Source organism: Vipera berus (assembly GCF_964194415.1).
Source record: "Vipera berus genome assembly, chromosome: 3".
NCBI classification, from domain to species: Eukaryota; Metazoa; Chordata; class Lepidosauria; order Squamata; family Viperidae; genus Vipera; species Vipera berus.
The window spans coordinates 169,696,922-169,841,100 of NC_138204.1; the positions used below are offsets into that span (position 1 = coordinate 169,696,922).

The following is a 144,179-nucleotide window of genomic DNA, read 5'->3' on the forward strand; positions in this document are numbered from 1 at the left end:
CTCTTTCAGAGTGGAAGTACAACAATATCAAATAGGGATTTGAGTCGTGTAAGTTGCATCTGTAATATAATATGGTCAGTTATCTTTTGTAATATGGCTGCTGGTTTTATTTGATATTTGGAAGTATTTCTAATTAAGGGGCATATTGAGGGGTTGAATGGTTGGAGATCATGCCCTAAGTCTTATTTGTACTTGGCATATTGTATTGTGTAGCTAATTTGTCTTTATGGAATTAGTAAATTAAGTAGTTTACTCTGGTTCAGCATTCCTATGGAATGTATGAGTTGACTTGTGGGAGTCTTATAAGCAACTTCTGTCTAAGATTTATTTATTTATTTATTTATTTATTTATTTATTTATTTATTTATTTATTTATTTGATTTATATACCGCCCTTCTCCCGAAGGACTCAGGGCGGTGTACAGGGCAATAAAAATAAGAATACGGGATACAAGATTTAAAGTTAAATGATTGTGCCCAATGTAGTAGGTTAGTTAAAATAAAGTTAAAACCCAAACCCATCAGGCCAGGCCGGCTTGTTCGAATAGATAAGTTTTTAGATCACGCCGGAAGGAGCGAAGGTCGGGGGCCATCTGGAGTTCAGCCGGTAAGCGGTTCCAAAGGATTGGTGCACCCACCGAGAATGCTCTCCCCCTGGGGGTCACCAGCCGACATTCTCTGACCGGTGGTACCCTGAGGAGGCCCTCTCTGTGGGAACGTACAGGACGGAGGGAAGTTGATGCCGGCAGTAGGTGCTCCCGTAGGTAATGCTGTTTATGTTGAATATGGAAACCTGTGATAAAATTCTAAGGAAATTTAATGGCATATATGTAGAACCCATTCTGATTTGGAATTCACAGCTATCAGAATTTTCATCTGGGATTTGTATACATGGACACACCCCCGTGTTTGCAGAGTTCTGTTCAAGATTCTCCTGCTCAACACTCACATGACCTGTATCCAGGAAAGAAAGGAATGTGGATTGGGTTGCATATTTAACTCACTTTTGGTGCCTTCTTCCTACTAAAAGGAACAAGTTGGCATACTAGATCTATGCCTTTCGAAATTCAAAAGCAGCTAATTGCATTTCAGTCTTCATAGTCAGCACCTGCTATGTTCATATCTTCTTGCTAAAATCCTCAAATAGAATATTCTTTTTCTGCATTAATTCTGGCAAATGGAAATTAACAGATACAAGTTATTTCTATAAATGGATCTATAATAATTCCAACCAAGTAAAATATACAAAGTATTGCTTATAGGAATGTTAGTATTTTAATATATGCACACTCCATTTGCAGTTGTTTAATTATAATCCCCATGTTAACGTTGAACACGCAATTGGCAGCAGAAACCCCAGACAAACCTTTCACAATAGGACAGAGATGGGGAGAAGAAACTATTCACAATATCCACTTGTTAGTATCTGGTACTATAAAATGTACACAAGCTTAAATGTTCTCAGAGGCTCATGGGTTAGCTTCATTGCTAAGTTTACAGGGAATCATGTAAAGAGAACAAGTTCTACTCTCAAGAAATCTGAAATACTTTTTTTTTTAAAAAAACACATTTTTATTTAATAGTATGCTGTCTTCGGTTAAGAGAAATTGCAGCAGTTGCTCTAAAAACTAGGAGTTTTGAAGATCGTGTCGCCTGGAGATTAAGGGAACTAAAGTCCAAAACTCCATCAAGGATAGACATTCCCATTGTTTGTGCAAAAGCATGTGAAAACATTGAGACGAACTTAGATGTCTTTAAGGCGGATCATTGGATCATTGGACCAGCAATAGCCGGACTTTGTGACCTCATAAATGCGTGCGCTCTAGTCCCGCCCACTAAGAGCCTATCCGTATAAAAGGTCCTCGGGGCTCTTCTCTGACTTCAGAGGAGGCTCCGGCAAGGGGCGAGAAAGGAGCGATCTTATCGCTGACAAGCGCAAAATTTTTTTAAAAAGGAAGGTTGGGGAATTTTCAGGTCAACCGCGGGACTGTAGTAAAAGGCTTCCTCGGCCTCTTACGCCTGGCACGGTATCGGAAGCGGGGAAGGCAAGTGTGAGAGTGAGGCCCAAGCCGCGGGACCCTTTTCGGGTGGCTGTGCATGGGCGGAACAGGGGAATGTGCAGCAGCAGACATAAGCGTCACCCGAAGCCAGCAACATAGACAACGGCTTGGAAACGCACAGTTGCCAAGGCGCGATGGCTCTGGTGACTTGGCTGATCGACGTCTATTGCAGGAGTTCCCGCCTTCGCAGTTTAGCAATTAAGTAACGTTGCGCGTTTTGTACATTTTCCAGGGCAAAGACCCTGAAATCGTAAATGTGTACTCGCTGGAGTTAAAAGACAAAATCCGAGTGTTTTAGGTTTAGGTCTAGGTTTAGGTTTTATTGTGTTTGTATACTGCCCTTCTCCCGAAGGACTCAGGGCGGTGAACAGGGCATACATAAAAAATACAAGATACAAAAATTAAAAAAGAATTAAATAGTAGCCCAGCTAAAACAGTCAATAACAATATACAATATAAAAATCCCCATTAAAACCCCAACATATCCCCATCAGGCCAGGCCGGCTTGTTCAAATAGATGGGTCTTCAGACCGCGTCGGAAGGAGCAAAGGTCAGGTGCCGTCCGGAGCTCGACCGGCAGCTGATTCCATAAAGCCGGAGCGCCCACAAAGAAGGCCCTCCCCCTGGGGGCCACCAGCCGACATTCTCTGACCGGAGGCACCCTGAGGAGGCCCTCTCTGTGGGAACGCAAAGGGCGGAGGGAAGTTGACGCCGGCAGCAGGTGGTCCCCGAGGTACTCCGGACCCATGCCATGTAGGGCCTTAAAAACCATTACCAAATGGTTTAGGAATACGTGAGTGGAAATTTCACTGCCCAAAGTCGTTGGATACAGAATGGGTGGCAAATTCATTTTATATTTTCACATTTCTTGGAAGAGTTTTACCTCTCATGAACACTAATGGCTCTAAAGCAGTGGTTCCCAACCTTTTCTATACCCCGGACCCCTAGAACGCTTCTGATATATTCTCGCACCCCTTACATAATTCGTATATGCAATGAACTATGCATATGCACTATAATTTTGAAAACCCAAGTTTTCGTATCATCTCACACCCACAGGGGGTGTGAGCACCCCTGGTTAGGAACCCCTGCTATAAAGGGTACAAATATGGTCCTCTGCTCCAAGTTGTGTTTTTTTTTATATATATACCAGAGTTAGCAGTTCTAAGAGCAGAATCAGAATGGGAAAAGAACATTTAAACTACTGCGTTCAACTTTGCTCCAGGCAGAAATCCAAATGAAAAAGATCCTGACAGATTGCTCTCTAGTCTCTGCTTAAACACTTTCAATGAATTGGACCTCAAAACACTTTTGAGTGGTTTCATTGTCAAACTGTTCTTACAAGTAGGAAGTTTTTCCCCCCTATTCCAGGTCTTATCATCAGGGATGAAAGAGTACATTCCTATCCTTTCAGGTACTTGAAAATTTGCCATCATATCCCATCCACTTATTCCATCTTCTGAAGGCTAAACATTTATAGGCCTTGGTGAATTTCAGTCATTCTGTTGCAATGAAATGCTTGGCGTCATGCAGGTGTGCAACTGTCAATAAGCAGAAGTATAATTGGGCTGGTCTACCTTAAACATCTGATCAACTTCAGGGGAAATAACTTCTGGGCATGCACTGGGCATGCACTGTACGTGACAGGAACTACTTTTCCTGAGCCAAGGACCTTTATTGCTCTGCTCTGCTGCACTGGTTAGAAGCAGGACACTGAAGTGTTTGAGCAAAAAGATTTGCATGAGTGCTTTGCTCAAATCTTCATCAAATCAAAGGACCTTTTCAACTATTCATTCAGCCCTACTTAATGTTCCATGTTCCTTTAATCTGCCTTTATAGGATTTTGTTTCTAGTTTATCCTCTTGACTTTTTGGAAATGATTCTTGTTTGTATGCATCCTTGTCAAAATAGAATAACTAGAATTTTGAGTCAGTGCAGAATAAAACTTATTTTCTGTGATTTGTACTTCTTTTCATGTAATCTAAAAGTGCATTTGCTTTTTTTTTTCTTCAGACCCATCATTCTACTGACTCATATTTATTTTCTAATAAACTACAGTTTCAAGATACTATTCACTATTGTCAGGTCAATTATTCCCTATCCTGTCTGTACCTGTGCATTTGTTTCCTGGATGAAAAGCTTTGCATTCATTCTCATTGAATGAATTCAATAAATAATTATTTTATTTACAGTCCATTTCTTTAACAAACTAAGCTTATTTTGAAATATCTTTCTTTGAATATTAGCTGTCCTTCCCAATTTCCTACCATTTTGAAATTTGATAAGTATTTCTACCATTTCTTCTGTCATGGTTTAGAGCACAGAGGCCCACACTCAACTAGCTTGCTATTGCAATATTGTGGAATATTTTGCCAAATGCTTTGCTGAAACCAAGAAAGTTTATGTCTGTAGTATTTCCTCACTCTGCTAATGAAGTTATCCCATCAAAATACTAAAATTAATTAAATTAATTAAAATTAATTAAATCCAGACTAAACTCTCAAAATTACTGCATTATTTTCAGGCCGCATATATAAAATTGCTTTATTATTGCTTTAGAACCTACTGTACAATGGTGTCAAATTGAATACTTTAATTCTTTTAGTCCTGTTTCTCTTTCTTAGAAGCATTTGCCTTATTAATTCTTCAATTCTATGTCCTCATCCTGCTCTTTAAGATGCCTGATGAAATCTATAATATCTTGCTGGAGAAGACTGAGCCAAAATAAGAAGTAACTAATTCTGTCATTTCATTATTATCTTTTAATATTTTTCCATCTTTGGTTTCTTTTTATTTTAAAGAGATCTGAGGTGATCTGTTTTGTTGTTTTAACATCCTTTGTCAAACTTCAACACTTTTTGAGTTAGTCATTCCTCTCAATCTCTACAATTTTATGCTCGCTTTGTACTCTCCTCCTTGATGGCCTGGCCCTCTTTTTTATATCCTATGTGGTGTTTTTTTTGGGAGGGAGGATTTCCAGTAATCTTTTTGTAGCCATAGTGGCTTCTGTTGTCTTTCGTTTTCAGTACCTTGAACTATTTGCAGCTGTACTTTTAGGAGAAAACTAGTATACTAATTTGTAGTTTCCTTTAAAACTCCAACATTACTTGATTGCTTTCCTTTAATGTAGCTACTGTTTCATTTATCACAAACTTGTCCCTATCCCCATTGGATAGTATGAAATCAATTTCATTTGATGCTCTTTTATCTTCAACTGCTCTTTAAAGGGAAAAAGTTTTCAGCAAAACAAAGCAGGAATTTCCTGGAAAATCCATGCTTGACAGAATTCGTCTTTCAACAGATACTGAGGCATTACAATCCTCTTATCTATACAGTATTGTTCCATGTCTTATTATTGGACTATCTGCTGTTTCCTTTTAGAAGGCATAATCCACCTCCTTGGTTAAGGAGGTAATAGTAGATTGCAACAAGAGTATTGTTTTTATTTATTCCTCTGTTTAAAATCTGGATACTCTACACAAGTTAATTAATTCATTTGGGTTTCTAAGAACTTACAGAGCAACTTACGGTGCAATTTCTCCTCATTCATTCTATTGCTTTTCCTCTAGAATACATTTGATTTCTGTATTCCAATAAGACTCATCTCACCAGGTCTGTGATTATTGTCATATTTTGCTTCTTATGATACAAAAATCAAGCTTTTTCCATTCTTTATTTTTCATATTTTGCTTATTAGAACATAGGCCTTAAGTTTTACAAACATTTTCCTCTCATTTTTCAATTTCTGATTTAACTGATTTAACTACAACATCACTCACAAATCCTTTTAAATTGTATACATTTATTTAATATCCTAACTTCACTGTTGTTTTTCTAGATTCATTTAATGTCCTCCTGATTGAGTTCCGTGTACTTCAGTTTCACATATTTTAACTGATTTATTTGCAATTAACAATTATTTGCCATTTATTTACTTGCAGTTTACTGCCATATTCAGTAGGCACTTATTCCTAAAACATGGGAATAAGATTGTACCAATAGTAGTGAAACATTGATTTTAAAATTCTGATAGAGATTCCAGCTAAGCATACAAACTAAAAACTTAAGTACTAATGGAATACTTAGTACTTAGACATAGTAGTGGAATTCTAAAGCCATTGAAGTTGGTCCTGCTGAATTGTCTCTTTTGTTTAATATTATATACAGTTTCAAGAAGTAACATATTCAGTTTAAATCTGATATAACTTTTGTAAATAATGTTCTGACATCAATCAGACAATCTGAGCAAACAGATTGTTTGAGAGCTACCTTATGTCTCATTATGACCTTTGAAATGATTTGTTGGATGATGACACAAAACAAATTTCCACCCAAAGTTGGTATGCACCAGGCTTTTTTTCCTATCAATCAATTCAGTAGTCAGTAGAAGAGATGCATATAAATCCACATGAAGGCAACTTGACCGGATTTGATTCATAAATGCCTTTAGGATAAATCTTCAAGCTCTATAAAGGTGAATCCACAAATGCTACAAGGCTAGATTGATGTTTCCTGATTTGGTACCTTCCAAATATGTTGGACATTCAAGACCTGTAATCTTATAATCAACACCGGCAATGCTTACCCTAGGATTATAACAGTTAAAATCGAACACATCTGGTGCCATTGGATTGGGAGAGGCTGAAGTTGGGGTGCCCCAATCCTTTTTCATCCCTTTTCTTTCCTTTCAGTTGTGAGTTTGCAGTTTCATGTTCAACTGGCAACAATGCATACTGCAAAGCCCAGGATGGTGGTCCCATATGGTCTCAAGACTCTACTTGAAGGAGTGAGCAGAGCAGTTCTCAAAGCTAGTCCCTCCAACATCACTGAGTTTGCTGCTGAATATTTCAAAGAACTGATAGTTTTTCGAGAAGGTTTGTCTTTTTTGTTTTAAAAGGTTAAATATTCATCAATATAAGCAAACCAACAATCAGTCAAACAAGTGTGTCCTTATATTAGCTCTGATAGGAAATGTGTTTCGCATGTCAGTTTTGTACAAGCAGAGATTTAGGTCTATAAATTGATTGCCTTTCTCCGTCTTTTCTTTCCAGAACATCCTAATATGGATATCAAAGAACTGGTGAGAGAATTTCATGTGATAAGAGGTATGAGATTAAAGTACTAAAAATGAATTGTTGCCAGGGTTGCACATTATTTAATGTAATGTTATTTAATTAAACATTATTTAATGTTTCTTTTGAGGGGAGACTTTAAAGAAAATATAAATGTAATTTCTGACCCTGCGACTGAAAGTGGAAGACAAGGCTTTCCTCCCTGACATTGTTTTTACACTGAAAATCTTCCGTCCATCCATCCCGTTCATAACATCCATCCATAGATTATAAATCTGAAAAACCAAAGGTGACTTATATTTATGTGAATTAAATATAGCAGAAAAACACCTGATTTTTAAAAAAACCCAACAGGGTTGTTGTTTGAAATAGTAGTAATGTAAAATTCTTGATTCAATAGATTTGCGTATTTGCCAAAGCCTAATACTTTTGTTCATGGAAATGAGAGGTGAGAGATTGGGTAAGCAGTGAACGTAATTTTAGTGCAGTCCAGGAATGTCCTGAAGATTGGAACAATTTATTGACAGAATGTGAAAGGGTTAATAAGCAAAAGGAAAGATTTCAAGTTGCTACCAGGGCTGAGATTGTACTGTCTCAGTGTGGGAAATATGTGTTAGCATATTCCTCATCAGTCCACAGTTATCTGGCTGGGAGTTAGGGAGCTAGATGATTAAAACAGGGGAAGGATGCTAAGAATGCTTTCATTTGGATTCCATCACTGTGCAGGGGATCAAACTTGATGGCCTTGCTAAGCACCCGGCAAATCCAGCACTGTGATTCTTCTATGTTTCCAAGCAGTTTTTGAAAGCCTCTAGCTGTTCTGAATTTTTCATTTTGACTGCAACTCTGAAGTTGCCATGCACCCTCCCACATTTTTTTGAAAACTAATATTTTTACTTTAAGTAATATTAGATGAGTATCTGGCATGCCGTAAAATAGGGACATCAAATCTTCCTTGCCAAGAATGTCCCTGGATTCTATATGGGCTCCAGAAGCATTCATCTGAAACAAAAAATGATTAAAATGCAAAACTCCAAAAAATTTAAATAGAAAAAAACCAAAAACCTAGCAAAACACTAGAAAAGCACATTGAATAAGAAAAGAAAAGAAAAACTAACAACCCCTTGTTGAATACTGATTAATACAATTACTACAAAATTAATTTCTCATCCCTTGCGAAACAGGCCCAAAAGAATTTAAACTACTAAATCCATTTGCAAAGCTTAAAGAAAAATTTAAAAAATAAGCTCCAAACATTTTGCAAGTTAATAAAGTACAAAAACCCTGTGGGGAAAACCTAACAATGATGTAAATCAAAGCACTTCCAAGGACACACCGCGTTTCCATACAGAAAAGCAAAAATTATTCAAAACAACATAAATCAAAAGGAAGAGGAAAAAAACTCAGATAAAATCCAGCAATGGGTTAAGTTGGGTCAGCATTCAACCAGTCAGTCAACTTTTAAAGACAAAAAGCAAAGTGAAGCAATAAATTCAAAAAGTGAAAGTTAATACCCAGGCATGCTTAGAAAACAAAATGCTGAAGGGAAATGGATGCCTGACTTTCTGACCGCTCCCAAAGGGAACGAATCTTCAAGATTCCCCTTCCCAGATGGGTCCATGGCTGTCCAAAATTTATCTGGCTCATTCCAAAGTGCTCTCATTCAAATTCAAGGAGCACCATTGCCAGCGAACCAATTCTGGCAGCAAAATCAGCAGATTGTTGGTGAGAGAGAGAGAATAATTCCTACCATGGGGCTTCTTTTTATCTCATTGTGCATTTCTCATTTCACTTCTCAGCTTTCTACACTGCACGTATTCTCTTTTCTTGACTACTGCGCTGGTGACAGCTGCCTGGTTCCCACAAAACGCCAGGCAAAAATACATTTGGCTCCTTTGTGACTCAAGGTAGCTCTTTGGCACAGCATGCCTACTCACAACTTTTAGCCAGTTTACCCAATCGAATATTTCTGATTTACACAACACACAAAGCATAAATGAACTAAAAATAGCATGGTGATATGACAAATTAAACTAGTTTGTGGTCTATTGTGCCATGCAAAAATAGCACTTGCGATCTTGAATTTGTCTTTTACTCTATTTCTGATAGAAATTTCTGGATATTTTTACAGGATGGTCTGCATAATGCAGTAGCTTAAATAAAAAAAATGTTTTATAATTCTTTGATTGGCTAACCTTCATGTCTGCAGGCTGCCTTGCCTCTTTGCCTTTTTCCCTCTTCATAATTTTTTCAAAAAACAAAGCAAAAACAAAAACCCTCTCTCCCACCACCAGAGGGCCGTCAAGTTAAGTTGATCCCAGATGTTTTCTCCTTTATCTTGTTCTGCTCCATCATATTATAAAATCACTTTCTCCAAATTGTTGCTCTTCAAATATGTTGAACTATAATTATAAATCCTCTCCTAGTTCAATGGATGGCAGTTATGAAAGTTGAACTCCAATACATTTGAGAAGGCAGCCAGTGGTAAAGGCTGTTTAAAATACACACAAACACGCACGCACGCACACACACACACACACAAACACACACACACACACACACACAAACAAACAAACAAAAGCCACTGAGAACTATCTGAAATTTTAGGCATGATTTTCCACTCTGAAATCTTGTTTATAAGATATTTATCTTTGCTATAACTAAGTACTCATAATTGGGCTTAGACGTGGCAATACTTATGCTGGGTTAGATAGCAAGTCATTGATGTTTCTGTCTTAGCATGATGTAATTTGTAATAATCACTAATAATGGTTTAGTGACATTGTGAACTTCTTCATTTTAAGTTGAAGCCTGCTTAAAGAAAACATGACAGTCGGCAGTGTGAACCTGGTTTATAAGTTGACCCATAGAAATGAGCAGAGCTTAAATGAATTATAACAAACTTTCTTATTGATTTCAATATTTTTCCTTAGTAAGACTAAATCTGAACCATAATTGAGAATTATAGCAGGTGGAAGTACCTAACTGACTCTAGCTGACCTTGAAAAAGCTAAGTAGGGTTGGCTTTGGTTAATAGTTGGATGAGAGACCAGGATGGATTAACGCTATGACAGACCACATCCATAATATTTCCAAGAAAAAACACAGGCATATCCTTGAGCTCACTAAGAGTTAGGACTTTAAAAGAAGCAATTAATATAATTAAAATTGAATTCCCCAGATGTGATTATCTTCAGTGTCCAAAATTTCTGGTCAGAATATGTTATGGTGATGGTTGAGAATTCTGGAAAGTAAAGATCCACATAGTGGGATCACGCCTAGGTTGGCAAAAGCTGTTTAGAATCAACTAAAAAAAACCCTTTTGGACTCTCATTTCCCTCTTGCTGATAATATTAACACGTTCTCCTTTTGTCACACTATATAGCATATTTTTTCATATTTTTCTTTGTCATTTAATTTAGGAACATTTGAGTTGATTCAGCAAGTGCTTCCAGTATAGCTCGTTCTCCACTAACTTAGTGCCTTCTGAAAACAAAAGTACCGGTACCTTTCCTTTTTGGGTATCACTCATTTGCTTCAATTGGTGCTTCCAACTCTAGCTGATTAACCAAATCAATTCCAGGCTGTAAGCATTAGATTAGGAAGAGTGATTTAATGAGTGGGGGAATGGAATGATAGAAAATAATAAATTAAGGAGAGAGAAAATGCTGAGCAATTTTTGCAGGGCTATATTCATTGCTTATTTACCTTTTGGATTATCTAGTGGTTTTATTTTCTAGAAGGGTTTCCAAAATCCTTAACATCCTCAAAATGTGCAGTGTGTGTTTTGGGAATGATGCAAAAATAGGAAGGATCATTTATAAAGCATATACCTGTGATGTATTTTCTTCACATGAAAATAGCATTCAGTGCCTTTTCTTGGCAGGCGGATTGTAAATTTTCTTCAGCTGCTGATTTCCCCAACCAGAAATGTGTTATAGCATATAAGTAGCTGTGATAGCCATCCTTAAATGTGAGGCATATGGAATGTGTGGCAAACCTAAACTCAGGGTCACAGGCCACAGACCATCATTGGTAAGAAATTCAGCCTCTCCCAACTCAGTAGATTTTGGCCGTGCTAGCTGAGATTTTTGGAAGTTGTAGTCCTAGCAATCTAGGGATGGATAGACCAACTGCAAAAGCATTCTTGAGAAATTCCTGGTTTTTTTGTCCAATCTGTGTTTAATTGTCTCCAGGGAAATATTTTTCCACCTCAAGCATAAAATTTTTCCACCTCAAGTACACAGGTAAAAACAAAATTCTTTTCTTTAAACAAAGCAGTCAATTTTGCCATCTCTGCTAACTCCATCAACTTTTGCAGCCATTGTGGGAATCAAAGTATCCTTCCATTTTTGTGCATAAAGTATTCTTGCTGCCATCAACATATATAACATCACGGAGGCACAATGTTATTTTGAAAGAATTTAGCATTTGTATTAGTCAATATAACCCCAGGTATTTCACTTTTTTCTCCACCTTAAAACCCTATATTTTAGTCAATATTTCATAATCCTGAGAGGTCATATTTTTAACAAGCATTGCTCTTTTCTGTCTATTTATTATAAAGTCCACTAAAGCTCCAAACTCATTTAATTTCTTCATCAGATATTCTATACTGGGTTTTGGATCTTGCAAAAATATAACTAAATTGCCAGCAAATGCTCTCATTTATAAACTTCCTTTTTGATATTTATACCTGTTATTTTCCCATCTTGCCTAATATCCCTTTTCAAAACTTCCAACACCAGAAAAATGAAATAAAAGCTGAAAGGGTGTATTATCCAAAGCATAGCAAAGGAGAAACTAACTGTAAAGCATAATTTACACAGGAAGAGCAAAGTTCAACAAAGGGCTGCAAATACAGGAGAAAATCTCAATCTTGTTCAGTAACTGAGAGCCCTTCTTCCTTAGCAAAGATATTCCTTGGATTAGTCTGGCTATAGTTGCTGGCTATAGCACCTTTCCCATATAGGTCTGTACTGAGCTCATCTCAGGTAAGTTTCCAAAACCCTATATAATAAAAGGTAAAAGGTAAAGGTTCCCCCGCACGTGCGTGCTAGTCGTTTCTGACTCTAGGGGCTGGTGCTCATCTCCGTTTCAAAGCCGAAGAGCCAGCGCTTGTCCGAGGACGTCTCCGTGGTCATGTGGCTAGCATGACTAGATGCCAAAGGCGCACGGAACGCTGTTACCTTCCCACCGTAGTGGTCCCTATTTTTCTACTTGCATTTTTACGTGCTTTCGAACTGCTAGGTTGGCAGAAGCTGGGACGAGTAACAGGCGCTCACTCTGTTACGCGGCACTCGGGATTCGACCCACCAAACTGCCGACCTTCTGATCGACAAGCTCAGCGTCCTAACCCACTGAGCCATAGCAATTCCTCCTCCTCCTATTAATACACATTTCTTATTTATACTTCTTGTCCAATAGTTGTTACACATTTGTTTGTGGTAGCACCATCTTATTCATCTGCCTCCCTGCTAGGCATCAGGCCTTGGCAAAGCAGTTCTAGAAGAAAAAAATAATCTTCTGGAAGTAAACTGCAGGAGGAAATAACCAGTAAAATGGGAAGAGTTTTAAAAGCCTTCATACTAAAGCTAAAATTGCTGTTGACCAACTGTCAGAAAAGATAGAAAAGCACGGGGGAAGACTGAAGTCCACCATTTCAACCTCCTCCTCTTCTGCAATAGCACAATGTATGGTTGGTCCAAGAAATATGTAGGATCAATCTGTAACCTCTAATGACAGGACACAGTGAGAAGTTGTTGGTCAAGATGGAAAAACTCTTTAAGGTTTCCAGGGCACATAGAATGTGAGGCTCCAAAGATGTTCCATTAAGAACTTTAAGAGGTTTCCTTATGCCAGATCTGATGGAATATAAACAGTGTGGTGTTTTTCTTAACTGGCAATCTCTCTAGGTCAGTATTTCTCAACCTCAGCAAGGTTGACAGGTGTGGACTTCAACTCCCAGAATCCCGCAGCCAGCAAGTCAACACATCTAAAAATTGCTAAGGTTGAGAAACAATGCTCTAATTTTTAAAGAAGGTTTTTCCCCAACCTACCTCTTAGTAATAGGCATTAAAAATCTTCTCTAGGGCAAAGTTTGCACTTGCAGCATCTTATTCTTCTGCTTACAGCTTTTCTATACAGCATTTGAACAGCTGGTGGTTAGATATCAAATCTCTTCCCATGTGTTTTTTTATGTATTTTGACTTCTTTTTAATGATGGAGGTTTAATTTTTGTTCGTGTTTACTTCTCTGCCATGCCACCCAGAGTCACCTTGCTTGAGTTGATTGGCCTTATAAGTGTATAAAAGGAATAATTAAACAAATATGCAAACTGAATATAGGAAATGGCCAGCCTGGCTTTGTGATGGATTATCACAAAAGCCTGCAGATAATTTCTCATCTGCAACCATAGGCCAATGTGTGCAGTTAGATGAACCGAGTAACCTCTGGGTCCACCAATCATGTACAGCCTTGGATTAACCACTTATTGCATGCTTTTCCTAGTGGCAGACAAAATGTAGATATTTGACTTCCAAAATTGACTTGGAAGTCAGTCACTTTCTTTGTGTTGATGAGGCTTTTTTTTTTTACTCATTTCCTATTTGTCTTCCTGCAGTGGAGAGATGGGCAGAAGGACCAGGAGCAGCAACACAGATGCCCCGTTCTAAAAGGGCAGATGTTGGAGATGCATTTCGGCCAGATCTTGACACAATTCCAATTCATGATGAACCCAAACGGAAGGAGAAATCAACTGACACAGAAGAGGACCAGATAAGCGAAGAGTCTCATGAACTGAGCACCAAAACTACTCAGTTCCCATCTATTGTTGACGAATTTGTAGAAAAGTCTGGGGATGACAAGGGAGCAGGACTTGCCTATATCCCGGCCGATCCAGCTCAGCTAGCAACACAAATGCTAGGTAATGTTGAAACGATGGGTACTGAGCCTGAGTTGAAGGATGTGGCCATCTCTGTGCAGACCCTTCCTACGTTGTCCCTCACTGCCAGCGAGGCAATGGCCGCGATGGCACTTGGCCAACCAGCTGCTCCAGAACCTGCCCCTGAGCCTGCCCCCAAGCCTGCCCCTGAGCCTGCCCCTGAGCCTGCCCCAGCAGAAGCAGAACCTGCTGAAGAAGAAGCAGAACCTGCCCCAGCAGAAGCAGGACCTGCCCCAGCAGAAGCAGGACCTGCTGAGGCAGAAGCAGAACCTGCTGAGGCAGAAGCAGAACCTGCTGAGGCAGAAGCAGAGCCTGCCCCAGCAGAAGCAGAACCTGCCCCAGAGGAAGCAGAGCCCGCCCCAGAGGAAGGGGAAGCTGCCCCAGAGGAAGGGGAAGTTGCCCCAGAGGAAGTAGAAAACAGAACCTCTGCACCTTCTCTCAGGGCTGGATCAGTCACTCAAAGTCAGAGCTCCGTCCAGGAGGAAGTAGCTACCTCGGGCAGCCAGGGGGAGCAGCCACCTGCTGACCTAGTAGAACAAGCTTCCTCAGATCCCTTGCAGGAAGGAGAGCCACCCCCGCCGCTACCACCACCGCCTCTTGATAAAGACCTGTTGCAGGCAGAGGGTTGCCCAAGTGAAATTGAGCTCACATCAGACATACACATCACACCCGTGGGTGATGATGACCCCAGCGCTGGTGGAGAGCCTGTACCACCACCTTATGTAGAGCAGTTTCCACAGCAGATAGTCATTCCTTTTGTAGACAAAGTAGCCTGTCTCTTAGATCCGCTAACGGCTTCACTAAATTCAGGCCAGTTTACTAGTATTCTAGATCCATCTGCAGATGATGCAGAATGTGACCCTGACAGAATGGATACTACAGAGCAACTGAAATCAACTGACCCAGGTTTTATTATGTCAGGTAAGAAAGTCAAGATATTTCTGAATCCTTCCTATTCCAGATTGTAATATTTTAGCTCTGTAAGTAGTAATCATTTCCATCTCCTTGGGTGCATTTATGTTGGTAAGAGCTGACAATAAATTAGCAGGAAAGGGGTTAGTTCTCCAGCTATAGCTGAACTAGAACTGCCAACAGTCCCAGCCATTACAGTTAATACTGAGGGTTGTTGGGTGTTGCAGTTCAGCAACATCTGGAAGGCTACAAGTTTCTCCACTCCTGCAATGTAGCTTTGGCCAAGAAAGTACCTCAAGGACTGGAACTTTACTTGTTTAAATGCAAATAGCCATGCCAGTGCAGGGTTGAAGTAAATGATGCTTACTTTTGTTTTGGGGTGTTACAGGCCCACAGGACTTGTCAGGCAGAATGTGCATGTGTGAAATTTTTGCCTGTGGGATCCTTCTAGATGTGCAGTGGATTGTGAATAAGTCCTAAAGTTTTCTTTGCACAAGTTTGCCCTAGTTTCCTGTTCCTGTATTATATTCTTTTTGTACAGAGACGGAGAAGCAGCATGGGATGAAATTCAGCAAGGGAACACTGGTATAGAAGATGCTTGGCCTTACATTTTCCTACCAGAAGACTTGCTCACAGTAAACTGCACAGCTTGAATCAAAATTGCATACATGCCCATGGCAGCTGGAGGAAAGTGAGGTGGTGACTGTGACTAATTTTTTAAAAACATAGTAGACTCAACTGTGGCGTTGACATGGTTTTTGCATTTAAAAGAAATGGTGGTGGTTGCCTTCGCTTGTCCCATTAGGTCCAATCTTCTCCAGATGCCTACAGAGGATGGACTAGTTGCTTTTTACTTAGAAACATGGGATTGTTGCAACTGGAGGCCTAGCTTTCCTCCCTGGCTGGACTTCTTCCAAACATTTTCTTGCCTCTGTAATAAGCGTCTAAGCCATCACTGTTCCCAGCTGGAGAATGATTAATGGTTTTTATCCATTGACCTCTGATTGCAAAATCTCCCAAGAATCACGTTATGTTAGAGAGATAGGTAGGTAAGAAACAAAAGCATGTTACAGAAGAGAGAATGCTGAAGGGTTAAAAGGATACTGAAGCTTGTCATGGATGTATTTTTTAATATCTTAAGCTGCCAATCATTTGAGTTGGAGTTTTATCATCCAACAGCTTTTGCATTGACTCACTGGAGCTGATGAAAATGAATTCATACAGGACCCTAAGGCTTCACCTGTGGGGCAAGCCTGTAAAATCTAACTGACTGATGTTATGCTGACAAAGGACTCTCACACATGTTGAATATTGGCAATTTGGCAATTTCTTGTAATTAATGAATGATTTGAATCAAAAATGTGCTCTGTGCATCTTTTTAAGCTGAACTGCAGCTTCATCACCACAAGGCACATTGCTGTTGTCCATCTATTTTCAACATACCAAGGTGCACCTTTTTGCCTCTACACTCTCTTCTTTGTAACATGCTTCTTTGCGGCATAAAGTTGTTTGTAAAGATATGCATTATGACTGCAGTTCATACATCCTAGTAGATGGTCTTTCATGCCAGCAAATTTTTCTTTAAATTTTTATTTTATAGCCATGGCAACAAGCGAACCAGGACAGCCACCACCATATTCTAATGTGTGGACTCTCTATTGTCTAACTGATTTGAAACAACAAGGTCGTAAGTCACCACCACCTCCACCACCCCTTCCACCTGTTGGAACTGGTGCTACTGTTCCCCAAGCAACCCTATTCATATCTAGTGGTAAGGACCAACCGCAGTATCTACAGCCGCAGATGATACAACAAGGTCAACCACCACAAGTGTCCTCTCCAACTTATGTGATGATGGAAGATGGGAAGAAGGGAAATGCACCACCTTTCATTTTAGTGGGCTCTTCTGTTCAGAATAAACAGGACTGGAAACCTATCCCAGGCCATGCTGTTCTAACACAGCCGGACGCTAATGGTACTGTGAGGAGGTTCGCTACAATCCCCGTACCAGTCGCCAGGGCAGCAGATACAAAAACGGCCAACCCCAATTTTAACCCTGCACAAGATAGTGGCAGGCCTCCAACTCCAGTTTTTCTTTCAGTTGCCATACCTCTTGAAGATGTGATGAATGGGAAGATGGGCTCAGGAGCTGGGGATAAAGCAGCTTTTGCAGGCAGTTATGGTATAGCAGGAGAAATCACATTTACAACTGCCTCTCTACGCAGGACAGAATAGCAAAACGGTGAGTGGATGTTCAGGGTTTGGTAGAGGCCCTAAAAGCTTGATAATGCTTTAAACACACACCTTTCAAACCTGGTGTTTTTCAGATATGTAGCGTTCAATCTCATTGGTCCCATCAACATGGACAGTGAATATGGTTGGGATTAGATGAGAGATGAAACCTGACACATTTGTCTAAAGTGGGCTCATAAGATGTTTCTTGGTATAGTTGCTCTTCTGCCCATATGATATTCTTGATGGTTTGTAGCAACCACTCCCAGATATCATTCTAAGGGCACAAGCCAAAGATCAGCGTTAAGCAGAGCAAGCAGCTTTTATTTTCTTTTGCAACTGAATGGTACTTTTTTTCTTTGAGGGGGAGCAGGGATGCACAAGATTTGACAGGGTGCCGACATGGTATAATGTTGAGTTCCTTCATTTTTCTCTTCTTAGGGGCAAGGAATCAAGCAAGTGCAGCTGTTTTAAGATGAACAAATATCAAAATACAGTGAATGTAGAGATAATGCCTCTTTTCCAGAAAGTTATAAAAATATTTCTAATTTTATTTATATCCCCACTTTGTGTAAAAGAACGCAGGGCAGCCTACATAATGCTCCCTCCTCCTATTTTTCTGACAAGAATCCTGTCAGGTAGGCTGGGCCAAGAGAGACGGTCTAAAGCCACCTCAAGAGCATCCATTGGATCAGTGGACAACTGATCAGTGGATAGCTTTTAAGTTGTGTGGATTTCAACTTCCCACCTGTATCTTAAAGTTGCCATGGTTGAGATTCCTGCAATAGATTAGTACTAAATTTCTTAAAATCTCATCTTATATATATAATTCAGGGAAACAAACAAACCTAATGCTCTTGCCTCCTAATTTTCCCACAACTCTTAACTTGGGTTAATGAGAGACAAGAACCAGGGTTTCTCTACTCCTAGAGTCCAGGGGTAGGCAACCTCGGCTCTTTTATGATTCATGGACTTCAACTCCCAGAATTCCTGAGTCAGCTATGCTGGCTCAGGAATTCTGGGAGTTGAAGTCCATGAGTCATAAAAGAGCCGAGGTTGCCTACCCGTCCTAGACCATCTTTAACATTATTCTAATGGCTCACTAAAAACCCAAGGAGGAGCATATTAAATGTTCCTTGGGTTTGAAGGTGCATTGGTTTGCAACCTATTGAAGCAGCCATACTGTTTTCCTGATATCATAGGCTGCCTTCTCCAGCTGTGCTCTGAATGCAGGAAATAAATTTTGGTTGAGTTGCAGAAGAGTGCTCTATTTGGGCCTCTCTTCCCAGCCTTTTAAAACTTTGGCTAAATCTGCCTTCTTTCAATTAAAAAACATGTGAGCTAGCTTTCAACAGCAGCACTTACATACAAACCCTTTTGGTGCATTTTTATCATTGCCTTCCTTTCCTTTCATGCATAGTGCTATTTATCAGAATTAATGGTAGACCCCTGAAAACCTGCTTGTTTCCAAGTTGTAATAATAAAGAAAGCTTGATTTTCCTGCCACTATTACAGGTAAAAGAGAGAAATAGGGTTGTTTGTAAAATTGACTGAAAACCCCAGCTTATGGCATATTTCTGTACCATATTGATGGCAATAGTGTTCTCACACATTTATAGCACATTGAGGTTATGTCCAACTGATGTGTGTTTGCTGTATTCAAAACATTCAAGCCATACTTGTTCAAAATCAGTGCGTTTTTCCTGAAAATACAATTTGTGATGCTGATTTCAGGCTAACTATGAATCTTGTCATTCAGTAGCGTATGTTTTATATATATATATGTATTAGACTGAAGATGTGGTACACTGGCTAAAAAGATACAATGGAAATTTGATTATATAGCAGTGGTTTTTGAAGTTCAAAGCATTCCAAAACCACAATTAAGTTTTAGTAGGTTGAAATGAATGTTAGATGGAAGAAATGGTTTTTCACAAAGTGTTTGTTACTGTCATCAGCTAGACTGGTGGACCTACTTTTGCCTGTATAGTTCACTGAAACTGATAAAAAAAATTTAGACTATATAAAACTTAATTTGTTCCTACCACAAATAAATGGTTGACAGCAGTAATGAGAAGATAGTGATAGTGACCTATTTAAAGTCATGAGTAGTAATCATGGGCTGATTAAAAGGAAAAATGTGTCCTGATTTCACTCCTCTTCTGCTCCTATTAGTCTAACTTGCTGAGAAGCAAACCTTGGATCCAACGTATTATGTGAAACTAAAACATTTATTAATATCTTCATAAGGCATTTTTAAAAAGTCTGCAGCTTGTTCCCATCTTTTCCCCACTTGGAAGAAATGTCTCTAAGGAAATTTTTAAAGAGCCTTGGTGGAGCAGTGGGCTAATGCCTCCTTAAGTAACACCAGCTGCCTGCAATTAGTGCAGGTTCGCATCCCACCAGGCTCAAGGTTGACTCAGCCTTCCCTCCTTCCGAGGTAGGTAAAATGAGGACCCAGATTGTTGGGGGCAGTAAGCTGACTTTGTAATAATGCCGCTTGGGGGGGGGGGGGGCGAAAGCCCTAATAAGCAGGCATATACATAGAATGAAGGCTATTGCTAAGCACATTGGTTTGTGCTTAAATTGTAAGCCGCCCTGAGTCTTCGGAGAAGGGCGGGATATAAATGGGATTAAAAAAATAAATAAATAAAAAATTGCAAATAGTTAACTACACATGTGAATAAGATTCCACCAGGAGCGTGTGAACCCCTACAATATATGTTCTACTGTGTACAATTACCGGCATTGTTATATCCATGACTAAACAGATCTCCTTGCACCAATAATTCAGAACAGGCAGAGATTTGTTCCAAGCCCCTCCTTGTATATGCATTTACCTATAGTAAAAAAACCTACTTAAAACTACTCATTTCATCTATCAGATTTCCCACATTATAAAGTTGTGGATATCAGTGACTATTTTCACCCACTATACTAAGTCATAGCTTGTTTCTTCCATGGTTTGCAGAAAAGGCCATCATTCCTGGATTCCCATAGTACTCTAAGCCAAAACCTAATAAGCTGAATTATGGCTTAGTACAATTGAGAAACCCTGTATAGTAGGATAGGGTAACCTAAGAGCAGCCGTTGAAGTGCAACTCTGTTTACTTTTGGAGGCTATCCAAATTTGAACTACACACTCTTGTATGAAGGGTTTTGTCCTTTGTAAAATAAATTCATCCAAGCTTTTGAGCAGGATGAGAAAGCCTGAATGTTTCCAGGGGTTGTTGGATTCTAAATCCAATGACTATTATCTCGAGTCAAGACCAAATCTAAAGATGCTGCCTTTTTATGTATTTTTGTGAGAGGTAAGTGACAGCATTGATGCTTGATACTAGAAATGATGTATTTTTACAGTACTGTCCAGGAACCATTGCTAAATGTACTGAGCTGATGTTTTTTTCCTCCCAGATTGAGAAGAGGTGCTGTCCAACATTTCACCCCAGAATGGAAAGCTGCATCTTTAATTTAAATTTGATTAACTACTAGTACAAGCAATAAAAGCAGTACAAGGAATCTGAATCTAAAGACATTTTTTCCCTATGGCTTAAGACTGGTAGCCAAGTAGCATAAAATTATAAACCAGGAGTTTCCTTAAGTTGATTTTCTATACAAACTGAAAATTTAAAAATGATTGCTAGCAAAAACATGGAACTTCAGACACCTTCAGCAGAAATATATTATTAGACCATTTATTAGATTGGTGGAAAGTTTTGAAGCCTTGTGTGTATATAATTTATCAGTAACACTTACAAAAAAATCTACTTTGAAGTAGCAAAATAGAAAACAGTGTTTCAGGAATGAGAAAAAAAACCCTAGATGGAACCAGAACACCACTCTCAATGCCGTCCTTCCAACATTGGGCCAAGAGACAAAAAAGAGATTTTGCTTGTAATCTACTGAGAGCAAAGAATCAAACGGCACCTGTCACGACAGCAAAAGCCTTTATTTAATAGCAATAAAATATTCAGTTAACACTATTTCCAAACCATAGTTAAATTATACAAGACCAGCAGTCCCTCTGCAATTTCTGTACCCCATATTATACAAATATATAATTTCATAAAGGTTAAAGCACCTCAAACGGGCAAATTTGCTCTGTACAGTAGTCCCTCAAAGGCTTTTGAAATGTACACTCTTTCTTCTAGAGTTTGTTGTGGCACCATAGATCCAGGTGCTTCTCTTTTCTTTGTAATGTCCAAACTTAATCTCATAGAACACTTCTTTGTGTGGATAAGGATTGTGTGGCCTTCCAGAGGTCGAACCATAGCTCCCATCATTCTTGACTGCTCAACATGCTACCAGGGCTGAAGCCCAACAATATTCAGACAGCCTATATTAGTGCACTGCAGGTTTTTTTTTTAAATACTTATCTTAGTTCAAATTAAACTTTTAAAGATTTAAATGGCTCTTAATTCCTTAAAAGATAGCATGGTAATAAAACATGAAAGAGAAAATAAAAAATATCCCACTAAATAGAAAAGACACTGCTAAGTGACTTTATGCATTAATCCAATTTTAGTTAAGTAGTAGTAGCTTGGGTGCAGAGAGTAAAAAATAAAATTATAAATGAATTACCTATGATCCTGTATTTTATTAATTAATGGAATACTGGCTTCAGGAAGTTGACTAATTCTTCCCCAAATTGTCATGCCTTTCTCATGCTTTAAGCCACAGAATATTGTAAGTTACAGATGATCATTTGTCACTGGGTTGAGAAGAAATGCCATGTTTTTCATTATATGCTATTATAATTATTATTCACCAAAGAGAAAGTCAAAATCAAAGGCATTTTTGTTTTCCATTTAACCTGTAATTGATCTTTAGTTCACAAATATGGGTAGCAGTCTCCCTCTCTCTCCCAAGTACAACACCAGTGATTAATCTATGTGCAAATACATCTTGCATTCTAGGGAGAACAGCCTTGAGCTACACTGAGGCAGGAGCACCAAAACGTATTCAATTGCAACCTGTCCAATTTTAATTTTTCCCCCTAAGAATACAGGTATAAAGAAAACACTGAAAACTGATTTAAGACTTCTGTTAGCCTCAGAATTTCCAACGCATTTTAATAGATATCGGGCAAGTTGAAGTAGTTTCTGTCCCAATAGTTGCCAGAATAAATCCAGTCATGTCCACCAGTGTGAGGATTAGGACCTTGATGAAACCACCTGAAAGAGAAAAACTGCTTACGGAAGGAAATGTGTATATTCTGTTTATGAGGAAATTTAAACTCCCATAAGCCCTGAATAACCAGAAAATTCACTAAATAATCGTCATCCTGATCCTTAGAAAGGCTTCCTGAACTACTTATTGCTATTGATCTGTTGAAACAAAGGTAAGGGAAAAGACAAAGGAAAGCTGAGTGGCATTTATGTTTAAGGAAAATGTGCAAATGAACTAACGATGTATTGTGGTAAAGATAAAAAGCATTTGAGGTAGTCCTCATTTAGTAACTGCCTTGGATAGCAAATGATTGGAAATACAACAGTAATAAACTATAATTAAAAATTTAATTTTCCAACCAAAGCAGGCATTTACAACAAAAGCTTTCAGTGTGAAACTGATTAAGGGCTGGTCAGTTTCAGGCACAGCAGTGGCCAGGGGGTTCTAATGAACTAATTAAGTCCATAGAGCTGAGCTTGTTAATTTTGGGTTAATGCTTTGTGGGAAGCCTGGACTGTGAAGAAAAGCAGCGCAGGAAAAGATAGCTTGTTTAAGTAAACTCTGCCTTGTGAGGAGGCAAGCAAGCAAGCAAGCAATAAATAAAAATAAAAAATAAAATAAAAAGTGAAATAAAAATAAACAGATAAAAAGTTATTTAAGCACAGGACACTGTACTAGAGAACTTAATCTAAACGGGACAATCTTTGCAGAGTCTCTCAGTCACATGTTCACTTGATGACCACTTTGCTTAACAACTGAGTTGTAGGAACCAACTGAAATCACTAAAGGAGGGGACTACCTGTATTTTATCAAGCTGGTAGGGAGTGTGGGAAGGAGGATAGTTTGGCAAAAAGTCTGTTGTGGAAGAAGCTGGTTTTACTTTTCCTTCTTATCCACACACTTACCCAAAGAGCTAGAAGGGCAGGGCAAAATGTCAGCTCTGAAGCCAGAAGAGAGGCCACAGAAGCTTTGGAAACTGACTGAAAAAGCCCATCTCTTATCTTAGTCCCCCTTTAATCGTGGCATATATGAGACCAACTAGTGAATTTTAAACTAGTAATTCAGTGGAAACCAAAGAAGTGGGTGTCTTCTCACATTTGTGAGAACAGAATCTGGTTTCAATAAAAAATGCATCCGTTATTAAATAGAGAACTGGATAGGACAACAAAGATAATCCTCAGAAGAAATAGAAGGACTAGTCAATCGACAAAGAAAAAAGCTTCACAATAATCTTGGCTGAATGGAAAACAACCAAATTTGATAAAAGGAGCTTTATTCATACTTATGGCATCACTTGTTATGTTATTTTTAGGCACCGCAAATAATGCAAATCCAAACCGGTCAGCATAGTAATAAAAATGCTATTAAAAGAGAGTCTGTGCCACTGGCTAATGTTTAGAAAAAAGCAAAACATAATACACTGAATTAACAAAGTATTAATAAACAGCTAAGAGTACAGCATGTCGAGAGAAATTCATGCCAACTTTTTAATATGGCAACATTTTTTTAATATGAAGGCAAAGTCAGAAAGGCACATGAAGCTATTAAATTGAAATTAGGTTCTGACATGGAAATAAATAGAATAACATATAGAGGCAAAAATATGTTCAAGAGTGTCTATAATAGATTCCTAGTATATAAATCAGTCCATATACTAGAAAATAAAAAGAAGACATGCATTCAGCATGTATTGAAATTTAGATTCCTACCTTATTTCTTGATAAGCCTATTTAAACTTTCAGGATCAAACGCTGACCTGCAAGGTTTCTTGGTGCCAGGGGAGCTGAAGCACCAATGTCAACAACCACTGTGGTGGTTGTAACAATGCTGCTTCAGCAATCATATTTTCTATTTTCAAGCCAGCAGCAGCACTGCACGTAACATACCCAGCATAATGTACAGTATTATGGACTGAAAGAAAAGGGCCAATTTTCCAGGCTTAATTCCAACATGTTTGTATAACGTCTGTAAACAGATACGCTCTGCAGCATTATGAAGGATTAAGAAATACCCTAAAAAAATACATATTAAGGAGTAAGCGTGCAAGTGGAATAAGCAGGGCTTTTGGAAACCTTAAAATGATAAAGCCATTAAATTTCTTTGCAGATGAGGGCACGAACCTTCGTTCCCGTCTTCCAGCCCAATTTCTCTAGAATACTTGGCCCTTTGCTGGAGATGACAAGAGAAACCTACAGCACAATCAAGTAGTCATGTTTTTGTGAATATCAACAATGAATCATTGTTTTAGTTGCCCCCTGATTCATTGTAATGACGGTGGACTTGTGTCCAAGCCTGAATTATATCATGCATCACGAAGAGTAGCACAAAGGCCACATTTTTTGAAAATCATGATGAATGCTTCTCTTCACCAAAGTAAAAACCTAAGAGTATCTTCCACTGCAAAGCTAAAGGAAGGAAACTAATTTCAAAAGAAATGTTGAGTGCCAAGCGTGGCACTGAATTGCTAAAAAAAGCATTTGCCATATGATGTTACTTTCAGTTGTTTTGCAGTTAAAACTATTCATCCCGTTGTTCTTTGCACACAGCCAGGATTATCCTGATATATCAGTACTGTTTGCAAGCAGTTAACAGGCTGCTGAAGGATTGAAGGAACAGCAATATCACTTTCAAGTCCAAATTGAAGCCACTTCAAAAATGGAGCATGGGAAAGTATTTGAAAAAAAAAAGATGAATGGCCCCTCTTTGGTTCCCTAAAAATTTACCTATTTTCCCTGATTTTATATGGATCAATATATTTCATACATGGGGGTTTACCAGATAACTCTATGACTTTATCCTTGTAGCATCTCTGCAGAAAGATTTATGTTTCTGATTTTAAACTATCTGATCCTCCTAGATTTCTGGAGAAGATTCAGATACTGTTTTGTAACCTTTTCTATTCCTTACTGCACAGAGGAAATATTAAGAGCTATCAGTCTGGTAACAACCCTAAACCAGATTTGAATAAAAATGCAATCTGACTGAAATATTTTATAATCTACTTTATCCATAACAGCAATATTAGAGCAAAGGCATGAGCAAATTGTGTTAACTGTATAACTGAATTTTTAAAAGAAATCTTCAACTTTGATTAATATTAAACTTAATATTGTATCTTCCTAGTGAAAAATGTAGGTAGTCCTTGCTTAAAGACTGCCTTATTCAGCAACTACTTGAAGTTACAATAGTGATGAAGAATAATTTTATGACCGATGCTCACATTTATGTCCCTTGTTGCATCCTCAGTCAGGTGATCAGCATTACAGTCAATATACATTATCCCGTGATTGACTTGTTGCTTTTCTACCTCTCTCTTTGCAAAGAGGAGTGTAGGGACTGGAGAGGAAGGGATTAAGAGAGAGTAAGTAGGCACACAATAGGGAATGCACTGGGCTGTTTGCCTAGTGTGCTGGTGGCTACCGATGCAACCACATTCCTTTTAATGTGTACTGTTTGTCTGCTTACTCTCTTATAATCCTTCTTCAATGAATGCTAATGCAAACATTAATTCTCTTCTTGTTAATTATCCCAGTGTAGGAAGTGATTAGGGGGCACACAAAAGCCAAAAGTGTGAAACTAACTAGTTTTGTCAGTTTTGAGCCAGTATTGCTGGGTAAGTATTCAAAGGGCAATAGAACGGGGGAAAGGAAAGCATAGTCTGGTTGCTTAATATCCAATTTAAGTGACTCATTCACTTAACAATAGCACTGCTGATCCAAATGTGGTTGCTTAATTTGGACTACCTGTACACCAGATGCTTAAATACACTGTTTAAATATAAAGAACATTACTGGAGTGGTACAGAGATTCAGAAGTGCCTCTTCCAAATACATCATGGATTGAATACAGAATAAGATAAGTTTCCCAACAGAAAGCTCTTAAAGTGGTACCCAAATTTGTTATTTTAAGCAATACATTATGTAAGCAGATAGTCTTGTTACCCCCATAACCACAAATCAATTATAAATTAAAAACCAAATTTTAATTTGTATGATTGTGTACAATTACATAATCATACCAACTGTCCAAGCTCAATTTTATTTAATGGACTTCACAACTAAATAAGTGTTATTTTCTGATAAATGGCAATGAAATCCAAACTCTTCTCCATAAAATCTGAAATCCATTGAGATCCAATAAATTTAGATTTTACAAATTTTCGTAAATTCTTGAGCAATTTTACTAGTAAGTGATTGCGTATTGCTAACCAAAAAGCTAATTCTTTCCCTGAAAAATCAGAAGGTAATGCTAAATCAAACCTTTTGAAAGCTTTACATGAAGCAAGAGTTACTATACAAAGAAGCTCTGAATCAGATGAGCAGAATATTGGCCAGCTATTGTACAATCTTCAGTATACTGCGAGTGTTGCCATTTTTTAGAATAATTCTAAGAGCGCAGCACCTCACAAGCAATTTATCTCTCAATGATAATATTAAGAAAATTTAAACAAGAGGCTACGTTCAAAGCAATTTTGTCCATTATCTTATCATGAACTTAATTCTGTTTACTAACCTTGTCTTCCAGTCTTCCTCTGATTTAGACCTGTTTTTACGAGCAGTTCTTTGTTTTTCTTCAAGCCTTTTCTTCTCTTCACTGGCTACATCTACCAAAAGTTTTTTTTTTTAAAAAGGGGTGTGTGTAAAACAGGATGTATCAAATTATAATACAGTAGAATAATACTTGAGTGGTAGCAATATATAAATTCAATGATAATAATTCATAAATACATTTTTGATTAGTATAATTTATATAAGATTTCTGCATATTTCCACAAACTTTACTATGCAGCAGATTGATCAACAATAAATTAACCCTTTTATATTCTATGCTCCAAATAAATGAGATGCCTAATTTGCAATATATTTTAGTATAATATGCATATTTGTTTATATAAAAGAATAATTTTAACAGCATTATTGTTACAAAAAAATTAAACAATCCCCAATACAAAATTCTGTTTTTCTGTTTTCATGAGAAAGGCAAGCTACAGCAATGTTTCTCCAAGTCAGCATCTTGACTCAAAAGCTGAACTCATCTTAACATTGCAAAGTTTGAAAAATACTGAAAATTTCACCAAGACAGGCAACAGTTGTATCATTTAAATAGAATAAAACAAAAACAAGCTGCCTTATTGTGACCTGGAAAGATCCAATGCAAAATATTCTTAAACAAGGTTTCAGTTATTTTCTAATTAAAACTAGACATAAGGCTACTGCAAATTCTTTGCAGGGAATGTGTATAAGCATTTTTTTAAAAAAATAATTAAAGCAGTTGTTTTTTTTCCAGGCTTATGTAACTACTTCAGAAGTTGCTTCCAGCTGCCTCTGCCAAATGCATGTATGGGTAAACACCTAGAAGCAGCTGTGTGAATTCAAAAAAGATGTGGCTGTTTCAATTATTTGAAAAGTGCCTTGTGTTCCAAAGCACAACTTTATTGTACTACTTTTTTATTTACTAACGCATGTGTATCAACAAGTTTTCTGTAAAACATGATTGCAACAATAGTCTTAAATATTTCAACATTCTTATGACAAGAAACTTTAAACCGAGGCTATTGAGTTACCTATTTCACCATTTTCCATAGCTCTTATATCTGGCCTCAGCCTGCAGTCAGTTTTGGGAATAATACTTTCCATTTCCTGATCCAATTCATTCAACATCATAGCAAAGGTAGTAAAGTTGTACATCTAAAAAATAAAATAAATAGCTTTAGAATGTTCCTTTTATAAAGAAATATTAGTTGTTAGTATGTTTGCAGCCTCAAAAGAAAGTATCCAATCAAATTGTTGAGGAACCTTTTTCTATATTTCATTACATTAAAGTGGGCTAGAGCAGGGGTCCCTAACCCCTGGCCCACTATCAGGCCACGAGCCATTTGGAACCAGGCCACAGAAGCAGTAAGCAAGCTTGTGCACATCCCTACTTGCGCGAGCAGTGAGCGAGCACATGCTCCATTTGTGCGAGTGGCGGGCACATGTGCCAGCCACTCATGCAAATGGAGTTGCGGGCACGCTTGCCCACCACTCACGTAGAATCATCCCCTCCCCCCCACCAGCCCGAAAAACTGGAAAGGCCGGGGAACACTGGGCTAAAGGAAGGAAGTGGGTCCTTGTTTGCTTGTTTATATTCTTTATTATTTTTACAAATAAGATGGCAAACATAACCAACATACTCTTCCTCCTCCTATTTTCCCTTCAACAACAACCCTGTGAGGTGAATTGGGCTGAGAAAGAATGACCAGCCCAAGGTCACCCAGCTGGCTTTCATGGCTACGGTGGGACTTGATTCATCGTCTGTAGCTTTCTAGCCTGGTGACTTAACCATTATACCAAACTGGCTCTCTGTTTCTACAGTACGCAATAAAATCAAAGTTATTGAAGAGGCACTTGAACCGTAGATATTAGATATATTAGATGAATATTAGATGAATCAGAAACTGGTAGCAAGCATTTACCAGAATGGGGTGCCCTCTTAAAAGAAAAAGTGGGTGGAGTTTTAACTGCTTTCAATTTGGAGAAAGAGCTTTTTGTATGCATTAGAACCCAAACAAAATATCTTCCCCTCTGACCCCCAGTTTTATTTATCTTTCAGAAAACTGCATCTTCATTGTTTTCACTCTGGAATTTGGCAACACAATTTTGGGAGCTCCATCAATAAGGTTCAAAAGTAACTCCTGGACTTCTCACAAGTAAAGAAGAATGGACTTTCTTGCATAAGCTGCTGTTACGATATTAAAAAAGTAGAATCCTATTTAGTACTAAGAGGAAAGAAAAATAATTCAAGTGATAATCTTCAGGCAAATAGGCTACTAATGCAATTCTACTAGTCACTGCTTCCATTAAATAAAATAATTATGTTTAGGTTTTTCCCCACTTTCTTCACTGTGTAATTTCTGACAGTAAAACTGACAAAAATGTAGACCAATGTTTCCCAGCTGTGGCAACTTAAGATGTGTGGACTTCATGTTCCAAAATTGCCTGTCCAGTTTGCTGACTGGGGAATTCTGGGAGATGAAGTCCATATATAAATTGACCAAGGTTGAAAAATACTGATGTATACCATTGAGTGTAAGGCTCCTCTCACCTGTGTTGAGTTTGAAGGCCTTGGAGCTATTTTCCACAACAGCACACTTCCAGGGATCACACACATACTTTCACATTCTGGCAAGGGCATCTCATCCGGCTCATCAGAATTTCTTGTCTACAATATAGTGTGAAAAACAGCACATTCTACCCAGAAATAACATTTTAGTGCAGTTCTGTAAACATAATGCAGCTCTATGTACAACTATATAAAAAGGTAAAGGTTTCCCATGTTCAGTTGTGTCCGATTCTAAAGATTGGTGCTCATATCCATTTCCTAACCTAGGAAGCTAGCATTGTCCGAAGATGCTTCTGTGCTCATGTGGCTGGCATGACTATATGCTGAGGCACACGGAACACTGTTACCCTCCCACTGCTGTGGTATGCTTTTATCTATTTGCATGCTTTTGAACTGCTAGGTTGGCAGAAGCTGCGGCAAGAATGGGAGTTCACCCTGTAACTGGTGCTTGGGCCCAGCACCTTAACCACTAGGCCACCACACCCCTCTACAATTATATAAATAACTGCTAAAAGAGCATCTAGAACTTGATGTCTTAATTGTTTTATCGATACCATGTTTACAATGACAAACCTTTTAAGGCAAATGTGTAATAAAAATGAATAATTCTGAAGATTTGATAAGACCCCTCTGAGGAGGCATGTCCAAGTTTAGAGATGTTTCACTGGTTTGGTTGCACTATTGGATTATTCACTTTGCCTCTACTGGCAAATACTGTTGTGATTCAGGGTCAGCCTGTGGGTTCGGCAGTTGGGTCGGACGACTCAGAGGAGGAGGAGGAGGGGAGTGTTGAAGAGCTTGCTGATGATGGCCTTGAGGCTCCGCAGAGCCCTCAGCCAGGCCCCTCCCACCTGGTCACGATGGAGACCCAGCTGTGTGAGCCTGACAGCGTGGATGAAGATGACCCGCAGCTGGCCCTGTTCAAGGACGCCCGACGCAGGAGGCAGTCAATCAGGAGTAAACAGAGGAAGGCAATGGGGCACCTCGGAAGGAGGCAGAGAGAAGCCACGCCCTGAACTGTATAAAAGGGGAATGCGTGGGATGGCTGGTTTGCTGAAGGCAACCGCTTGAAAAGCTCCTGTTTCTTGGTTCGTGTCTTGTTTTGTTTGTTTTTGTATTCATAAATTTGGCAGGCTTAATTCCAGCCTCTTGCCTTCTTGTAAAAGGGGTTGTCCCTGCCTTTTCTGCAGGGCCGGTAGCAGGCTGGTACAGAACAAATACACAGGAAAACAAACAAGTTAGCAGAGAAGAAAAGGGTCCTCTTAATTAAGCAGGACTAACATCAAGGGGAGGCTAATGTCAAGTCCTTCCTATGGCCAGCAGAAAAAGCCAATGGACTGGCCATCAACAAGCTTCTGAAGAAGCCAGAGAAAGATAAGTCCCCGCCTTGGCATTCAACTGAGAAATCAAGAGCAGATGAGGACTTTAAAAAACCCAAACCTGTGACTGACCCTTTCATTTTTTTCTGCCCTCCTAGGCATGCCCTAGAAAGGACATCTACTTCAATCAATTAGATAGCTGCTATGCTATTCCAATGCTAAAATTCTCCAAAACATATTATTTTAAAGTACTCCAAAATGCTAGTGGGATATACTTGCCTAATCTGAGAAAATGCAATTGAGAATAACCAACATATGTTTCAACAAGTATTTTGTCATGTTCTTCACCTACTTGAATTTGTTCTTTCACAATTCTTTCTTGCTTTCTAAACCATTTTGTTCTGCAGGTCCCAAACTAGAAATACCTGTCCTGCCTCATTTGCTTTTGAAGTGTTCGGTTCCGCCCAGGTTTTAATAAACAGCTTAAAAATACCTTTGCTTTAGTTTAATATATACTAGTTACTGGCTTTTCTACTTTTTTGGATAACAAAGTCATATTTATAAATAATTTAGAATAGCACCCAATTCTATTAAAATGTTACTCAACAAACATCAAGGCCTCAAATTTCAAACTGTACTCTTTTCTTCATGGAACTTCATATGACATGGTGAAAATTTTGGTATAATATAGCTTATAGAAGAGTTGGATATCTTTTTGCAATTGCTCATCTACAAAAAATCATGTACATACAATGCTTAATACTTCCCTTTCTCAAACAGCCAATTTCCATGGCAAATTATTGCAACTAAGAATTTCAAAAATGGTTTACGATACAAGCCATGAGCTAAATACATAAGATGTTTGTATGTACCTAATTTTTTGAGTTTATAATTTCTTTACAGTCTCCGTGTATGAAAAAACAAACCTATACATTTATCATACTTCCTTTATATTAAATATTCAAAGTTAAATACCCTCAGTGATAATTTATATAGATCAAGTCATGGTACATTTAAGCTTTTGTAGTGGCAGATGAAAAAACAGTGTGCAGATGAAACTAGAAAACTTCAAAAGTTTCTAAAAGAACCTCAACTTTAAATCACATAAATTGAGTTGTGATATTCTGTATCTCTTCTGGCTACATAGTGCTTCAGGACCAAGCCAAAGCTTTTATTGCGGGTATTTTGCTCCAAAACTGTAGCAAGTTTTTATTTAACCATATTTGTCAAAGTAGGCAAGAATGTGTTCTTATTCCCCTGGAATCAGCAGAAATACTATTTGAAGGCAACAATACATTTCTATAGTCTTTCTGTATTTCCTTAGAATATCACCTGACATGTGACCAATGACACAGGTACCAAGTGAACAATTGAGGAGCATTTAAAGTGAAAACACTCTGAATGGACATAAATAAATACCTGATTTGACTTGGAAACCTACTGAAAATAGAAGCAGCCAAAAGTGAAGTTTGTTCTTAAAAAGATACCATTGAAACCAAAAAGACTTAATGTTCAGCTTTTGGCTGGATTCTACCTTGGTAAATTAAAAATTACCTTTAGTTGGAATAAGTGTGTGTGATTGGTCCAAGGTCACCCAGTTCGCTTTCATGACCAAGGTGGGACTTGAACTCACAATCTCTTGCTTTATAGCTCAGTGCCTTAATCACTAGACCAAATCGGCTTTTTTCTGCATTATTTGACAAAACCCACAGCAGACATAGTCTGGGACTTTTAGAGTACTACAATCCCCTATCTTAAAAAGAAAAAAAAAAGAAACCCACAACTTTTAATGATAATCTATCTTGCAATAGTTAATCTATGATCAAAAGCAAATAACATTATAAATGTAATGGAAATAAAGAACCATTGCCTATTTTAAAATATTTCCAAGGATTTCTAAATTTATACTTTCTAGGTATTAAGCAAGCCATTCAAGCAACTAATCTGAATGACTATCTGAAGTTTATTAATGTGAATACTAGCATTCCTCTTACTTTTTTTATCTGTTGTTGTCTTTAGTCTCTTTTAATTTTATTGTCTGAATTATTTCATAGAAAAAATGTAAGCCAAGCTCCATGTCTGTCTGTCTATCATCTAATCGAATATGTTTGTATTTTACCCTATTGCTCAAAAGTCTTCTTCCTGGATATCGTGTCAAAAAGCCACCCATTCACCTAATTACAGTATTGGCACTGAATTCGCTGGCTTTCATGAAGAGTTCCAAACTAGTATTAAGTAGATTTTACAGTTATATCAAAAGTGGAAACTAGTCTGATGTTGGTTCATAAGTGAGAAATGTGAGATGAGAGGGAACTATGATAATGAAATCTCTAGTGATTATCTGAACTGGCCCATAGTGTGTGCTAGTCATTGGAACCCAAGAAAAGTTTTAACATATTTGGACCTTTTTGACAAAGTATAAAATTTATGGAATAATTTTCAAAATCGTGCATATTTTCCAACAGTTAGTCCGGAACGGAATACTTATTCTTTCAATATTTAAAGAGAAATTACTGGTGCTACTCTATTTTTTAGTATTAACAATACCTGTTTATTGTTTTTCTTCTCTTCTGTGTTTTTCTTGTCATTCTTTTTGTAAGCTTCAAATGTAGTAAGATCGACACTGTACAAACACTCAGTCCATTTTCCGTAGAGTGCACAAAGTTTCTTTTTGCTGTCAAAACCCGCACCCCCCCGAAAACAACTAAGTTTAGAAACAGTGTTTTTTGGATTAGCTATGTTACTATTTTGTACCAAAATTATTTATTTATTTATTAGTTGAATTCAAGGTTAGTGTAATCATTTTAATTGTTTTTAATTTTTGTAACCTGTTGTATTGTTTTTAAAAAACCTTGTGAACCGCCCTGAGTCCTACGGGAGAAGGGCGGTATATAAGTCTAATAAAATAAAAATAAATAAATAAAATAAATATTCCCGAAGGACTCAGGGCGGTTCACAGGGCAGTTAAAACAGTACAAAAAAGAATAAAATGGAATTAAATTAGTACAAGCCCACAATTCATAATAACAATAAAATTAAAATTTTTAAATTAATTTATATAATTTAGTATAATTTAATTAAAATACTTTAAAATTTAAAATCCCTCAGTCCAGGCCAGACAGTTCGAATAACCAGGTTTTTACATAAAAATTACATAAAGCAGAAGCTACAGAATGTTTACAATACTGTATGTGAACCACATTACCAAACAATTTAAACCTTTGAAATATTTCTCTCCATATATTTTAGTAATACATGGTTTTATTTACCTTTTATCTTGAACGTAGCCTTCAACTTTGTGTAGTTCTTTTCCAAAAAGGCCACAGGGCTTGAAGTTTAGCATGCATTTTTCACCGGTTCTATGAAAGAAATATTAAACTTTTTAAAAAATAAAGAAAAAAGACCTTTACTTTGATTGTTGGGCATGGATAGTGGTTTTCTGATCTACTAGTGGTAACTATTTCTTTTTACAGTGAAAACTTTGTTTATTGCTGTCTTGAAATTAAAGTTGTTGTTCTATTAATATTAAATTGTGAAGCAAACTTAATTGTCAAATTAAATAGTAAATTTCCAACTTACTTGTGATTGGTTATTTCCATATTTCCATATTGTTCAATCCAAAGTTTGCCTACAATAATGTTATGTACACAGCAAGTAGGATTTGTCCATGTATATGCTTCATTATGTCTGAAAAGGAAAATAAAAGCAATTAAGATTCATACAAGGCTTTTAAAATGACTATAATCTTAAAAAGTGCATAAATCAAGATATTAATTTATTCTTTCCTATTAGCAATATAACAGCGAATGTGATATCACTCACACACAAATGTTGACAGTTTCCCATAGCACAGATAATCCAGGAAAAAAAATCTACTGATATGAGGAGGTTGTTTTCTTAATATATTAATATAAATTCCTAAAAACATGGTCCCCTTCATGGATTACTGCCTTGTCGTGGCGAAGGGGCTTGCGTAATTCAATGAAGCTATGAGCTATGCCGTGCAGGGCCACCCAAGACGGACAGGTCATAGCTGAGAGTTCTGACAAAACGTGATCCACTGGAGAAGGAAATGGCAACCCACTCCAGTATCTTTGCCATGAAAACCCTATGGACAGTACCAAAAGGCAAAACGATATGACGCTGGAAGATGAGCCCCTCAGGTCGGAAGGCGTCCAATATGCTACTGGGGAAGAGCAGAGGGCTAGTACTAGTAGCGCCAGAAAGAATGAAGCGACTGGGCCAAAGCCGAAAGGACGCTCAGCTGTGGATATGTCTGGTGGTGAAAGGAAAGTCCGATGCTGTAAAGATTTTTTCTCCATAGGAACCTGGAATGTAAGATCCATGAATCAAGGAAAGCTGGACGTGGTCAAACAAGAGATGACAAGACTAAACATTGACATCTTAGGTATCAGCGAACTAAAATGGACAGGAATGGGTGAATTTAATTCAGATGACCATCAGGTATACTACTGCGGGCAAGAATCCCTCAGAAGAAATGGAGTAGCCTTCATAGTCAATAAAAGAGTAGGAAAATCAATACTGGGATACAATCCTCAAAATGACAGAATGATCTCAGTTCGAATCCAAGGCAAACCATTCAATATCACAGTAGTCCAAGTCTATGCCCCAACCACCAGTGCTGAAGAGGATGAAATTGACCGGTTCTATGAAGCCCTACAGCACCTTATAGAAGTAACACCAAAAAATGATGTCCTTATCATCATGGGGGATTGGAATGCTAAAGTAGGAAGCCAAAAGATAACTGGAATAACAGGCAAGTTTGGCCTTGGAGTACAAAATGAAGCAGGGCACAGGCTGATAGAATTTTGTCAAGAGAATACGATGGTCATAGCAAACACTCTTTTCCAACAACCCAAGAGACGGCTCTACACATGGACATCACCAGACGGTCAACACAGAAATCAGATTGACTATATGCTCTGCAGCCAAAGATGGAGAAGCTCTATACAGTCGGTAAAAACAAGACCAGGAACTGACTGTGGCTCAGACCATGAGCTTCTCCTTGCAAAGTTTAGGCTTAAACTGAAGAAAGTAGGGAAAAGCACTAGGCCAGTCAGGTATGAATTAAATCATATCCCTGTTGAATATACAGTAGAGGTGACAAATAGATTTAAGGAATTAGATCTGATAGACAGAGTGCCTGAAGAACTATGGACAGAGGTTCGCGACATTGTACAACAGGTAGCAACCAAAACTATCCCAAAGAAAAAGAAATGCAAGAAAGCAAAATGGCTGTCTGAGGAAGCTTTGCAAATAGCTGAGGAAAGGAGGGAAGCGAAAGGCAAGGGAGAAAAACATAGATATGCCCAATTGAATGCAGAATTCCAGAGAATAGCTAGAAGAGATAAGAATGCCTTCTTAAATGAACAGTGCAAAGAAATAGAAGAAAACAATAGAATAGGGAGGACCAGAGATCTTTTCAAGAAAATTGGAGAGATGAAGGGAACGTTTAATGCAAAAATGGGCATGATAAAGGACCAAAATGGCAGGGACCTAACAGAGGCAGAAGAGATTAAGAAGAGGTGGCAAAATTACACAGAAGAACTATACAAGAATGAGCTTAACGTCCCAGATAATCACAATGATGTGGTCACTGACCTCGAGCCAGACATCCTAGAATGTGAGGTGAAGTGGGCCTTAGAAAAGCTGAGCAACAACAAAGCTAGTGGAGGTGACAGTATTCCAGCTGAGCTATTCAAAATCTTAAAAGACAGTGCAGTAAAAGTGCTACACTCAATTTGCCAGCAAATTTGGAAAACTCAACAGTGGCCACAGGATTGGAAAAGATCAGTTTACATTCCAATTCCAAAGAAAGGCAGTGCCAAAGAATGTTCAAACTATCGCACCATTGCACTCATTTCTCATGCTAGTAAAGTCATGCTTAAAATCCTACAAGCTAGACTTCAGCAGTATGTGGATCGAGAACTACCAGAAGTACAGGCAGGATTTCGAAGAGGCAGAGGAACTAGAGATCAAATTGCCAACATACGCTGGATCATGGAGAAAGCTAGGGAGTTCCAGAAAAACATCTACTTCTGCTTCATTGACTATGCTAAAGCCTTTGATTGTGTGGATCATAACAAACTGTGGCAAGTTCTTAAAGAGATGGGAGTACCAGACCATATTATTTGTCTCTTGAGAAACCTATATGCGGGTCAAGAAGCAACAGTGAGAACTGGACACGGAACCACTGATTGGTTCAAAATTGGGAAAGGAGTCCGGCAAGGCTGTATACTGTCGCCCTGCCTATTTAACTTATATGCAGAGCACATCATGAGAAAGGCAGGGCTAGATGAATCAAAAGTTGGAATTAAGATTGCCGGAAGAAATATCAACAACCTAAGATACGCAGATGATACCACTCTAATGGCAGAAAGTGAAGAAGAACTAAAGAGCCTCTTGTTGCGGGTGAAGAAGGAGAGTGCAAAACTTGGGTTGAAACTTAACATTAAGAAAACCAAGATCATGGCAACTGGCCCTCTCAATTCCTGGCAAATAGATGGGGAAGAAATGGAGGTAGTGACAGATTTTGTTTTCCTGGGCTCCAAGATCACTGCAGATGGGGACTGTAGCCAAGAAATTAAAAGACGCTTGCTCCTGGGGAGGAAAGCCATGGCAAATCTAGACAGCACACTAAAAAGCAGAGACATCACCCTGTCAACAAAAGTGCGTATAGTCAAGGCTATGGTCTTCCCAGTTGCAATGTATGGCAGTGAAAGTTGGACCATAAGAAAGGCTGAGCGCCAAAGAATTGAGGCCTTTGAACTATGGTGCTGGAGAAGACTCCTGCGAGTCCCTTGGACTGCAAGGCGATCAAACCGGTCAGTCCTAGAGGAGATCAATCCTGACTGCTCTTTAGAAGGCCAGATCCTGAAGCTAAAACTCAAATACTTTGGCCACCTAATGAGAAGGAAGGACTCACTGGAGAAGAGCCTAATGCTGGGAAAGATTGAGGGCAAGAGAAGAAGGGGACGACAGAGAATGAGGTGGCTGGATGGAGTCACTGAAGCAGTAGGCGTGAGCTTAAATGGACTCCAGAAGATGGTAGAAGACAGGAAGGCCTGGAGGAATGTTGTCCATAGGGTCGCGATGGGTCGGACACGACTTCGCAGCTAACAACAACAAAAAAACATGGCAATTTCAGCATAGTTCGGTTATTTTCAAGCTAAAAACATCACTCTATGTAGTTTCTTGCTTGTCAAATATCATATATGCTTTACTATTATTTGCGTTCATACAATGGAATTCCATTCATTCTGCATTGCTTGCAATTTCTAATTAGCCCAAGATTAATACTGACTAACTTACTCAAGAAGCTTTAGAGTTATTATTCCCTTTGGTTCTGCTTCAACACTCTTTCCCCAAAACTTGAGTTTAGGATAAATGGAACCGTGAAATACAAAATCATTATTCAGTCCTTCAGCATAAAAAGCACTGATTGGTGGGTGATGACTAACTTGTTCCGAGATGAGTCTGAATCCAAGATCCTCTCTATGCAGGAAAATAAAGTGATAATTAGCAATGTTTATCTACAAAATGTGGTAAAACATAAACATTTCCATATCAATTTTTATCACACAAAAAAAATCAAAATTGTAATTATTACTGGAATATTTGATATGTTTTCTTAATATACCAATAGTACTTAATATACCAATAGTACTGAACTACACAGAAAAGACATAAAAGATAATTCCCAAATGAAGACTTTAACTAATCTAGCTACTAAGTAGGGAGTCAATACTTTAACACTGCATAAACCACACGTGGGCTAATTTTGTCTTTCCACTTCATGCCCAAGAAAGAATATCTGGAACAGTTGGAGAGTACATTACCTGACAAGTTCATATGTCTCTCCAAGTAATGGATTGAACGGCTTTCCTGTACGCTCCCACTGAGAGGCTACAGCCGAAACAGCAAAAGCAGCTACACACTGTTGAAAAAGCAATTTTATAAGTTATTTCTACTGACTTTCACTAGAAGAAAATTATTTAGGCTACAGCTTTTGAAGCGTTAATTCTCATAAAGTGAAACCAGTCTCATCTGACTCATGCTCGGATTCTAATGACTACAAAGACACAATCTGGTTCTCTTCTCATATGAAAAAGGTAGTGAGAAACATTTAAAACGTTAAAAAGATTAAATTATCATCATTGCTTTTTAAGAAGTTAAACAAATCTGCTTCAAGCTAAGTTGCAGGTCAGATATTCAGTAGCTTCATTTTTAAAATATCACTGTAAAGATCTCATTAAATTTTATTTCTTCAAATAGCCTCCACTTAAATTCGTAAGATTTTCTAGAAATAAACAACCCAGTTATTTTCCAACTCTTGAGATAGAAGTACCTTCATTCTTTCAACAGGGTCAGAGAGCAAGCTGGCTTTATGAATTAAATATGTATGCTCCATGTATTCTGTCAATCGCTGTAGGAAACTCAGGGGCTCATTAAAAATTACTGGCATAGTGATCTTGGACAGCTCCTAGAAGAAATTTAAAAGAAATATTACAAAGTGTGTGTGGATGTTTATGTAACTACTACATTATTAATGTGTGAATAGTTTCGGTTTCCATATAAACGAAGTTAGATTATTAGCAAAAGAAGTAAACATGAACCTAGATATAAATTTATACCATTAATTTAAAGAAAAGCCAATATGGCTTGATGAGTATCATATTCAAGTCTAGAGAAAAGAATTGTATATCCATACTGAATCTGAAGATTATGATTCTGGACCACTGTACTCTGAGTTTGACTTCTTTCACAGGGTTTTTACAATGATAAAATGGATACGCAAGAGAAGAACTGTGCATAGCATGAGGGCATGATAATGTGTACACTATATTATTGTAAAACCAAAGTTACACAAGAATGGAAAGATCAAGTCTTTATTAGTCTCTGCTTTACAGTGTCTAACAACTACTTGAGCAAATATTTAGGACTCTTCAATATGTAATAGTGCAACAAGTCAATAATGACTAGGTGACTTCCCTTATGAAGTACAGTAACTAATTAATAGGCATATATATATATATATATATATATATATATATATATATATATATATATATATATCCCCTTCATGGATTACTGCCTTGTCGTGGCGAAGGGGCTTGCATAATTCAATGAAGCTATGAGCTATGCCGTGCAGGGCCACCCAAGACGGAAAGGTCATAGCAGAGTGTTCTGACAAAACGTGATCCACTGGAGAAGGAAATGGCAACCCACTCCAGTATCTTTGCCAAGAAAACCCTATGGACAGTACCAAAAGGCAAAACGATATGACGCTGGAAGATGAGCCCCTCAGGTCGGAAGGCGTCCAATATGCTACTGGGGAAGAGCAGAGGGCTAGTACTAGTAGCGCCAGAAAGAATGAAGCGACTGGGCCAAAGCCGAAAGGACGCTCAGCTGTGGATATGTCTGGTGGTGAAAGGAAAGTCCGATGCTGTAAAGATTTTTTCTCCATAGGAACCTGGAATGTAAGATCCATGAATCAAGGAAAGCTGGACGTGGTCAAACAAGAGAAGACAAGACTAAACATCGACATCTTAGATATCAGCGAACTAAAATGGACAGGAATGGGTGAATTTAATTCAGATGACCATCAGGTATACTACTGCGGGCAAGAATCCCTCAGAAGAAATGGAGTAGCCTTCATAGTCAATAAAAAAGTAGGAAAAGCAATACTAGGATACAATCCTCAAAATGACAGAATGATCTCAGTTCGAATCCAAGGCAAACCATTCAATATCACAGTAGTCCAAGTCTATGCCCCAACCACCGGTGCTGAAGAGGATGAAATTGACTGGTTCTATGAAGCTCTACAGCACCTTACAGAACTAACACCCAAAAATGATGTCCTTATCATCATGGGGGATTGGAATGCTAAAGTAGGAAGCCAAAAGATAACTGGAATAACAGGCAAGTTTGGCCTTGGAGTACAAAATGAAGCAGGGCACAGGCTGATAGAATTTTGTCAAGAGAATACGATGGTCATAGCAAACACTCTTTTCCAACAACCCAAGAGACGGCTTTACACATGGACATCACCAGACGGTCAACACAGAAATCAGATTGACTATATGCTCTGCAGCCAAAGATGGAGAAGCTCTATACAGTCAGTAAAAACAAGACCAGGAGCTGACTGTGGCTCAGACCATGAGCTTCTTGTTGCAAAGTTTAGGCTTAAATTAAAGAAAGTAGGGAAAAGCGCTAGGCCAGTCAGGTATGAATTAAATCATATCCCTGTTGAATATACAGTAGAGGTGACAAATAGATTTAAGGAATTAGATCTGATAGACAGAGTGCCTGAAGAACTATGGACAGAGGTTCGCAACATTGTACAAGAGGTAGCAACCAAAACCATCCCAAAGAAAAAGAAATGCAAGAAAGCAAAATGGTTGTCTGAGGAAGCTTTGCAAATAGCTGAGGAAAGGAGGGAAGTGAAAGGCAAGGGAGAAAAAGAAAGATATGCCCAATTAAATGCAGAATTCCAAAGAATAGCTAGAAGAGATAAGAATGTCTTCTTAAATGAACAATGCAAAGAAATAGAAGAAAACAATAGAATAGGGAGGACCAGAGATCTTTTCAAGAAAATTGGAGAGATGAAAGGAACGTTTAATGCAAAAATGGGCATGATAAAAGACCAAAATGGCAGGGACCTAACAGAGGCAGAAGAGATTAAGAAGAGGTGGAAAAATTACACAGAAGAACTATACAAGAATGAGCTTAATGTCCCTGATAATCACAATGAGGTGGTCACTGACCTCGAGCCAGACATCCTAGAATGTGAAGTGAAGTGGGCCTTAGAAAAACTGAGCAACAACAAAGCTAGTGGAGGTGACAGTATTCCAACTGAGCTATTTAAAATCTTAAAAGACGATGCAGTAAAAGTGCTACACTCAATTTGCCAGCAAATTTGGAAAACTCTACAGTGGCCACAGGATTGGAAAAGATCAGTTTACATTCCAATTCCAAAGAAAGGCAGTGCTAAAGAATGTTCAAACTATCGCACCATTGCACTCATTTCTCATGCTAGTAAAGTTATGCTTAAAATTCTACAAGCTAGACTCCAGCAGTATGTGGATCGAGAACTACCAGAAGTACAGGTAGGATTTCGAAGAGGCAGAGGAACAAGAGATCAAATTGCTAACATACGCTGGATCATGGAGAAAGCTAGAGAGTTCCAGAAAAGCATCTACTTCTGCTTCATTGACTATGCTAAAGCCTTTGATTGTGTGGATCATAACAAACTGTGGCAAGTCCTTAAAGAGATGGGCATACCAGACCATCTTATTTGTCTCTTGAGAAACCTATATGCGGGCCAAGAAGCAACAGTGAGAACTGGACATGGAACCACTGATTGGTTCAAAATTGGGAAAGGAGTCCGGCAAGGCTGTATACTGTCGCCTTGCCTATTTAACTTATATGCAGAGCACATCATGAGAAAGGCAGGGCTAGATGAATCAAAAGTTGGAATTAAGATTGCCGGAAGAAACATCAACAACCTAAGATATGCAGATGATACCACTCTAATGGCAGAAAGTGAAGAGGAACTAAAGAGCCTCTTGTTGCGAGTGAAGAAGGAGAGTGCAAAACTTGGGTTGAAACTAAACATTAAGAAAACCAAGATCATGGCATCCGGCCCTCTCAATTCCTGGCAAATAGATGGGGAAGAAAGGGAGGTAGTGACAGATTTTATTTTCCTGGGCTCCAAGATCACCGCAGATGGGGACTGTAGCCAAGAAATTAAAAGACGCTTGCTCCTTGGGAGGAAAGCCATGTCAAATCTAGACAGCACACTAAAAAGCAGAGACATCACCCTGTCAACAAAAGTGCGTATAGTCAAGGCGATGGTCTTCCCAGTTGCAATGTATGGCAGTGAAAGCTGGACCATAAGAAAGGCTGAGCACCAAAGAATTGAAGCCTTTGAACTATGGTGCTGGAGAAGACTCCTGCGAGTCCCTTGGACTGCAAGGCGATCAAACCGGTCAGTCCTAGAGGAGATCAACCCTGACTGCTCTTTAGAAGGCCAGATCCTGAAGCTAAAACTCAAATACTTTGGCCACCTAATGAGAAGGAAGGATTCACTGGAGAAGAGCCTAATGCTGGGAAAGATTGAGGGCAATAGAAGAAGGGGACGACAGAGAATGAGGTGGCTGGATGGAGTCACTGAAGCAGTAGGTGTGAGCTTAAATGGACTCCAGAAGATGGTAGAGGACAGGAAGGCCTGGAGGAACATTGTCCATAGGGTCGCGATGGGTCGGACACGACTTCGCAACTAACAACAACAATATACATATATATATATATGTTTGTGTGTGTAAATTTTAAATTGCTAACAAAGAATTAAGGGAGACTGATATGCATTTCAAACTTAATTCCCTTAATTCTTTGTTAGCAATTTAAAATTTACACAAATATGAGCTGTCATTCTATTAACGTGCAAGAAGGATATTTAAGATATTCAAACGACGTCTTGGCTGACAGTACAAATCTACAGTTTCTCAGTGATCTTGCCCGAAACATGAAAAAATGGGAGAAAATATATAACTGACCATAATCTTACTCTCATCTTTGCAGGAAAAAGCCACAGTGCCTAGTGGGTATATTAACTTTCGGAATAATTCTCTCCTTAGATCTCATTATGCTGCCAATTAGTCTTACTAAGTGGGCTTCCAATTCTTCCAGCAAGTTGCAAGAAACTCAATGAAAGAATCTTATTTTTCCAGAATATGGGAATCATTATCACCCTTCTTATGAATGTTGATTCAACACTGCATTTCTTCTAAAGTGATGTTTTCTAAACATGGAAAGATTAGAATCTGTGGCCTAAATTTCTACATTTCCTTGATAGTGGCATTTCCTCCACTCTACACCAAAGTGCCAAAACAAATGTACATTTCATATTTCACAAAGTTATTTGGTTTTGGAAGAGTACACATACTAGAATTTTCCAATGATATCAGTGCTTTGGACATCTATATACATTCACAATGAAAGGATTTGACAGTGTGGTGGAATAGGCTAGAAACACTTTAATGCATTCTAATTTATTTCAGAAATTCTGTGATTAAAACATAATGAAATCATAAATATGAATTTGTAATTAAAATAAGGCTCTGTTAAAAATCGCATTTACCTACCATTCCAATACACTTTCTCAAGATACTCCAAATACTGAAGTCATTTCTTGAAAACATTGGAGAGGGCAAGCTTGTCCTAGATTGGAGTGGAGGCAAGAAAGCTATTTAAGTCTTCAAAAATACACTTCCAGATTAATTACACAGAATATACTTTATACTATTTAAAATAAATCCTGAACACAGGCCTATGTACCTTAGCAGAAGTTTTAACAACCCTTTTTCTTCCACATCTACTCACTCATAAGGAATAAATTCTAAAACCACAGTTATGCATCCTATTGTAAAATTTCCAACTGTGTGAAGCAAAAACGCACCCTTGGTTTTGAGACAAGGCAGATAACTGATTTGATGTGAGCCTTATTAGCTCTGGAGACCTCTTAGCCTTCTTTATGTGTGTATCAACTCCCAGAATTCTCAGTCTCTCTTGCTACCTAAAATTCTAGAAGCTGGTTTACACTATAGGAAGTTGTTCAAGTTGAATTACTTGTTTATAAAGATTTCCATCCCACTCAGCTCTTAGAAGTCCCAATTGTTTACACATAAAAAGTATTCTAAAACTTGTGACAGATGCCAACATGTTTTTTTGTGCTACTGGAACCTCCCATGAACCTCCCTTTTGGTTCGCCTCCCCCCCGCCCCCCCAATTTTGGAAAGGTTATTAAGGGCTTAAACTAAATGTTTTAAAAACTCTGAGCTCCTTCAAAGCACTAAAACAGTGCTTCACCCCACCCAATTTTGGAATTCAACCTTTGACATAGTGTGCAAAGCTTTATAGAATATTTCAAAAAAGAAAACTGCCCACTCCTGAAGTGTGTGTGTACACACACACACACACTTTTTTCATACATGTACATTTATAAAATCTCCAATACTAATCTGAAATTGTACAAAAAAAGGGCACTCATGGTCACTGTTCAATTGTTTCTTGCAAAAGTCACTCCAGAATACAGATGAGCTTTGAAGCATAACTCGTCATGCCCCTGCAAGATAACTGTGACCTTCCCCAGTTATAGCTTGAAGCAGAGAAGCCCAGAAAACTAGTTTCATGGAGCCCATAATGGTCAGAAAAAATGAACATGCATATTGTGCAGGCTGTAAAAGTTCTTTATGCCTCTAGCTCATTTTCAGAAAAGTTTCCTTTTTACATGCCTGTACTGAGTGACCTGGACCCCAAAACCTTCAATTTTTCGCAAATCAAGAAACACTGATTTTTGTATCACCAGAACTTCAAAAACTCATCACCATACTAATAAATGATTAATTTTTAATCAAGGATATGGCTGTGTAATCCCATGTTCAAATGTTTCATTCATTCAGTTCTTTAGATAGATCTGGGCGAAACCACTACAAAGCTATCTTTCCAAGTTAAATTTATTTATTTAATTTATATGCTGCCCATCTCACTAATAGGGCAACTTGAGGCAGCTTATAGAGCAAAAAAGATAAATAGCAGAGCAATTAAAAATTCAAATTATGTATATTAAAAAATTTAAAACTATGCAACTGAAGAATTGAGAAGAATTTGGCCACAAGCCCTTATGATAGAGAAGACTACATCTGCAGAACTAATTTCCAAAACACATTAAATACCAAAATAACAGAATCATGGAGTTGGAAGGGACCTTAGTTTTCTAGTCCAACCTTCTGCCGAGGAACAAAGACTGAATGCTAAGAAAAACAAATAACCAACAATTGCATAAGCCAAGCACTCTTGAGTATATTAAAACAGAAGATAATCTTGAGGAACATATATACTTTTATTACTGTGTATGAAGAAATATCTCTAATTTAAAGGATAATTTATTCTATTTTTTTAGCTATTTGACCAGGAATTGTATATACCATATTAATTAAGGTCACATTAATGAATTGCCTCCATATAATTCAAATGATATTTTGTGCTTTGGGATATCACAGGAGAAATCTTCTGTTATTCTGGTGGAGTGATCAAGCAATGTTCAGTCCCAGCCATAATGGAAATATATCAAACTAGACTGATGCCAGCTTTAAACAAAATATTGCCTAAGCCACGATTATTCCAAATATTTGAAGGGACCACATTTTTACACACTTTAAACTCCAGAATAGCATGCAAAAGGTCAAATAAGTCAGGGGGAAGAGGTACAGAAGATTTTCTATCATCTCTTTTAGAACTTCCACAATTATCTAAAACAGAACTGTAATACTCCGTCCCCCAAATTTTCAATTTTTTTGCCAAACTCTCCAATGATATTTTTCTAGGCTTCTCAGCTAAGGTTAAGAAAAGCTTCAGAGAAAAAGTATTTATTCCCTCTGCTCCTTCAATTGCTTTTCTATCTCTTGTAGGGTCCAGCAACTGCAGAAAATCTCCTTAGTCCCACTGACCCACTCCTAATATTTTACAAAAAGTAATTCCCAAGCCTCCTTAAGTTCAATACTTCAGCCCCAACCCTCAGCAAATGTCTTCTTTTGGTTGGTTTTTGTCCAATTACTAAAACAATCCCACTTACATTTTACTGAGCAATTACAACGAACAACAGCTTGCATTGTCACCTGCATCCTAGATGAGCACTAGGATCATTCTCAAACTATTCTTATCTCTAATAATTTTCTGCCTGCATGCTTCATTGCAGATGATGCATGTTCAAATTTTCATGTCACGTTTTGCATTGAGTAGCATAGGAGAAGCCAAGCTGCCAGAAGGAAAAAGCAAATTGATGGAAAATGTAGGAAGAATAGTTCCTGCAACCTCTGATTAGCAAAATTGTTAAGACTTCATTAGACTAAATAAAGAAAAAACCAACATCATTCCAAAAGTGAAGACAGAATTGATCAGTGAATGGTCTCTTTCAAAACTGCACAGAAATACACAAATTGTTTTTGGCAAAATTTAATCATGGGTTCTTAGGCATTATCATTAAAAAAAGCTTTTTATTTAATGTACAACATAAAATGTACAGGGCAGTCCCTTGTTACACCTGTGTTATTTGTGTCCAATCAAACTTTGTTCAAAGAATTTGACGGATACTGAAAAAACGTTTGAGATGTTTAGCCCTTGAAAAACATAAACAGTTCCAGGCTATGTGGGTAGAAGTCATAAAACCTATATTTAAACTGTGGAGTATCTTCTTATGAAAATGTCTTCCCCCTCTGTTTAGAGATTCTATCTTGAAAGAGTCTTTTATCTAATTTATGAATACTATATCTGTGGGGGGAAAAAGCAGTGGTCCTTTCACAGGATAGACCTGCATCCAGTAAACATTTTGATCTACTTGAAGACAGGAAGTCCCTTTTATAGGACAAGTCCTTCATCCAGGATATCTGAAAGAAAATTCACAAGTGAGAGAAATGTTCTCCATTTCAGAAATAAGCTGTATGAAGATCATCAAAAGGAAAATTCCTTGCATTATTTCAAATTGTGGACCAACAAAAATTATCTCTTATTTTTAGGATCAGGTTAATAATGTTCCTTATTAGTATGAAATACAGGACAATATTTTACAGATGGATCTTTTTTATTCACTTCACTATTAGAATTCATGAGAAGATATTATAAAAGGAGCAAAATACTAAAAAAATGAATCATTTATAAATTTTAGCTGATAAAATGCCTTTCATTTTATATTAATTGCCCATATCTAACTAGCACCAAAACAACTTTTGAGCTAAAGGTAGTTTGCTAACACAGAAACCACATGTGCATTTAAGGTGACAGAAAATGAAATGTTTTAACTTTGATTGCCTGTTTTAATATTTTTAATCTTATAGTTAATATTTATACTGCTATTTATACTGACATTGTAAGGTGCCCAGATTTGCTTGATGATGAGGTAGATGGCATATACATTTAATAAATAAATAAACTATGAGAATTATGGCTTTAATTTCAAGAAATACATTTTTTCATATTAGTTTAGAGAAGACAACTGCCAGAAAAACAGTTGCAATACAGTAAAGGACACATATTACTTTTTAGTATAGAGAAAACAAGAAAAGGGACATGTCGTCCATTTAAAATTAATGCTTCAGAAATGCTTCATACTGAATTATTCCAAATATTTATGGCAGTTTCCCCATAACTGTTTGCAAAGCATTAAAAACAAGAATTGTGATAAAAATATTTCAAATTGGCTAGAATGTTTTGGCAAGCTAAATAATATGTTTAGACTATACTACATTGAGTTGATTGATTTGAACAAAAAGATGGCCCAAAGATGCTTTTCCATGAGGAAACTGGACTTTCTTTTTTCTCTTTGAAGATGTTTTGCTTCTCATCCAAGAAGCTTCTTCACCTTATTCTAGAAGCTGCTTGGATTAGAAGCAAAATGTTTTCAAAGAGAAAAAAGAAAATCCAGTTGCCTCATGAAAAAGCACATTTGGGACAACCATGACCTGGATGACTGAGAATCTCCATGAACAACAAAAAGATGGAATATAAAAAAGCAAGGGAATGTTAAATTGCTAGTGCTCATGAGAACCGAGCAAAAAACATACAAATAATACCTAGTTACCTAGTTTGGTAACGAAACACTCAGAAATTATTTTAAAACAAGCTTGGAGAACAAGCCACAGCCAAAAAACATTGTTAAGTTGCTTTGAAGCTTAATGGTCACAGAACTATGAAAATCTTGATAGGAGTGTCCTGTGGTGGGATATACAATAAATGAAATAAACAAATAAAGTAAGATAAACAGCAATGTATCCGCCATAAATTGAAGATCTGGTTTTAGGCAAATCTCTCTGCCTCTTTATATAATCACATTTGAATATTATTCCCATAAAAATGGGCCTCATCTTTTGATAGTAAAGGGCCACCTTCAATGTTTGGAAGGAGCAGAGAGCCACGGAGGGTGGGCATTGGGTGTGGGACTGTAATGCTGCAAATGGCTGGAAATAATTTTTTGTTTTCATAGCTTTGGGGAAAGTTGTAGAGTTGTATATTTGCTTTCTTAAACTACTTCAGGATCATTTCATGGCTTACACTAAAGTTTTCGTGTGCTTTTTGCCTCAAAATGCCAGTGACCCATATCATCAGCCATTGGAATCAAAGGGATCTTGGGGGTAACAGAAAAAGGGATTCAGATACCTCAGATGTTCTGGGATTGAAAGGCTCTTTAATATGTGAAACAGAACTATTATTGTTTTCTCATTATTACTGAACAGAACCTACTACAAAATGTTGCAATATAATGTTTTTAAACAAGTTGGTACCTGGTTACCTTTTTCAGGATATTTCATTTTATCCCTTTTTTTTCTTCTTCAACTGACAGAATTTGTGGCCATTGCTGAGTTTCTTTTTCCCCCTTTTCTGCAACTTTGGAAATCTTCATATTCTTCTGTTTCACTCATGCTCTTCAGGCCTCAATGGTAGTACTACTCAGAGAATAAACTTCTTAGTGTATAGACATGCCAAAAAGGCAAACTTCTGGTTTGGATCAAAATTAGGAATTTTGAATGAAAATTCCTTTGAAATAAGTGAAATTGGTAAGACACTGTTACCCACCAAGGGGAAAATACTTGTTTTGTTCCTCAGGATGGACATTAGATGCAGAGCATTAGCCAAACATGTTGATCATAATTTTGGTTTTGCAAATATTCCTGGTATTCTTAGCTTCTCCAACCATGTACTTTCAATATTATATATGTACAGAGAAATAGAACATGAAAAGTATCTCAGTACCTTAGTAATAATCCAAGATTATATCAGTGACTCAGGAGGGTAAAAAAAGCACAGCAAAGCAAATCCTTCTTATGTTAATTTAGTTTTAGCTCCACTGTTGTTCATATCCAAGTCCATCTGGATCACATATTCACAGATAACACTTGCCAGATATCTTTTGCCTAATTGTGGTTTGAATGGCTATCTAACTCTGCTCAAAGCAACAATTTTATTCTTGGTTGAGTATGCTTACAGATCCTGGTCTGCTTAACTATGGCTTGAAATATTTGAACCTAGAATTCTATCTTGATTTATTCCCCTCACCTCTTGCTTATCTACAAAAATATTCAAGCAAGTGCAGTTTTAAAAACTGAAAACTTTATGTGGCTATTTCTTGCTTCTTCTTGAGTATACGATTATCAGATCTTTCACCCTATAAAATATCAATTTTTATAGAACGCAAACTAATGATGCACAATTACAGATAAATATATAAAATACATATTGAGTTCCCATAAAAGAATGTCCACAACTAAATCCTCAAAAATATTCAGGGAAACACATGCTACAAACTATTCCACACATACACACAAAACTGATACAAAAAGGCTAACTTTACCCACTCAACTCCCAACCAAAAAGCCAAGCCAAAATAATTTATATATATAATTTTTACCTCCCAAAACACATTTATCAAATAAATCTAATTTAAAGAACCCAAAGGCATACACCATATATAACACAATTATCAGCCATATACATACTAAAAAAAACCCCAGGTCATCAAACTCTAAATTATTCAAAGACTAAATTGACTTTTCCAGCTTTGGGGTATTTGGATATTAGTGGAACAAATGGATAGGAAGCTGTTGAAACCATTAAATGTGTTTGGTTTGTTGAGCTATCTGACTTGCTCAGCAAATCTTGGTGACAAATCCTTAGAATGATAAATATTACGTGTGATTTCTTCCACTGTTCCATTTCATTTTGCTCTGCACCCAGACCAATCATGACCAAGCTTTTCATTCTGATTCTTGTCTTAATCTAGGTTTGAGGTTTTTTGAAAGCTAATTGTCTTGCCTTCTAAACAGAATGGCTTGCTTCTCTGTTCCTTTCACTTCACAAACCCTTTATTGCTGTGGCCCAAATGTAAAGAAACATCTTTATATGTTATAGTGCTAAGTTTTCTGATGGAGCCTAAACTCCTGTCAATGGCTGAGCTTCAAGATCCACTTTCCCCACCTCCAATTCTTCCCTTGAAATAATGTTGAAGAGAAAATCAGTCAATTCATCTGGTGTAGGGTGGAAATCCCCACAGAAAGTGCTGTAATCTACAGGAATCAAAAAACAGGAAAGCAGAAAGAACCTTATCTGTTCCACCATTAATTTAAGCAGATTTTGAGGGTGCATAAAAATTGTCTTCCCTAACCAAAAATGTCACCATTGCTAGGTCTCTCTTTTGTATGAAACATAAACAATACTACAGTTGTTGACATAATAGGTATTTATTACTTTTCATCAAAAATATGTTTAGAATTAAAACAAAATAGCTGCACACATGTGATAACATATCTTGCTTCCACCCAAGAACAATTATAAATACCCCACCCCTATTACAAAACATTCAAATATTTATGCTACAAATGCAGCGTAATTAGATGACAAGACAAGCAACCCGTAGAAAAATCCCAAGATAACTAGAAACACTGAACAGCTTTATCTCCTTGGGGAAGTTTGCTTCAAAGCAAAATTTAGACTCGTTTTCCCACAGAGCCATGACAACTGACATCAATACGCATGCAGACATCAGTTCCCTGAGTGCTGCTGGATAAAGAGATTAAATGCTGCAAATATAGTTTGGAAGAGGACATTCACCATAATTGAAATTTTATGGTTCAATTTTACTTCTGAAGAAATATCCTAGCTCAGTGTTTTCAAAATGCTACCACAAGTCCATAAAAAAACAGTAGTAATCTTTAAGCATTTATAAATACAGAAGAAAAAAATGGGAAAGAAGTAAAATATGGGATAAGCTTAGAGATGTGAAAATGTAATGATCCAAAAGCATAATGAGAGACATCTGTAGTGGAAAGTAAAGAAGCCTCAGAGGAATAGGAAACAAGAGCCTGGAGGCTCCAATCACCTCTTGTTTACAATTTTGGCAACTGCATTTTACAATGTTTTATGGACACTTGCCAAATTAGGGCTTGTTTCTTATGCTTAAAACAACATTGAAATCAACACTGCTCGTTTGTGCAGAAAAAACAGCCAACTGACTTAAGGATCCTAGTAATTTATTTAGCATTTTGTCAGGGGACGCAGGCATTTTAGGGACATCATTGGGAGAAACAATACAGGAAATTAAGGATGTTACTATTCAGTGATAATCAAGTGAGATAAGAAAAATTCCTGGCTTCATAACCATTTCAACTTGCTTGGGTGTAGAAATATTTATTCCTCCCTCTCCCCCAGCAATATTCAAGATCATCAATGAAGGAGTCAAAGTTTCAGTAAACACCTGTCTTTCTTTGTAGTTATACTGTCCTCTGAACAGAATGCATTACTGAGCCCACCCACAACTATTCAGATGTTAATAGATATGAGACTTAAGGTTAACTTGATTGCATATATTCTATTTTCATTATATAAGAAAAAATCATTATAAAAAAGTAGAATAATGACAAGTATTCCTTTAAACTCTATGCAAATTGGAAGGGAAAAAGTACATGTATTAAGTTCTCTCTATAGTGAAACCTGAGAAATTAGGTATCTATTACATGTAACTGAGGAACTAGTGTTCTTTGTTAGAGATAAAAACAACAGATGAAGGAGCAATACCTGAATGCAACTCCTCTACACACTTTTTGGCTCTTAATTGAAATTATTGGTTACCTCTAATTGGTATAAACCTATGAAGGATATCAAGTAACTGAAAACTTAAAAAGCAGCACAGACACATTAAAAAAACACGAAGAAATAAAGACAGTATTGATTTTAATAAGGCTAATTTAAATGAATTAGAAACATGTATTGTTAAGAATTTCTCTATTTAGTTTGTGTTATGATAAAGTCATATTGTTCATTTAATATTTTTCCCCAATGTTCATAAAAAGAAAAATGTTCCTGTTAAGGTACAGTTGTTTTGTTCTTCTCTGTTCTCCAGAGAAGAGGCAGCAGTATCCCCAATTATCTGTTAGAGGTATTAGATGAGCTTTTGTCACATAGCAATAGAAGCTACCTCTCAGGACACTAGGCAAAACCATACCTGTGTTTTTTTATGCCATTTGATAGAGTCTCTCGATTTTTATTTGCTTTTTCTTCAGACATGTTAGTTGTTATAGTGTCACTAGAGTCCTCGCTGCTTTCCAATGAGAAGCTAGTCACGGTTTCAAATCCAGTAAACGATTTTTCAGATTCTGAATCTACAAGATAGGCAAATGTGAATTTATTAAGCTTCAGGGTTAAGTCTTTCACAAACTAATTAACAGAATCGTCTTACACAGCAATGGTTGTTGCAGTCCTTACATTGTATGTTGTAGATAACAACCACTATGTAGGACAGAAAGACTGGCAGAACACAACCACGAACAACTAGCAGTCAGAAGACATGATGAAAATTCTTTAATTTCACAACATATAGACAGATTTAACCATAGTTTCAATTGGGAAAATGTGACCATCGTAGACCAAGCCAAGTTCAAAAACACCAGGGAATTTCTAGAAGCCTGGCACTCTGACAAATCAGCCATTAACAACATCTGTAGATTATGAAAAAGAGCCTTTCACCCAGCCCAAAAAGGAACAAAAAGACCCAAGCATCTCTCCACCAGCAATCAACACCCAGATTAGCATCGATTAATTCCAAGGTTAAGATCAGTCCAACAATCAAGTAAATAATAACTCAATCAAGAAACTGCCAAAGAAACCAACAGCAAACAGCCCAATCAAAGAATCTCTAAGATGACCCCCACTAAAACTGACAGGCAAGCCACTAGAACAGGGGTGTCAAACTGCCAGCCCACGGGCCAGACGCATCATCCAGAAGCCGCATCCACCTCATTGCCGGCAATGGCAAAACCATCCCGATATGTTGCGCGATGTCACGTCAAGTCGCGAGTTTGACATGTCTGCACTAGAATATAAACTGACAGCAAACAGCACTCCTTACAGCACTGATTATATTACCTAGTTTGGGTAATGAAATGTCTGTAAGAAAACAAGCTCAGAGAGCACCTCAACTACACTTATCAAACCAAGTATAAACTTTATGCTATATATTTATTTAATTAAATATAGTTAGTGAAACTATTCTTCACTCATCTATTTAACAATGCCCCCCCCCCTTTTGTTACATTAAAAAAACACAACTTAAAAACAGCTGTCTGGAAATCTCTGTGGGAATATATCAAGATTTTCCAGGTTTCATAGTGGCCTAAAAAATTTCATATTGCCATGTCTTTGTTCTGAGGTGTGAATTACTGGCAAAGTAATATATTACACACACCTTAACAAACTCTTAGCATGTTAAAATCTAAAAAACCCTTCTTTCAAATCTAACCAAAAAATCAGATTCTTTCATTCAAAAATTCATGAAGGTGCACATAATCAGTGTTTTCATTCCTCACCTTATTCCCTTTTTTCCACAGAACAAAATGGTGCCTAAATGGACATCCTAAATAGCCACCAAAATGATAATAAGCAAAGAATAAGCCAAAAGAGGCAAGATATTTGGATTTTTCGCAACACAGAAAGTAACAGCAAGAGTAACATTTGAATCTGATAAATAATTCTATGAGGGTTACACAGATAAATTGTAGTAATGTATGAGATTTAGTAATCTAATCTAATAACAATATGCAACATGTTATAACCTGTTTTATAAATTCATCCCCATTTCTTAATTTGGTGCCTGAGCCGGTACTTACCATACTTAGCTTTTGAATCTCTCATAAATTTCTTTTTCATTAAGCTCTTAATTTGCATTCAACAAATTGAAGAGGAATACAGACTATATATTGAGGTGTGTGTATCCATTATTAATATCTATATATGTCTACCAATCATAAATACATTGGTGCAATACATTTTGACATACTTACCTGATAAAGCATCATAGAACTGTTCCTCACTAAGGATGCTCAGGGGGGGTGACCCTTTGACTAGCGATTGCTCTAATTCATGGTGTTCAGTGGCTAGTGTTTCTAGAGCTTCAGATAAGATCTTATTTTTCTCTTGCTCATGCTCCAGTTTCAGATTCCTTACCTATAAGTAGAAACACATATGAATAAAATTTAATCGCTGCCAAGAATGGGAGACTAAAAGTTATTTCAAGAATAGGCTTCAGTTTACAACCAAACCATGTCAACCATCTTTAAAAAGCAAATTAAAAGCTAAAAAGCTATATCATTCAGTTGCTTTATGATTTTGTCACACTGCACTATTTCAGAACATTACAAAATAGAAATGTTTAAGAAAAAGACTTGACTAGGTGAAAACTGACAACTAAAGTTAAAGCAATATGAAAAGTAATACATATTTGCAGTTTAATTATACATTTATTAACAGCTCTATGTAATGCACGGAACTACCATAATGAATTTCGGCATCCCTCTGCCCAAGCATTTATCTCATGCTTTCATAAAGCAGACATTTTGCACATTACCAATTTGTAAAAAAAAGCACACCCACACTATTCTTCTAGTTTACAAACACAATTGTAAGCAATTGTTATTGGCCTTGAGTAACTCAATTCTCCCCTTCATGGATTACTGCCTTGTCGTGGCGAAGGGGCTTGCGTAATTCAATAAAGCTATGAGCTATGCCGTGCAGGGCCACCCAAGACGGACAGGTCATAGCAGAGAGTTTCCACTGGAGAAGGAAATGGCAACCCACTCCAGTATCTTTGCCATGAAAACCCTATGGACAGTAACAAAAGGCAAAACGATATGACGCTGGAAGATGAGCCCCTCAGGTCGGAAGGTGTCCAATATGCTACTGGGGAAGAGCAGAGGGCTAGTACTAGTAGTGCCAGAAGGAATGAAGCGACTGGGCCAAAGCCGAAAGGACGCTCAGCTGTGGATGTATCTGGTGGTGAAAGGAAAATCCAATGCTGTAAAGATTTTTTCTCCATAGGAACCTGGAATGTAAGATCCATGAATCAAGGCAAGCTGGATGTGCTCAAACAAGAGATGACAAGACTGAACATTGACATCTTAGGAATCAGTGAACTAAAATGGACAGGAATGGGTGAATTTAATTCAGATGACCATCAGGTACTACTGCGGGCAAGAATCCCTCAGAAGAAATGGAATAGCCTTCATAGTCAATAAAAGAGTAGGAAAAGCAATACTGGGATACAATCCCCAAAATGACAGAATGATCTCAGTTCGAATCCAAGGCAAACCATTCAATATCACAGTAGTCCAAGCCTATGCCCCAACCACTGGTGCTGAAGAGGGTGAAATTGACCGGTTCTATGAAGCCCTACAGCACCTTATAGAACTAACACCAAAAAATGATGTCCTTATCATCATGGGGGATTGGAATGCTAAAGTAGGAAGCCAAAAGATAACTGGAATAACAGGCAAGTTTGGCCTTGGAGTACAAAATGAAGCAGGGCACAGGCTGATAGAATTTTGTCAAGAGAATACGATGGTCATAGCAAGCACTCTTTTCCAACAACCCAAGAGATGGCTCTACACATGGACATCACCAGACGGTCAACAAAGAAATCAGATTGACTATGTGCTCTGCAGCCAAAGATGGAGAAGCTCTATACAGTCAGTAAAAACAAGACCAGGAGCTGACTGAACTGAAGAAAGTAGGGGAAAGCACTAGGCCACTCAGGTATGAATTAAATCATATCCCTGTTGAATATACAGTAGAGGCGACAAATAGATTTAAGGAATTAGATCTGATAGACAGAGTGCCTGAAGAACTATGGACAGAGGTTCGCAACATTGTACAACAGGTAGCAACTAAAACCATCCCAAAGAAAAAGAAATGCAAGAAAGCAAAATGGCTGTCTGAGGAAGCTTTGCAAATAGCTTAGGAAAGGAGGGAAGCGAAAGGCAAGGGAGAAAAAGAAAGATACGCCCAATTGAATGCAGAATTCCAGAGAATAGCTAGAAGAGATAAGAATGCCTTCTTAAATGAACAGTGCAAAGAAATAGAAGAAAACAATAGAATAGGAGGACCAGAGATCTCTTCCAAGAAAATTGGAAAGATGAAGGGAACGTTTCATGTAAAAATGGGCATGATAAAGGACCGAAATGGCAGGGACCTAACAGAGGCTGAAGAGATTAAGAAGAGGTGGCAAAATTACACAGAAGAACTATACAAGAATTAGCTTAACGTCCCTGATAACCACAATGAGGTGATCACTGACCTCGAGCCAGACATCCTAGAATGTGAAGTGAAGTGGGCCTTAGAAAAACTGAGCAACAACAAAGCTAGTGGAGGTGACAGTATTCCAACTGAGCTATTTAAAATCTTAAAAGACGATGCAGTAAAAGTGCTACACTCAATTTGCCAGCAAATTTGGAAAACTCTACAGTGGCCACAGGATTGGAAAAGATCAGTTTACATTCCAATTCCAAAGAAATGCAGTGCCAAAGAATGTTCAAACTATCGCACCATTGCACTCATTTCACACGCTAGTAAAGTTATGCTTAAAATCCTACAAGCTAGACTCCAGCAGTATGTGGATCAACAACTACCAGAAGTACAGGAAGGATTTCGAAGAGGCAGAGGAAATAGAGATCAAATTGCCAACATATGCTGGATCATGGAGAAAGCTAGGGAGTTCCAGAAAAACATCTACTTCTGTTTCACTGACTATGCTAAAGCCTTTGATTGTGTGGATCATAACAAACTGTGGCAAGTTCTTAAAGAGATGGGCGTACCAGACCATCTTATTTGTCTCTTGAGAAACCTATATGTGGGTCAAGAAGCAACAGTGAGAACTGGACACGGAACCACTGATTGGTTCAAAATTGGGAAAGGAGTCCGGCAAGGCTGTATACTGTCGCCCTGCCTATTTAACATATATGCAGAGCACATCATGAGAAAGGCAGGGCTAGATGAATCAAAAGTTGGAATTAAGATTGCCGGGAGAAATATCAACAACCTAAGATATGCAGATGATACCACTCTAATGGCAGAAAGTGAAGAAGAACTAAAGAGCCTCTTGTTGCGGGTGAAGAAGGAGATCCGGCCCTCTCAATTCCTGGCAAATAGATGGGGAAGAAAGGGAGGTAGTGACAGATTTTATTTTCCTGGGCTCCAAGATCACTGCAGATGGGGACTGTAGCCAAGAAATTAAAAGACGCTTGCTTCTGGGGAGGAAAGCCATGGCAAATCTAGACAGCACACTAAAAAGCAGAGACATCACCCTGTCAACAAAAGTGCGTATAGTCAAGGCTATGGGGTCTTCCCAGTTGCAATGTATGGCAGTGAAAGCTGGACCATAAGAAAGGCTGAGTGCCAAAGAATTGAGACCTTTGAACTATGGTGCTGGAGAAGACTGTTGCGAGTCCCTTGGACTGCAAGGTGATCAAACCGGTCAGTCCTAGAGATCAACCCTGACTGCTCTTTAGAAGGCCAGGTCCTGAAGTTGAAACTCAAATACTTTGGCCACCTAATGAGAAGGAAGGGCTCACTGGAGAAGAGGCTAATGCTGGGAAAGGTTGAGGGCAAGAGAAGAATGGGACGACAAAGAATGAGGTGGCTGGATGGAGTCACTGAAGCAGTAAGCGTGAGCTTAAATGGACTCCAGAAGATGGTAGAGGACAGGAAGGCCTGGAGGAACATTGTCCATGGGGTTGCGATGGGTCGGACATGACTTCGCAGCTAAAAACAACAACAACAAACACAATTCTAAATAATCTTTTCATCACTCTGAGCTTGGGTAACAATTTTACTTGAAGATCAATTTCATAGACTAGGGCACTCGGCCAACCTACTGAATAGGCCTAACTTAGAATATACTACCCACAGGAAAATTTCCTGTCATTTAATTTGGATACTAAGAATATGGCTGCTTTCATATTCATAGCAAAGTCATTTTCTATCTAAACCAGGGGTGTCAAACTCAATTTCATTGAGGGCCGCATCAGCATTGCGGTTGCCCTCAGGGGGCCGGGTGGGTATGGCCAGGGTGGGCGTGGCCTACTGGGTGGGCATGGCTAGAGTGCGTATGGCCTACTGGATGGGCATGGCCAGCTCTACATCGTTCGCATCAAGGGTACCTATGGGGGCCTGGGCAGGAGTGGGACAGATCTGAGGGTCTCTGGCAGAAGGAGGGTCTCTGGGCCAGGGCCAAGGCAGTGGGGGCCGTTCCCTCACTGTTTCCAGGATGGCTTTGCGGGCTGCATGAAACCACTTTGTGGGCCAGATCCGGCCCCCGGGCCTTGTGTTTGACATGTCTGATCTAAACCATAACATCAAATAAATGATATTATCACTGAACATACTATATTTGAAAAAAAAATCAATTTGTTTTGAATTCAGTTATCTAGTTTTTACTGACTTGAACCATATTATGCTAATATTGTAAATAAGCCTTATAACCTGGCAGTTAATTTCCATGCTATATTCAAAATATTGGTACTTATTTTTAAAACTGTCAAAAGGTAGCCTAACATATCATAGATATTTTAGGAGCTTCCGCTATGTGTGTCCTGTAGGGAAACCCTATTTTCAAATTCTTTTATACGCAACCCTAAAATAGCATTTTCCAAATGTTGGATCTTTTCTATAATAGTACCTTCTACGTTTGGAATTCCACAAGATCCACCTCTGACAGGCTTTGACAGTTTGGATTTATGCTGTTTCTACACATTTTAACAACACAAGTTTATTCATGATAAAATTTAAACATGCTTTAAAGCACGGGTGTCAAACTCCCTGCATCATGTGAAGTGTTGCAACCTGCAACTTTTTTTTCATTGCTGGAGCTGGAGTGGGCGTGGTCTCCATATGATGCAACCGGCCCATGGGCCGGCAATTTGACACCCCTGCTTTAAAGCCTGGCTTGCTTAAGAAGCAAAAGCCCTTGCCTTTGTTTATATAAATTAGCCTCATGTAGTTAACTATACAAAACATTTTTTATAACATTGTACCAAGCTATTCATTAAAAACTCAGGAAAATCTAGGGAGAACCTAGTTTGATGCCTACATTTTAACAACTAGAAAATAATTATTTTAAAATTAAAATGCCTTCACAGAAAAGACCTTTTCTATGTAGCCATTCATATTATGTAAACCATGATGAGAGACTGGAAGAATGAAAAGGAATTGAAACTCAACTGATGCTGATGAAGGAATTCAGAGTTGGAAAGACTCTCTTGAGTAAGACTGTGAGAAGCTGGCTTATAGGTCTTGGATAGTACTAGTTACAGATTTTTAGTTTTTCTGTTCAAAGGCTATTATATAAGATGGCAAAAGTCAACAGCTCTGAGCTCATAGCAACGATTCAACTAGCACTTCATAACAACTTCATTCATTCTCCAAACTACGATTTGCAGAATAGTGAATGAACACTGTGTTTGCATACACCTTTATTTTGTCCTCTTCCATATTCCCAGTGTACTTCATTTTCTAAATCAACCTATAATTCACCATCAGATCTAAACCAATAAACTACATTTTGAGTTCTAACTTCAAATCAGGCTTGTAAACAAGGTCTGAACCTAGTTTCTATTCAGAAAGAATAGAAAACTGCAGCTCGATTAAATTAAAAATTAAGCTTTGAATGTGTGAAGACAACACATAATCCTCTTTATAACCCTTTTGATATAGCTACTGGAGTAACAGTTTTGTTTCCTACTTATGGTACTATTCTAATAATTTCCAACTGCTGCCACTGTCAACCTATTCTATAAAGCACTGAGCAGAAATAAGTCTATTTTCTGGCCAACAGTATGATGTTCTAAATATAGCAAGCATCCACCTAGTTTTCTCCATATGATCATATACCTGAATATATGATTCACTAAGGAGAAAACATGATATCCTTTAGTCACTGCTGCAGAAAAAAACTGATAACTAAGGTAAAGCAAGTTCAAATTCAAACTCACACTCTTGATTTTTTTAAAAAAGAATGGTTCTAATTTCTGCATAAAATAGTTACTAACTGTAGCAATTGTCCCTCCATTTCACTAAAGAGTGCAAGTAATATTAATTATACAATTACCAGCAAGAATAACAAACCAGACATTATGAATCCTGAATAAATTCTAGTACATTAGTGGTCAATCTGTTGGTGTGGATCTCCCATAGTGGCCATGTTAAGGTTTCTGGCATAAGTTCAAAAACTTCCATAAGATCCTAAATTGGCCATATCTGCTCTAGTAAATATTTTATTTCGTATTAGAGGAATCCTGACAAATAAGAACTTACAGTACTAATTATCCAATAAATTTCTCACAAATAACCTATAGTACTAAATATCCAATAAAATTCTGACAAATAGGAGCCTACAGTACTAAATATTAGACACAATAGCTAAATAAAAAATATGAGATTTTTTTCTTTAGATATTGTATTAGATATTTAGAACTGTAGGTTACAAGAACATGTAACATTTTACTGTATATATGTCTTGCAAATGAATACCTTTTCATTTTTGTGTGGCTAAATGAAGGATTTCAAGTAGAAGTACTAAAAAGGGCAGTCTGACCATGGGAAAGCGGCTTATTGAAATAAACAAAGCTGGAACAAGTGCCCTGTAATTTGATAATAAAGTTTTGTATATCCACCCTGGGTGTGAAATATAAGATTAAAACAAAGCAATTTTCAAACAAACATGTCAGGTAATCCCAGAATTATCATTTTCTATTAGACGATTATGGCATCTGAAATAGGCTCAAGACAAGCACAAGTTAAAATATTCCAAAGCAGATTTTTAAACATCCACATTTTCCAGATTATGACTTTCAATCTCATTCTGGAGACTAAATTAACAAAGATTCATTAGTAAAGTTAATACAAAGTCCAGTGAATACAGCTGGATTTCTGGGCAGATTACCATGTGAGTAGCAAAATTATTAGAGACCAGCAAGGTGTTATTCCTCTTTTCAGCCAACAACTGAAATAGAATAAAATTAATTCAGCTGTATACTCATAAACCTGTAATATTAACCACTGCTGCACCATTAGCTGATTTTTATTTCTAGGAAAAGTTTAAACAATGCAACAAATATATGATCAAACCTATATTTATGTATCAGTATTATGATAAAACAAAACTTGTATGCAACTCATTCTACATGTTGCTAATGAAATACAAATTGGACAAAAATGAAATGAAAAAAATAAAACGTGAGGTTATTCCTAGATACCTATATCCTTATGCCAGTATATCTTTTACAATCCTTGCTAAGTGTTGACAAAGATCCTTAAAGCATACAACAGTTAGAATTTATGCTAGGTAATACAATAAATACAATAACCCTACATAATAAATCAGGATATTAAACATGGCTGAGATGCCTTCATTTGGTTTTATAGCTCAAATGTTTTTTCTGAGGTTTCTGAGAATTTCCTTTTTAAACCCTTAGTGCTTTTATGGGACCTTTTAACATATTCTAAACAATTATCCTAGAAGACAGGATTCTAAAAAGATTAATATATTAATTCTTTAAAAAGTTTAGAATGAGTGACACAAGAATATTGTATTTACATATTAGTACACTGAAACACCTATACCACATGGTCAGTTCTGCTTAGATTTCTATTCCATCTTAATTTTCTTAAATTTCAAGATTGTGTGCACGTTTTCCCTATTTTTCCCTACAACTTAACTCTGTGAAGTTTTATTTATTTATTTATTTTTATTTTAATTCCATTTATATCCCGCCCTTCTCCGAAGACTCAGGGCGGCTTACAAGCTTAGCAGTAGCCTTCATTCTATGTATATGCCTGCTTATTAGGGCTTTCACACACCCCCAAGCGGCATTATTACAAAGTCAGCTTAATTGCCCCCAACAATCTGGGTCCTCATTTTACCTACCTCGGAAGGATGGAAGGCTGAGTCAACCTTGAGCCTGGTGGGATGCGAACCTGCACTAATTGCAGGCAGCTGGTGTTACTTAAGGAGGCATTAGCCCACTGCTCCACCAAGGCTCTGTGTTGGACTGAAAGCATGATCTCTTGGTTTCTACTACAAAATAAAACAAAATGGCCTTTGTTTCCTACAATTTGAAAACAGACTTTGGAATGCAAAGCATAAAAAAATCTGTAAAGGAAGTAACGAGAATTAATATAATATTGGATCATTTTCTGGTAAGCACTAAATTATGTTCAGAGGCACAGCATTTATGGTGAGTGCAATCTGAAAGGGATATATGCACATACTGTGAGAGTTTGTTGCCAGCTGTGGCTCCCCATCATATGTGCATAATCCAGTGTATAATCAATCTATCTGGGAAAACTTCTCAAATGTCCCGTCCTCCCCAAATGGTGAAAGAGAAGCATGTCTTCACCAGGCTGTGGCTATTGAGAAAAAGGTGAGTAGAGGTTTACATGCTTAGCCTTTTCTTACTACAGTAGAAAACCTGAACTGCACCTCCTCGGATAATCATCCAGGTATCCCCTCTTATCCTTCCATCCAGAACCACACACCTGTACAGCAGTCCTGCATCTTTTCTCAAAAGACCATTCTTCCCATTCAGATGTCTTAACATCTGAAGTGTACCCCACTTGGGTTGCAAAAATCTACATAACCATCAATTGGAAATAAATATTTAACATGTTCCTCTGCTGGTCATCTGGATATCTGCAGCTTGGATATAGTAGCCCACTACGAGGTTTATTGAAGGAATGGAACAAGTTGTGATCCCTATGTGACTGCCTTCCATTTCTCTTGCATATTTACACCGCTTCACATAATGTAAAGAAAGACATGCTACCATTAGCAGTGTAACAATGAGTATATTTATGTAAGATATTCTTTGTCAAAGAAATGGCTTTAAGACATCAGATTTACAAGAAACATACAATGAACATATTACCCAATTTTTTTTTAGTGGCAAGAATACACTAACAGAACTGTGGAGATTGAATATTTCCCCCCCAAATAGGCTCTTGCCTTTTGTCCAATTAGTATCTTCCAAATAAATCTATTTCCAAGAACTGTTATAACAATGACAGCAGGAAGTTAAAGATGAAAAGTCAACGCAGCAAGTGAAAAGAAACGCTAAAGCAAAATTTTGTGGATAAGTGATTATAGAAAACTAAAGTAGAGTAAATTAAGCAGTAGCTTTTTAACAAGTAAAGTTGTCAGTACTTGTCATCCTTTGTTTCAATTTTCCAATCTGAGAAAAATGTTATTTCTATGGAAAACCCTAGTAAAACAAATTATAAAGATTAAGATTACAATTCTAAACACATTTACTTCTCAAAGACCCCAAAATTACAGAAAAATGCTTTTGAAAGTAGATGGGCTTGTTACTTGGTTTTCCCGCTATAATTAGAATGAAGTGAAACTGTCAGATTTCCAGCTTTCACTTCGGTACCCCTTCCAGACTTTTTTTTTTTAAAAAAACCCGTGATAAAACTCAATTTCTGGGGCGATTGCATCTATATACAATTTTATACATGTACAGCTTTCAAAAACTAATTAGTATAGTTCAACTCTACAGCCCCAATACACCTGACAGCCTATTTATCACTATCAATATATTCTTATAGTAATATGACCAAATGATCAGTGCCAATATTGAGTTTGTCTTGAAAATATCATTCAGTTCTACTTCAAAAGGAGATGAAGAACATGATCTTATGTTAACCAACACCGCATATCATGAAGCAGCCAGAGCACTCGAAGTATCTCTTTGTTACAATTCTGAAGCTTTCTTTGCAGCCAATTACTTGATTTTACAGCACATTTTGACTGTAAACCAGGTGTTAAGACTATATACAATTTATGAAAACTGAGTCAGTTTTTTTTAAAAAAAAAGATTATCACTCCAATGAGAAGAGGAATTCCAATGTCAAAGAAAATCCAGGAAGGCAGCTACCGTATTAACTTTCAAGCAGTTATATGAAACCAAAACCAGTAAATTAGCCCCTCAGTTTTAACACGACCTTCAAGGACAGGAAAAGACGACCAGAACTTTTCCAAATAAACACGGAAGGCCTCCGAATGAGGTTAGTCCCCAAGTCTATCGCTTCGTTTTCCCCCCTCCCTGTCCTACCGCAAAGTATCAGAGAGACTCGCACCCGACGCCAAGGCGGACTTACCGTCCTTCCCCAGCACGCAAATAACCGCGTCACAACACCCACCCGGCCAGTATCCGCTCCTCCGACTCCGTCAGGACATTGCTGGCATTGTGGGCAGCCCGAGGGGTCTCTTTTTGCTCCCCGCCCCCGTCGCTTTCTCCCTTCGCTTCTCCTCTCCAGCCGACCCTGCCGCTGCTCCCGGGACCGGCACCTCTGCAGGGTGTATCGCGAGAGCAAAACCAGGCCGGTCCCCCCGAGTCCAGTACGGATTCGCTGCTCTCCGGCGGCAGAAGACGGGGGTGGGGGGGTGGTAGAAGGCTGAAGTAGGGTTCAGACGCGCGGTTTTGCCCTTAAGCGAGGAAGGACGGGTGTTGTTACAATTCTGAAGCTTTCAGAATCCTGGCGCCATTCCAGCTTAATTAGGATGCCTGCCGTTGTACCACGCAGCCGGTAAAGCCCGGAGCCGGCCCCGGCACTCAACTGCCGCTTGGGCGATGCCAGGCGGTCCCTGCTCCTTCGAGAGTTGTTGGCACGCGCGGGCAGAGCTCGACGCTCTTAAGAACTTTTAACTCCCCAAGGACAATAAACAACGGCCGGATGCATCGAAGAAATTGGATGCCTTAAGCCTCGTCACTCAGTTAACCCAGTTCGGACAGAAATATTTCTGCCGGGTCCTAAAGGATATAATATACAGACGTAGCAAACCGCATGGAAGCACCTGCCTTCTGAAGAAGAATTGCCCGTGTCTCCCTTAAAGGGACCCAAAGACATTCGTTTAGGAGCACCAGAGTTCTTCTCCCAACTAACTGATTTGCAGCGGACAGCAAGCCGACTGGAACAACTTGTTTCTGAATATGGTTTATTTTAAGGTTATTTTAAGAGTTGGCCACATCAGCACCATATTGTGGGACTTCGCAGCTAACAACAACAACAACAACAAGCATAAGCACAACACAGATATATGTTTTTCAAGCAGTACCATAGATTCATTGGGTCTGGTATGTATGTAATCCAATGAATCTACCTGGGAATGATATATATATATATATATATATATATATATATATATATATATATATATATATATATATATATATATATATATATATGTGTGTGTGTGTGTGTGTGTGTGTGTGTGTGTGTGTGTGTCTGTCTGTCTTGGCGTATTCGGGTCTTTTCCCGTATAGGATTGAGGGTGTCTTGGCGACGTTTTGACGAGGTCCCACTCGTGCAAAACCGAAGACAGCAGCCTGAAGATGACGAGTGGGACCTCGTCAAAACGTTGCCAAGACACCCTCAATCCTATACGGGAAAAGACCCGAATACGCCAAGACCTACATACCTATACCCATGAAAATCTATGAAAACATACACACACACACACACACACACACACACACACATATACTGCTCAAAAAAATAAAGGGAACACTTAAACAACACAATGTACTGTATTTAATAGTAGGATGTCTTATCTTGTGTTCCCTTTATTTTTTTGAGCAGTATATATACATATATATACAAAGACACACACACATACATATACATATATATATACACACACACATCTTAAAAAGTGAAAAACTACAACAGCATAAAGTATGACAATATGGTAAACAATTACAATTTTATGTATAATTATCTAATGCAAACATTTTAGAAGAATGTGCATACATATATGGGAGATTTTATATACACACATATATGTATAAAACACACACACACACACACATATAGACACATGTACACTGTATATATAAATGCACAGCAACCTCTTCACACCTACTATGATGGATGCCCTGTGATCATCTGATCATCATTTGCAAACTTCTCTGCCAGCTGCTCCAGAAAGTCAAAATGATTGTGCACAGAAAGGTGCTCCTGTGCTGGGGTAGAAAAATGAAGCAAAGATCTTGAAAAGCCAAGCTTCATTTCTCTAGTCCACTGAAGGAATTCCCTTGTATGCCTGTGGAGTGTGGGGCTGGTGGAAAGAACTCCAGTGCTGAGCTGGTGAAATGGAAGCAGGAATCCTGAAGTTCTGAACTTCATTGTTCCAGCCCAGTTTCTCTTCCCCACAGGGAGGAAAGAGGAAATCCTGCACCAGGCTGGAAAAAGGAAGCAGAGATTGTGAAGATCCAAGCTTCATTCCTTCATCCTAGTGGAGGAATTCACTTCTATGCATGGAGAGGAGAAAAACTCCTGCACTGAGTTGGAGAAATGAAATGGGGATGCATCCCACCACAGGAGTCCTCTTCTGAGCATGGAGGGAAACTGCTTGTCCTCCTTTGGCTGGCAGATGTTTCACTCTGTCCTCTTAACTATTGTAATTGGGAGATCTGGGCTCTGTCCACTTAAAGATGGCTTTATTCAAACCCAACATTCCAGTCCTAATTGTAGTCACAAGTGGACAACTACCTGTAATTCTTTTTTCCATTCATCATTTAGCTTTTGCATATTAAATTGATTTATCAATAACAAATATCTCTGAAAATGATTAGTAGATTTTTTTCAGTTTTAAAAGATTTAACTAGTTGTTCTAGTATCTTGCCTATCAGAAGCTCAAAATACTGCTGGTCCAGACAGTGTTGTTAATAAGTGTCTGCAATTGATAGTGAATACACACACATTTTGTATTGGGAATTGCATAGAATAATTGACATTCATTCCCAGGAAGATTCATTGAATTACATACCAGACCCAATGAATCTATGGTACTGCTTGAAAAACTAATTACTCTCGGATTTAAGAGTTGTTCAGCCAAACAACACTTAAGATTGCTTAGGAAAACAAGCACAATGAGACAAAAACTAGTTCTGCACACTATCCTAAATGTTTCAATAAATTCCATTACATTCAATGGGTTTACTCCATAGTACATTGTAATTGCTTACAAAACTCATTATTTTTGTTGTATGCTATTTTTTCTGTAGTATTTTTAAAATTCATTTTCTGAGATAAAATCTTATCTAGCATTCCCTTCCCCCCCCCTTTTTTTTAAAAAGGCACTAACATCAAGGCAAGGTCAACAGGAAGGGCTATGCTACAGAAAGACATCAAGGAAAAGTGCCCATGTATATCCAATATATACATTAATGGGTACGAATAGCAAGAGCTGGCTTAATTACACATTTTAAAATGGATCTTAACCACATCTATATTTAGCATATGCAATCCTATGAAACATTATACAGAAATATGAACATGAGAATCTGCCCAATTTTTTTCACCTTAATGGTAGCAGAAAACCAAAGGCACTACAATTTAACAGATGGACATTTTCCTATAGCAGCTGGAGCTAAAGACAGATACCTCTGATGTGATCAGGCTGACAGTGGCAAGGCTAATGCAAATCAAGGATCCAATATGCCACCAGGAATTCAAGATAAAAAATGACACCAGCAAATGGCTCAAGATAACAAGAATAGTGAGGCAGGACAGTGTACAAGAGTAGGAGAAACCTACATATGCACTACATTACCTTTACGCTATTGATCTTAAGTTTACTGTGGAGGCACAGCATAACTGACTTCAGTCATTTGTGAATCCACAAGAAAAACAAAGAGAAAGTAAACTGCATGCTGGGAGATATATCATCCCCACAGTCTTAAACAGCCGACTTTACAAAATGATAGCATAATTACTCCCCTTTGGTACAGAAATTAACTCCCAACTCCACTGACAGGAGGATACCTTACATTTTGTTCTCCATACATTCTACTTTCATTTTCATTTGCCTTCCTTCAGTAACTCTTCAGTACATATTTTCCCTCCTCTAACCATACAGCCTTGACATAATCTATATAAAGACTTCATTAGTACAGTCTTAACATTTATTTCCAACAGCAGATTCAAGCCTTAGAAGTATATGTATAATACCTAACTAAAAATATGCTTGCAACAGTTTGATGACACATGATTTACACTGTAGACTTATCATACATATTTATATAGTATGTACTGTGCCTGCTTATTGGAACAGCCTCTGCCTTAAGATTTAGTTGTTCCCAACCTTCTTGGCCTCTCAAAGGCTGCTAAACTTGTTTTTTTTTCTTAGGCATTAGGACCAGCAAGTTGGTTTTCTATTTTTTTTTCTTTTTGTACTGCATTATTTCAATAGGTTATGGAGGTTTTAATCCTGCTTTTGTATGGATTGTTTGCTACCCAGGGTAATGTATTTAAGATGGGCAACTACATATTGTTATTTATTTGCAATTATGCATAAATTATTCCGGCTTACCACACACAAATATTTCCCTAATTTGCTTTTAATAGGGTATACATTCATATTTTTCCTAATCCAGCTTTTATGGGCTCACAATGAATTCACTGTATAAACTGCATTGTCATGTACTCAGCAATGCAATTTGCAGTGAATGCAAGCTTTCTCATTTTCACATCCAAATTATTCACATAAAATGAAAGCTCAACATGCATCTATTACAGGATGATGAATTCAGTTATTACTTTAAAATCAAACCATATCCACTGAAACTAAGCTTATAAAAAAAAACCCCTTTATTTAAATCTGTGATTTATAGGACTACGTACATTTTTATCATTGTGTTTCAAAAAGTATATACTAGAGCAGACATGTCAAACTCGCGACGTCACGTGACGTCGTACAACGTATCGGGATGGTTTTGCCATTGCCAGCAATGGGGTGGGCGGGGCTTCCGGATGATGCATCCGGCCCGCGGGCTGGCAGTTTGACACCCTTGTACTAGAGCAAGAAAAGTTCAGAAAAATCAACCAAAAGTATCATTGAACTATTAATTTCCTATGAGGAACTGCAAGTATTTGGGACTATTTAGAAGAAGGAAAAAGCTCCTTCATTTGTAAGATAATGAATATAATAAGACATATTTAAAATTATGCATGGTGTGTGGGAAGTGGAGAAAGAAATTTATATAGCTCTAAGACTATAAATCACAATTTTCCAATGAAATCAAATGAAGTAAAATTGAAGACAAACAATAGAGGTATTATTTCACACAGCATACTTCAAACTGTAGAATCACTAGAAGAATATGCAAGGGGAACCATTAACTTATATAGCTTTTGTGGAGGATCATGAGCAGCGTAATTAATTTGCTCCAAAATGACCATAGAGCTCTGAAAGTTATCTCTTAACCCTTTACCTTCAATTTCTAACTGTGTACCCATCCAATTTTAATCAATTTTCTAGGAAGTCCTTTATCAATGAGTTATTATTATAAAATTGCTCTGCTATGTTTCCAAACATTTGGGAAAGTTTCCCAGTCTATGATCTTGAAGAATTTTTATTTAATGCTCCCCATACGTATTAGTCTACAGTCCCATTATCTAAATGGCTAATAATCAGTTCAAAACAGCAGGAGGGCGCTGTTTGGAAAAACTTAACTTATTGCAGTACAACATTATTTAAAAACACAACAATAAGAGTTACCAGAGTGCAGAGCTGGAATGAAAGAAAAAGAGGTTGTGTAAATAATGCTTCTATTCTTGGTTTATAGATAACTGTGAATGTTCTGACCCATAAAAAGTATGGCATACCCCTTCTTGCCTAGTGAAGAGTTTGATACAGTTACTTAGGGTTTCACAAGTTTCTCTTGCTGTTTTAGAGATTTCTTCAGCTCTCTTGAGAATCAAAGTAGGTAGTCCTAAAAAAGAAGCATAAAGGCATTACGTTTTCCAACTGTTGTTTGCACTTGTATTCTATATAAAATAGTACTTGACTATCCCATAGAAGCAGAAGGTAGCAATGTACTGTACTGTCCCACTCTGAGAGTTATACAGAATATACTTGAGAAAGGAGATGTTTTGAATAGATTAATTTTAGTCTGAATTAGGAGAAAATGTTTTATTAATAGGTAAAATCTGCAACTGTACAAAAACTGAGTTCACAAGTTGTCTTGTCTTGTGCTTTGCTTAACAAGGTTTATTGAATAAGCAGCAACTAATCAGGTGTATGCCACAAACACTAAGCCAGGCACCAAATTAAATCACATCATGGTTTAGCACACGGGTGTCAAACTTGCCACGTCATGTGATGTGTCGCAATGTATGGTGATTTTTTTTGCATTGCCAGAGCTGAGGTGGGTGCGGTGTCTGTATGATGCAACCAGCCTGCGGGCCGGCAGTTTGACACCCTGGTTTAGCGTAACGTAGCCCATGTCATACTAACCAAGTACTTGTGACACCTTATTTGAGTTTAGACTGATTTGTTTTGTTTATCCAGGAACAAATGTTTCTTTTGATTTATTCTTATTAATAAAAGTTCCTTTTTGAATAAAAATATGTCTTAATAAAAATATGTTTCAAGTAAGTCTACTGAAACATTAACTGATGCAATACAAGTATCAGTTCCAAACAGGGATTACTGAACATTTAAATCCATTTCAGCTCTGACTTGGGAATCAAGTTTTCCATTTATTTGTACAATATCTTGAATTTAGATTCTTTGGGCTGCAATCCATGTAACGAAAACACACTTTCCTGTTATTTATATCACCAAGATTCTCCCATACATTTTATTAAATAATAAATTTAATTTGGTATAGGTAAGATAGATGTGTTTCCTTGCTATTTAATTCCATTTAGTTGCACATTTTATAAATTATGAGATATAAAAAGCTGTAACTATCATTTTCATAAGATGTTCTATTCTATGAGCAATGCAAAATTCTTGAGCCTTTGACAAGTGGTCTTTTATAATATATTTGAAACTTACATTCTCAGCGGTCCTCTTCTTTCTACATTACATTGCATAATATTTTTAAGAATTTATTATTAAAATCTTCACAGTAAATTAAAATCTCATGGAGTAGCATGAGATTCAGTAATATTATTTCTTGAAACAAGTCTAGAACATTGTAGAATATTGAAGCAAATTTATCTATTCTGCCTTTTGTAAGTGGAAAGATTAGGATCCTCCTGGATAGTAGCAGTAACAAACTTTTTCACATTCATTATTTAGCCATGAACAAGCCATGTTGTGTTTAGCATTTGAAAAAGGCTTTCTGTAACCTGAAGGAACATTTATGAACAACTCCCTTCAGAAGCAGATCTTAGCTGCCTCTGTTGTGAGTCTTGCAAACACCACAAATACTTTAACAATTTGGGGGGGGATGATGAGTTTTCATGATATATAAAGCACCTCTATTGAAAGTACTGCACAGCCTTATGAAAATGAAAAATGAAAACAATTATGTACACCTGCACTTTCCTGTTAATAGTTAACAAATTATGATTGGCTGTATTGTGAACCAGCAATTCTGACTGGTTCTAAATCATGATTTTTCTCTGGTTTGTTATTTCTGAAACACGTAGTCCTAACTTATATGACATGGTCAACAAACTGTGAGAGGCTCACCGCTTGTTAGCTATAGTTAATTATAGGCATTTGAATTTGATCATGCTATTTGGGCTTTATTTTATAGCTCAGTATGACATGTCAATGTGATTATAAAATTATATGAAAAATGATACATATTATCTATATGATTATGAGACTAAATAAAAAGACAGTGATACAGAAACTTCTCAATTAACTGTTTACCAATGATTATAGCCTAATCAAGACATTTTGGAGGCCAGAACAGTAGTGACTTATGTTTATCAACAAAAAAGTTTCCCAACTGGATTTAAATATTTTTCAGATGAACATGTGTAGTTGCTTTTCGATTAAAAAAATTACCTTGGGGGTTATCAGATGGAGTAATCATAGATTGGAAACTGGATATTTCTTTATCTAGTCGTTGATGGCAAGACTGTGCAATCTGGAGAGGGAAGACAAAAAGGATTTAGCATATTACATAAAAGCTTCATATAAGCATAATAAATAATGAATGAGGTGGGAGGACAGTTCCAGAAGCAGAGGAAGCGACTCAAGATGGCATGCATTATAATAAATTTCTGCCAAACCAGGAAACACATTGAAGACTTTAAGTTTTAATTAATCAGTAAATAGCAATTAGGGATTATTCTTTTCCTTATGCTTCAATCCTGAATTGTATTCCAGTTTGAGTATTTTTTTATATTTGCTATAATCACCTTGAAGAATCAGAATATTTGATCACTGATTTCCAATAACCTTTTTAGACACTGTATTATCTGCCAACATCATCCAAAAGTTGATGGCATCTTGAAAACATTTAAATATGCTTTTGTGCGTAAATTTGTATATCTGAAAGTTTTCCTGCTGCAAATGTCTGCACTGAATGTATCTAAGTATTTATGTCTCCAGAAACACTAACATTGAACTGACATCATGCTGTAACTCTCATGCTAAGTGAGCTGGCTAATATAATGCCAAAATTAGGTTACAATTTCTTCTACTTTGGTCATTTTAGAGATACCTATCTTGGAACGGCATAATTCCAGATGACCACTAGATGGCAGGAAAGTGATACGGAAAACTGTTTTCAGGGAGTAAAAATTATACATGCTCTTAATTTCTGAATAAAATGTCATTACTCATGTAGCGTTAACCCCTCAGAGGCCACCAAAGCCCAGGCCCTCCCAGCCCTGCTCCCCTCTGTCGAGCTCTGCAGCTGCGCTCTCTAGGTCTTAGTAAAGTGTCTCTTCTAGCAGAAGCTCACACGAAGTGAGGAGGTGGCAGACTCTTGTCCTCAAAAGGGGCTATCAGGAACAAAGATTGCCAGCCCCTAGCCCCGATAGTCAATATGTGGTGGTGTTTAACAACTCCAGGCAGTCATAGCAGTCAATGATTTCCCAGTGGCTGTTTGGAAACCAGTGGGGTGGGGGTGGGGGGGGGGAAACCCAGCTCCAGGCAGCGATAGGAACACAAACAAAGGTAGTCAACCTTCTGCAGTAACAGCTTGTCCCTCAGGGCAACTCCTCACAATGTCTAAAACTTGCACAAGCAGCAATAGTCCAAATTCGGATGGCCGCTAGTCTCCAAAGCAGCAACCACCAGCCTCTCCTTCTCTTCTGTTGTTGCTTGTCAAACCCCTTCCCCCCTGTCCTTTATTATTAAAATCTGAATTTAGCAACCCCAGCAACTTTCTCTCTCCTCACTCTTTCCCTTGCCTCCGCTTGGGATATCCCCCCTGCAAAAGAAAGCAGTAAAATTCCACCTTCTCACTCTCTCTCTCTCTCCTCGTCCCCCCTCCTTTACATAAAGGGATCAACTTAAAACCTGCAACCCCTCTTCGACTTCATTTGCCCCTCTCCAACAAACAGCAACAACACCCTCACCTACCCCCTTTCTTTCCTCCTTTTTCTTTCCTCCCGCCTGATCCCCTGCCATGCCTGAGCTTCCCTCTCCCCAGCCAGGCTCCTGCAAAGCCCTTAAGCCAGCCAGCCCTGCTACATTCATAAAAAAACATGTCTACTACAGGTAGTCCTCAACTTACAACCGGTCACTTAGCAACACTTAAAGAATATGATAATGAACAATTTTATTAAGGTTCAAGATTTAAGCAGGAGGGATGAGCTCCCTCTTCTGGCTAGAAGTAGCAAAAACCAAACAAAGTAACCAATATAGGGTACCCGTCTTGTATTCCACTGAATGCCAGAATTGTTTATTACCTGCCTTTATTATTTTTACAATAAATTGCAGTATCCCCCCAATTATGTGGTTGTGATTCAGGACTTGACAACTAGCTCACAGTTAGAACAGTTGCAGTGTCCTGTGGACACTTGGCTGCCATTTGCAATCTTTCCTGCTGACTTCCAGCAAGCAAAGCCAATGGAGAAGCTGGCAGGAGGTTGCAAATGGCGATCAAGTGACATTGAGCTTAATGACCACATGTGATCTGCTTAGTGACCACAACTGGAATTGCAGGAACTGCTGTTGTAAATTGGAGTGGTCACATGATGTTGTGTTTTATGACCACACAGCTTTGTGGTGGAGGAGTTTCCAGTTCCAATTATTGATGTTAACTAAGGATTACTTGTATGTAGTTTAGCTTTTTAGCCATGTAAGACCAAGGGAAGAAATTCTAGAATCTGGCCCTGCCACTGAAAATGTCTTTCTGTAAAAGCCTGATGATGTGCTGATGGACAGTACAACCATATATTAAAGACCACAGTCTTAGAGCTGAAGCCAAGCCCTTTGAAGTCAGAGTATAATAGTGAAAAAATATGTCCAGAATTTTTCCCTGTATTCAACCTTCTCTTCAAAGCATTGGTGTATTAATCTAAAATGTCATTTTAGAGGTAACACTCAAAATATTATTGGCTTTGCCAAACTACAGCTTCTACATCCACATCTGAAAAATTTACTTAGGACTTGAAAACTCATACTATAAAGCTATTTTGCACATAACTGGGTTTACTGTTTTATCTATATGCAGGGCTTTTTTCCTCATAGAACGCTCAGAACGGAGTTCCGGCACCTTTTTTGAATGGAACCTTGTAGGGTAGGCAAGGCGGGTTGTATGACATTTGTGAGTTCTGGCACCTTTTTCTTTTACAAAAAAGCACTGTCTATATGCATTATGTTCTACTACTACTATGCTGATATTTCATATGGGAAGAAATCCAGAATTCTACACATATAATTCTATACATTGTCAGACTAGGCAAACCTGATGCTTGTCAAATATTTTGATCTATAGCTCCCAGAGTCTTTCACTAGGTTGCTTGAAATAAATAAAAAAGCTTCTTCTTTCTTACTTTTAGGGAGTCTTGTAATTCAGCAATAGATGTTGCATCAATTTCATCCTCATCATCACTTTGTTGTTCTTGAGTACAGTAGTGTGTGCTGTATGCTGAATGGTCTTCTATTGCGTGTATCCAATTCTGAAATAAAGTGGGACACAAAATATCAGTTTAGCTAGAACATACATGTGTGATATATGATACCTTTTATAGACTGAAGGACACAACTGATCTCTGAGTATGTTCCAAATGCCTCATTCCAAGATGTGGAGGGTCTCAGGACAAAGACTGATTTTGAATTAATTTTTTTGCTCAATGATAATTTTCCCTATATTTAATTTTTTTCCTTTTTTGCTCACTTAAAATTTTAGAGGCAACTTCTGCACAGTGCTGGGGGTTCCTGTGAAACTTAAATTCAGTTCAACTCTGGCCTAGAAGTTAAGCATCCATGATATTTACAAAACATAAACCATAATGGCTCTTGTCTATACGCATCTGCAGGCAACAAAGTATGAATGCAAAACATCAGATAGTTGCGACAAATGTATTGTGATAAATTTAAGTTACTGAAGATTGGTTCCCTTTTATGAAAGACGGGAAAAGTGCTAACATCATATGGACCAGCATATTTTATGCTATTTTTTATTGCAGGTTTTACTTGGTCAATTAAAAAATTCAACACACATTCAATGGAACTTTATTTTACAAGTTAACTAGAATTAGTTGAAGAGGCACTTACTTCTCTTGTCTCTTGACTCGCCTTTGGAACTTTAAAACTGTGAACTGTATTATCAAAGCACTTGATGGAGAAAAGGCAGCCATCTGCATTTTTTACCTTCAGTAAAAACCAGACAGCAGATATATAGACTGAATAGATGCATCCTATGCTTATTTGCAAAAGATGCAAAACAATTGCCTGGACAATTAATAAAGCATTATAGTTAAGCTTAGCTTTGTTTCAACATGCCTAGATTTTCTGTGTAGTTGCTCAAGTAAAGAAAATGATCAGCATTAAAAATAAAAATGAAATTTTATAAAAAAACAAACTGTAATTTCTATTTATCACCCACTTGACTGTGCATGCTAACCATTTCTCTTTGGAAAAATATGAAATAAAAATGGGTTAATACTTTAAACTTTTAAAAGACTCTTCTCTCCCGCACTAAAAAGTTACAACCAGTAATTCTAGTTCAACCCTTCCCTTCCGCCCACCAGACAGATTACAAATGCGAAATCCAGAACTCTACCCATGGACAGGATGCATTAAGTGAAACAACATGTATTTAGGGTTGTAAATCCAATTCAACAAAAGCTCACATATGTGGGTGTGTGCCTGCAGGAAAGGGAGGATTACAGAACAAAATATTAGAACTGAATATTCAGTATCCTGGGAATTTGAATGTTAAAAAATAAGCATAACTGCAAAGGTTATCTGTATCTGTAGTCAGGAAACAATATATACAATTTCTACTGGACAAAAGCAAATGCTTCAGTTGTTCCCTTTCCGTTATTTGCAAAAGCAAAATAGAAAAATTGGGCAATATGCCATTGGCATACTGTATTGGCATACTCTAATATACAAAAAAACCATGCATAACTAATTTGATTATACTGATTGCAATACTGGTGCTCCTGTCTCAACCTTCTGTCTCTGTATTGCAAGTTTTGATTTGATGAAGTATAAATAAATTCTGAAACGTACATTTTGTACATTTAAAACATTATGGCTGCTATAACATTGGGAATCATAATATTCATTACCAGATGATAATCCACCTGAAACAACACTTTATCTAAAAAGCTATACAGTCAATAAAAGTTATTCTCAAATTCATTCTACATTTTCTCGTAAAGTTTAAGTCGATCACAAATAGAAATAATAACAGTGTAAAACCAAACACCAGATATTATAATATGCTTGGAAGGTAGTTCTGGCTAAAAATTAAATTGCTCCGCATATATAATTTAACTATTTGAACCTGACCTAAATCGACAACACTAATCCATTTTATTCGCACATAAAAAATATTTCTAAGTTTGCTTACCGTGCAAATGGCTTGCGTTAAGTGCTTGCATCCTTGACGATAATTAGTGTTTCCAGCATCAGCCCTTCCAAAGGAGCAAAAGATAGGGAGATGGGAGGAAGTAAGTAGTTGATCACAATTTTCAGTATTCCATTTTTTGAGATGAAATTTTACACTTACTGTTTTTGATACCAGGAGAGGACGCCATGTTCTAGGACCACCCAATATGGCTTCCATCCAAAAAATCTTGAACTCTTCAAAAATAATTTTAAAAATCAACATAAAATTATCTATTTTTCATAGCTAGTAATGTTTGCAGTAGTCAAAGCCCATCACACAATTTAGTTATAAGAGACAATAAGAAGAGCAAGTAAGATCATACTAATGCAGGTATATTGCTACTTGATTTACATTTTCTCAAAGGATAGAAATTTTGCAACCACTTGCTTACTTGCAAAATTAATATCTAGTCAAACTAAGAAGGCAATATGGGCTTCTGGGATCTACAGGATTGAAACCGAGTAATCTAAATGGCAAGGTTTTTTTTTTCTTAAGGAATAAAGTCTTTGGTCTCAATTATGTAATGATAGGCAATGCTGTGGGAATAATGCTTATCCTACTTCAAATTTTATATACATTATTTTAACTCAGGAAAAGTTGTTTGCAATATAAAAGGCAATTTTCTCAGGCAACTTGCCTGGAGGGACTACCAATAATGAAAGGCAATGCTAGAGTTTAAACCCATATAAAATCTGTAACTCCCCTCTTAAAGAAAGACAAAACTAGGTTGGAATGATCTGCCCTTGAGCTATTTTTTGCTTTTCCAATCGCAGAGGAACATGTTAATCATTTGGAGTCTCTCAAGCTGCTACAATTAATGATTTGCCAGCCCATGTGCCCTTTCGGTCACGACAACGTTCGAATTTTCAAATATTTCAAGTATGTCTTCTTTTGGAAGTTTTTGGTAGCAAATGCTAATAGTTAATTCTACTGTCATTTAGCTCTTACAGACCCAAAGTTGATGATAAGACCCTGGCTTCTGGAACAGTAGCAAGTTCCAATTTTCATTCAATATAAAATTAAGAAGCAAAGTTTCAAACTATGTGTATTACATACAATTGCTTCAACTGGTGATGATGCATAAATAATTGTAGCAGCCTAGTTCAAACTTGCAGTAGTCAGCAGATTACTCAATTTAGTTGAGTCCCACTTAGTGGGCTGGGAGGAAGGAAATCCAGATTCAGGCAGAGATTCAAACACAAGCTCACTGGTGCCCAGGTTATTGATAAATATTCTCTATTTCTTTTGACATTAACATAGAAAACCCATTGACTCTGTCTCAGCTTAAAAAGAAAGGTATGATATTAAAGTTTTAGAATAAATCTTGGAATATTAAAACAACAGTGGAGGGAGAAAGCTAGGCACCTTCCAGAGTAGTCCTTCATATCGTTTCAGGATCTTGTTGGTCACCTATAAAAGAAGAAAGATGTCAAGATTCATGTTTATATGGAGTAATTGTAGTTTTAAGAGATGATCTGCGGTACCCACCTTTGCAATGCCCCCTCCAAGCACCTGTTTCATTTCTGCACCTTGGGCTAAAGCAAGAGGTGTCTGACCTGTTTAACAAAGTAGATTGATTTATCTTCACAGATCGGAATCAGAATCAATATGGCAACAACAGCACAGAAGCTGTTTTAACAGAAAACAGTTTTTTAATACAAACATAGGTTACTTGTAGGTGTCTGCAACAAGCCACAAGGATGTCAAAATGGCAGTGCATCATGTCACGGTCACACAAATGATGCAATTACATACTTGTGTCATGATGTCTGCTACAGGTACATAAGTTGTATCATTAGCATGATGATGTTGTGATACGTCATCACTGTCCCTCTTGCCCTTCTACAGATGGCTGCTCTTCTGCCTTGATGCAGAAGTCAAATGACATTTTATCTCAATCACCTCTTAAATATCTCCAAAGTATCACACAAACATACCACTGTACAATTTTAGTATCTGAAAGGTTTCAGATATCAGATAAAGTAAACAGCAAAATTTGTTTCAGCAAGATCAAAATGTATTTAATAGAATGTAAACAATTAAAAGCCAGTTTGGTGTAGTGGTCAAGGTTCCAGGTCAGAAACTGGGAGAGCGTGAATTCTAGTCCCACCTTAGGCTGAAAGCCAGCTGGGTGACCTTGAACTAGTCACTGTATTTCAGCCTTAGCAAGGAAAACAATGGCAAACCGCTTCTGAGAAATCTTGCCAAGAAAACTGCAGGGATTTATCCAGGCACTCTTGGAGAATCAGATACAATTGAATAGGAAAAAAAAACCCTACTTAGTCCACAGGCATTGAGGTGGGGGATAAATTGCACAAATAAAAACTGAGCACATGTGTGGAATCGAAACACAGGCCCCAAACCAATAATAAAGCTCAGTGTAGTATTTATTGAATAGTGGGACTCTTGCAGACACAAGGATGGACTCATATTTATGTATTTCAGAAAGGAGGAGAAAATGATAGTCATGCTCGACTTACAACAGTTCACTTAGTGCAGACATGTCAAACACAAGGCCCGGGGGCTGGATTCGGCCCGCAAAGTGGTTTCATGTGGCCCACGAAGCCATCCTGGAAACAGTGTGGGAACGACCCCCACTGCCTTGGCACTGGCCCAGAGACCCTCCTTCTGCCAGAGACCCTCAGATCTGTCCCACTCCTGCCCAGGCCCCCATAGGCACCCTTGATGCGAACGATGTAGAGCTGGCCTCGCCCACCCAGTAGGCCATATGCACTCTAGCCACACCCACCCAGTAGGCCACACCCACCCAGGCCACACCCACCCGCCCCCCTGAGGGCAACCGCAATGCTGATGCGGCCCTCAATGAAATTGAGTTTGACACCCCTGACTTAGTGACTGTTTGAAGTTACAACAACACTGAAAACAGTGATTTATGACCATTTTTCACATCTACGACTGTTGCAGCATCCCCATGGTCATGTGATCAAAATTTGGCCACTTAGCAATTGACTCATATTTATGACTGTTGTAATATCCTGGGGTCAAGTGATCCCTTTTAGAGACCTCCTGGCAAGCAAAGTCATGGGAAAGACAGATTCACTTAATAACTGTGGCAAGAAAGGTCATAAAGTGGGGCATAATTTACTTAACAAATGTCTTACTTAGCCACAGAAATTTTGGGCTCAATTGTAGTTGTAAGTTGAGAACTAGCTGTATAAGTAATACAATCATAATTAACAAACCTCAAATTACTTGCCCAACCTTCTACTGTTACTATCTTCAAGAAAGTATAGTTTTAATAAAAAATAATCAGTTACATTGCCACAGGAACTTTGATAAAATTTACTAAAATTCAGGCATTTTAAGATTGCCTTTTTAATGTTCCGTTTATGTTTTTGTTTTGCCAATACGTTTTTACTCGTCTAAGAATTTGTTTTCCTCAAACACGGTTTCATAAGTGTAACAGGATTCATAGGAATTTGTGTTCAGCAACATCTGCTAGTTATTTACCAAATTTAATTTCACACTGATTAACATAGTACAATACAAAGTTGCAGGTTTTTTTACAATGCAAAATATGTATAATTGGCTCAATTGTAAACAATATACTTTTATTTCTATTTGCTTTACTTTTAAATTATAGGGGACAGCCGAACTCATTAAATGAAGGCATGTTACGTACCATTTTTGTTCTTTATACTAGTATCTGCTCCACATTTTAGGAGCTTCAAAGCACAGTGCTTATGGGCACGATATGCTGCGCAATGCAGTGGCGTGTTTCCCATCTGATCAGTACAGTTGATGTCAGGAGGATTTGATCTGTTTAACTACAGAGAGTTATAAAAACATGATTTATTAAAGTGATACACTTTCAGAGTGCTCTGTTCAGACACCCTAGGGACAACCCACCAGGATTAGAAGCAAAAAATCTCAATTAGCCGTCTTGATTCATTCCACTAGGTTTCACCTCTCACTCTAGTTTTCATTAGGCATTTAGCATTATATTTCAAAGTAAGGTGATGATGGCATTGTGTATAGTATACCAGTGCAGCAAGTTTTCCAGTTTCTCCTTCTCGTGCAGCTTGGAGGAGGAGTTCCTCGAGCTTTCTTTCTTGAGTCCTTTCCACAGCTAAAAAAAAAAATTATCAATTGAAACAATATCAGAGTTTTGGACTGTGGGCTTTCAGAAAACAATAAACCACTTCAATAGTTATCACAGAAGTAGGCAGTTGGATTCTACTCTTAAAGTTTGTTTCCCTTGGGAATAGTAGCTGTAGGATCAGTACAATGGTGAACTACATGATTTGCATACATGAACTCTCAAACTCGTATCTCAGTATTTTCAACTGTACAAACAACTTATTAGCAGTGCTTGGGGAGCTCTGGACCAATTCTTATGTTGCACCTTGGGTTACGTGGATGCGTATCCTGAGCTGATGTTTTTAAGTGCTCAGTTGACCACCAAGGAAACAACCTTGTATGCAATATATGCAAATTACTGCCACCACAACCTGACAAAACCACATGCTTCTCTTCTTGGTATCAGTCACATCATATTGTGAAACTCAATAGCAGTTTCAAACTATTAATGTTAGTGACATATGAAATTCCAAACTACAAGGGAAAATGTAAAGGAAGGCAAAACTGAGCAATCCCCGTCAGTAGTTGCCTGCAGAGAAATCTTAACTATAGGCAGTAATATTGAGTAGGAAGAGAATTTGCATCAATTAGACACTGTATTATAGTTCTGAAATTATTTAATCGGTTACCTGTTTTCCCACATTAGAATGTGATCTTTATGTGAATACACAACAGCAGTGCCACTAGACATGGTGTGATCCTAAGTCACATTTATTTATGCACCCCCTCCTGCCAATACAAAATTTGTGATTTTTTTTAGAGAACCACACCCTCACAAGGGTTTAAGCTACACTAATGTATATAAACAGGAAGCAAACCACACATTCACACTGATGTTACCTAGTTGGGTAATGAAATGTCTCAAGCCAACAACCTGGCTCAAAGAGCACCAAGAACTTCACCATTTTAGAATGACTGGAAGAAAGACAGTGTTAGCATCTCCAAATTTGATGCCCAAGGTCACTGCTTATTCATTGTCAGCCTGAAGCTAGACCTACAGTTAATGTTTGCTTTTCCTTTGTGTACATTTATAACTCTTCAAACCTTCCCTGTGAAGTTAGAACTTCCTTTAGATTACAATACACTATCTACATGTAGTTCATATTTTCAATCTCCATATTTCTCCTGGGGACCTGCATGCTTTTGGCCAGCAGGAAATCTGATAATGCTGGATTTGTCAATTGATGGAAAAGCCTCCTATTAGATATGTAAAACTAACTTGTGTAACAAGCCGAACAACTTCAGTTTCCTTTACATCCATGGTGTCCATGGATTCACCTACATTAGGTAAAGGTAAAGGTTCCCCTGCACATGTGTGCTAGTCGTTTCCGACTCTAGGGGCCGGTGATCATCTCCGTTTCAAAGCCAAAGAGCCAGCGTTTGTTCAAGGACGTCTCCGTGGTCATGTGGCCGGCATGACTAGATGTCAAAGGCGCATGGAACGGTTACCTTCCCACTGTAGTGGTCCCTATTTTTCTACTTGCATTTTTACGTGCTTTCGAACTGCTAGGTGGGCAGAAGCTGGGACGAGTAACAGGCGCTCACTCTGCTACACGGCACTCGGGATTCGACCCGCCAAACTGCCGACCTTCTGATCGACAAGCTCAGCGTCCTAACCCACTGAGCCACCGCGTCACCTACATTACTGCAACAGTAAACAAACAGATCCCTTTCCTAGCTAAGGGAAAGGATCTGAGTAAAGATGCCATACGCATAGAACATATCTGCTATTATGCTTACATTTTGTTACTTATATGTCATACAATAAAGGCTAGAGGATTCTTAAGATAATTACAGACTGAAGAATCTCTGTACTTTCATACATTCTGACATCAATCATCTAATCTTAGATCATGCTGCCAAGGAGTATTAGTTTTTTAATCACAAACACATGGAAACATGAATGACAGTGGACAGGAGCAGAGCATGTGGCTAATAAATAGACGTTTATGTGAATATATATTTTGGTGCTGAAAGGGAGAAGATGGTGCTACACAGGATGATGTAATGCAAACTCCGTTTCCAAATACCTTTCAGTAACCAGTCCTCAGTCATCTTACCCAATTATTATCTAAGGAAAAAAGCCCTTTTCTGTACTGAATGATGAAATTGAGTTAAATAGCTTTAACAAGCCCTACTAGAATTTTAGTTCCAATTATCTCAAATTCATACATGATACAGAATAGATACCTTCCAGCATCTCTCTTATTTCTTTATCATGGGTAACTTCTTTTGCAGTTTGTCCATTCCCATTTACAATGAAAGTATCAGCATCACATTCTAAAAGCAGCATAACCACCTCCTGAAAGACAAGTTTAGCATCCATTATCTTTTATCTTGCTTCACATATTTCTTTTCAAAGAAATTAGCCATTTAGAAGAGGCTAAACAGCAATAGAGTTTGTTTTCACTTAGTAGGTTATATAAATCCACACTGGTTTTTTATTTAACAAACCTGATTACTGATTCCATAATTTAAAACTGTGTGAATCAAGCCACACATTCACTTCTAAGTGCTACATGCTAGGTTTAAATCAGAAAGTTGGTGAATGAAATATCTAATAAACAGGAAAGACTCAGGGTAAAATAGCAGAATTCTGAATTTTAGCTACATATGAGAATGAACTCATTGCTTTTACCTTGCGTCCTGTGAAGGATGCACGATGCAGTGGAGTGTCTCCCATATCATTTAGCACATTTACATCAGCACCAGCCTGTTAAGAGAGATTGTTTGAAAGGAGCATCTGGCATTCAAGGTAGCTATCAATAAAAATCTGGCTTTTAGTGACATGATACAGATAGCCCATGATATACAATCATAATGGAGCATGCCCACTACATTTGTATATTTGCAATGGTTGTAAAATAGGTTGCAGAAGCCCCGGTGGTGCAGTGGTTAGAATGCAGTATTGCAGGCAAACTCTGCCCACAGCTTGGAGTTTGATCCTAATGGGGTTAAGGTTGACTCAGCCTTCCATCCTTCCAAAGTCAATGAGGACCCAGATTGTTGGGAGAAATATGCTGACATTGTAATCAGTGTATATATCTAAATTCTACTGCTATTGTTTATGTAAGCAACCTGATTTTATCAACCTTTTTGCAGCAGTCATTCAGTGAATCACCATGGTCCTTAAGCAAACAGCAAGCCAATCAACAGTTTGCTACGGATGTGATTTTGCTGAAAACTGGAAGTGCTGGTTTTTGGTAAAATTGTCATAAAATGTGGTCATGTGGTTGTGGGATGCTGCAAATAGCTATAAATGAGGATGTGTTGCTGAGTGCCCAAAGTTTGGTCATGTGACCACATAGGTCATAAGTCCCCTTTTCAGTCAGTTATAATTGTGAATGTCGCTAAGCAGCTGGTCATAAATCAAGGATTATTGGTAGATCAATGCTCTTTGGAAAATCTTTCTTAAGGTAACAAATGACCTCAAACAGAGGTTTCATGTAGACGTTAAATTTTAGTGGGGAGGGTGGTGAAGCTTCAGGCACTCCACGCAACTTTCTTCATAGCATAACTTTCTGAACTGTTTATCTTAAAAAAAACTTTTTAGGTTTTGGTTATCCATTCAGGGTACTTGGTATCTAATCAAATCTGTCACATTTGCATCTCCATTTTTACTGCATGTAGATATTAAATATTGGAGATAATAAGCTGTTATACCTCCAACAAATCCTTGACAACACTGGTATGTCCAAAATAGCATGCAAGATGAAGAGGTGTCCAGCCAAAGTTAGATTTGCTTCTTCCTGGGTATACACAAGTGAAAAAAACCTTGTTAGATCACCCTTTTTACCAATATGCCACCAGGATTTGGATATTACTGTTTACATGCACTTTCACAAACAGGATGCAAAACTAGCAGTGAAGTCAACATTCACAACAAAATACTATTCAGCACCTGAAAATCAAAAGGAAATTGAAAGGATTTTTATGGTAATTGTCTCAAAATTAATCAACAACTGGACATTAGGAGATCACAATAGCAAAACGTTAAATAGATCAATACAGGAAACTAGCTCTCTGTACTGTTCAGTCTAAGATAAAATCAGGTAATCTAGGTGGTCATGAGTCAAGTATTATGATATAAAAATTATTAATTGGCATATCTGACTAAAACGAAATAATAACCAACCTGCCTCATAATGTGACGAGAATAAAATTGAAGCAAGCAATATTTGGAATGTAAATTTTAGAAATGTAAGGAAAGTACTTCTTTTCATAGTTAAACTGCACTTCCATCAGATGTGGTGGCGGTCACTAATTTAGACTAATTTAAAAGTGATTGGACAAACATATGACCAATCTGGCTATTACTACCTACCAATCTGTTTGGCTGCAGTATCATCTAAATTAAAGGTAACACGTCTTAAATAAAAGCTTTCAGTAAGCAGCAGTCAAAGGCTACATAGGTAGTCCTTGACACATGACTGTTCATTTAATAACAGTTCAAAACTATGATGGCCTTGGGAAAATGTATTTATGACCTGTCCTCACACTTAGGACCATCATATCAACCCTATGGTCAGTTGATCATAATTCAGGGGTTTGGTAACTGACTCCACATTACAGGACTGGTTGTAGCATCCTGTAGTCGTGGGGTCATGATTTGTCAACAGAAATTCCAATCCCAATTGTGATTGAAAGTCAAGGACTACCTGTATTCGCCTACTCATGTCTGTATGCTCCCTGAATGCATCTGGTTCACTGCAATGGTGAACAGAATACCAAATTACATGGCCTGCAGATTCAGCAGAGTTCTTCTTACACTGTCAGGACCCACCCCAATCCACGTCTTAGGAAAACAAAAACTCTTGGAGTCAGTTCTAGTCCAAAAGGAATTTTTACTAGGACATGTTTGGTTGTGGAAATACAAGACAGGACCTGGTATTGTTTTACAGATTGAAACTTTATAAAGAGTTCCCGGTTCAACTCCCGTTCCCTCAACCCCATTTGGTCAGCCCCCCATCATTTACTTCGTGCCTCCTGTCCTTGAGGTGCTCACAGTCCTTGGGTCTGCTTGCCCCCACCTGGTCTCCATATATGTTTCACCCTGACTTGGACCTCCTCCCCACCCCAACCCCACCACTCATCATGCATTAACTTTTAAAGATCTCCAGAGTATAGGGCTGCTGCAGCAGCCATAACTTCAAAACCGGGTCATAAGTAGGGGGTCTGTTATAACTTCAGAGGGCTGCTTTGTTAACACTTAATACAGCGTGAGGACTACCTGCACTATAACAAGATATCTGGCCTGCACCATTCAGATTTAGATTTGCTATGGACTTGTACAATTGTTTTACTTTTAATAAATAGGATATTATAGCAGGCTTCTTCCAAAAGTACAAAACATACATAACCCCTCCCACTCCCTAGCCTTAATAATGGCATTTCTACATAAGCCAGGTAATCTTTTAAGGTAGTTTATACCAACCTTTGCAATTTATATTAAAAATAATCTCTCCTTTTTTCATGTTTTCCAATAGCTGTCGAACTTCTTCACTTTTACCATTTCTAGCATCGTGCAGAAGCTGCTGCTCTGCTTCTGTGTTCATCTTTGCTAAAACACAAATATTACTTTATTTAATCTCTCAGATGTATAATATCCCAAATGTTGTTTAAGGCTACTAAGAATTACAAAGAACAACAGAAGAATTAAAACTTCAAATATAGAAAGAGCATACCTAATAATTAAAACATCAGTCTCAGAGACAACATGAACTAGAACAGGAAGGCTGTGAAAAGTCAGCCCAAACTGAATCGTCTTCACTTGGCACAGAAAACTACTATTCTAGTTTCTGTAGTCTAGAATTAACCAAAAATCATAACCCAAAGAATAATTTCTTACAGATAACAAACTGGGATCCAAAAAAACAACCCCTTTGATGGCGAGCAGGTACTCGCAGATTCAGAAAATTATGTTCCTGTTCGCTTCCGGAGTGCTGTTTTAGAATTCATGAGTTTTTAAAAATGCTTTTGTTATTTTATGAACACAGGATCATCTAATCGTTTATTGTGAATGCTATTCATCAGATATCTAATATTAATTTTAAACAATTGTGTTAGTGTTATCACAACATTTTAATTAGCTTCTCATTCAGCCAGCAGAGCTAATCTTTTGAATAACTTGTAGTGTATCTGAAAGTAATACTGGTCATGAGAATACTGGTCATGAGAAAAGGCTCAGAGACTTCTTATGAGTTGTATTAGAAGGGCTTATATCCAAACATTCTCTAAAACATTGCTAATAAAAAGCTTTTTATCAGCAATGCAATTTATCAGCAATTCATAAATTCTATCCAAATTAATAAAAGGCTAATTCAAATTCTACAGAGTCTGACACAGAACTGGCAAGCTAATGATATTGATCACAAATCAATATAAAAAACACAGGATAGTTCTTTTTAGCCTTTAAAACATTTTCAGAGAACAGTATGGCATGAATTCTCATCGGTTAGGTTAACAAAGAAGTGCCATTAAAGGTTTCAAAGGTGACAACCAACATCATGAATTGTATCTAGATGTTTATTAGGATGCAGGGCAGCTTATGAATACCAAGCTATGCCATAACTACTTCTGAACTAACTCTAGTTTCTGGATAATTTTCAGTGGTAGGACCATGGTTGCCATCTGCAATTCCAGAAAGACCCAAATCCAAGAAGTCCCCCAATTTGCATTCTAGTTGTACATGGGGAGTGTAACCTATATATGTTGAAAAGTATAAAATCCCCAGAATCAGGCTTCCCAAATTCCAAGCCACTTGTACTTGCTAAGTTTGAGCTAAAGGCCAAACATTGTATAGATCCAGTTGGGTATCTGTAGCATCTGGGTTTTCCTAGCAACATGGTGAGCAATTCCACCATTAGCTTCATCAAGCTCTGGGATTCAAAGACAAGACCTTTTGGCAGTTATTGCCCCCAAAAGGCCTGTACACTGATCTGGGGAAGGGAGAGTGGCAGAATCTCAAGGAGCTCTGGGATATGAAATGGCAGAAACTTAAAGAGTGTCAGTGGCAATAATGAGAAATGACTATGACTAAATGAAGACATGAGCCCAGCTCCAGCTAACACTGTGATAATAAAGACAGCAGCTCTTTGTTCTTATTGATAAAGCGAAAGATTACATTTCAACAAAATATCTTCCGTCAGGGGAAAAGGACCTGTTTTAATTTTTATTGCAAATGCAAAATATTGCACATATCACAAGCAGCATTTAGTAGGAAACCATCAGAAAACATCAAACATCCAGCTTATCTTACATATGAATTTGTCATAATTGCAAAACATTAAAACCCTGTTCCTTTGGCAGAGCTTGGAAGGTCTGTCAATTAACTGGCATGCCAGCAGATGATGTCACTGTTTTTTTCCAAATGCTTAAAATCTATTGTAGTTTTATATTTTCTATGCTAGAAGGTTAATCTTTTGCTAGTTTTAAAATAGGGTGGTGGTGGTAAATAACTTTCTGAATTTCAGGAGAATTAAAATTCTTACGTGAATTAGCAAGTGAAATTGAATGACTTCTATAACCTGTACTTTCTGTTCCCTGACCTACAATTAAACATTGCCTTTTATTTCAAAACATGACTTGGGGCATACTTGTAAACTCCCAAATCAGCACTAAAGGTAACACAGGCCACAGGAAATGTCTTGCAAACTCAGTGGCATAATGAATACCTCATTGTTATTCATTTGTGGACTTCACATTGTACCTGCTCTAAATTTCTTAAGTAATGTCTTTGGACATACTAACAAAACAGCTTTTTCTTTATACTACCCTCCTATAAGGAGCAGCATTTTGTTTACCCTCCAAATTCAATTTGGAAAGTTAAGAGTGGGTAATGCCCCCTCTGCTGTAAATAAAACAAATTTCTGGTAAAAGCAATCCACTAGAAGTCTTAACAGCTTCTGTATGTTGCAAGAGAATTTTGCAACTTTAAGATACATGGACTTCAACTCCCAGAATTCCATTGTAAGAGAATTATTTTGTGCTTCAAAAGCAGGGCTGCTAGCTTTATCTTCCGTCAGTGTGGGAAGTTTCATCACTTGACTAATCCCGTGAATTCCTGCAGTCTTCACAATGAAGAAACACTGAATATAAAAAGAGGCTGACTCCACTTGCAAATGCTGAATCCTAAGCAATTAGAGAGCGGTTCTGATGAAATCCATTCATGTCTACTTAACCTTTTGCTTGTAATATCATCCAGCACAAATACAAAAGAGACGGAATTCAATTAGTTTGTACTTAATGCTGCTTTGATGTTAGCTTTTCCCACAAAAGAATGCATTTCATTATCGTGTCAATTATATCAATACAATGTCAGGTCAAAATATTTAATTTCATCTAAAGTAATTTCAGGGAAGGAAACTAGATGATTGAAATCACATTTTATTCTAAAACTACGTTATTCAATCAACTTGTGATATATCACTTACATCAGCCTATGCAGCGTCGGTAGGGAATACGAAAGACATCTGGTTTTCTAAGATGATGGCATTTTCAGCGGAAAAGTATCTGAATTCGTTCTTTGAGGCATCTACATCCAGAAGCAAGAGACACGCATAGGACAGATGTAGGGGGAAACACCGCCTACCGACAATTCTTGCGCTCGAAGTTTAACTAAAAGGGAAGGAGGGAGGGAGGGAAGAGAACTAGTTATTTTAAGCCAGGGGTCTTCAAACTTGGCCCTTTTATGACTTGTGGACTTCAACTCCCAGAATTCCTCAGCCAGCAAAGCTGGCTGAGGAATTCTGGGAGTTGAAGTCCACAAGTCATAAAAGGGCCAAGTTTGAAGACCCCTGTTTTAAGCTAAACTTTACTAGCTGTACTATGGCCCAAAACGTTTTCACGAAGTAGGCGGCCTGAGCAATTTGCCAAACAGCTGAGACGGTTTAGAGCAGCAATGATAACAGGAGCGCTTTCCGGTTATGGAAAAAAACTGGCAAGGCTACCTTCCCCCGTGCAGAGTCCCCCCAGAAGCCGCTGGGTTTTGGTAGGCAATCCGAAGCCGGGGAGCAAATTACCGCTTGCCCGCAGCGAAAGCCAAGCCTCTCACTCGGGCTTATGGAAAACCGCTAAGAAGAAGACGCGAGGTCTGGCTTGCTTGTCAGGCGTTGTTGGAAGGGTTGAGCTCTATATCCCAGGCAAACAAGCAGGATTAAAAACAAAAAAAACCTCTCCTGTTCCGGCAAGAAGCGCTCGCCGAGGCAAACGCTCCCCTGTTTGGGGCGCAGCCCATCCAGCCGCTAGGCTCGAGGCGTTCGGGGCTGCCCGAACACGCGCGCAAATATTCCCCACGCTCCCTTCATACGTTTTTATTACGGTCCTGCTCTCTTGTCAGACGGATAGGCCGCCCCAATCCAACACGATTTCCGCTCACCGCTTCGGGCGGCGCCAGGCCCCCCAACAATTCTGCCGGGCCAACCAAGGATTCCTCCGACCGGGACACCGCTGCTCGTTTTGGACACCCTCCTTTCCCCCCCCCTTGTCCCGCCCCCTCCCGGTCTTTTATAGTTTACCCTCCGCTACACGTGACTTCGCGGCCCGGAGGATTCCCGGCCACTCCTTCCCCGGCCGCTGAAGGGAGCCGTCAGAGAAAGCGGCGAGGGCCAAGCTCCACCTAGCGCAGGGGTAGGCAACCTCGGCTCTTTTATCACTCATGGACTTCAACTCCCAGAATGCCTGAGTCAGCATAGCTGACTCAGGCATTCTGGGAGTTGAAGTCCGTGAGTCATAAAAGAGCCGAGGTTGCCTACCCCTGACCTAGCAGCAAGCCAAGTAAGGCAATTCGCCCTGTTTGCCCAACTTCTCCCGTGGGAACCACCAACTTTTTCACAGGAAACAGCCCACTTTCGGTAAGCGGGTTCCTTGGCACTTCAGTACCCCTCGACTTGTAACAGTTCACTTAATGACAGTTCGAAGTTACAAGGCACTGGAAAAAAGTGACTTGCGACTGTTTTTCACACATTCACCACCGTTGTACCATCCCTACGGTCGTGCAATCAAAAGTTAGATGCTTGGGAACTGACTCACATCGATGACAGTTGCAGTGTCCTGGAGTCATGCACAATCACCTTTTACAACCCTCTGACAAGCAAAGTCAATGGGAAAACCAGATTCACTTAACAACTGCAGTGGTTCACTTAACAACTGTGGCAAGAAAGGTTGTAAAATGGGCTAAAAATTTACTTAACTAATGTTTCACTTAGCAACAAAAATGTTGGTCTCAATTGTGGTCGAGGATTCTGCCAGTCTCTTTAAGATCAAGATGTCTGAAGTACAAACAGCATAGAAAACGGCTTGTTTACATGTAAGGATATAAATGATGCCTTCATTTCCTTAAAAATCACTTTCTTGTTCAATAACATAAATAAAAATAGGAATAATTTAGTGAAAAGACTACACCAGTATTAAAAATGGGATAATGAATGACAACATGTTTAATGGGTATTACAGAGCTTTGGGGGAGAGCAAATTGCTGCTATGGTTAGAAATAAATGGAAATTTGATTGCATAACCTTGCTCATAACTGGTCTGTGTAGTTTCAGCACTGGAATCAGTCTTCTAAATATTGAGACTTAAACTACAAGGGAGATAATTTTACAACAATTCCATGATAAGGCTGGGACTCAGCTGAAGCATTAATGTATTAAAAAGGGTTGTTGATAACTTAGTCATAGAATCATATGTCAGGATGTTGAAACAAAGTAATTTTAATTTTTCATCAGGTAGTCTTGCAAAGTAGGTCAGGAAAAATTGTTCAGGCTTAGACTAGCATATCTCATGAAGGCCATATTTAATTTAAGGCAACTATTTGCAAATTAAAATGATGCCTAAGAGTAATGCATTTAATTTTTTAATATGTGATGCTTGAATTATCATTTATATTTATATCATTTATATCAATTCATAAATGATTTTAATAGCACATACATTTTAACTGAATTATTTTAACTGAAATAGTTAAAATAATGGCAGCCTTTGTTTAAATTACAATTTCCACAATTCCTGACAATTCCTGACAGGTGGGGGAAATGGTCTGTAGCACTGTGGGCAGGGTTTCTGTGGCATTGTATACGATAGATGGGGGAGCTAAGGTGCCCTGAAGGCAGGGAAAAGGACAGCCAGTTCAAATAGTTGCTGAATGAGCAGTCATTAACCAAGAAGTACCGTAATTGTACTTTCTTACATTACATTAATCCAGACTAAATCTTTTGTAGACTCTAGTTCAGAGCGGTATGTGGATTTTGAAGAAAGAGTTCTATTTCAACATAAGATAATAAAACTGTATTTTAAATGTAGTGAAATATAAGGAACAGGAAATGTTCCTTTGAGAATAAGATCAGTAGTCTTAAATTTGATAAATTAATAAATAATAATCTTTTAAAGTTTTTGGAAGAGCAATTCCACAGGTGGAAAAATAGTGTGTGAATGTGAATATGTAAAAGATGAACACATGTCAGGAAGATGAATACATTATTATGTAGAATGCTGTACTTCTTGCCTAAAATTTTAGCAAGCTCTTTCCATTGGAAAATAATTAATTCATATAAAAAGTCAACTAAATACTTGGATATTATTTCAGATATCTGAATAACTAATTCCACCATCTAGATCAGACATGTCAAACACAAGGCCCGGGGGCCAGATCCGGCCCGTGAAGTGGTTTCATGCGGCCCGTGAAGCCATCCTGGAAACAGTGAGGGAACAGCCCCCACTGCCTTGGCCCTGGCCCAGAGACCCTCCTTCTGCCAGAGACCCTCAGATCTGTCCCACTCCTTCCCAGGCTCCCATAGGCACCCTTGATGCGAATAATATAGAGCTGGCAATGCCCACCCAATAGGCCACGCCCACCCAGTAGGCCACGCCCACCCTGGCCATACCCACCCGGCCCCTTGAGGGCAACCGCAATGCTGATGCGGCCCTCAATGAAATTGAGTTTGACCCCCCTGATCTAGATCTAAAAAAAGTAAAAATAAAAAAAATTCCTGTGCATAAATAAATTGTGGAAGCTGCATTTCACATACACTGTAATATTTAGGTACATTCATGATCAATGGCCATTTGTTCAGGTGCTATATTATCAGGTATGTATGAACGAACAAATGTATATAATTTAACACTGAAGAATATAAATGCTCATTTAGGCAAATATTTATCAACAACACATGGAGAAGACCACAGAATTTCTACACAATTCTACAGATTCAATGATTGTATATTCTGATCTGATTATATGGCTAGTTCCACATAACAATAGAGAAAATTTCTGTACCATTTATTTATTACTAAGGATATCACTTGAGCTTTGTATTAGGCAAAGTTGTTCCTCCTGGATTTGCGGCTCAGTTTTGAAGACCATATAGGAGCCGTGACCAGGGGGGCCTTTGCCCAGGTTCGCCTGGTACACCAGTTGTGGCCCTACTTGGACCGAGATGCCCTGCGCACAGTCACTCATGCGCTCGTGACCTCCCGATTGGACTCCTGCAACGCTCTCTACGTGGGGCTGCCCTTGAGGACCACTCGGAGGCTTCAGCTGGTGCAGAATGCAGCCGTGCGGGTTGTGATGGGGGTTTCCCGATACTCCCATGTAACACCTCTACTCCACGAGCTGCATTGGCTTCCGGTTGCCCTCGGGGTGAGATTCAAGGTGCTGGTGATGACCTATACAGCCCTAAATGGCTTGTGTTCTGTACCAGCCTGCTACCGGCCCTGCAGCAAAAGCAGGGACAACCCCTTTACAAACGGCAAGAGGCTGGAATAAAGCCTGCCAAATTTATTCACATAAAACAGAGCAAGACAAGACACCAACCATGAAACAGGAGCTAAGAAACAGGAACTATCCAAGCGGTTGCCTTCAGCAAACCAGCCCTCCCACACATTCCCCTTAAATACAGTTCAGGGCGTGGCCTCTCTCTGCCTCCTTCCGAGGTGCCCCATTGCCTTCCTCTGTTTACTCCTGATTGACTGCCTCCTGCGTCGGGCGTCCTTGAACAGGGCCAGCTCTGGGTCATCTTCATCCATGCTGTCAGGCTCACACAGCTGGGTCTCTGTCGTGACCAAGTGGGAGGGGCCCGGCTGAGGGCTCTGTGGAGCCTCAAGGCCATCATCAGCAAGCTCTTCAACACCCCCCTCCTCCTCCTCTGAGTCGTCCGACCCAACTGCCGAACCCACAGGCTGACCCTGAATCACAACAGCTTGGGTCCGGGATATCTGAGCGAACACCTGCTGCCGGCATCAAGCTCCCTTCATCCTGTACGCTCCCACAGGGAGGGTTTTCTCAGGGTACCGCCGGTAAAAGATTGCCGGCGGACAATACCCAGGGGGAGGGCCTTCTCTGTGGGTGCGCCTGCCCTTTGGAACCAGCTGCCTGTAGAGCTTAGGACTGCCCCTGACCTTCGCTCATTCCGCCGGGACCTGAAGACCTGGCTCTTCAAGCTTTCTGGCCTGGACTGAGAGTATTAACTGGGGTTTTAATTGTATTTTAATTGTAATTGGGGTTTTTAGTTCAAGGTTAGTGTAATCATTTTAATTGTTTTTAATTTTTGTAACTTCTTGTATTGTTTTTAAAAAACCTTGTGAACTGCCCTGACTCCTACGGGAGAAGGGCGGTATATAAGTCTAATAAAATAAAATAAATAAATAAAGTAAAGGCATATGCATGCAGGCAGAAAGACGGTTTGTTACTTCGGGTTCTATTGCATAGCTTAAAGATGTTTTTTCTACTCAGCACATTTTAAAAAATTGCTCTTCACTGCAGTGAAATAAGTGGATTTTAAAAAAATAAATAAGATGGTATACCTTTTTTAATGAAAGCACAAACAATATCCCTTGAAAAAATAAAATAAAAACAAAGCATGAAAGAAACCAGCATATTCTGCTAATTCAGTGTGGTCCTTACTCTTAACTGTTTAGTTTCCCAACTTGCATCATCACCAACTAGAGCAGGGGTAGGCAACCTTCGCTCTTTTATGACTTGTGGATTTCAATACCCAGAATTCCTGAACCAGCCATGCTGACTCAGGAATTCTGGGAGTTGAAGTCCACAAGTCATAAAAGAACAAGGTTGCCTACCCCTGAACTAGAGTATTCCAAACCAATGGGGGGGGGACGACTGCTCTCTTTTAACCATTAGTACAAATAGCAATATAGAAAGAATTTAGGGATTTATTTTTTATTATAACATGCATTGCATTTTCATTTACATCTATTTTCACTGCCTGTAAGCTGCATAGGGTAGATATTTGTCCTGAGAATAAGTAACTGTAATACTTAGGTTTAGCAAGAGTAAAATCAAGTTATATCAGTTTATTAAATTCTTTTCATGCGGTTTGGTCTATTAGTTCTATACTATCTGGCTTAAGAGTTCTTTGCAATTGAATTTTTTTTTGTAGAAAGGTTTTCATAACTGATTCTAGAAAAGTATACTCTCTTCTTTTGGCATTTGTAAAATTTTTGTGTTCCCGTTATATTTCCTTCTTACTCAAGCCAAGTGCAAACTCACGTCCATATTCTTGCTCAGAAAACTACATTTACCTTCTTACGCCCATCATGTCGCACATCATCCCTAGTTAAGTGAACCGTGGAGAATTGATGTTCAAATAAACCCAGATTCTACATATCCTCCCCCAACACATCAGTTTTAAACTATGTTACTCTTATCTATTTGATATATACAATATAATGTAACGTATAGAAAAATAGATTTTTAATTAAAAACCTGGAAACCCAGATAGGCATCCAAACTCCAGATCTGGATTTAAAAACTCAGCACCGGCAACCCTACGCTCCACTTTGTGCCACCAACTAGCCGACCTCGATTTACGAACGCAGTCCCTTTCTCACAATTATCCGCCCCAAGCCCGAAGACCCCCAAAGCGTGTCGGAAGCTTCCCAGACGCTCTCGTCTCCGCTTTGCTCTCAGGGGTTTCCTCAGTTGAAATGGGGGAGAAAGCGGAGAGCTTCAATCGCACCACTGCGCGTGCGTAGAGTGCAAACACAACTCATCCGGCTTTGCCCTTCCGAGGATCTGTGGAGTTCCGTAGAACTTACCCACCTTTCGTCAGAGGAATGGCGGCGGCGAGCGACCCGGAAACAACGCAAAAGCAAGTAAGTACGGTAGTACTCGGCTTCATGCGATAGGAAAGTGGTGGTGAGTTTCTAGGAAGTTGGTTAAGTGGGGAATTGAAGCAATAGGCACTTACTGTCCGTGTTCTGAAGTACACTGTCTTGGAACAGGGAAGTTATAATTAGCCATATCATCGTTAGTAGTTTTCAAAACATCTATCCTTATTAAACAGAGGTAATCCATTGAATGTATGGAATCTGTCAGCTTATTCATTAACTGGTGAATTCTTTGTGTGAATGTGGGCTAATCTACTTGTGGAGAACTTGACAACCTAAATACATGGATACACTGTGTAAATGTTCCATGAAGAAAAAAATCCTATCCAATGTGTAGTGTTTTGTTACCTGTTCTGCTACAGCAATTCTTTTCAGCATGACATATTACTTGCTGCAGATGGTTTACACCAGGGGTCTTCAAACTTGGCCCTTTTATGACTTGTGGACTTCAACTCCCAGAATTCCTCAGTCAGGCATGCTGGCTGAGAAATTCTGGGAGTTGAAGTCCACAAGTCATAAAAGGGCCAAGTGTGAAGACTCCTGGTTTACACTATTCCATTAAATCAAATAAACCAATACCAAATGGTAATAATAAAACACTTTGTACAGTTCTCCATCCACCATGATGTCTGCAGTGTAATGTCATCTTAGATAATAAAAGCTCTATGAAACAATTCTTAATATGCCTGATATATTGAAGGAATAAAGCTGCAAACGTGCTCTCTTACCAAGAAAAAGTGCTATCCCTCTGTCCATCCGTTGGCAGAAGATCATCCCATCACAGAATTTACTGTCCGTGTTATTGATCCCTATTGTGCATCTATTCCCTTTGTTTTGATTCATGGTTGAATGGTGACATTCAGATTTCAGTAGTGTAAAGCAATTGGTTAAACTCTCTAATTTGGCTTCTCTCTCCCTTTGTGAAGATCACTGCCCAGAAGGAATAGAATAGGAATAGAAATAGGAATAGGAATAGAATGTAGACCTTGGAGATCTTTTAGTCCAGCCCCTTGCTCAAGCAGGAGAACCTATACCAGTGATGGTGAACCTTTTAGACACCGAGTGCCCAAAACCCACCTGGCCTGCCCCCGCTCCATTCCCACTCCCACCCCGCCCGCCAGCAGGGCCACCCACTGCCTCTACAGTCTGCTGCGGATCGCCCAGGGAGCCCTGCATTGCCATGGCAGCCACACCCAGCATCATCTGCGCATGATGGGGCATGAGGGTGGAGTTTTGTCCCTGCTGCCTGGCTGCCATGTCCTTGATTGCGCTGCTCTGCACAGGCCGCGCCCTGGGGTGACTCTCCTCGGGGGGGCGCAGGGGGAGGCGGGGCTGGGGCAACGGCGTGCGTGTGTGCCACAGAGAGGGCTCTGAGTGCCACCTCTGACACATGTGCCATAGGTTTGCCACCACTGACCTATACCATCTCAGACAAGTGACCGTCTAGCCTATTTTTAAAAATTTCCAGTGATGGAGCGCCTATGATTTCTGGGGGCAAGCTATTCCACTGGTTAATTGTCCTCACTGTCAGGAAGTTTCTCCTTAATTCCAGTTGCTTCTCTCTTTGATCAGTTTCCAACCATTGTTTCTTGTCCTGCCCTCTAGTGCTTTGGTGAATAACACGACCCCACTCTTCTTTGTAGCATGTCTCCCCTATTTCTTCTTTTCTTTAGTCAAACCCAAGTCCTGCAGCCGTTCTTCGTATGTTTTAGTCTCCAGGCCTTTGATCATCTTAGTTGCTCTTCTCTGAATTTTTTCCAAACTGTCAACATCTTTTTTGTGATATGGTGACTAAAATTGGTTGCAGTATGCCAGATGTGGTCTTACTAGGGTTTTATAAAGCGGTACTAATAACTTGCGTGATCTTGATTCTATGCCTCTGTTTATACAACCCAGGATTTTATTAACATCAAATATTTAAATTCTGAGTCTGATTTATATATGGCTGGATTGCTAGATCCTGTTGTAGCTGATCTTTATGTTGGGAGCTTTTTCATATTTCTAATAAAAGCAAATTATATATCTGAGCTTTTTACACTTCCACTGCAAACACCTCAGAGTTTCTAGAGAGATATTGATTTCCATTCTCTATAATGGTAAACCATTTCTGAAAAATCTTGTCAAGAAAACTGGAGGGACTTGTCTTAGAGAATTGTACACAATTGAACAGAAGGGAAAAAAGGGGTTCAAAGTAAAATAAAATATATAACATCATTTTTTGTAGACCGAAGAAATTGAAGCTCTGTCAGCTATCTATGGCGATGAATGGTGCGTTGTTGATGAAGATGAGAAAATTTTTTGTATTAAGATTAGTGATTGCTCAGCACAGCCAAAGTGGACTCTCAATTTGCAGGTAAGTTTATAGTTATATAATTGGGTCTATAGTTTGAAAGTAGACGTCATCAGAGTAGAAAGTTTTTCTTTGTAGGTTTTTTTTTTCTTTCTCTAGAACAGTTTTAATGTTGGGTAAAGTTGTTTCTTTTAAAAGTTGCTAATAATGCATACAGTTCTCCAGAGAGTTGGGAAGGGGGAGAATTAAATGTCCTTTACGCTGCTGGAGCAACATCTTGTTAATATTAAGAAAGTTGATGAACTCTTGAGATCTGTGCCTGTTTATACAAAAACAAGTTGCACTTTCTGTGTTGTATAGGACTGTATAGTCTAAGACTACATCTTTTTGTGTACTTTTATAATGTTACAGAATTTCAGAATTGATCTTATGGATATTTTTCCCAGCTCTTTTTAAAGAAGATACTACTGCTGGTTGATTATTAAAATCTTGCAGGTGATTCTGCCTCCTGAATATCCAACTTCAGCACCACCTATTTATCAGCTTAAGTAAGTACATGCTTTCCAGAAATATATCATTTTAATAATAGACAACTCTTAATTATAACCCTCCCCAAATAATTTTGTTATGCTGTAACAGAAACACTAAAATATTTTCATTTTTTAGCTTGCCTACATAAAAGCCATGGCTGTTTTATTGCCAGACGTCAGTAGCTGATACTATGAGCCTTATAAAAAGGTAAAGGTTCCCCCGCACATGTGTGCTAGTCGTTTCCGACTCTAGGGGCCGATGCTCATCTCCGTTTCAAAGCCGAAGAGCCAGCGCTTGTCCGAGGACGTCTCCGTGGTCATGTGGCCGGCATGACTAGACACCAAAGGCGCACGGAACGCTGTTACCTTCCCACTGTAGTGGTCCCTATTTTTCTACTTGCATTTTTACGTGCTTTCGAACTGCTAGGTTGGCAGAAGCTGGGACGAGTAAGAGGCGCTCACTCTGTTACGTGGCACTCAGGATTCGACCCGCCAAACTGCCGACCTTCTGATCGACAGGCTCAGCGTCCTAACCCACTGAGCTACCGCATCCCTTATGAGTCTTATATATAGCTTTAATTTCTGTTTGAGGTATTTTTTTAATAATTGCCATTTTGTTTTGCTTTCAATTTGTATTTTATGTTGTGCTACTTTTATTTTGGATTGTATTATTTGTTGGATCTGTTGTTAATTTCTGCTTGTCAGTTTGTAGGTTGTGAATATGGGGCATATAAACACAGTGAATGAGTAAGGAAATTCATATTGTTTAAAGAGTTGGGAGAAAAAGAAAGTAAAGACAAAGGATGCACTTACATAGAATTGACATCAAAAAGACCCAAATAAACAAAAAGATTTTAAACAATTGTTCAAAAAAATATAATGGGTACCTCACACAATCTCAGAGAGGGAACATTCCAAAGTGCAGATACCAACCGAGAAGATGTGCACCCATATCTCCAGTGTCTCATTATCAGGGTTCTTGATTATCAGATTGATTTCTTAAGAGAAAGAGAAGTTATGTGATCCCCTTATGAAATTAATTAATTTAATTAATTTATTAATTAATTTAATTAATTTAATTAATTTCAGTCTAAAAATGGTATTGATCACACTAGTGCAGGGGTGTCAAACTGCCGGCCCGCGGGCCAGAGCGTCACGGAGAAACCGCACACATCCCATTTTCGGCAATGGGAAAAAGTTCCGATACGTCGCGCAACGTCACGTGACGTCGCGAGTTTGACATGCCTGCTCTAGTGGATGTTTGCTAGCAAGATTTAGATGGAGAATGTATAACCTCTTCTTAACCTTTCAGTGACATTAAATATCATCAACCATGGTATTTGTGTTTGTGTGTGTGTGTGTGGGGGGGGTTGCTTGTGAGTATAGAGGATTGGAAACATGTTGGTGCATGGATCTTTTGTTTTCTGAGTGGGCAATTCTAATCAATTGTGAATAGAGAGGGTCAAACCCTTGTATAGTCCAGAGTGGAGTACTCAGGAATTGGCTTTTCTGTTTTTACATATGTGTGAAATTGCAGGGAGAGGTCATCCAATAACTCAGGATGTCGAATAGTGAGTAGGTAATATGATCAAGCTTACCTCTCATACTGGGCATGTAGTGGAAGATGTGTCAAGGAGAGAGCCTTTGCTCAGCTTCAACTAGTGTGCAAGTTTGGCCTTTCCAGGATCAGCTGATAATGGTGACAATAGTTTATGCACCTAATCTCTTGGTTAGATTACTGCAAATCACGCTTCATGGGGTTTCCCTGAAGGCAAGTTGGAAGGAGCATGGCACTGAATGTAGCTACCTGCATGATGATTAGAAATAATCGATTTAGTAGAATTGTATCAATTTTGTTGGGAGTGCACTGATAGCCAGTAAGCATTCAGATGCAGTTTAAAGTGTTGGTTACCCTTTATGGCTTGGCTTCTCATTACCTTTATTACTATCTCATCTGGATAAATTCTGTCTGCCCAACACATTTAGACCGGGGGTGGTGGTGGTGGGGATCTTGTAAGTTCCTTTCCCTTGAGACGTGAAGGTGGTAGAAACTCCAAAGCAGACTCTCGGTCATAACCTCCTTGCTCTGAAATAGTATACTTCCCATGGTCAATTTAGCCCCCTCCTCCTGTCATTTTACAAAAATGCTAAAACAGTGTTTTTCCAAAGAGCCGTTGGTTGTTGTTGTTGTTAGCTGCGAAGTCGTGTCCGACCCATCGCGACCCTATGGACAACATTCCTCCAGGCCTTCCTGTCCTCTACCATCTTCTGGAGTCCATTTAAGCTCACGCCTACTGCTTCAGTGACTCCATCCAGCCACCTCATTCTCTGTCGTCCCCTTCTTCTATTGCCCTCGATCTTTCCCAGCATTAGGCTCTTCTCCAGTGAGTCCTTCCTTCTCATTAGGTGGCCAAAGTACTTGAGTTTTAGCTTCAGGATCTGGCCTTCTAAAGAGCAGTCAGGATTGATCTCCTCTAGGACTGACCGGTTTGATCGCCTTGCGGTCCAAGGGACTCGCAGGAGTCTTCTCCAGCACCACAGTTCAAAGGCCTCAATTCTTTGGCGCTCAGCCTTTCTTATGGTCCAACTTTCACTGCCATACGTTGCAACTGGGAAGACCATAGCCTTGACTATACGCACTTTTGTTGACAGGGTGATGTCTCTGCTTTTTAGTGTGCTGTCTAGATTTGCCATGGCTTTCCTCCCCAGGAGCAAGCGTCTTTTAATTTCTTGGCTACAGTCCCCATCTGCAGTGATCTTGGAGCCCAGGAAAATAAAATCTGTCACTACCTCCATTTCTTCCCCATCTATTTGCCAGGAATTGAGAGGGCCAGATGCCATGATCTTGGTTTTCTTAATGTTAAGTTTCAACCCAAGTTTTGCACTCTCCTTCTTCACCTGCAACAAGAGGCTCTTTAGTTCTTCTTCACTTTCTGCCATTAGAGTGGTATCATCTGCGTATCTTAGGTTGTTGATATTTCTTCCGGCAATCTTAATTCCAACTTTTGATTCATCTAGCCCTGCCTTTCTCATGATGTGCTCTGCATATAAGTTAAATAGGCAGGTCGACAGTATACAGCCTTGCCGGACTCCTTTCCCAATTTTGAACCAATCAGTGGTTCCGTGTCCAGTTCTCACTGTTGCTTCTTGACCCGCATATAGGTTTCTCAAGAGACAAATAAGATGGTCTGGTACTCCCATCTCTTTAAGAACTTGCCACAGTTTGTTATGATCCACACAATCAAAGGCTTTAGCATAGTCAATGAAGCAGAAGTAGATGTTTTTCTGGAACTCCCTAGCTTTCTCCATGATCCAGCGTATGTTGGCAATTTGATCTCTAGTTCCTCTGCCTCTTCGAAATCCTGCCTGCACTTCTGGTAGTTCTCGATCCACATACTGCTGAAGTCTAGCTTGTAGGATTTTAAGCATGACTTTACTAGCATGAGAAATGAGTGCAATGGTGCGATAGTTTGAACATTCTTTGGCACTGCCTTTCTTTGGAATTGGAATGTAAACTGATCTTTTCCAATCCTGTGGCCACTGTTGAGTTTTCCAAATTTGCTGGCAAATTGAGTGTAGCACTTTTACTGCATTGTCTTTTAAGATTTTGAATAGCTCAGCTGGAATACTGTCACTTCCACTAGCTTTGTTGTTGCTCAGCTTTTCTAAGGCCCACTTCACTTCACATTCTAGGATGTCTGGCTCGAGGTCAGTGACCACCTCATTGTGATTATCAGGGACGTTAAGCTCATTCTTGTATAGTTCTTCTGTGTAATTTTGCCACCTCTTCTTAATCTCTTCTGCCTCTGTTAGGTCCCTGCCATTTTGGTCCTTTATCATGCCCATTTTTGCATTAAACGTTCCCTTCATTTCTCCAATTTTCTTGAAAAGATCTCTGGTCCTCCCTATTCTATTATTTTCTTCTATTTCTTTGCACTGTTCATTTAAGAAGGCATTCTTATCTCTTCTAGCTATTCTCTGGAATTCTGCATTCAATTGGGTGTATCTTTCTTTTTCTCCCTTGCCTTTCGCTTCCCTCCTTTCCTCAGCTATTTGCAAAGCTTCCTCAGACAGCCATTTTGCTTTCTTGCATTTCTTTTTCTTTGGGATGGTTTTGGTTGCTACCTGTTGTACAATGTCGCGAACCTCTGTCCATAGTTCTTCAGGCACTCTGTCTATCAGATCTAATTCCTTAAATCTATTAGTCACCTCTACTGTATATTCAACCGGGATATGATTTAATTCATACCTGAGTGGCCTAGTGCTTTTCCCTACTTTCTTCAGTTTAAGCCTAAACTTTGCAAGGAGAAGCTCATGGTCTGAGCCACAGTCAGCTCCTGGTCTTGTTTTTACTGACTGTATAGAGCTTCTCCATCTTTGGCTGCAAAGCATATAGTCAATCTGATTTCTGTGTTGACCATCTGGTGATGTCCATGTGTAGAGCCGTCTCTTGGGTTGTTGGAAAAGAGTGTTTGCTATGACCATTGTATTCTCTTGACAGAATTCTATCAGCCTGTGCCCTGCTTCATTTTGCACTCCAAGGCCAAACTTGCCTGTTATTCCAGTTATCTTTTGGCTTCCTACTTTAGCATTCCAATCCCCCATGATGATAAGAACATCATTTTTTGGTGTTAGTTCTATAAGGTGCTGTAGTGCTTCATAGAACTGGTCAATTTCATCCTCTTCAGCACTGGTGGTTGGGGCATAGACCTGGACTACTGTGATATTGAATGGTTTGCCTTGGATTCGAACTGAGATCATTCTGTCATTTTGAGGATTGTATCCCAGTATTGCTTTTCCTACTCTTTTATTGACTATGAAGGCTACTCCATTTCTTCTGAAGGATTCTTGCCCACAGTAGTATACCTGATGGTCATCTGAATTAAATTCACCCATTCCTGTCCATTTTAGTTCGCTGATACCTAAGATGTCAATGTTCAGTCTTGTCATCTCTTGTTTGACCACGTCCAGTTTTCCTTGATTCATGGATCTTACATTCCAGGTTCCTATGGAGAAAAAATCTTTACAGCATCGGACTTTCCTTTCACCACCAGACATATCCACAGCCGAGCGTCCTTTCGGCTTTGGCCCAGTCGCTTCATTCTTTCTGGCGCTACTAGTACTAGCCCTCTGCTCTTCCCCAGTAGCATATTGGACACCTTCCGACCTGAGGGGCTCATCTTCCAGCGTCATATCGTTTTGCCTTTTGGTACTGTCCATAGGGTTTTCATGGCAAAGATACTGGAGTGGTTTGCCATTTCCTTCTCCAGTGGATCACGTTTTGTCAGAACTCTCTGCTATGACCTGTCCGTCTTGGGTGGCCCTGCACGGCATAGCTCATAGCTTCATTGAATTACGCAAGCCCCTTCGCCACGACAAGGCAGTAATCCATGAAGGGGGAGCCGTTGGTAGAGGGGTGTTATCTGACTGGAAGCAGTTGGTGATGGGGCACCGACAGTTTAGGTTAGACTTTCTGAAGTTCAGCCACTTTAAGATATATGGATCATCTCCCAGAATTTCCCAGCCTTCAGCTCTGTGAGTTGAAGTCCACACGTCTTAAAAGTTGCTGAAGTTGAGAACCACTGATTCATTCTATGGCGAGGCTAGATGTGAGTGTGTTCTTATTCTGTATTTTACTCTGTTAACGTTAGGCTACTTAGAAACCTTTTTTTTACTTAAACATACATGCTCTCCAATTCATTGTAGAACTTAGAATGAATTGGGGAGCACACGTGTAATAATAATAATAACATGTAATAATTATGCTTCATACAATATAAACCCAAAATTTAAGCATACATGTTTAATAGTTATACTGTAACTATACTTATTAATAACTTGGAAATTTTATGGTACATAAACAGGATATGGTTTAGATCAATAGAAACTGGCATGTTCATTATGTTCCAGTGCTCCTTGGATTTTACAAAAGGAATATGAAGAACTGGCAAATCATCTAGAAGAAATCTATGTGTAAGTAGTACATATTTCTATCCTGTTTTAATGTACAGTTTAAAAAATGTACAGTATTTGTGTTTTTAAAAATCTAAATACTCATAATTCCAGCAGGTGGCAGTAAAACGCAAAAAGTATAGTAAAACACATCTATTTCCTGAAAATTTAGATAACTAGATTTTATACAGGAAGAATGGGCCTCTTTTCTTTCATGATCAGGATTACTTTAAAAAAAATGTTTCGGCTTCAGAGATCTACATGATCAAAATGTATGTCAGTTAAATTTTGTACATTTCTACAACAAATTGCTTTTGCAAGCCCTCTTAATGTTACATAGTGATAATTGCAGCACAACTGTGCCTTCCAAAGCTTCTAGTTAGTTAAACCCATGTTGAGAGTTCTGAATAGTCTCATTTTGGGGAAGACCTGTGGTTGAATGACATGGGTGCTGATTGGTGTTCCCCATTTGGATCATTACTGTACATAAAAGTGATTATCTGGGAGAAAGTTTAGAGAAAACAAAATTGGAATTTTGCACGAGGTCAATTTAACTGATGCTTTGAGGGCATTATTCTGTGATATTAAAATATAGGATTTTTCGCGTGCAGTTCTTATTTTTAAAGTAAAAGGTTCTTGATATATTGTCTGTAATTGACTTATTTCAGGCAGAACATTGGTGAAAGCATTCTTTATTTGTGGGTGGAGAAGATACGTGAGGTTTTGACAGAAAAATCCCAGTCATCTGAATCAGGTAATATATGATGGCCTCCTGATATAGCAGGAAATTGGCATGTAATTGAAAATAAGTAGAAAATATTTATGGACAAAATGAAATGTAGTGATATGAGGGGCATTATGGCAGCATAGTAAATGGGCCAAACTCTTTCACTTTGAAATGTTTGCTATCTTGCCTGTCCACTTACCTATATTTTAGTTTCTATATATGATTTGCATAGTGTCATTTTAGTATTGACATAGGGCAGAGGTAGGCAACCTCGGCCCTTTTATGACTCATGGACTTCAATTACCAGAATTCCTGAGTCAGTTTAGCTTAGCTGACTCAAGAATTCTGGGAGTTGAAATCTATGAGTCATAAAAGAGCCGAGGTTGCCTACCCCTGACATAGGGTCATGTTTATGTGCATGTTGTCAGTGTTGCGGCTTTATATTTCAGTGAGTGAGCAGGTGAAATATGCAAGCTTTATGAATTGGATAGATAGAGAAAGACAGATGAAATGTTGCTTTCTTTCAGGTTTGATAGAAAACATAGAAGTGTCAGGAAAATAGTCTTCTTTCCACCTGGCCCGTAACTGAGTATATTGAAACCAGTTTTGAACAACCTTCTCTTCTCGCAAGAGGCTATATGATTTCAAACACCAGACATTTCTTTCCAAACTTAGGATCTCCTTGTACGTAGTCACATCATGTTTGAAACCAGCATGTATATTTTCTATTGCGTGTTTTGGAATTGCCCATAGTGGTATCTTGCAATCTAACTTATGTCTATACTTCTTCCAAACTCTCAGCAATGCCTGTCTTAAAATATGCACTCTAAACACATTGTCTACCTTCTTATCATACAACAAATATGCATGCCAGCCAAACAACAAGTCATGGCCCTCAAGATTTAATAACCTCTCTTGTGTCAAATTAATCCAATCACTTATTCCTACTAATGCAGCAGCTTCATAATATAATTTAAAATTGGGCATTTTAAGCCCACCTCTCTCACGAGTATCCTGCATAATCTTAAGTTTAACTCGTGGCTTTTTCCCTGCCCACACAAATTTATTGATACCTCGCTGCCATTCCTCCAAATTAGAATCTTTCTTAAGAATCGGTATCATTTGAAATAAAAATAAAAATTTAGGCAGGACATTCATTTTCACTGCTGCAATCCGTCCCAACAAAGACAATTGCAATTTTCCCCAACTTTCCATTTCTTTTTGAATTTTACCCCATAGTTTTTCATAGTTATTTTTATATAACTTTGTATTAGAGGGTGACAAAAACACCCCCAAATATTTGACCCTTTTAGCAATCTCAAATCCAGTTAATCCTTCTAAAAGAGCCTTTTGCGATACTGTCATATTTCTGGCCAAAATTTTGGTTTTCTGTGTATTAACTTTAAATCCAGAAACCTTCCCATATTGTGTTATTATCTCCATCAGGTCCACAACAGAGTTCTCTGGCTGAGTCACTGTAACAACCAGATCATGGTTTTACAATGACTGATGAAAATTTGATAAAGCAAATTAGAAATCAGGGACCCGCACATATTAAACGGATATATCTTGCGCTGATAGAGATTGATTCGGAAACAGAACTTGTTAAGGATTGTATGATAAAATGGGCCCAAAACATCCAGGAAGTTATCACAATGGACACGTGGGAAAAGATTTGGGTGAGGAACGTAAAATTTACACAAGCTCAAAATCTAAGAGAGAACTTTTACAAAATGTTTTATAGATGGCATCTAGATCCTAAAAAGCTTGCAAGTATGTATCCGAATTATCAGCCTAAATGTTGGAGGTGCGGTGATGAAGACGCAACATATTTTCACATATGGTGGACTTGTAAAAAGGTTAAGGCTTTTTGGATAAAAGTCTGGTGGAACATGCAGAAGATTTTTAAACAGAGGATAAAGTTTTGTCCGCAACTTTTTTTGTTGGGAATAATTACAGATGCTACAGTTGTGGACACTAAGTTGATGTTGAATTTTATTACGGCAGCAAGACTTTTGATAGGTCAGTATTGGAAGAAAGAGGAACTGCCGACCATAGAAGAGTGGACTTTAAAGGTTTCCGACCTGGCAGAAATGGCGAAGATTTCGGCCTATTTGAAAGATCACTCGCAAGAACGCTATATTATGGAATGGAGAAAATGGATTGAGTTTATCCAGAACAAGTATAGGGTTAAGAAGTTTTATGTAGCATTTGAATGAGTCTTCTTTCTTTTTTTCTTTTTTTCTTTTAGTTTTTTTTATATATATTCAATGTTACTAAGGTTTGTTTTATCCTATATAAGCTAGAGAGTGATGGATTTTAGAGTTTATAGTTGTTAGAATATGGTTGTTTATGATTGTTTTTTTTATATACCTTGTATTTAGCTCTGGGAAGTCGGGGGAGGGGGAGGGGGGGAGGGGGGAGAGGTAGGGGGGAGGGAGAAGGGAGGGGGAGGGGGGGTTTAAAGGAAAATTGTATGTTAAAACTTTTCAATAAAAAAAAAAAAGAAGTGTCAGGAAAATAGTACAAACACCCTGTAAATCTTTAAATATAAAAATTACATAAATATATTTGGCAAAATAGCGTAGAAATAGAATTTTTAATATTGATTTCTTTAGAGCTCTTGCCACTGAAATACTGTAAGTATTAACTAGTGCTGATTTTTTACCAGTAGGCCCAGATTATAAAAAGATTACAGAAGAAACAGATGTGGACTATGAAGAAGAATTTGCACTGGAAAATCAACCTCTTCCAGATTGTACAGCTATAATGTTGAATTTTGTTCTGTCTGGAAAAAAAGGTAATATTGCTATTGCTATTTCAGTTAAGTTTATATAACAATAAAGAGCAAAATCAACTCAAGGGAATTGATAACATGAAGCTCTTACAAAGAGAATGAGTGTCAAGTTTCCGACGTATGGGCTTTTCAAGTGACTGAGGCATTGTTTGCCTTAAAAGTCCTTTATTAGCCTAATACTCGAAGGAAGCTGGAATCTGAAATTTCCACCCCTTGCACAATATATTAAAACACAATTCTCCACCTTTCTAATTTTGTCATTAATCATATTCTCCAATTAATTTAAAGAATCAGTTTCCCTTCCACCACCAAAGCCTTATCTTCTTTAGAGAGACAAATGGCCTTGAAAGTGCATTCCTACTCTTCCCTCCTCCCAACTTTAAACTAAAGCAATACACAAGTCTTAAAGCAATATACAAGTTTAACATATGAAATAGTTACTTCATCTCTTGTCAAGCAATAACATTCTATGTTAGCAGCGTTGACAATGAGATCATAACAACATAGAAGTTGCTCTATATTAAGATAGTCACTGGTTCATCTAGCTTTGTAAGGTTAACACAGATTGTTGGTTGTTGAGAGTGTGGTGGCTCATCAGCTTCCTCTGTTCCTGGAGGAAGTGGATTATCTGGACCCCTACCAATCGGGCTTTAGGCCTGGGTACAGCACGGAGACGGCATTGGTCACACTGGTGAATGATCTCTGGCAGGCTCGGGACAGGGCTTGCTCCTCTGTCCTAGTCCTATTAGACCTCAGCGGCTTTTGATACCATCGGCCATGGTATCTTACTGCAGCGCCTCAGGGTTGGGAGTGGGTGGCACTGTTTTACAGTGGTTCTCCTCCTACCTCCTGGGTCGTTCGCAGTCAATGTTGGCAGGGGGACAGAGGTCGGCCTTGAGGCCTCTCGTTTGTGGAGTCCCTCGGGTCGGTCCTCTCGCCCCTCCTGTTCAACATCTATATGAAGCCGCTGGGTGAGATCATTCGTGGTTTTGGGGTGGGGTATCATCAATACGCTGATGATACCCATCTTTTTATTTCCACCCCAGATCAACCCAGTGATGCCCTCTCCGTGATGTCCCGTTGCCTGGAGGCGGTGAGGGTCTGGATGGGGAGGAACAGGCTTCGTCCAAATCCCGACAAGACCGAGTGGCTGTGCATACCGGCATCTCGGTTTGTCCATTCTATTCCATCTTTATCTATAGGGGGTGAGGTGTTACCCCCCGTAGATAGGGGTTGCAACTTGGGTGTCCTCCTTGATTCACAGCTCAGTTTTGAAGATCATATAGGAGCTGTGACCAGGGGGGCTTTTGCCCAGGTTCGCCTGGTGCGCCAGTTGCGGCCCTACTTGGACCGAGATGCCCTACGCACAGTCACTCATGCGCTTGTGACCTCTCGGATAGGCTACTGCAACGCTCTCTACATGCGGCTGCTCTTGAATACCACTCGGAGGCTCCAGCTGGTGCAGAATGCGGCCGCGCGAGTTGTGATGGGGGTCTCCCGATACTCCCATGTAACACCTCTGCTCCGCGAGCTGCATTGGCTTCCAGTTGTCTTCTGGGTGAGATTCAAGGTGCTGGTGATGACCTATAAAGCCCTAAATGGCATGGGTCCGGGTTATTTATGGGAGTACCTTTCGCCGGCGTTAACTTCCCATTGTCCTGTGCGCTCCCACAGAGAGGGCCTCCTCAGGGTGCCGTCGGTCAGGGAATGTCGACTGGCGGCCCCCAGGGGGAGAGCATTCTCTGTGGGCGCGCCTGCCCTCTGGAATCAGCTCCCTGTTGAGCTCCGGATGGCTCCCAACCTTCGCTCTTTCCGCCGCAACCTGAAGACTTGGCTATTTGAACTTGCCAGCCTGGACTGAGGGACTGGGATTTTAGATCTTAAATTTTAAAAATTTTAAATTTTAGAATGTGTTTTATTGTTTAGGGCTATTTGGTTTAATTTCATTTTAATTTTTGTATATTATGTGTTGTTCATAGTGTTTAATTGCCCTGTACACCGCCCCGAGTCCCTTGGGAGAGGGGTGGTATATAAATCCAAATAAATAAATAAATAAATAAATTAGGTAACGAGAGTGCTTTTTTTCTTTTTCAATAATGGGATGGACATGGACCTCCTACTTGTGAAACATACTGTATGTTTTATCATTGTACAAAGGTGTGACAGGGCCATGCAGTTTCCTCTGGCCTTCTTCCCTACATTCGTATGTCAGATATGAATATCTGAATTGGGGAAATTGTTGAAATAAATACTGCTTCGGGTTCTGCAGCCTATACATATACAGTTGCTTATATTTCCATAGCTCAAATATTTGTTAAGACTGCAGTGCTTTGGTTTTGGTTTCTAGAAGATGCACAGGGCTCTAAGCAAATATGTCAGTTTCTGGGGTCCCAGTTGAAACGAGAAAGGAACAAATAACAGAATTCCAAGTTGAAGGAATCTTAGTTCCTTAACCTAGTTATCTTGGTTCTTTGTAAATAGTACAGTGAGATAGTGATTCGATTTGATTATATGAGTTAAGTGTGAATTTTTACTTCTACAGTCTGTCTCTGCATTCTTCTGTCTTGTTTCCTAGTTTGAGGCAACCCATGCTTTGCATCTGGCTGAAAAACAGGATTAAAGTCTTGAAAGCAATAAGCATAGAAAAAAAGAAATAATTATTTATTGTTAAGATTTAAAGAGCCCAGGGATAATATTTGTGAAGAGGAGAAACAGGTTAACCAGAAGCATTCAAAATTCTATTTGAAATAGGTAGAAAATTCAGTAAGCCATCCTTGCATAAAATCTGACTTTTTCAATTTTCAGATGAAGAGTTAACTCCAATTTATCATGGGAACCCAATTACAGACCGAAGAAGCACATTTCAGGCACATTTAGCACCTGTTGTGTGCCTCAAACAGGTTAGTAAACCCTGCTTTCAAACAATCATATCATTATGTTTTCCAATAGTTTATACATAAGGGTTGAGCATATTCATATCTATACATTAATTGAAAGAACATAAAACTGCTTGATAACTTTCTTAATTTGCAGACCTTGCTATCCCATTCAGTGGAATGTAATTGATTCATCTAGAAGTTTACATACGGTAGAGATTCTGATTTTATTTTTTGACTTTAATGTCTGTAAACAGTAGTATGTTACAGTAGCTGTTTTTCTCAGGTTGAGTGATCTTACGGGTAAGTTGTTATGAAGAAGGATTTTCTGATCATGTGGATTTGGAAACAGGGCCATGCTGCTGCAGAAAAATAAGTATTTTATCCATGCATTATGTTGATTGATGAACAACTGGAAGTGAAAATAGCACTTGGGTATTTTGCTTGTAGGGACGTGGTGGCTCAGTGGGTTAGGATGCTGAGCTTGTCGATCAGAAGGTCGGCAGTTTGGCGGGTCGAATCCCGAGTGCCGCGTAGCAGAGTGAGCGCCTGTTACTCGTCCCAGCTTCTGCCAACCTAGCAGTTCGAAAGCATGTAAAAATGCAAGTAGAAAAATAGGGACCACTACGGTGGGAAGGTAACAGCGTTCCGTGCGCCTTTGGCGTCTAGTCATGCCGGCCACATGACCACGGAGACGTCCTCGGACAAACGTTGGCTCTTCAGCTTTGAAACGGAGATGAGCACCGGCCCCTAGAGTCGGAAACGACTAGCATGCATGTGCGGGGGAACCTTTACCTTTACCTTTTTATTTTGCTTGTACCTATGCAAATGTGTGGGAAATGTGGTATCAAGAAAGGACATCTTGGTGCATTATAAATTTAGCTTACTCTCTGGCAACTTGCACTATTTATAGCAGTTTTTTTAAATGAACGGAAGATTTGATATAGGCTGAAACAAGATCAGAATGAGGCTGGAGAAGGCTGAAAGCATGCTAAGACATGGATCATAGAGAAGAATGATGGATAAGAAATGAGAGAGGAGAAAATAATTGTCTGGGATATTAAGAGGCTTGATACTACTGAAACAAATACTAAATTCCTGGACTAACTCATGGACAAGCAAAGGAAACCAGTAAGAAACTTCTATTGTCTTATAAAAGATATCAGCCTGTGGAATGGGTAGGATAATAAGACTGAATGAAGGACTGGGAATAAAGAACTGTTTCTGAATGCTATGGGAGACACAACATCGTGGCAAAGTATTCATGAAGGCAGAGTATGACATCTGCTTTAGTGTGCACCAATTAAGATAGAACTTCTTTCCAAGTGGGTTAATGTATAAGATGACATATCAAAAATAAACATTTAGGCACTGCCTGCTAATTAGAGAATTATTTTGAGACAGCTCACCATGACTATCCATCTGCTTTTTTCCCCAAAACTCATCTTGGCTATGGAAAACCAACTTATAACTAACATCTGAGCTACTTTTGTATTACAGTAACCACTCTTTAATATTAAGCAATTTTTGTCTGTTCTGTGAAAATAGAGTTGTATTATTTTTAGTGCTGGTCTGGTATCTGGATTGCAATAGTCACACAGATCAGAGAACAGCATGGGTGGGCAGATAAAATATACGTATGAAGCTCCTGTTGATTAGAAATGAGTGGTCCCTGGTTCTCCTCAGGTTGTTGGACCTCAGTGCCCATTATCCATAACTATTGTGATTAAGGTTGTTATTGATTGGACTCTACCAATATCTGGAAGACTATGGATTGCCTACTTGTGGGGCCTATTTGTTTTGGTATAGGTTCCATTACACTCAACGTTTTTCATACACTGTGCTTTTCTTAATGCATGTTTCTCATGATCCAATTTTATGTCTGTTGTGGAACATTTTTGTTATGTACAAATGAACCACTAGGCCAGGGGTCAGCAACCTGAAACAGTGAAAGAGCCACTCGGAACCGGCTCCCTCACAAAAGGAAAAACTGGGAGCCGCAAAAAATGTGTGCGCATGCATGTACATGCGTGCATGCGCAGAACAGGGTTTGACTGAAGAGTGGAGCCAAGGCAAGATATGCACCTACCCTGTCCCCTCCGCTCTCATTCTCTCACGTTTTGTTTGGAAAAGCTTCTCTCTCGCTCTCATTCATTTGAAAGGCCAGCCGTGGTGCCTCCATTGACTTCTATGGGGATGCTTGGCAATGAAGGGGCCGATTGAAACCGCTCCCGGTAGTGCTGCTACTGCTAAATTTTCCACTTGCTGCTTGGTTCCGATGAAAGCAGAAAACCTCCGGATGACACTGCTGGGGGTGGAGGAGGCTGCCCGGGTTCGGCTGTAGCAGAAGCCGACAGTAGTGGTGGAGGTGGCGGCGAGAGAGACGCTGGAGGTCTGCCGCATCTCCGTCAGCCTCCGCCTCCCCCACAGAAACAAATTCCTGGGCCAGCCCCCATGGCAGCAGTGGGCCCCAAGGGCTGAGCAATCATTCCGGCGATGGCTGCTGCTGTTGGGGTGGCCTAGTGCACTCGCTGAGAGATGCTGGAGGTGCGCCAGGCCGGCGTGGTAGCCGCTGTGCTCTCCATCTTTGGCCCAAAGGAAGAGGACACACACACACACACACACACACACACACAGAGAACTCCCTCTCCCCGGCACGCCCCATCTGACCGACCCACTCACCTTTCCAGCAGTCCTCCTGTCTCTTCCTCTGCTGCCGCCATGTGCAGTCTGAGGAAGAAAAGAGGTTTGTGGGCAGTCCCACAAACAGCTTGTAGGAAGTCCCACAAACCAAAGAACTTCAACCAATCAATTCAAGCTTCGCAAGGTGTTTTTTTCCATGAGAAGTTTGAATTGATTGGTTGAACTTTTTTAGTCCCACTTTTTTTTTTGGGACTGCACATGGCAGAGGACTGGGAGCCGCAGGAGATGGCTGAAAGAGCCGCATGAGGCTCCGGAGCCACAGGTTGCAGACCTGTGCACTAGGCAATCATAGCACTGTTTATTTAGCCACATTGTTCTCCTTTTTCGCTTGTCTTGGCCTTTTAGTTAAGATCAAGTGTACGAAGAGGGATATACTGTATATAGGAAATATGAGCTACACTTCAGCAGTGTTCTCACTGACATAGTAAGAGACTTTGCTTTTAAATAATAGAAATACCACAAAAAATAAACATTGAATATGTATTTTGATGACTCTAGAGGAATGACTTTTTTCTTTTAAATTAAATGCTGTTACCTTGCTAGACATGTCTTCTCAAGCTCGTAGAGCTTAATATTGTTTTGCTTAAAGTGGTATTAATTATGCATTGTTTATTAAAATAGTTTCTTTACACATCCTTTATTATATAGGGAAATGTAATCTCTGATAAGAATAATACAGTTGTTACTATATTTGAAGGGAGACAGGAAAAAGATAACTTAAAAATTACAGCCTACCGGTAATTATTTACTGAAATCTTTTGTGACTAATGCTGACAATTGAAACAAATGTGTTAGAGAAGACATATTTATTACTACAAGCTAACCCAATGGATTCTGTAATTTATTAGACAGGATGTAAGCAAAATTAAAATATTTCAGTCCTATACATTTTGATTTCTTAGAAGAAAGGCACTGCAAATATAATGATTTAAGAATCATTAATCAGATTTAAAGCAGACATTGATTTTTTTAAAGTGTATACTTAATTTAGCCTAAATCTAGACCCAACCCAACAATTTGAAATATGAATGTTGACTACCAAAGATCACATATTGATTAAAGCTGCTAATTTAATTAGTATGGTTTCATATTTATGTTCAAGGACCATTTGACTTTCTATAAATTTAGTGATTTTTTGCAGCATCTGATGAGAATTGATTTTATTATTTTGATGACAACATTGGTAATTTTATTTTCTACCATTTAATGTGGAATCTGAAAGCTGCTCTATTTTCTATGTATATGATCACCATAAATTTATATTTTGTTTTTACAACTCTCTCCACAATTTTTTGTTCTACATTTTTACCTGCTTGATTTTTTTATCTCTAATGCTTATTTAATATAATAATAAATGCCTTGCATCCTAAATTCCTACTCAGTTCAGTTAAGGAGGAAGTTACTTCGGGGCATTTGCCAGCTCCCTGTTGCCTATTCTATCATCTGTTCCTAAGGAATTACCAAATCTTAAAAGCAGAATTCCCTAAAGGAGTAATTCTGTGATATCTTTTCTATTGAAGGAAAAAAAGTTAGAATTCAAGTTTATGTTTCTGCCTCAATTGTCAGCCTTGACTGATTCTCAAAACAGCTAGAAAGTACAATCTATTTTAAGAGAAAGAAAGTGTGTTGGTTAAAATATGCCTTCTATATTCTCCAATCAAAGTTGCATTTAATTGTATTCAAATATGCAAGAATTAAGCATCAATAAGGAGTTTGCAAGAGCTCCAAGTAAAGCATATAAATCCTAATTATTGTCTGAAACTTTTTCTTCCAAGGTGAAAATTGTTCTTGCTGAGTTGTACAAAAATAAGAAAATAGCCAGTGCTACTCACAACATATATGCTTACAGGTGAGTAGCTGCAAAAATAATGAGGAGGATAAAAATCTACTAATGAATGTTCTGTCTCTTGGATCAGACCTAGTAGAATTGCATGTGATTATTCATGGATTATTCGTGGATTTTAGAGAATTTTATAAAAGCAGTAGATTGATAAGCAAACATATTATGATATAGAATTAAGATACATATTTGCATTGTGATCTAGAATTATTTTTATTTTAAGAATATACTGTGAAGACAAGCAGACTTTTTTACAAGATTGTGAAGATGATGGTGAAACAGCAGCAGGGGGCCGTCTTCTCCATCTTATGCAGGTGAAAGGAATCAGTTAGTAACAAGATATTTTTCATTCTTTGTAGCCATAACATTTTAATCAGGAGATTCATAGCCATAGCATTATAATCGGACAAACATTTGTCAATGGATACATGCAAATACAGCATATTTGAGATTATTATTTGTCATTTAGAATAGTTTGACGAATGACCAAATGGTGAAAATACAGACAAGAGACCAATAATATTTGATATATTGAATGAAAATATTACTAACTTCCACAGTCATAAAGTGGCAATTGATGTTTAAAGTTTTATCTTTAACTTTTTCTTGCCTTTGATTCATATCACTGCCTTGTCAGGATGAATAATTTTAGAATGAAGTAATATCCAGCTTTTCAAATCATTTCTTTGTGGACTATAAATCCATCATCCAGAACAAAATGGTAATTACAATATCTGAAAAAAACTTAGGTCAGAAAGGCAATGCTAAATTGTAAGTAAGATCTAGGTTTGCCTTGCCTTGGTGGAAGAGTACAGCAAATACGAAGCATCTAACCATCTTGTCAGTTGTTGCTGATGGTCTGATAGGATAAACAGAAGTTTAAAGTTACAGGAAAGAACATTGAACTTATCAACTTCCTTCTTCTTTTACCTATTAGAGAGCAGAAGCTCTACTTTCAGAAGTTTTTCTCTAGAACTAATATCAAATTTGCATGGCACCTGAAAGTGGATATCTAGTTAAACTGTGATTTAATGGCATCAACCAGAACTATGAAGATGGCTTGCTTCAAGTTGTGGGTCGATGCTGGAAATGTATATTTTTCTAGAATTATATTTTGTAGGTAGTATGGGTTGAGTTAACAATTAAGAAATGCTTATTGTATGTAACAAAGTGAATCTGATAGTTGTAAATCTTCTAAATATGAATATGTAAATTTTTTTAATATAGATCCTGAATGTCCATAATGTTTTGGTGGTGGTGTCCCGCTGGTATGGTGGTATCCTTCTAGGGCCAGATCGTTTCAAACACATCAACAATTGTGCCAGAAATATACTTGTGGAGCAGAATTACACTAACCTATCTGTAAGTTTTTAGTAAAATATCTATAGCAGTAGATTTCTTCTCATATGTTTCTTTTGACATGGGTAGGGTAGAGCAGAAATGAATGCCTAACATCATTGACGATGAATGTTATCTACAATAGTATCCTGTAAATGAATTTATTAAAGTGTTTTTATTTAAGAAAAAAAATATGCAAACTTCTTTGTAAGTTTTTCTCATTTAAACAATTATAAACCTTTTATTACTTTTATAACCAATTTTTACCCAATACAAATAATTTTAAATAATTTATATAAATAAAACTTTCTCCAAAGCATTCTTGAAAGAGGGATAAAGTAAGTGTAATAGAATATTAATTTTAGGTAATTAACCCTGTCTATATGCTAGTACTGTTAAGAAAAGCATGTGATCTGTGTAAAAAAGTAACAGTTAATTAGATATGTTTATCTGACTTTTTTTTATAATTCTCTAGCAAAATCCATCTAAGCCTCTTGGAAAGAAGAAAGGAATGAGAAAAGACAAGAAGAAAGCAGAACATTGATGTATTTTGCAGAATTACATATCCGTATTTCAGCTTTCAACTGTCACCACTCAGGATTCTGTATTCTAAACCTTTTGTTCCAAAAGTGTAGAAACACTTTGCAGTAATAAAAAACATTCTTCGTAAGAAAACTCAAGCCACTGAAGCAGTAGCAGCAGACCCAGAAAACACCTTCAATTTGTTCACTATTTCAGCCGCTCAAGAATCAAAGTCTCTCAATATAATATAAGCTTCCCTCTGAATTTAGTCTTTGATTTCTTAAAAAAGCAATAAATGAGAAAGACAGAACTTTACTATCTTCTCTTTGTCGTTCTGGGGTAAACATTTTGATAATGTATGGTAGTAAGAATCTGTTGTACCAAGCAGTCTTGAATGTCTTCGATAACCCTCTCTTATGCCAAGGGTCAATTTTGCTTCACACAGCAATTTCATCTCTTACTTTTCCTATTGCTTGACTATGAGAATTACGTTTTCACCAAATTTCCTCAGATGATTGAAATCTCATTCCCACAAACGGTGGCTATTGAGAGGGTAGAAGACTGGATATTCCTGGGTTACATGAAACAGGTACATAATTACTACCATGTTTCCCTGTAAGTAAAACCTACCCCGAAAATAGGCCCTAGCTTGATTTTCGGGGGTGGGCCTAATATAAACCCTACCCCCCCAAAAGCTCTAGTTTTGGGATGAGGCACACACCTAAAAATCAAGCTAGGGCTGGGGTGGAAGTTACCATTGCAGCCAGGCCTCCCATGGATTGACACTTGCTTCACCGGCCTACTTCTGCAGCCGAAGGAGCAGCTTCATTCTGCAGTTGAGGATGGAGCTCATGCCTGCATTTTGCAATCAGAGGCCTTTCTGGAAGGCCTTTGCAGCCAAGAACCAAGCTATAGCCTCTGACTGCGAAATGCAGGCCTGAACCCCATCCTCAGCTGCAGAATGAAGCTGCTGCTTTGGCCACAGAAGAAGTGGGCTGGCTGGGCAGGACTGTTGGTGCTGTTGCTGCAAGGTGAGTGGAAAAGATACACTCCCCCCCAAAAAATAAGACCTGTTGCCTCTTGGTGTCAAAAAAAGACTGGGTCTTATTTTCGGGGAAACATGGTATCTCTGGAAGTTAATTTAGTATCACTTTAAGCAAGGCCAAGACGTAGCATTAAGGCATTTTGTTCACTATATTGGTAAACTTGGATGTTTACTTTTGAAATAGAACTATGAAAGAATGAATGTAATGCATTTGAGATGTTGAGATTATCATTTCCTAAATGATAATAGCTTTTCTTATTCAACATAATTTTCATAATGACATTGGTATTACGCTGTCCACATAAGAGAAACTAAAATACTTGACAATTTTATGTGTCTTTTTCTTGGAGCTGACAAAATATAGGTAGTCCTTGACTTAACAACCACAATTGAGGTCCAGAATTTATGTTGCTAAATGAGAAATTTGTTAAATGAGTTTTGTCCCACTTTATTACTTTTCTTGCCACATTTGTTAAATGAATCATTGCAGTTGTTAAATTAGTATCATGGTATGACGCTGTGACACTGCAGCAGTCAAAAATATGAACCATTTGTCAAGTATCCGAATGTAAATCACGTTGACCATGGGGATGCTGCAAAGGTCATACGTGTGAAAAATGGTCATAAGTCACTTTTTAAACTGCCGTTGTAACTTCAAATGGATACTAAACAAACCGTTGTAAGTTGAGGACTATCTGTATTTTAGTCTGAATTTATTTTTTTAATTTCTGATGTAGTCATGCAAAGTGTTATAGACACAGTCATATTGAATACAATAGATCAGATTTTTATTTATGACACGTTTTCTCAAATCAGAGAAAAGTAATCTTGATAGTCTTCAACTACCAGAATATAAAATTACCTCTGACCGTAACTACATTTTTAAAAAAATATATTAAAATGTCTGATTTTTTTTGAATACTCTTCAACTTTGAATGAAATATAACTGTTCTCAGGAGTCAAAAACAACTCTTGCAAAGAATCATTTACAGAATCAGAATTGAGAACAATAAAGACATTTAGCACCCTACGTTGCTATCAAGCAATTTGCGAAATTTCAATTCTTGTAATTTGAAAGCATTGCAATAGCTCTTAAATTGTGTAATCTAAAATGGAGCCAGAGATTAAGGAGCAACTACTGGAGGTGTTGAAATACCCCAAAGTAAATTAGGGTGGGGAGAAGGGGAGGGAAGAGAAAACAGTTATCTTTTGTTCTAGATTGCTGCAACCAGGGAAGTTTTATTAATGACCCCTGTCTTAGAGCAACACTGTTAATAGCTACATAGCTACCAGTACATTGATGGAGAAGCCCTTGCCTTTGAGAGCAGCTTGCAAAAGAAATAAGACTGATATTTTGCTTGCATAAAGCAGCCAAGGCAGGGTGGATTTCCAACTACATAATTCTTGCTTTGGATAATGTGCGCATCTTATATTATCTGCCTAAATGTGTATCAGCTTTCTGACATAGGTATTTATAGTGCTGGGCTAGGACTCTTTACCCTATGGCACAACTCTCCAATTGGCCTTGGATTGATTCTTGCTAGTCTCACTTTCTCGGCCTTATCTTTGTGACTGTGGGTGAGTGAGTGTGTCTTCAAGTCAGTGTTGACTCCTGGTCACTGCCTGGATTAGTCCCTGCAGTTGTCTCCAAGGTCACTCAGCTGACTTTGTGCTTAAATTGGGATTAGAACTCAACAGTCACTTGGTTTCTAGCCTTGTGCCTTATCCCTGCACCAAACTGGCTCTCAGTGTAATCTATTTATAGTTGATGTGATTATAAAAATGGAACACACACACACACACACACACAAATATACCATGTTGTAGTGAACTCCTTAGAGAATAAGTCCCCTTCAAGCAACTTCGTGGATATGCCTATGTCATGTTTTGGCAGAATTACGGAAATAATACAGAAAAAAGCTGCTTCTAGGAAGCTTTTCAACTTCACATGATAGCCTCCAGCCCTAATACTCTCTACAGGCCTCCCATCTGAATATTAATGAGGTCTGTCTACTTAGCATCTCAACCTAGAGAAGATTAGCCAGGTGCTGTGACCTGCTGAGACTTTGAACTGTGGCCTGGGCTAAAAAAAAGGTGAATGTATACATGTAAATAAATAGCAAGAATATGCAGCTCTTCAGATCTCTGAAAACATATTTCAGAATTGGGTTGGTCATACACAACAACCACACTTATGGGTGTCTTTCTAAAGAAGCTGCAGTTTTGCTTGGCTTGCACTGTAGCTGTGCACTGTAAGGAAAATAAACCTTTTCAGTTAAGGAAATGCTGAGTTAGTGGCCACACCTGTTCAGAGATACCTTGCCCCATCCTGCTGATGCCTTCTAAACAATCGAGTATTTTCCTGGGATTGCACAACTAGCATATAGCTTCTTTAAGTAGATACCTCTGCCTTACAGTGCTTCAAAGTGCTGCATATCCCTAATAAATTGCTATTGCAGGTTTTTTTAAAAAGGCTATTATACATGCAAAAACTTGCCTTCAAAGGACCCTGTTTGTCCTAATAAAGGGAAATGATTAATTACTCAACAAATCTTATGAATTAGAGGACACTTGCTCCATTTGCTTATCTTTAGTATGCAAAGCTACATAAACCTGCTCTCAGACAAACAGCTACTGAGAGACCCTATAGTTATGAATCTTGCATTTATAATTCTGACTCTTGCTATGAATCAGCTATGAATCTTGCTTTTCACTTTTGGATTTACATTCTATTTAGGCTATGAACTCTTTGGGGAGCGAACCAGTTTTGTAGCTATATTTTCATTTTTAGAGGAACAATTATGGAAGAATAGAGAAAATGATTAGATGGTATGGATATCCAGTACTTCAAGTTTGATTCCAAAAAGATGCTTTACAGAGCATAGAAGTGTGAACCTGGGCCTACCTGCCATCCTTTAAAGCAGCTATACCTTTTTTTTAAGATCGATAGGCAGCTGCATAAGGCAGCTACACAATCTGGGGAAAAATATGGCTGCTTTAAAGACTTGGTGATAAGCCAAATCAATGGGGAAGCCGGATTCATTTAACAACCATGTTACTAACTTAGCAACTGCAGTGATTCACTTAACAACTGAGGCAAGAAAGATCATAAAATGGGGCAAAAGTCACTTAACAAATGTCTCACTTAGCAACAGAAATTTTGGGCTCAATTGTGGTCAAAAATCAAGGACTACTTGTATTATTTATCAGAAATTTTCAATTCCCAAACAGTTTGTCTTTCCTGATAAAAAAATCCCATAGATGCTCAGTTTTAGCACTCAGAAATGTGGTCTTTCTGTCCCACTTCCCAAAGTTGCATGGTGTTTCAAGCCAGTCTTACACTTGGCTAAATTCTTGGGCTTGAAACAGGAAAGCTCTTTGAGATTGTGCATACTAGATAATATTGGGATACTAGTCACACTGGGATAAGGTAGTGGTTGTTATGAGTTGGTCAAGGAAGCTTCCACAGGAGCCTCCATTTTATGTCATCAATAACATCCTTATAGGGTAGGTTGGGCCAAGAGTGACTGTGTTATATATGTAAACAATCCCTTGATATGATGTATATATGTTAACTGTTCAATCAAAGCGGCAGCAGCAAGCGTATAGACTAAACGCAGCCTGACAGGAAAACACGCGGGAACTTTGACAGCTGTCAAAGTTCCCCGCACCGCGCAGGCGCCACCACTGACAGCTCGCGGCTGTCAAACGCCGGACTACGAAGAAGCCTGAGCTGTCAAAGCGTCCACCGTACAGCGCAGGCGCAACCACTGACAGCTCGCGGCTGTCAAAACACTAAGACACGCGGAAGCCGGAGCTGTCAACAAAAGACGACACGGATTGGTCCCTGTCTGACAGGGCGCCAAAATGGACACCGCTGATTGGTCCTCGCTACCAGCTGCCGGCTATAAAAGCCGGACAAGTTATTCTTTGTTTGCCTTGCTCTTAAATAAATCTGTTGTTATTAGCCTGTCGTCCCGAGTGGTCCTTCGGCTACTTCACTGGCGACGAAGGTGGGATCGCTCCGGAGCTGAAGTCACGGCCGAGGAAGGGAGTTCCCGGCAAGAGCTGTCACGGAAGTTTTAACTTCCATCGGAGCAACCCAGGACCGGACGACATGGCAAACTTCGGCCGTGTGAGGGAGTTTGATACACGCCATCCCGAGAGATGGCAATCACACCTCGGCCAAGTCGAGGGATTCCTCCTCGTCAGTAAGATCACTGACGACCGAGCAAAGGCCGCCGCTCTGCTGTACATCAGCGGGCCCCCGGTGTACGATGCAGCCGTCGGGTTGTTCAGCCCAGTGCCCATCACTGAAGTCTCATACGCGGACTTGGTGGACCAGCTGAGCAAATACTACATGCCGGCTCGATCAGAACTATACTGGCGGGTGCAATTCGCGCAAAAGAAACAACGGCAGGACGAGCCCGCCAACGAATTCATCGCCGGGGTCAGACATGCCGCAAGGAACTGCTGCTTCCCCGACCTGGAAGATCGCATCAGAGACCAGGTGGTGATCGGTCTGAGGGACGAGAAGCTACAAAAAAAACTGACGTCCAAACCCGACATGAACCTGGCCGAGCTGACCAGGGAGATCATGGCATACGAACACAGCCACAAGAAGAAGCCGACCAACACGACCCCAGAGACCCCCGCGACAGTCTACCAGGAAAGCGCAGCCTTCAGCGACAGCGGAGAGTCGGTAGATTTCACCGACGGAGAAGCCCTACAACGCCGAATGGAGCACAGACAGCCAAGAAGGGGAAAGACGTCGGACCGCCGGGGGTCCAGGAACCCTCCACCGCCACCACCGCGTTACGAGCAACGAGCCGCCTGTGCCAGCTGCGGAGGCAATCATGCCCGAGGAAGTTGCCGTTTTAGGAACGCGAAATGCCACAATTGCGGGAAGACTGGCCACATCAAGCCGGTGTGCCGCAGCAAAGGCCGGGACAACATCAATGAGGTGGAGGCAAAACCCCCAGGTAGGCCAGCCGCCCAGGCCAGCAGAGAACCCCACCCAGGGCCCCTGGTAGAGACTGTGGACAGGGTAAACAGCATAAGCTCCAAGGTTAAGATCTGGGTCAGAATTCAGGGGGTGCCCTGCCACATGGAAGTAGATTCCGGGTCGGCAGTTTCCTTAATTTCTCTAACAACCTATCAGGAGATCTGTCAGAAGGGCCGAGGACAAATTTCCCTGAAACGAACTCAGGTACACCTAGCGGACTTCCAGAAAACCCCCATTCCGGTGGAAGGAAAAGCCAAGGTCGTAGTGCAGTACAAGGGGTTCAAGGGTCCCCTGGAGGTTTTAGTTACGCCAGGGAACCGCACCAATTTGATAGGACTAAACTGGTTCAGTCCACTAGGTATCGCTTTAACAGGGGTTAACACCATCCTAACACCCAGCCTAGAAGCCGTTTGCGATAAGTTCGCCGACGTTTTCGATGGCACTTTAGGGAAATACACGGGTCCCCCCATCTCCTTACAGTTAAACCCTGCAATCCAACCAGTTAAGATAAGAGCCAGGAGGGTACCTTTTGCCCTTAAAGAAAAAATCGAAAACGAACTTGATCGCCTCGTAGGACTAGGGGTGCTTGAGCCAACAGAAGGGGGAACCTGGGAGACCCCAATCGTCACCCCAATCAAACCTAATGGGGAGGTGAGACTGTGCGCTGATTATAAGGCGACAGTCAACTTAGCCCTCAGCCCCCATGCCTACCCAGTGCCAGCGGTAAGGGACGTATTTGCTTCCATCCGCTCTGGCACCCTTTTCGCCAAGCTCGATCTCTCACAGGCGTACTTACAGCTACCTGTCACTGAGGACACTGCGGAGGCCCAGACAATTGTTACCCACCGCGGCGCCTTTAAGGTAAAGAGGCTCCAATTTGGCATATCGGCGGCCCCGGGTATATTTCAGGGTATCATGGAGAAAACCCTGAAAGGAATACCCGGGGTCTGCCCCTACTTTGACGATGTTCTCATCGCCGGAGAAAACGAAGCGAACTTAGCTGACAGGCTGTCAGCTGTGCTAAGCCGGCTCAGAGAAGCCGGCCTCAAACTTAAGCGGGAAAAGTGCTCTATTGGAGTCACCTCCACTGAATTCCTAGGGTACAAAATAGATAGCCAGGGCATTCACCCCACCTCAGAAAAACTACAGGCTATTCAAACCGCACCCAGTCCTAGGAATAAACAAGAGCTGCAATCCTTTTTAGGATTGTTAAATTTTTACCATGCCTTCATCCCCCATAAGGCCACTATTGCGGAGCCTCTGCATAGACTCCTAGACAAGGGTACAACTTGGTCCTGGACCAAAGAACATGAGAATAGCTTCCATTCATTAAAAAAGATTATCTGTCACAGTTCAACTATCACCCTTTTCAGGGAGGACACCCCAATATGCATCGCTTGCGATGCCTCTCCCTATGGAATCGGGGCTGTTTTAAGTCACATATTCAAGGACGGCACACAAAGACCCATAGCCTTCTATTCACGCACTCTAACCAAAGCTGAAAGAAACTACGCCCAAATCGACAGGGAAGCCCTAGCAATAGTAGCAGGGGTCAAAAAATTTCATGATTACCTATATGGAAGACCATTCACTATAATTACAGATCACAAACCCCTGCTAGGCATATTCACGTGGAACAAAACTACTCCACAAATTCTCTCCCCGAGAATGCTAAGATGGTCAACCTTCTTAGCAGCCTATTCCTATCAACTAATACATAAACCAGGTAAAGAATTGGGTCATGCTGACTGCCTCAGTGACTGTCAAAGTCATCAATTTTAGAGAGTTTTCATAGATGAGAGAGGGCTTAAGTCAGAGTCTATCCACTCCAAGTCCAAGCTCCTTAACCGCTACACCACACTGGCTTTCTTCCTGGTAAGGAATCTACAGGTCCTTCATTCAGACCACAAATTCTAGTTTGGCTTCAATGTGGCAAACAGATTTCATTATGATCTTAAATCTAGTTGGACAACAGGCTCTGTCTTGCACAATTATTTTGAACACAACAAACTGTACCTTATCTTTTGTTGCAAGTTAAAAAGGGAATCTAGTTGGACAACAGGCTCTGTCTTGCAAAAGTATTTTGAACACAGCAAACTGTACCTTCTCCTTTGCTGCAAGTTAAAAACGGAAACTTCTTGTCCCTTGTCACATGTGGGATTAAATAATGTAAATAGTTAGAGGAGGCATCCAAACAGAGTTGTGATGGCTGAGTCTTATTAGCATTTTATTCAAGTAAACTAAAAGGCAAATACACCTCAGACCCCAGTTTTGATTACCATCATTTGCATTATAGATCTAACAGTTCCAATTTCCTCATATTGATTTAGTGTGAAATGAATACATACATACATGCCCACCTATTTTACTTTGTTTCGGCTTGAAATTAGTGTATTTGCAGAAATAGATATTATTTTTGTTTCTTAAGAAAAAGTTTCAAACAATGAATAGAGACAAAGGTATTGAAAGGTCTATTTTTGGTTAGATTATCAATCTTTCAAACAAATGAATATGCCCCAAGAGAACCTAGAAAAGGGTCTGCCATCTCTTATTAACTGGCTTAGCAGACTGAATACATGAATAATTCAGCTAGGAGAGCCTTTTATTTTTTTTCATGATGAAGTATCACCAGGTCTCTGAAGAATTAATACTGAATCATGAAATGCTGGAAAGGGTGTGCGTATGTCCAGTCTCAATTCCTCTAGGAACTGTGGCAGTCCATCCATACATGCATTGATACATACCCATCATGTGATTCCTTTCTGAGATAAGAAATATTATGCAAAAAGGTAGAAGGGAAATAAAAACAGGAAGCCAAAGTAATGAATGGCATGAGGTAAGAACAGGAAGCATAGCTAAAAGTAGTTTACAGCAACACCCTACCTCTCTCCACTTTCCATCTTTGCAAACCAATCTTGCTTTCCCCATGTACCTCTTCACAGATTCTTTTTTATTCGTTAGCTGTAGCAATAAGGGAGATTAAATATGTTTTCCCTCAGTAACTTTTAGCCCCTGAGTAACTATCAACTAGCTTTTTCTTTTTCTTGGGCAGTTACTAATATAGTACAGATGCTCAGTTTGAGATATAGAGTATCGTTTTCATAAGGAAACAGGTTACATGTCATAATGGCTCAGTCTCTGGAATGTGCTGGAACCTCCCCTTGAGAAGTTTTATCTTCAGTGGCAAATTGGTCAATGTTCCAGGTTGAAAGGAGCCACAGAAATACAAACACAGTTAGTGAGAGTCGAGTTTCTGATGCACGTATGCAACATCACCCCTTTTAATTTCAGAATTTCAAAATTATAACTTCCACTTCAGCACAGATATAATCATGAAATACAAGGATCTGGTGGAGTCAGGGAAACTGTGTGAATGCAGTAAAACAGTTTTTGGTTATTTGTTTTGTCTTCCTTTCTATTTAACATAAATCTGAGAGGAATGATGTTTATCTGCTATATTTTACCACTGACAATATCAGATTGGCTAAAATTCTGGCTTGTGTGATTTTAACTAAGAACTAGGTGCATCTACAGATTTAGTTGCACAGATGTTCTGCCACGATATTGCTGGCTGGGATTTTGAAAAAATGGTGTCCACCACCCCAAGATGGCATCAGAGTGGGGAAAGCTAAAATTTGTTCATATCTTTATGCCTCCTGGAAAGACTTGGTAAAACAGAAAAAGAACTTTTTCATTTGGCCTGGAGAGTTGAGCATAGGTTCTACTTTAATATGGCGTTGACAGAATAAAACTGTCTACTGGATCTTGTCATTCCAGGCAAATCTATATGAGCTTATTCAATCCCTCTGTATTCGGTTGTACCTGTTATTGATAAATGTGCGTGCATATGCAACTTGTAAAAAAAGCTATATATTATTTGTGCAAATAATATACATATAATATAATATATATAAAGTTCTGGAAGGAATTTCCATTTTTTATTCAAGATGGGGCAATAACATCTCTCATCGAAAATTTCCTGCGATGGAGAAAATCTGTTAACAAAGACAGTGCTGGACATATACATTAAGCTCTGCAGTCCTAGGTTTTTGAGTTGCAAAAAAACCCAGCAACCACTAGAGTCAGGTGATAATAGAATTTGAAATAATGAATGAATGCATCAATAAAAGGCAATAGTCAGGTTTTCTACATCCTTCTGCTACCATCTAGTGGTCAACTGCAACACTGCAAATACTGTTCAGTACTCAAATATTAAATGTCAAAGTTATAGAATTGTATCTGCTTCTAAAATATTAGTAAGCTGGCAGGATAGACAGGAGATAACTATTGAAAACTGCTTCTGGCACAACACTGTCTTTATAAAGATACCTATCTAGCTAAAATCTGAATTATTCAGTATACCCATCCACTGGTTTTAATTCCTGGCCTTCTTATTTCAATATTGTACAATCATGATTTATTGTAATATACTTCAGTCTATTTTTACTCACATTTGGAATTTATTTCCTTATTGCTCTATTTGCTTTAGTAAATCCTCAAACTAAATGCAAGGTAAAAGGTTCTAAAAAATACAATAAATGAGACCCCTTAAGAGAAAGGGAAAAAAAGTTCATTCAAACGAAACATTCTTTTTCTTCTGGTAGCTCCCTATCATCCTGCCTCCCTCTTCAAAAACAAAACAAAACAAAAACATGAGAATGAACATTTTGCAAATGTTAGTGACGGGGAAAAAACAAAAGCTAGACTTGGCCAATAGTATGCACTGACTCCAAATAGAATTCAGAAGTCGAATTAACACATCACTCTAATGTCTAATGTGTTTAATGTTTTGACTAAACAAGACCACTAAGGTAAAGGTAAAGGTAAAGATTCCCCCGCACATGCGTGCTAGTTGTTTCCAACTCTAGGGGCCGGTGCTCATCTCCGTTTCAAAGCCGAAGAGCCAGCGCTTGTCCGAGGATGTCTCCGTGGTCATGTGGCCGGCATGACTAGACACCAAAGGCGCACGGAACGCTGTTACCTTCCCACCGGAGTGGTCCCTATTTTTCTACTTGCATTTTTACGTGCTTTCAAACTGCTAGGTGGGCAGAAGCTGGGACGAGTAACAGGCACTCACTCTGCTACGCGGCACTTGGGATTCAACCCGCCAAACTATCGATCTTCTGATCGACAAGCTCAGCGTCCTAACCCACTGAGCCACCGCGTCCCTTATAAACAAGACCACTATGGCTAGTTAAAACAAAACATGGATTACTATGAAATAGAAATTAAATCAGAAGATTGTTAAACTTTAATCTTGGTTTTCCTGTACCCCGAAGCAGATATTTTCCCCTAATCTATATACTCTCTCTTCAAATTATTTCAGATAAGACTGTTAGCGATGTAGGACAAATAATGAGAATAATTTAAACTGTTACAAGAGAAGGTGGAAAGTATTTTCAATATTGCACACAATTTTGGACATTATTTTTATCATATTATCTGACTCCTTTTTAATATTCCACTTTTTTCTCCTAATGTATAGATACTTTTGGTGACATTTTGTTTAAAATGTTTTTTAAAACTCTTTGAAATGAAAATACGCTTGGATGAGAAATATACCTTTTGTTGTCAATGATGCTTCTTCACCTGCTGGCATCAATCTGGCCACTAGGGGTCAATGTTGTTCCACAGTAGTCAGTAGAGTTGCAAGAGAGCCGTGGTAAGAGGGAGTCTTGGGAGTCTATTGTCCAATAGCAAATAGAGAGATAACATCCTTTACAGGACGCTTGTGAATTAATGGGAACGACAAATTAATTTATACAAACAGGACACATATATGAAGTTAGGAGCATCGTGATTTCTGCCTTATAAGACACTATTTTGGAATACTAATCTTTAAGATTTGAGGGCATGGCTCAGTTGCTAATTTTTTGGCAACCTTCTCATTGCAGTAATATTTAGCTACTGTCAAAGTCAATGAAGTCTATGAAGAAAAATATTTACTACAGATAAGGATACAATTGCTATTCATCCAGAGTATAAATGGAAACCCTAGTCTTTCCAATTATGTTGTGCTAACATTGCTAATCATCAGTCATGTTGTTGGAATCTATTCGCAACTGAAGGGATTCAGCTCCTTGCATCCTCAACATGCTAAGAACAATAATGGCTATATTTAAACTTACTAGGCCATAGTTTAATTCAGTTCACAATCCAAGCAACCTTAAAATTTAGCAGGTGTGCAAAACCAGCCAAACTCAGATCCCATCTGAAGAATATGTATCTACATTGTGCAGCAGGCATTCACCCCTTAGTTGATGGTGAAGGTAATATTTACACAGCATGATATAAGGGAACAAGGAAATCAATTATGGAAAGTCTACAGTGGAAAGAATGTAAAAAAATGGTTCTTCCTATATAGAAAATGTGAATATAAAGAAGGATATAATTAGGGATAATATTTAGAGTAAAATGTTAATTTCGTTTATCTCAGAGTAAGTTTTTTCTACCTAGCTAAATTTTATTTCTAAAAAAAATTCAGAAAATTATACTGACATTTGTTCTGGATTAAGATATAGTGTAAATCAGACATGTCAAACTTGGAACTTTTTCCCCATTGCCGGCAATGGAGTGGGCACGGTTTCCTTGTGATGTATTGGGCCTGTGGGCTGGCAGTTTGATACCCCTGGTGTAAAGCTTCTGTTGTATCATCAGACTGATGATAATATGTAGGGATTATCACATTCAGAACTTCTCCATTTTTTCTTGGCAACTCCTTGTAGAAGATTGTCAATGACTTCTTTTAACTCCTTCCTTCCATTTTTCTCTGTTTCATGTAAAAGTGTTTTCAAGTCAACCCTTAAATTGTCTTTTCTATAATAAAGTTGACTTCTAGGCATCTCCGCCAATTCCATTGGCTTAACCAACCATACCTCTCTTGTGGATAGTGTCAAGCTTTTCCACTTTTGAGCATATAATAATCTTGCTGCAGTTGTCATATATAAAAACAAAGTTCCGTGACATTTTTTTTTAGCTGTTTGTCCATTAATCCCCAAAGAAAAGTTTCTGGTTTCAGTTGCACATTTGTTTTTAAACTCTTCTGAATTAGTGCTTTTATTTGTATCCAATTTTTTTTTGCTTTTTTACATGTCCATCATACATGATAAAAGGTCCTTTCATGTTGTTCACATTTCCAGCATAGATTCCATGTATCTTTATATATTCTAGACAATTTCCTCTGGTGACAAATACCAATGGCACATCATCAAATTCTCTTTAAGTCTGGAACATAATGTACATTTCAATCCTTTCAACTGCATATTTTTCCATTGATCAATTTGTATATCATAGCCAACATTTTTAGCCCACTTTATCATATGTTTGTTCACTTTTTCTTCTGTCACAATTTTCAACAAATGTTTATACATTTTAGCATCAAAATGAATGATATTGATTCTATTCCAAACACAGCCTTGCATTGTTTAAGCCATATCTTTTATCCACTTTAAACCTTTCCGATAATTGTACACAAGAAAACCAATGACAAATATACCCTTCTGTTGTCATATCTTCTGTTGATTTTATTTTGCAGAATATCCTAGTACACCACAGTAAGTTAACCACTTATGTTTAGTTATCGTTTCTCATCTATAAAATGCTTCTTGTGCTGAGAGAGTCAATGAATTATTTTTGACTCTAAAAGCTCAAACTCCACTCAACCCGTATGAGTGACTGGACTCCCTTTCAATTTCTGACCAGGCTGGGTGAAGCATTACTTTTCCACCCCTGCCCACACTACTCCCATTCCCCTTATTAAAACATCCTTGCATTGCAACCAGAACCTTTCTGTTTTGTTTCTATGAAGCTATTACATCCGCTTTTCCTTATTATGAAATTTCCAGCCCTACAGAAGAAGATCTGAATGAAAGAAAAATGTGTATCGCTTTGATTATGGTAGCAAGAGGCAAAAATAGTACCGTAAAGGCGGGTGGGTGGGTGGGGGTGGGGTGTCTATGGAGATTCTCAGTTGTCCAAGTGATGGTTATCCCAAAGGTGCTTACTTTCAAAAGACAACTGGACTATCTTGTTTTGTTTGAAGACATCCAAGAAGCTTCAGTCAGAGTGGAAGAAGCTTCTTGGATGAGAAGCAAAACGTCTTCAAGCAAAACAAGAAAGTCCAGTTGTCTTTTGAAAGAAAGCACCTTTGGGACATGCTGGGGGAGGGAGGGAGAGGAAAAAGAAAGGGCCTGCACTGGTGTCAAAGGAGATACCATGAGAAGAGATGTGAAGGCATGCATATTTATTTATTATTTTATTTATTTTATTAGACTTATATACCGTCCTTCTCCCGTAGGACTCAGGGCGGTTCACAAGGTTTTTTTGAAAACAATACAGCAAATTACAAAAATTAAAAACAATTAAAATGATTACATTAACCTTGAAATAGAAACCCCAATTAAAATACAATTAAAACCCCAGTTAATACTCTCAGTCCAGGCCAGAAAGCTCGAAGAGCCAGGTCTTCAGGTCCCGGAGGAATGAGCGAAGGTCAGGGGCAGTCCTAAGTTCTATAGGCAGCTGGTTCCAAAGGGCCGGCGCACCCACAGAGAAGGCCCTCCCCCTGGGTATTGTCCACCGGCAATCTTTTACCGGCGGTACCCTGAGAAGACCCTCCCTGTGGGAGCGCACAGGACGAAGGGAGCTTGATGCCGGCAGCAGGTGTTCCCTCAGATATCCTGGACCCAAGCCATTAAGGGCTTTATATCACCAGCACCTTGAATCTCACCCGGAGGGCAATGTGCGAACAAGTGGGGAAGCAAATGAAAGTTATTTGGGGTGAGAGGGAAGAGTCCCTCAAAGGAAAAGGCAGACATTGGCAGATGAGTCCACAGAAGGAGCTGGCCAGCAAGACTTGCCTTCTCTTTGCAGGGATAGGAAGGGCAAGAAACAAAGGAATAACCCATCAGGTCTGAGTCCCAGCCTGGTCCAATTAACATCCCGCTACAGTCTAGACTTGAGTTTCTGACATTCCTTTAAAAAACAGCCAAGAACACCATTTGACTGCAGGGTTGGTTTGCTCTTAATAGAAAACCTCCAACTCAGTTATGGATTTCCAAAGGTAGTGTTGGGCAAGACACCTTATCTCAGACTATCCTAACCCTGCAGGAGAGTTATGAATGCAATTATCAGTTCTCAGAAAGAAAACGATGGTATAACTAAGTGAAAGCGATATGGATATTATTCCACTTAAAGGCAATGCTCAGGAAATACACTTCTGAGGGAATTTGCAAACTCTGAAATGGGTTAATCATCTGAACATCAGTAACTTCCCAGATATTCCCCATGGGAATTTCAATGTCAGATAAAATGCAAAAGTGGGTAACTATGTGATCCATGCAATTTCTGCTAACAGGAAAAAGAGGTAAATCTAGAAATTTACTGAATACAGAAACAATAGACAGTAGCACTTTGGATTCTAGCAAATTTATTACACCATAAACTCTCTTGGACCAGCGTCCTCTTGAATGGCTGTTTGAAGTCTGTAAGTTTAGAACAGGGCTTTTTAACCAGTGGTACGGGTACCACCTGTGGTACATTGGCACCTAGCATGTGGTACGCGACCATCCTAGAAAAGTAGCTGAGGAGGGGAATGAGCTGAACTGGTGGTAGCACCGCACAAGCCTGAGCGAGAGATGGCTGAAGAAGAGCAATCTTCTTCAAATCATGTTAATGTTTAATTTGTACTCTTGTATTCAAGATGTTATGACTACACTTATTAGATTTTACAGTAGCGTTACATCTACATCCTGATTTGTGTTTTTAAACCAGTTCTTGCTAATAAAGTCTTATTTTAGATTAGGATATTGTCCATATACAATGATGAGTTAAAGGTTGACAACGGGAAACTATACCTTTTCAGGTTAGATTAGCAATAATACTATAGGATACTGGTATTATTAGTGATATAATAGATAGTTATCAGTAGTTCTCTAGATACATTTGAAAGAAAAATCTACTTTCTCAGATCAGAAACTGAGTGAATATATATATATATATATATATTCCATCTGCTGTTATAGGAATGTAAGCTTTTAAAACTTTTTAAAATTATATGATTTTTAAGATGTGTCTTTTAAAATGGGATTTATTCTAATAAAACACAATTTGCTTTAATGGTCAAATTGTTCTTATCATGAATTGCTCACCTTGTTGCTGTAGGACTGTTTTATCAATGAAAAAAGGGTAGAGATCTATAAATAAATAATTTGGGAGTGGGGGTAGATCCCCTCCTACTTTCCCCAATTATATCCATTTTCTTATAACAAGTTATCATCCTGTATTCCAACGGCAATCCTTCTGAGCTCAAGATGACCTGGCAATATGCATTGGTCTTAGACTGTCATCTTTGTTGGATCAAACAACTAATTGTTTGAGGCAGATGCCTCTTCTTAATGCTGCACAGTACCAAGTGGTACTGACTTTACAAGAAAATACTTAGCTTAAACAGACACCTCTTAGAGATTCTGATCTGTCAGGAAGTCACCATTTCTTCCAGTTACTCCTGCCACCCTGAGAAAAACAGCTGTATTTTCCTGAGAGTGTCATTATTTCCTGAATAATTTTAAAACCACAGTTGCAGACGGCTCTTACAAGACTCTTTTCAGCCCTTGGTGCATCCCAATGGTTGACTAGAGAGATTCGCATAACCTTAACTGTAGTGGCACGAACAACATAACCACTGTAATAATTCATTTAGAATGATGACACCTGAGACCTAATTTAAAAGTCCTCCCTGAATATTGTTCTCACATTCAAGCCTCAAGGCTGCCGCAAACAGACCTGTGAAATCCGAAGAACTATAGTGAGCCTAATTGAATTGGACTCCAATGGAGCATTGAGGTAGCCTGGCGGAGCTCCAGGGAATTTATATTGTCTATACCGTATCAGAATCACAGCTTGAACTGAATAACTGGTTACATTCAATCATGTTACTGTAACTCAGGCTTGAGCTAAAGGAAGCCTTAGCTATCAGCAAGGCTATACGGCAAACAATTTCGAATCACTTTAAACCCGGTTGGCAACTACTTTGCCAATTATGGGGCCCATTGGGAGAGGCATGTGCGAGGGCTCAGGACTAAATGATTTATGTCAAGCACCTCTGTTTCAGAGGCATATGTGGGAACCTGCAAAGGAGGTGCTTGTGTGGCTAATTATTTCTCCTAAGAATACTTTAGCCAAGGTAATTTGTGCTTGCAGATGAGTCATAGGCAGGAGAAAAAGACAAGGGGAAAAGAGAGGCTGTGGTGAAACGCTGTGCCCAGAGGGAGAAAAGGGCCCTCTTTGGAAATGCTAAAGCTACCAGATAACAATGTTGAGCAAAGGCTCAAATTTGCCCTGAAAAAAGGGAAAGTGAGAGGAGAATAATGCATCTCAAGAGGAACGCTGGAATTTAAAATGATTTCCTGCATAATGTCCTTGATAGTGTGGCCATTCATGGAAAGGAGGAAGACTAGGATATAATGGAGCAGTTGATGTGGGATGCTATTTCTGGAATAAAGGGAGAAATAGCATTTTGAACACTTAGGGCTCATCCTCACGTCTCCCTATCCAAGGAACAATCTGCCCTGGGAACATTTTTTATATGGTACATCACAATATTGCTTTCATCTCACTTCCCAGCCTGCCTTCCTTCCTTCCTTCCTTCCTTCCTTCCTTCCTTCCTTCCTTCCTTCCTTCCTTCCTTCCTTCCTTCCTTCCTTCCTTCTTTCCTTCTGCCAGGAGATGACGGTGTGAATCCAGAGTAGTTGTTTGGATGCCTAAGACTGCTAATTCATTTGGTTCATGCTTGCATGCTTATCCAGAAGTACACTACAGGGGGTGAAGTAGCTCCACATTCAGAAAGGCTGATGGTGTTCTTCAGCATCATCTGGGACTTTTACCTTTCACCAATGTCACCTCACATTTGGGTGTCATATTTGGGTATGTCCAGCATGTCCAGTTGGGGTCATATTTCTGTATGAAATGCCATCCCAGCCCATAACTGAGGTGGCTTAGAGTTGTCTTTATCCGGCCCAGTTTTAAAGTTTCCTCTATTATCCCAGCTCAACGTTTGCCACGGTCATGATCTAACACACTTGATCAATTGTTCAGGTGGGACCTGCCTAGTTTATATCGACTGCTTTCTGTGTGGCATGTCTTCTCCTATCTTGATGCTAAGAACTATCCTCTGCAGCCATTTGGATTGGACTGCAGAAGAGACAGTGGCATCTGCCCGTGAAATACCTGACCAGCACTTTCCAAACCACAGGATGTATGGGATTTGCCTTCTTTTGGGACCTATTTTGTAAAATAAGAGTTTGGGGCTCTTTGTGCTGTCCCTGTGCTTGGAAAATAGGATTTAGTGCTCTCTCCAAGGATGCCAGTTCTATGCTGCACAGAAAGTGAATTTAAAGCAAGGGAAAAAACTGGGATAAGTCAGCAAATGAGTCACATCAGTGAGTACATCACAACCTTTCTCCTGCTTCTCCTGAAAAGGTTTCTTTTTCTGCTTTTACTGGTGTGTTTGTGTGTGGGGGTAAATACCGTCTTGCCTGTTCCATGAGCTACATCTAGGAACTGTCCATCATAGCCAACACTGATATTTCCTTGCAGCACTAGTCATGGGCACCCCATACTAATTATTTTAATAAAGTTCAAAATACCCACATCCAAAAATAGCTTGGTGGAGAAGTTCCAGGCATAGAAGAGAGTGTGCATTGGCTGGAGGGTTCTTCAACTCCAAACTCCACACCAATGACCTCTCCTCCAAGCATTTCAGTGTCCATGAGCAGTTAATTAGGCATGTTGACTGGTGGATAAATCCACCATTTAAAGCATCTGCCTTCCCTTCCCTGGTTCTGTCCCATCACATGTGAACAAGACTTGACTGATGGTGATTTTTCCCCACCAGCAAATTTTGCTGAATAGGAAGAGTATCCTATTGAGAATCCATCAATTCCTTTCGTTTCGTCATCCTGCATTAACACTGCAAGAACAGTATCCTCGTTGGCTTTATTGGTACAAAACAAATTTTGACTGCTGGGGCCATATATTTTATGGACTTCTGCCAGCTCTAAGACTGATGGATTATACTACCTGTGCCCTTATTCTTAGAAGTTTACTAACTTCATTAAATTTCACACACACACCCCAAAAAAAAGAAAAGAAAAAAAAGAGAAAGCAATACCCTTCTTCTGTGCTTTTTGGATTTGGCTAAATAGCCTCTAGAGTCCACTGGGCAATGGGAGTTATTGCATATTCGATAACCTATGGCAAGGCACCCACAACATTTACTTTCAGATTAGGAACATTTCTACAAGTGGCAGACACAGAGCGAAATTTATAGAACAACCTGCCAATGAATTATTACCTTTATGATTGCTGTCAACTTTCTACTCTGGAATCAACTTTTTAAAAATAATTTTATTCAGGTTTTTAATAAACATAGTAGAACGTGGGCTAAACTAGAAGAAAAAAAATTAAAGTTCAGAAGGTGCAGAAAAAAGGCTTAGTGTCCTTATTAAAGACTCTGTTGCTGCTGAGGGCAAAGATTTCGTCTCTCTTGGCTCCTGGCACTCAAAGCTGTTTTACATCTCCTTGGGAGGAGCTGCCCTTCAGAGGACTCGTGGGCAATCTCCCATTCTCTCCTTCTCCAGACAAGACCAGATGACTTACCAGTTTCATTCTACAGGTTATTCTGCTTGTTCAAGGAAATGTTCACGGAAATGTCTTTAGTCAGCTGTAACTCATAGCAGAAACCTACCGTGGAATTAACTTCTGATAATTTTATACTATATTATGTGTAAATTACAGGCAGAACAGGCAGAGTGGCCCTACATAAAATGTATACTTCAGCTAATTTGTGCTAAAATATAGGAAAGGAACAATCATAAAACACCACTGAATGAAATGGTATACAGATTTTTGTAATATACCTACTGTACATGAATGAAATAAGGCTCTCCTCCACCCAGTTTTTAGTTATTCTGTCTCTCAAGCTATAATTTATTATAAATTTATAATTTATAACTCAAGCACTGGAAAAGAATTAGGTTAAGTTCAGCCAGTCTTCATTTAGTTACCACAATTGGGACAGACAACTTGGTTCTTAAATGAAACAATTGCTGAGTGAAACCACAATTATGCTCACAGCTTTACTTCAGCTTTCTTTTGCTTTACAGACCAGCAAAGACCGTAAATGTGAGGACTTGTCACAACATTATTTTTCATCACCATTGCAACTGCGAAGGGTCACAAATGAGGCAGCACTAAACAAGGACTACCTGCAGCCATGTTGTTATAAGATAAAGTCCTAGACTTAATACTTCCACCATGCTGGTCTAGTCAACAAATGAAACAGAAGTTGGAAAATGTTATTGCTATATATGCTAAATCTCCAGAAAACATAATAATATAATCTTTCCTCGGATTCCTCTGGGAACATTAATTGTCAAACAGTGGATTTGCCTTGTGTAAGTGCCAAAAGGCATTTGACATCAATTTAGAAATGTCTTTTTTTCTTCTAAAGATTTAGTACAGCTGCTGGCAGCAAAATCATATCTGACCCTGAAGAATACAATTGCAATTCTGCCTCTTGGAGAAAATTGAATGTCAGATAAGCAGCGGGGTGCAAAAGCAGTTCAGGTAGTCCTGTTTAGAAGTGCAGACACACCCAATTCATATGGTTACCCTTAGAAAAAGAGCAGAGATTTCTGTGAGGTCCAAAAGGTGATTCCTACTCCATAGATCAGATATACTACTACTACTACTACTACTACTACTACTACTACTACTACTACTACTAATAATAATAATAATAATAATAATAATAATCTGTGCTCACTGCCATAAAATGTTGTGTATTTTTACCTTGAACAGCAAAACATTAGACAGAGCATGAGATAGAAGTTTATCTTTACCATATCAAGAATAGGAAAAGGTGTGTGTGTGTGTGGGGGGGGGGAGGCAGCAAAGCCCTAGTAGCAAAGTCAGAGACTTTCTCTTTTCAGAAACAGTATTACTATTAGTCACCATTTTTCATGTAACAGTAATCCTGAACTCCAGAAAAAGTTGACTTACAACCACAACAGAGCCCAAAATTTCTCTTGTTAAGTGAGACATTTGTTAATTGAATTTTGCCCCATTTTATGCCTCAGTTGTTAAGTGAATCAGTTTAACATCAATACCTGGGAAGATTCTAGAAAAGATAAAAAAATAGATCTGCAAACAACTAGAGGCAAACAAAGTTACAACTAGTAGCCAGCACGGGTTTATTAAAATCAGATCATGCCAAACCAATCTTATTTCATTCTCCGACAAGTGACTAAACTAATAGACCAGCGAAATGCTGTGGACATAGTATACTTAGACTTCAGTAAGGCATTTGATAAGGTAGACCACAACCTACTCCTTGGTAAGCTAGAAAAAGGTGGAATGGACAACATCACCACCAGATGGATCTGTAGCTCGCTGGCAAACCATACTCAGTGAGTAGTCCTCAACGGCACTACATCTACACAGAGAGCTGTAAGCAGTGGGGTATCACAAGGTTCTGTCTTAGGCCCAGTACTCTTCAATATCATCCTCAATGACTTAGATGAGGGAAATGAAGGGGAACTCATCAAATTTGCAGATGACACCAAGCCAACACCCCAGAAGACAAACTCAGGATCCAAAAAGATCTTGACAAACTTGAACAATGGGCCCTATCCAACAAAATAAGTTTCAATGTGGAGAAAAACAAAGTTTTACATTTCGGTAGGAAAAATCAAAGGTACAAGTACAGATTGGGCAAGACCTGGTTCAAAAACAGTAACTGTGAGAGGGACCTTGGTATTAGTACCGCTTTATAAAACCTAGTGAGACCACAACTGGAATACTGCAGTCAACTTTGGTCATCATATCACAAAAAAGATGTTGAGAGTTTGGAAAAAATTCAGAGAAGAGCAACTAAGATGGCTTCCCCATTGACTTTGCTTGTCAAAAGGTCGCAAAAGGGGATCACATGACCTTGGGGCACAGCAATGGTCATAGCTATGAACCAGTTGCCAAGTGCCTGAATTTTGATTGGATGACTATGGGGATGCTGCAAAGGTTGGAACTGTGGGAAAACGGTCATAAGTTACATTTTTCAGTGCCGTTGTAATGTTCAATGGTCACTAAATGAACAGTTGTTAAGTCAAGAACTACCTGCATCTAGGAGCAAGCAGACTAGCATTCCTTGGCTTCAAAAAGGCAGACAGGCCTCTTTTAAAGACATCTAATCCTGTGTTTCAGCAGTCTGAGTATTTGCAACCAAGCAGAGTCTGAAAGTGGGTAAGGATAGTCTCTGCCATTCCCACCTGCAGCATATCTGTATTTGTAAGTTGCTGTTTGTTCAAAGTCTTAAAATGGGCTATGGTTTCATTTGGAAACAGGGACCAGATGGAACTCAACCTCATCATTTATTTTGTGCAGCATCAAGCTCATTGCTACTTTTTACACATGACAAGAGCAAAGGTAATTGATGAATGCAGTGCGTTGATCTTTTCTGGGATTTCACTTGCTGGCTTCCCCTGTGTTGTTTCTTGAATCTACTCCTTTGCATGACTGAGCTTTGCTGATCACAAGGGCTGAGCTGATTGGAAACACATGTGGGTTACATAGCAAAGGTTACCTTTGACCTCAAGCTATTTCTCCATGGGAGCATTTAATTTTCTGTAACCTAAAGAATTGTTAATGGAATGTACTTTGCTTGGGGCAAACTCCACCAACATAGATCAGATGTGTTTCATTTCAGCCTACGCACAGAATAGGACATTGATCCATTTTGCTCTACATCTGGATTTTTTTAAATGCAGCAGTGGAATTTGCTCCCCAATGACTGCTCCTAATCAAGACTTCTGAGCAGAGGAATAAAAGGTAACATATGTATGCACCCACTCACAAATCTTTCAGCTTAAGTTTCAATAAATTGGTAGTGGCTAAAAAAGGGAAAATCAGGTAAAAGAAGCTGACAGGGTGATTCCTGCATCTTATATAAAACAATCCCACTTTGGCATATTATTTCCCCATAAATTGCATTTGCAAACATAATTGTAGCCTTCTTCAGACATTCAACTGAGCTTTAAAAGGGCTTTAAATTAAGTAGTGAACAGGAGGCATATATTGGTCCTGCTGCTTTCCCTATACCGAACTTACATGCATTCAGCCAGAAGCTACAAGAAAAATTGTACTTACAGTTATTTAAATCTGAGTACAGTTTTCAGTAGGATCCAGAATAATATTGCATCATTGAGGCCTAAGTTCCCATTTCAGTTCCAGCCAATGTGACATGACCTTTCTTTAATGAGCCAGCTGAATGCCAGAGAAGGGTGGAGAATGGTGGGGAGATGAAGACTGCATGTCTAGATTCTTCTCAGTTTCAAAGTTTCCATGTATTCAGCTGAAAAATCAGAAAAGGCTCTTATGAATCTTTTTTAATAGATTGGATACATGTACTTTATATTTTCTTTAGTAGCAGCAAATAAAAATTATTATTTATTTATTTATTTAATAATATTTATATACCGCCCTTCTCCCGAAGGACTCAGGGCGGTGAACAGGGCAAGAATAAAAATACAAAGTTACAAAAATTAAAAAAGAATTAAATATATGCCCACTAAAACAATCAGTACAATATTAAAACCCCAATAAAACCACAATAAAAACCCCACCAATCATAACACCAATTATGTTCAAGTATAATGTGTGTTTTCCACTTCCAAACCTCTATCCTGCCCCAGATCAATTACTTTATTTTATACAGCCATTATAAGAAATATTTTGTAAGAAAAACATAAAAATAATCTTATCATCAAAACACATGCTAAAATTAATGTGGAAAAGCAGAATCGAAAGCTTCTGGGAAAAAAGTAAGTGGGCAGAGAAGAACCTGAGACTAAGATGGATCACAGGGACAAGTTTCAGAATGGCAATGATATAAGTCAGAAAAGCAAACAATTGCTCTTAAGGAATGGCAGCATCCTTAGAATAGAGACATTCCTTTGGTCCTGAAGTTTAGGGAAGGAATGCATAACATGAAACCCTGTAGTCATGTCAGACCTTGGTGATCTTTCTACATCTACGGCCAAATTGTAATTTTAATGCAAAAATTATATGGAAAAAAATTACATTTACTGTTTTATTTGGGTTGCTGCCAAGGTACCTCTGAAAATGATTCACAATCTTATAAAGTAATACAATTTTGTGATCATTTACTGAAAATCTACATCTTGTGAAAACCTTATATAGGAAACACAAAATCTTGTATTAATTTAATTTAATTTAATTTAATAATATTTATATACCGCCCTTCTCCCTGAGGACTCAGGGCGGTTCACAGGGCAGAATAAAATACTAAATACAAACGTTAAAACAAGATTAAATAATTGCCCATATTAAAACAGTTGGAATAAAATTCTAAAACACCAAGTTCAAAATTAAAACACAAAATTAAAAAACCCCCACCAATCCCCATCAGGCTAGGCCGGCTTGAACAAACAGAAACGTCTTGAGATCGCGACGAAAGGAGCGAAGATCGGGCGCCATCCGGAGCTCTACCGGTAGCTGGTTCCACAGCTCCGGAGCGCCCACAGAGAAGGATCTCCCCCTGGGGGCCACCAATCGACATTCTCTGATCGGTGGCACCCTGAGGAGGCCCTCTCTGTGGGAACGCACAGGGCGCAGGGAGCTTGATGCCGGCAGCAGATGTTCCCTAAGGTACTCCGGCCCCATGCCATGAAGGGCTTTAAACACTGTTACCAGTACCTTGAATCTCACCCGGAAGACAACTGGCAACCAATGCAGCTCACGGAGCAGCGGTGTAACGTGGGAGTATCGGGAGACTCCCAACACAACTCTCGCGGCTGCATTCTGTACCAGTTGGAGCTTCCGGGTGGTCCTCAAGGGCAGCCCCATGTAGAGAGCGTTGCAGTAGTCCAGACGAGAGGACACGAGCGCATGAGTGACCGTGCACAAATCATCCCGGCTAAGATGACAATCTTGCAAGAATCTGGGATAGTAATAGTAATAATAAGTAATAATAAGAAGCAAGAAGATTGCACAGACCTGATTACATGATAAAGTAGCAACAATGGTGTACTGGAAGATCTACTGCTAAGCTTGTAAGCCACCCTGAGTCTTCGGAGAAGGGCGGGATATAAATGGAATTTAAAAAAAAAAATTGCTTGCAAGCGAGAACTGGTGGGATCATAAAATAGAGAAAGTCATAGAAAATGAAGAAGCTAAAGTGATCTGGGACTTTTGAATTCAAACAGACAGGCATCTGTTGCATAACATGCCAGACTTAACAACTGTCAATTAGAAAGACAATAAAGTCTGGATGGTGGATGTGGCAGTACTCCGAGATAGTAGAATAGAAGAGAAGGAAATGGAAGTATAACAAAATATAAAGACCTGAAAATAGAAATGGAATGACTATGGCAAATGAAAGCAAAGTTAGTACCAATAATAATGGGTGCAATCCCAGAACATCTGGAGCACCATTTGAACACCACTGGCATTGACAAATTCACCATCAGTCAATTGCAAAAGGCAGCTTTACTCAGAACAGCTTACATCCTGCAATGGTATCTGTAACACCATCAAACATCCATATCTGCCTATCCCAGATCCTTGGAAAGGACTCAATAGGTAGACAAAAATGCCAAATCCAGTCTGAACATCTGGCTGATTGTGCAACAAACCATAATAACACTTAAGATCCCTCCAAAGGAAAAACCCCTCCTTTTGGAATTTAGATATTGAGCAACAAATAGTAGAAAGTGAAGAGACTATCCAGTAGATGTTAA

At 38.8% G+C, this 144,179-nt stretch overlaps 3 protein-coding genes and 1 long non-coding RNA gene across 10 annotated transcripts; 2 read left to right on the forward strand and 2 right to left on the reverse strand.

Moving 5' to 3' along the window:
• The first annotated feature begins 6,713 nt into the window (after window positions 1-6,713).
• CABYR (calcium binding tyrosine phosphorylation regulated) lies at window positions 6,714-20,779 on the forward strand. Its single transcript, XM_081326002.1, has 5 exons — window positions 6,714-6,933; window positions 7,111-7,164; window positions 13,754-14,995; window positions 17,088-17,228; window positions 20,633-20,779. The coding sequence occupies exons 1-4, from the start codon at window positions 6,786-6,788 to the stop codon at window positions 17,219-17,221; spliced, it is 1,578 nt and encodes a 525-aa protein (XP_081182128.1). The 5' UTR covers window positions 6,714-6,785; the 3' UTR covers window positions 17,222-17,228; window positions 20,633-20,779.
• A 369-nt stretch (window positions 20,780-21,148) lies between these two features.
• On the reverse strand, window positions 21,149-91,173 carry OSBPL1A (oxysterol binding protein like 1A). 5 transcript variants are annotated; one of them, XM_081325284.1, is made up of 29 exons: window positions 91,000-91,173; window positions 90,056-90,239; window positions 87,058-87,178; window positions 85,287-85,372; window positions 84,262-84,336; window positions 83,814-83,925; window positions 81,527-81,612; window positions 81,166-81,310; window positions 79,011-79,078; window positions 78,888-78,932; window positions 77,643-77,716; window positions 77,484-77,547; window positions 76,178-76,273; window positions 75,454-75,579; window positions 72,509-72,590; window positions 70,366-70,472; window positions 54,711-54,873; window positions 52,877-53,033; window positions 43,974-44,049; window positions 39,176-39,310; window positions 38,667-38,764; window positions 38,140-38,322; window positions 34,387-34,494; window positions 34,077-34,166; window positions 33,355-33,481; window positions 29,471-29,587; window positions 27,951-28,074; window positions 26,900-26,990; window positions 21,149-22,392 (listed from the first exon to the last, which is right to left on the reverse strand). In XM_081325284.1, exons 3-29 carry the CDS (start codon window positions 87,176-87,178, stop codon window positions 22,290-22,292), a joined length of 2,859 nt encoding a protein of 952 aa, XP_081181410.1. In that variant the 5' UTR covers window positions 90,056-90,239; window positions 91,000-91,173; the 3' UTR covers window positions 21,149-22,289. The 5 variants fall into 5 exon arrangements, with proteins under 5 accessions (XP_081181410.1, XP_081181407.1, XP_081181406.1 ...); XM_081325281.1 differs by having other exon boundaries at window positions 87,058-87,183; XM_081325280.1 differs by having other exon boundaries at window positions 87,058-87,183; window positions 90,056-90,156; window positions 90,931-91,173.
• Window positions 46,863-52,860, reverse strand: LOC308666437. Its single transcript, XR_014026130.1, has 2 exons — window positions 49,172-52,860; window positions 46,863-47,273 (listed from the first exon to the last, which is right to left on the reverse strand). It is a non-coding gene; the product is annotated as an uncharacterized lncRNA (long non-coding RNA).
• Window positions 91,174-96,592: 5,419 nt separating the features above from the next.
• Window positions 96,593-118,628, forward strand: IMPACT (impact RWD domain protein). Of its 3 annotated transcripts, none has more exons than XR_014025753.1 (11): window positions 96,593-96,728; window positions 98,968-99,096; window positions 99,529-99,581; window positions 105,474-105,536; window positions 106,184-106,269; window positions 108,914-109,042; window positions 111,845-111,939; window positions 116,394-116,467; window positions 116,682-116,785; window positions 117,686-117,820; window positions 118,272-118,628. XR_014025753.1 is itself a non-coding variant. In XM_081322341.1 (11 exons), exons 1-11 carry the CDS (start codon window positions 96,690-96,692, stop codon window positions 118,338-118,340), a joined length of 963 nt encoding a protein of 320 aa, XP_081178467.1. In that variant the 5' UTR covers window positions 96,593-96,689; the 3' UTR covers window positions 118,341-118,628. The 3 variants fall into 3 exon arrangements, 2 of the variants coding, with proteins under 2 accessions (XP_081178467.1, XP_081178468.1); XM_081322341.1 differs by having other exon boundaries at window positions 116,682-116,772; XM_081322342.1 differs by having other exon boundaries at window positions 108,917-109,042; window positions 116,682-116,772.
• Window positions 118,629-144,179: the final 25,551 nt, after the last annotated feature.

Excerpts from the sequence above, each read along its gene's own strand:
- OSBPL1A (XM_081325284.1), bottom strand. The coding sequence starts at position 87,178 with ATGAACACAGAAGCAGAGCAGCAGCTTCTGCACGATGCTAGAAATGGT. Across the intron at positions 76,274-77,483 it reads TAACGCAAGCCATTTGCACG|GTAAAAAATGCAGATGGCTG; the intron begins GTAAGCAAACTT and ends TTTTTACTGAAG. Across the intron at positions 34,167-34,386 it reads ATGGAAATAACCAATCACAA|AACCGGTGAAAAATGCATGC; the intron begins GTAAGTTGGAAA and ends TTTCTTTCATAG.
- CABYR (XM_081326002.1), top strand. The coding sequence starts at position 6,786 with ATGCATACTGCAAAGCCCAGGATGGTGGTCCCATATGGTCTCAAGACT. Across the intron at positions 6,934-7,110 it reads ACTGATAGTTTTTCGAGAAG|AACATCCTAATATGGATATC; the intron begins GTTTGTCTTTTT and ends TTTTCTTTCCAG. Across the intron at positions 7,165-13,753 it reads AGAATTTCATGTGATAAGAG|TGGAGAGATGGGCAGAAGGA; the intron begins GTATGAGATTAA and ends GTCTTCCTGCAG.
- IMPACT (XM_081322341.1), top strand. The coding sequence starts at position 96,690 with ATGGCGGCGGCGAGCGACCCGGAAACAACGCAAAAGCAA. Across the intron at positions 116,468-116,681 it reads CACAACATATATGCTTACAG|AATATACTGTGAAGACAAGC; the intron begins GTGAGTAGCTGC and ends TTTTATTTTAAG. Across the intron at positions 117,821-118,271 it reads AGAATTACACTAACCTATCT|CAAAATCCATCTAAGCCTCT; the intron begins GTAAGTTTTTAG and ends ATAATTCTCTAG.